Below are 118865 nucleotides of genomic sequence, written 5' to 3'. Positions count from 1 at the left end.
CTCTCCCCTCACCTCCCACCTCACAACAGGAATCCAGGGGGGTTGTTTCTTGGGGCTGCCCTTTCAAGGTACCACAGCCACAGCAATTGAGTGTCTCAGTTCGGAGTCCAAAGTCAAGGTAGGGGCAGAGCCGTGCTCCCTCGTAGGGAAGGGTCCTTCTCCGCCCCTTCTGGCTTCTGGTGGCCCCAGATGCTCCTTGACTGGTGGCATTGTCACCCCAGTCTCCACAGGCCATTCTTCCCATTTCTCCACGTCACCTTTCCTCTGCATCTGTGCTCAACCCCCCGCCTTCTATGAGGTGCTTGTTGTTTAGTCCCTATGTCATGTCCAGCTCGTGACCCCATGGACTGTAGCCCTCCAGGCTCCTCTGTCCGTGGGAATTCCCAGGCAAGAATACTGGGGTGAGTTGCCACGCGCTCCTGCTAGGGATCTTCCCAACTCGGGGATGGAACCGGTGTCTCCTGCTTGGCAGGCAGGCTCTTTACCACTGAGCCAGTTGGGAACCCTTCTTTATGAAGACAGCAGCCACATTGGATTGGGGATCACCGACTCCAGCATGATCTCAATCATCTGCAAAGATCCTATTTCCTACTAAGGTCATATTCACAGCTTCTGGAGGTGAGGACACAATTCAGCTCATCACAGAGCCAAACCTGAGAGGGTCCGTCTCCACTGCAAACCCATTGGAGACACTGCCTCTGGAGAAAGCCAGCAGGGGAGGGAAGGAGGGGCATGAAGCGTGCTCAAACTGCAGCTGGGGCCTGCTGGGCATTAGGGGGCTGCACTTCTGCCTGGTTAACTCAGAGGCACGAGGCAGAGTCCAAGCCAGGGGAGTAGACAGGGGCTATGCTGTAGCTTCCCAGGTGGCACTAGTGGTAAAGAATCCTCCTGCCAGTGCAGGAGATGCAAGAGACGTGGGTTGGATCCCTGGTTGAGGAAGATCCCCTGGAGGAGGGCATGGCAACCCACTCCAGTATTCTTGTCTGGAGAAGCCCATGGACAGAGGAGCCTGGCCGGCTAGAGTGCATGGGGTCATGAAGAGTCAGACACGATTGAAGTGATTTAGCAGGCTGTAGCTCAGGAGGGCAGGGGCCGCACACAGAGTCCTCAAAGAGACAAGAGCCAGCCAGTGGGAGCAAACGACAGAGGTTGGCCAGGCCAGCGGGCAGATGCTGGTGGGGCTGGAGGAGGCCAAGGTGCCAGCGTTTCAACCTCCAGAGGGTCCCCCAGGGCAGCTTTTGCATGCTGTGAAGACGAGCAGAGGCCAGTGGAAGCAGGATGAGGCACTGCTCCGGGCAGACATTGCTGCTCACACACGGGGCTCGGCCCCAGCAGCGGCTCGGGTCTCAGCCGCCTTTCTCCCCTGCGCCCACCCTGGTCCGCGAACAGGGCAGGCCTGGTGCATGCACAGGACAGCTGGGCCCCGTGGCATCCAACAACTGCAAGTGAGGTGTGAGGAGGGCTGGAAGCCCCCAGGACCCCACCCAGGCCCAGTGTGCTCCCAGAGGGCCTGGACTGGGTCCATGTTCCTGGTCCTCCGCCTCCTCCCTGCCTGTTTCTGAGCCACAGAATCTTATCTCTCCCCCACCTGGAGCTCTTAGAGCAAATTCTTCCCTTATCACCCCTGGCAGCTGCCTCTGCTGCAACATGTCTGGGGTCCCCGGCCCTATTTGTCTGGCCTGTCTGCTGGGTTCTCTCCTCTCGAGCGATGCCTGGTTCCCTCGCTCCCCGTTTCAGGCTCTCTTTTTCTCTCATCCTCTTTCGGGCGATCCTGGTTGCTATGGCAACCCTGCAGCGGGTACCAGGTGGTGGTTGGGGGCAGGGAGCCGAGAGTGCCGCAGCCTCCGCCATTTCCGCCATTTCTGATGCCAGGCACCCTCGAGGTGCAGTGGCAGGGCCTCATGGTGGGGGGTCACTCGGGGCCTCCCCAGGCCTCACAAGTTCCTCCTTGGCCATGGGAGGTGGCGAGAGAGGGGCGGGCATGGGAGTGAGGATATAAGCTGGCATCGTGGCTGGGGGCAGGGAGGATAAAAGGTGAGAAGTCAAGGTGACCAGAAGGATGAGCAGACTGGCGGGAGGCAGGCTTGGAGAGCGGCTGCGGGAATGGACCCCTTCCATGGGAGCTGGGGGGCGTTGGGGTCGCTGAGGCTAAGATGAATGCAACTCCTGCCCCTGCTGCCTTGTGGGGAGACGGGCATGAACAGGCCAGGCCTCCCTCGGACTCTGCGGGAGATGAGGGCCTGGCCTAGCTGGGGACAGAATGGTAGCCAGCCCAGAGGAGGCAGGAGTGGGAGCCGGAGGGATGGAGAGCCAGGAAAAGGTGGACAGACAGTGATGGGAGAGAGAGAGACACGAGATGGAGACACAGAACCAAGGGAGGAAAATGCTGAGGAGGAACATTGACAAGAAACCTGGGTGCCAAGGCACTGGTGGTGGCTGGGGTGGGGCAAGGATGGGGACTGGAAATGCAGAAGCAAGGAGACAAACAGAGCCCAGAGTCCATCCAGCGTCACCATCTCCTCTCCCCTGCTCCCAACCCTCTCTACCCCCAACCCAAGCAGGATGCAGTTTCCATGACAACCTGGCCGGCGGGGGACTGCAGAGGAAATTTTCCACATCAGCAGGAAGACAGGAGGATGTGATGCAGAGAAAGAAGAGGCTAGATGGCAGGAGGGGGGGGGGGTGGGGGCCACACAACGCAGGGTCCTAGAACCCCAAACCATCTTGCACACCATCCCCAGGATCCTCCTTCTGCCCCCATGCAGCACCCCCTTACCCCCGCCTCTGGGCCACCGCAGGGAAGGGGGAAGGTTCAGGAGAGGACTGAGGGTCAGAGTCCAAAGATCAGCCGCTGCCCAAACCTCGTGTGTGGCGTGAGACGGGCAGCAGGCAGCAGAGCTCAGATGCAGACCACTGAATTCAAGGGCATGGCCCTCGACAGGGTCCCGAGGAAGGTGGGGATAGTGGGCTACGGCCGCCTCGGTGAGTCCTTGACTGTCCGGGGCCTCTCCCTCAGGGCCCTTTCTGGAGCCTCAAAAGCCTGTGTCCTCCACCAACATTCCTTTCATCTCCGTCTTGATCTGTGGCCTGGCTGATTCTGCCTAAGCATGTTCCACTCCCCACTGGGGGGCTCCGGCCCCTCAGGGTCTCTGTCCTCCGACTCCTGATTCTCTGCCCCCCACCTGTTCTGGTGTCCCCTCCGGGGTCCTTGTCCTCCTCTCTGGGTCCTTGCCCCCTCTCTCTGTGTCTCTGTCCCCTCTCCCTGAGTCCCTGTTCCCCTCTCTCTGGGTACATGTGCCCCCTCTCTCAGTCTCTTTGCTTCTCCCCAGGACAGTCCTTGGTCTCCCACTTGCTGACTCAGGGACCGGAACTGGGCCTAGAACTTGTTTTTGTCTGGAACCGTGACGCAGGACGCATGGCGGGGAGTGTACCCCCTTCCCTCCAGCTCCAGAACCTTGCTGCTCTCGGGGAGAGGTCAGTGACCTCGCCATGAGAGAGCAGGACTCTCTGAAACTCTTATTCTGGCCTCCTTTAGGTGCTGTGCGCTCTCAGGCAAGGCCCTTACCCTCTCTGGTCCTCGCTCACCCAAACGTGAAACAGGACAAGTCTCCATCCTCTTTCCCCTCCCAGGCCAGAGTGAAACATGACAGGCCTCCACAGAGTCAGGGAACCTTGGGAGCAGGGGGAGATCCAATACCACTTCGAGGCCTTCCCCGCCTCTCTCCCGTCTCCCAGGCACCCTGACGTTGTGGTGGAAGTGGCCCATCCCAAAATAATCCAGGAATCTGGGGCAGAAATCCTGCGCTACGCCAATCTCCTGGTGAGCCCCGCCTCTTCCGCCTTGACGCCACCCCACCCTAAAGTGGGATCCGTCTCCTGACTTCAGCTCCCCGCTTCATCTGCCCCAGGTGGGGTCCCCCTCAGCCCTGGGTGACCAGGCCACAGAGCGGCAGCTCCTGGAAGCCTCACATCGCTGGGGCCACGCTGTATTCGTGGCCCGGGGGGCCCTGTGGGGCGCGGAGGACATCACCAGGTTGGACGAAGCCGGGGGCCTCCAGGTGCGGGCCCGCTGCACTCCCCGGGAATGAGAGGCGGCCAACAGGCACGCTCAGGCTCCCTGACCCCAGCTCTCACTTTCAGAGCCTCCGTGTCACCATGACCACACACCCCGATGGCTTCCGGCTCGAGGGACCCCTGGCTACGATGCGCAGCACGGGGCCTCGCGCTGTGCTCTATGAAGGCCCTGTTCGCGGGCTCTGCCCCCACGCCCCCCGAAACTCCAACACCATGGCGGCCGCTGCCCTGGCCGCCCCCAGCCTGGGCTTCGACCGTGTGATTGGGGTGCTTGTGGCTGATTTCAGGTGAGCGGAGCTGAGTAGGGGTCTGCGCTGGGGCCAGGCCAGCTAGACTGACCACCCTGCTTGCCCTAGCCTCAAGAACGTGCACGTGGTGGATGTGGAGCTGAGCGGACCCCCGGGCCCCACAGGGCAAACCTTCGCTGTGCACACGCACAGAGAGAACCCCGCAGAGCCAGGCGCTGTCACCGGCTCTGCCACCGTCACCACCTTCTGGCGCAGCCTCGTGGGTACGGCCAGGCTCCTCCTGGGCACTAGCAGCCCCTCTCTGCAAGCCCCAGGCGGAGCTTGAGTCTCAGGCTTTCTGAGTCTGCAGTTCTGATTCCGTCTCTGTCGACTGATCTTTATTTCTGAGTCTCCTTAACCTTCTTCTCCACGACGTTGTCTTTATAGATCCCTCTCTCTCTCTCTCTCTCCAAGTCTCCTCTCCCAGCCTCTGTGTCCCTGTCTCTTGGGGACTCTAGCACATACGTGAGTCTCTCCACCCGCCAGGTGTCTATCCCTCTTCCTCTAGGTTTTGGCCCCCCTCTCTGGGTCTCTGTTCCCTTCTGAGTCTCAGTCCCTCCCTCTAAGTCTTTCTCCGTCCCCACGGTGGCCTGTTCCTTCTTCCAGGTGTCTGTCTCTCCTCATCTCTCTGGCTTAGCCTTTCATTCCCCGTATCTCCCCCGCAGGGTGCTGCCAGCTCCCCTCCAAGCCGGGGATCCATCTCTGCTGAGAAGCCTCCCCCTTCCCAAGAGGACTTCCTCATCTCATTATTTACCTCCCACCACCACCGACCCACTGCTGCCCTGGCCTCAGTGTCCCCATACATCCCTCTGGTCTCAGTAAACATTGGACGCTCTTCTCCCTGCGTGGTCTGGTTGTCTGATCACTTTCCCTTCCGTGACGTCACGCTGCGTCGTCACGCTAGGCATGACGCCAGCCCAGGGAACGGACGTACAGGGAAGTAACACCCCTCGAAGCTATCGCGAGAGCCTCCTCACTACGTTTCCCAGAAGCTTCCGAGCAGCAGGAGGCGTGGAACTGTGAGGAGAGGACCGATTTAGGGCACATTTCCGGGACTCGTCGAAGGGCCGACGGAAGTTGTAGTCCCGGGTTCTCGGGGCAACAGCGGACTTCCGGGCCACACTGCCCGGACGTTCCGTGAGGAGCTCTCGTTCTCGCCGGAGTCGCCGGGAATCGTAGTCCGGCTCGCGGGGGCCGCCGGGAGCTGTAGTCCGTCCCACCTGCCCAGTCAGCGCGGTGCCGCCCGTCCAGCGCTCTCGGAGCCCGGAGCCGCCGCCCGGGGGGATGCGGGAGCCCCCGGTTTGGGGGAACAGAGAGGCAGGCGGGGTGAGGGGCATTTCCAGGCCGCGGAGCGGGCGAGCGCCATGGTTGGGGTACAGGTCGGGGAGACAGCTCTGTTACTCGGTGTCCGGGGAGAGGGCCCTGTTGCCAGGTGACAAGAGGAGAGAACTCTGTTGGTTGGTGACAGGGGGGAGCCTTCTGTTGCTAGGCGACCAGAAGAGACCCTGTTACCTAGAGACGGGGAGGAGGCTTCTTCTATTGCTAAGTAACCAGAGGAGAGCCTGGTTACCTAGTAGGGGGCGAGGAGGGGTACGAGGAGGCTCCTCTGTTGCTAAGTAACCAGAGAGGAGGCCTGTTAACCTAGGGACAGGGGAGGGGAGTTCTCTGTTGCTAGGTGACCACCACAGGGACCCATTCACTTAGGGATGTGGCGGGGGCCGGGGCGGGGGGAGTGGTCCTCTGTTGCTAAGCGAGAGAAGAGAGAGCTTTTTTCCTAGAAATAGGGAATGGAGGTACTCTGTTGCCAGGAGATCGCCAGAGTCAGGGGCTCCTCAGGCTGCCCGAGCCCCCACTCAATGACGGTGCCCCCGAGGGCCTGCTGGCAGGTTCGGCTTCCAGATCCCAGACTCCTAAGCACCTTCTCCCCCTACCCCTCCAAGCAGGAGCCGAGGACGGCATGTCCCAGGCCCCAGGAGCTCAGCCAAGCCCGCCCTCCGTGTACCACGAACGGCAACGCCTGGAGCTCTGTGCCGTGCATGCCCTCAACAACGTCCTGCAGCAGCAGCTCTTCAGCCAGGAGGCTGCCGATGAGATCTGCAAGAGGTGACCATCACCCACCCCAACCCCTGGAGAAGCAGGGCTCACGGAGGCGGGGACACCCACCTGGGTCTCAGAGCAAAGCAAGGCCCGGGGCAGAGCCCTGCGGCTTTCTGCTGCCCCATCCCCTGCCCTGCTGGACTCCGGGACTCAGAAACCGAGATGTTACCCAGGCATCTGCTCACCCCGCTGACCTCAGCCTTTTACCTAGGCCCTCAGCCTCACTCTCTTCCCGCCTCCCAGCTTCTGGTTTATCTCCTTCAGTCCCGGCTACACAGGGCTCCCGCACTGCACCTGCCCTCCCCCACTCCCAGGGCTCCCCCAGCACCCCTGGCAGAAGCCCCAAGGCTCCGCGCCCAGCCTGATAACCAAAACCCTGTGTGCCGTGGCCCCACCCGTCTCTGCAGCTTCGTATCTCACTGCTTGCTTCCAGACAAATTCCCTCTAGTCTCTGAATGAGCCCCACATGGTGCCTCTGGGCCTTTGCACAGGCTGTTCTTTCTGCCTGGCACGGCTCTCTCTTCTTGGCAGCCTGGAGTGTGCCGCCTCACTATTCAGGATTTCAAACATCACTTTTTTGTTATCTCTCTGCCTGAGCTGCTCCTCTCTGGCCCCACTGCCTTCTGGACCCTCCCCTCAGCCTCCAGTCTCTCCCCTCCAGTCAGTCCCCCATGTGATCCTATGCCCCCAGATGACCCTTTCTCCCCATCTCTTGCTCACAGCCCTCCCATGCCTCCACCCCTGCCATCCTCAGGCCAGTCCCAGGCCCTCAGACTGATTATTTTAAAATGTATTCACCCCCTCCCATCATTCAGAACAGGAATCAATCAACTCTTTCATGGCTCGGCCTTGCTGGAGACTCCGAGATGAGTCCACTGTGAGCCCCTGCCCTAAGGGAAGCCAGGGAAACAGATACACAGAGGAAGAATACACAACTTTCCCCCTCTCCCGCCCCTCCCCTTGCCTTGCCCCCCAAAGGCCCGGAGACAGAACAAAGTTGCCTTTGTCTCAAGGAGGCGGGGCCCAGAGACAAGTGGGCTGGGGGACAGCTGGAGAGAAGGCGGGGGGCAGGAGCACAGGAGATGCGCTGGGTCAGGTGGCTGCGAGGAATGGGGTGGGCATGGATCCAGGAAGCCAGCAGGGCCCAGATCCTGCCAGGGACAGCTGGGGGCTGGGGTTCTCTCCTGGGGTGACGGGGGTGCCAGGGACGGCTGGGGCAGGGGCAGTGCTGGGTGTAGAAGGAGCCCCCAGGAGGGGTGAGATTGGAAGCTGGTGAGGGTCCAGGAGGAGGAGGGCAAGGCCTGAGCAGAGCTGTGGGTGGGGGACAGGAGGAACATGGCTGGGGGTGATGAGTCGGCAAAGGGTTGAAGAGAGGGAAGAATCCATGGCTGGATGACTCATGGATCCTGGGACGCTTTGGCTCTGTGAGGGAGGGGGATGCCTTCTCAGGAACCCCCAACTCAGGAGGCCCTGATCACCTCCCACTCAGGTTGGCCCCAGACTCCCGGCTGAACCCCCATCGCAGCCTCCTGGGCACCGGCAACTATGACGTCAACGTGATCATGGCTGCCCTGCAGGGGCAGGGCCTGGCTGCCGTGTGGTGGGACCGAAGGAGGTGCGGGCCGTAATGCTGCGTCAGGCATGCTGAGCTGGGCGCGGTGGGTGTGGTGGGACGGTGGCCGGTGGGGGACGAAGCAGAGGGAGGGGACGGGTGGATGGGAAGGAGGAAGGAAGGGGCAGATGGGTGGAGGGTTTGCAGCGATGGATGACGGGTGGCTGGCCCACTGAGGGCTCGGGAGGTGGTAAAGGGACGGTCAGGGTGTGAGCTGATGGATGGATGATTGGCAGATTGATGGGTAAGTGGATGGTGAATGGGTAGGATGGGTGATGGGCTATATGAATGGATGGGTGGTTGAGTGAGTGATAGATAAAGGATGGATCATTGGTATGTGTGACGTGCTCAGTCACTCAGCCGTGTCCAACTCTGACCCCATGGACTGTAGCCCGCCAGGCTCCTCTGTTCATGGAATGTTCCAGGCAAGAGTAATGGAGTGGGTCGCCATTTCCTGCTCCAGGCCAACCCAGGGATTGAACCCGTATCTCTTGTGTCCCCTGCATTGGCAGGCAGATTCTTTACCCCTGAGCCACCTGGGAAGCCCTCAGTTGATAGGCAGTGGATACCAAACATCCAAGATGGACAAATGGAAAGAGCGGATGAAGAGTTGGGTGGGTGGTGGAGATGTTGGGCTGCTGGCTGGCTGGCTGCGGGTTGATTGCATCAGTGGGTGGATGAATGGGTCAAGGAAGAACATGGATGGTGGGTGACTGTTCTATGGCTGGGAGGCTTGGATGGGTGGGTGGTGCGTAATGGATGGATGATGGATAGTATCAGCAGTAGATGTGTCAGGAGTGGATGGGGAGAGAGTGGATGGAAGAGTTGTTGGGCAGGTGGTGCTTGGGGCTTGGCTGGGTGGGTGCATGATGCGTGGGTAACAAATGGTCAGGCAGATGAGGGTGAAGGGTGACTTGTTGGGTGGGTGGCTGACTAGGAGGTCTGGGTGGGTGGGCAGCAGGTAAGTGGAAGGAAGCAAAGGGTGGGCTAATGGAGGTGAGTCCTTTGGTGGGCTGGGGCTCCCACCACCACTACCAGCCTGGGCCCCACATACAGAGGGCACCAGCCCAGGGTCGGGGCTCTGACAGCAGCGTCCCCGCCTCGCCCGCAGGCCCCTGTCCCAGCTGGCGCTGCCCAAGGTGCTGGGACTGATCCTGAACCTGCCCTCGCCGGTCTCGCTGGGGCTGCTGTCCCTGCCCCTGCGCCGGCGGCACTGGGTGGCCCTGCGCCAGGTGGACGGCGTCTACTACAACCTGGACTCCAAGCTGCGGGCGCCTGAGGTGCTGGGCGACGAGGATGGCGTCAGGTGAGGGGTGGGGGGAGCGGCTCCAGGGCCGGGGGCCACGGGGAGGCGGCCTGTTCCCCGCTCCCCACCCAACCTCCGCCAGGCCGTCAGACTCCCCATGTCTGCGCGCAGGGCCTTCCTGGCGGCCGCACTGGCTCAGGGCTTGTGCGAGGTGTTGCTGGTGGTAACTAAGGAGGTGGAGGAGCAGGGCTCCTGGCTGCAGGCAGACTGACCCCAAGAGGAGGGGCCCACGGCTGCCCGTCTGGAGTGGCTCCCACGACCACATTAGCCTTCCGAGCAAGTACTGGGGCCGGGGCAGGAACCTCGTGGACCCAACGGAGGCCCCGCCCCCTGCCCCGTACGCCCCGCCCCCTGCCCGGCCTCCTGCCGCTGCTGCCTCAATAAACCCGGTAATTTGCTCCCAGTCTGGCCCGTGTCTCACCGGGGACCCCTCTCCTTCAGTTTATCAGAGAGACCTAAGCGGGTTAGGCTCCTGCGACGCACTCACCTCTCAGGGCCTCAGGTTCCTCATGGGGGTGGGGCGGGGACGCACAGGGGAAAAGCAATGCAAATCCTTGCCCTCTGAAGGCGCAAGGGGGAGACTAGGAACAAACAAATCGGTGCAGGCCAGAGTGTACTGGGAGATGAGCCCCACGGAGAAGGCGAGGGTTGACTTCTCGACGCCCAGCTTGTCCGCCAACTGTCAGTCGTGGCCCCAAAAGACCTTATCCAGGAACCTGTGAGTCTGGCTAATCCGCTGACCTCAAAGGCGGGAAATTGTCCTGCGTGGTCTGGGTCAGCCCAGTATAATCCCGAGCGTCCTTAAAAGTGAAGGAGGCAGTGGGGCTTCCCTCGTGGTGGTGAAGTATGGTTAAGACTCTGCGCTTCCACTGCAGGGTTGGAGGAGGTTCAGTACCTAGTTGGGCAACTAAGATTCCACACACGGTACAGTGCAGCCAAAAAATAAAAAAATAAAAAAAATGGAAGAGAGACACGAGAGGAGAATCAGAGAGAGACGGGTGATGAAGATGCTATATGGGAGGCTCGGGGTGGGGGGCTGGGGGTGTCTGAAGACAAGAGGGGGTTACGAGCCAGGAAACAGGCAGCCTCTAGGAGCTGGAAGTGTGAAAAAAAGTGTTAGTCATGTCCCATGGACTGCAGCCCGCCGGGCTCCTCTGTCCCTAGAATTCTCCAGGCAAGAATACTAGAGTGGGTTGCCGGATCCTCCGCCAGGGGATGTCCCCAGCCCAGGGATTGAACCTGGGTCTCCCTCATTGCGGGCAGATTCTTAACTGATTGCGCTGAGGGGTCTTGGGCAAGGCTGGCTCTAGGAGGCTGGGGGGTGGGGGGGGCCCTCTCCAGGGAGCCAGTGGGAAAGGGCCATTCCAGAATTAGAAACAGCCCCCAAGGAGACCTGGAATGTTAAGGGAGGAGATTTCTCCTGTATCTATCTGAGGAGGTGATTAGAGATAAAGGTAGATCCTGGCAGGCCCACTGCCCACAGAGCCTCCAAGAGCAGTTGGACCTGACCCAGGGCGAGGCTGTGAGCAGGGGTTGGGCAGATCAGTCCTGGATACAGAAAGACCTCTCTGGGGCCACATGGGGGCAGGCTGGAGGCCCAGGAGGGGGCTGAGCCAGGACCCTGAGGGCAGAACAGAACTGACAAGAGGGTCAGGGCACGCTGTGGGGGTGAGGGAGCGGGCAGGGAAGGAGGGACCCCGGGGTCAAGCAGCTGCAGGGGGCACACTGCCCTCGATGGGATGCAAGGGGTATGACAGGCTGGCTGATGTCAGAAGAGGACCAGGGTCAGGGGCTCAGGAGATGGCTCTAGGGGTCATGGGCCTGACCCAGGAGGCGTGAGCATAAGCACAAGAAGGAGGCAAACGTGCGGCACCTCACTAGGTGCCAAGCAGAAATGAGGGACCCAGAGGCACAGGGAGGCTGTGGGCAGGGAGAGGCAGGCAGGGCCCCAGCTCAGGGTGTCTCCCCGCCCCTGCCTCAGGCTGTGCTCCACCCACACAGTAGATTCATCCAAGGGGGTGGGGGGACACAAGGAGGAATGCGGGGAGCAAATGCTGGCAGGATGCAATGGCCCATGGTGATGGGGAGACTCGGGCTTGGTGGATTCTGGCTCCCAAAGCTTCAGAGGTCAAAGGGCAACTGGTAAACGTGAAAAGTCAAGCTGCACAAGGAACCTCCCTGGTGGTCCAGTGGCTGACTCCAGGCTCCCAATGCCAGTGGGGGTATGTAGTGGGGTGAAGGAGTGGGGGCTGGTCAAGGTTCAATCCCTGGTCTCCCCAGTTGGGAACTGTATCCCACATGTAGCAACTAAGAGTTCATATACCACAGGTGAGACCTGGAGCAGCCAAACGTATAAATATGAAACACGGCCAAGCAGCACGTGCAGGAAAACTGCCCGGCTCCCAGGACACCCCAACTCTAGGGGTCCCCCCGGGTGCCCACACTACCCCCCCCCCAGTCTCTGATCTGGCCCCTGCTTGGTGCCCCTGTCTTGGGCTCTCTTTCCGGGTGTGTCTCTCTCAGCCTCTGTCTGTCTGTCTCCCTGGGCCCTCTATGACCCAATCCCCACCCCCACACTGTGCCTGTCGCCTGTCCCATCAGGTCCCAGACAGCCTGGCGGGGCTCCCTGAGTGTTTCTATTCCTGGCCTGAGTGATCTTCCCAGGTGCCTTCTCCGCTGTGGCCTAATATGGTCTGAGGAGCGGGAGCCTTCAGGGCAGGGGGGTGGGACCCTGGGGGATGGGGATGAGTAGGGGCATGGGGGTCCAGGTAGCCACCCTCCTCCTACTCCCAGCCCCACCTCAAGTACTAACCCCTCCTGCTCTGCACAGGCTAGAGCACCAGCAGGCTGGGCCGGTGCACATATTGAGGGCCTACTGTTTGCCCCTTAGGGTGGATGCAGGACCACTCCACACAGCCTCTCTGGCCCCCACCTGCTGACCCTGCAAGCCCCCCTCACCGCCCTCCCGCGCTTCTCACAAGCCTGTTCCTTGTCCCAGGATGCCCAGCCACGCTGGTCCCAGAGCTTCAAGTGGTGGTGGGGTGCTGCTAGGGATCCCTGATGGCCCGTTAGGGGCGGCCCAGGCAGATCCACCGGGAGTCTCAGTGCCCGAGGGGCTGCAGGAGGGGGAGGGGGCGGCAGGTGCAGGGGGAGGTGACAGCTGTCCCGCGCCCCCCTGAGAGCCGGGTGCCGACAGCTGAGGCCCGATTTAGCTATCTCAACCCGGGTCTGGCCAGATAAGGCCGTGGGGGTGCGGCCCCGCCCCCCGGGGCGCCCCTTAAATCGCGGTCGGGCCGGGGTGGGGCGGCCGCCGGCGATGCCAGGTGAGAGGGGCCGCGCTCCTTCCTGCCTCCCCGCGTCCCATCCTCTCGGCGCTGCCCCTCTCTCCAGCTCTCTCCTCTCTCCCTGCGGCGCCCGTCTCTCTCCCTCTGCCTTTCTCCGTCTCTTCGCATCTCGGACCCGCGCCCCCACTATTTCTCCTCATCCCGTCCCCGACTCCACCTTTGTCCTTCTCTCTTTCTCTCTTCCCCCGTCATCTCTCTGAGCTTTGTCTTCCCACGGCTCTCTCCTCTCTCTTCATCTCTCTCTCTCCCTCTCTCTTCCTTTGTACCGCATAGCCGGCGGGTTCTCAGTTCCCTGACCGGGAATCCAGCAGGCACGCCCTGCAGTGGGATCCCGGAGTCTTAGCCCCTGGACCACCAGGGAAGTGCCCGCCCTCTTTCTTTCCATTTCTCTGTCTCCGTGGCTTTCCCCGCTCTCTCGCTTTCTCTCTCTCTGTCCCCCGCCCAGCCCTTCTCTCTGCCTCTCTGACCCTTCTGCCCACCCCTCTCCCGTCTCCCCTGTCTGTCTGACTCCCTTCGTCTCTCTCCATCTCTCCTGCCTCTCCCGTCTCTCTCTCCTCTCTCTGACCTCCCTTCTCCAGCGCCCCGGATGGAGCCGCCCTGGGGCCTCTGCTGCGGTTTCTGCTGAATAAAGCTGTGTCTATCCTCACCTTTCCAACTCCTCTCGCCTTCTTTCCTTTCTCACCCCTCCACCTCTGAGCTCAGCAACACCGCCCCGGGCCCTGATCCCGGGTACCCGGGGCTGGGGTCAGGGTTCCTGCCTCCCAGAGAAACCACCAGAAACAGGGGCTGAGAGCCAGATGGAGGAGATGGGGAGAAAGGCAGAGAGATGTGTGCAGAGGGACACCCAGAGGCAGCAGGGGACAGGGACTGAGACAGAGGCAGACCGGCTGGGCGCCATGGACTCAGAGATGGGGAGGGCCAGTGAGGGTGCAAGACCCGGAGCGGCAGACACAGAGACTCAGAGGCTGACAGACAGACAGCAGGCAGTGCCTGAGTCCCCCAGACACAGCAGACGGGGCTGGTAGTCACCCCCAACCTCCGCCAGGCGGTGCCAGGCCCCAAACAATGGGCCCTTGTCCGACTCCATGGTCCTGGGGCAGCTGGGGCGGGGGCCACCAAAAGCCTGACTTCAGCCTCCATCTTCAGACCCCCCTACACCCGCCTTCTGGCCTCTTCCTGCTGGGGTCCCCACCCCCTTGAGGCTGCTTTCTGCTCTGCAGGGGAAGGAGCCAGGCATTTATGGAGCACCTGCTGGATGCATGCGGAATGCCTCTGTGTCCTGACACCCTCTTGTCTCCCTGAGCCCCTTCCTCGGTGCCCTCTGTTTGTTCTTCCTGAACTTCCAGCTCTCTTCCTTGGAAGAGATGGGCATTTATTAAGTTCCTAGTGTTTGCCAGGCAGTTTCCACACACTCTCTCTGCACTTTCTACTCTCTTTGTTCTCCCATCCCTTCCACCCAGTTTCCTTTCCCTTCCTCCTGAACTGCCTGGTCTCTCCTGCAAGGAAATGGGCATGTATTGAGCACCTACTGTATGCTGGGGAAAATTTACAAACCCTGTCTCTTCTTACACTCTTTTCTTCCCCAATTCCTTTCTTCTCTCTCTATCCATTTCCTCTCCTTTCTGACTCTGCTTCCTCCTCGGGGAGGGAATGAACATATACTGAGCACCTACTGTGTGCCAGGCAGTTTACACACTTTCCCTCCCTTCCTCACACTCTCTTCCTCCCCTGTTTTTCCTCTGTCCTCTCCTTGTCTTTCTGGGCTCTCTGCTCTCTTCCAAGGCAAGGGACACACATTTATTGAGCATCTATGGTATACCAAGCAATTGCTTGTTCTTTCTCCACTCTCCTCTCGCCCTCTCTCCTCCACTGACCTGTGGTCTTTGCTGTCCTGTGCTTCTTTCTGCTCTCTGCCAGGAGAGGAAATGGGCATTTATGGAGTACCGACTGTGTGCCTGGCAGTTTCCCTCCACTCCCCCTGCCCCTTGACTCTCTCTGTTCCTTCATCTCTGACTTCCCCCTTTTTCTGCTCTGTCTGCCCTTTCTTGGGGATGAAAAAGCAATTATGAAGCACCTACTGTATACCAGGGCTTCCCCTGTGGCTCAGCTGGTAAAGAATCTGCTTGCAATGTAGGAGACCTGGGTTCGATCCCTGGGTTGGGAAGATCCCCTGGAGAAGGGAAAGGCTACCCACTCTAGTATTCTGGCCTGGAGAATTCCATGGACTGCATATCCATGGGGTCGTGTATACCAGGCAATTAACAGCCCCCCAGCTCATCTTCTCTCGCTTCTTTCTTCCTGCTCCCCTCTTTTTGCCACCTTCCCCCTCCTGTGCTCTCTAGGCCCTTTGGGGAAGGGAACAGCATTCACTGAGCGCCTCCTCTTTGCCCCATGATTCGCCCGCGCCGCCTCCTCTGCCGTTGCCCCCACCCTTTGCCCCGTCCTGTCACCTCCTTGGCCAGGCTTGCTTCACATGTGCCTTCTTTTTCCTCTTGCTGTCTCTCTCCTCCAAGAAAGAAAACATGCATTTATTGAGGACCTCCTGTGTACTTCACCTGCACGATAGCATGTCCTCTTCCTCATTTTCTCCCTTCTTCCCAGCTCCTTGCTCCAGCTTCTCCCCTTCCTCTCTGCCCCGTTGGCTCTCTCCTGGGGCAGGACTGGGCATGTATGAGTGCCTGCTGTGTGCCACTGCTCCTATCAGCTGTCTGTCTGTCCTGGCTTGCCTCGCAAGCCCTGCTCGCTCTTCTCTCACCCTCTTGGCTTGCTTTCCTCCTCCTCTGTCCCTGCAGCCAGGGAGGGGAGTGGGTATTTATTAAGTGCCTACTGTATTCCCACTGCTTTACCTACACTGTCTCCTTCCATCACAGCTTCCATTTTCTCTGCTGGGGCTTCCTCTCTCCTCTCCTTTTCCTCCTGTCTTCATTCTCTTGGGAAGAGAACAAACAGTTAAGAGCACCCACTGTATGCCTGGCTCTTGCCACCCCGGCCCTCTCTCCTCAGGCTGTTTCTTGCTCTGTTTTTCCTCCTTGGTGGTGGTTTCTTCATTTCTCTTCTGACCTGGCTTCTCTCTCCTGAAGAAGGGAATGAGTGGGCATTGATTGAGCACCAGCTGTGTGCCAGGCTTTTCAAAAAGCACAGTGTCCCACCCCCCCCACACACACACACACACTTGGCTGCCTCTTCTCTCCCCTCCTGCTCTTACTCTCCCCCAGAAAAGGGAAGGGAAGGGGCACTAATTATGCACCAACTGCGTGCTGGGCTGCTGGGCGACTCACACTGCCACCTCTCCTTAGATCCTGTGTTCCCCCTGCCCCCTCCCCTCCTGTTCCTCTTCCTTCTCAGCAGGGGAAGCTCTCAATTTTCCAGACACAAGGGGTCTGGGCGCTGTAGAAAGGGCCCATCGTATTTGCCTCGTGGTGCTGGGTGAAGCCAACTGATGAACGATGAGGCTCCAACTGGATTTCCTCACTGGGGGAGAATATATGGGTCATAACAGCCACTGTCTGGGCGGGGAGGGACGAAGGAGACCAGGAGAGAAAGGCAGGGTAGAAAGTGCTCATTCTTCCTCTGGTGGTGAAGCCGGGTGGTTAGGCCCCCCCCTCCAGGTGCCGCCTTCTTGGCGCTCCCCCACCCCCTCCCCCACCTCAGGAAGCAACTGAGGAAACCGAGGCTCTGAAGAGGGTGATTCTCTGAGTCCTGACTCACTGGGGGCCTGTGTCTCCCTCCCTCCGTGAGCCTGGCTGAGGGCCCTTCTTTCCTGGGGTCTGTCTCTCTTCCCTGCCTCTCCCTCTGACTCCCATCTCTCTCTCCTTCCTGCCATTCTCTGTGCCTCATGCTCTCTGCCCCCCTATCTTTTTTCTCTTTCTCACCTGCTCCTCTGTCTCAGTTTCTCTGCCTCAGTTTCTCTGACACACACACCTTCCTGCATGAATCTCCCCCACGCTGGTTTCCTTTGCTCACACCCTCTTGATGAGGCCTTTCTCTTCAGCCTCTCTTCCTCCGCCGTCTCCTCCCGCTCCCCATCCTGACCCGTCTCTACCTCCTGTCCATTTGTCCGTCTCTCCACAAAGGCCTGCCCCCAGGTCCCTCTCACCTCTCCTTTCCCCTCCATCCTCAGTTTCGTCCTCTTGAATTCACACACACACGCTGCTTCCCTCGCCCGCCCCATCTCTCTTCTCGAAACCATGTTCCTCTCCCTCCTTGGGTTCCCCTGGTGTCTCCGATGGTACAGAGTCGGCCTGCAGTGCAGGAGACCAGGGTTCAACCCCTGGGTAGGAAAGATCCCCCGGAGGGGGGCACAGCAACCCACTCCAGTGTTCCTGCCTGGAGAATCCCAGGGACAGAGAGGAGCCTGGCGGGCTAAGTCCGTGGGGTGGAGAAGAGTCAGAGCCTGCTCAGTCATGACTGAGCGGCCAGCACCCTCACTCGCTCTCGCCTCTCACTGCAGCCTCTCCTGCTCTCCCCACCATCTCCCCGCACGAGGCTCCCGCTGCCTTCCCGCCCTGTCCTCTCTCGCTCCCACTCGGCTTTCCCTGCATCTTCTTGTGTGCCGAGTCTCAGCCGCGGCATGCGTGGGAACTCAGCTGCAGCAGGTGGGACTGCTTCCCTGACCAGGGACTGAACCTGCGCCGCCCGCACTGAGAGCTGGGGTCTCAGCCACTGGACGCCTGGGGAGGTCCCTCCCCGGGTCCTCTTTCCACTGGTCTCATCCTCGCTTCCCTCCCCTGCCTTCTCCCCATCCCCGCCCCCTCCTGGCACTGCCCTGCTTTCCCTGGGGACAGCTGCCCACAGCCCCCTCCCCTCAGCTGCCTCTCCGCTCTCCCCCTCCCACACCTGCTCCCGCACAGCGGGTTGGCAGCCCCGCAGCCTCCCACAGCAGGGAGGCCCCTCTGCTGACCCATGGGGCGGGACTGCGTGTCCCCACGTGCTGGTGATATTTTTATCCTGTCTCAGAACACACGGTCCTGTGATGAATGTTTCACAGTTTACGGAATTCATTTCATGTCCTGCCAGGTCCCAGGACCATCAGCTGCACGTGTTCATCTGTTTGCAGCTCATCGTTACCCAGGCCAAGCCTTACCGCTCGGGAGGTGGCAAAGCTTCCCTTCCTCCCTGTCCCTCTCTCTCTCTTTCTCTCCCTGTTTCTCTGTCTCTCTCTCTCCCCCTGTATCTCTGTCCCTCTCTCTCCCCCTGTCTCTCTCTCTCCCCCTGTCTCTCTCTCCCTCTCTCTCTCCCCCGTCTCTCTCTCTCCCCCTGTCTCTCTGTCTCTCTCTCTCCCTGCCTCTCCCCACCCCGTCTCTCTCTCTCCCCCCTCTTCTGTCTCTCTCCCTGTCTCTCTCTCTCCCCCTCTCTCCCCCTGTCTCTCTCTCTCCCCATCTCTCTCTGTCTCCCTGTTTCTGTCTCCCCCTCTCTCCCCCTGTCTCTCTCTCTGTCTCTCTCTCTGTCTCTCTCTCTCCCCCTGTCTCTCTCTCTCCTTGTCTCTCTCTCCCTGTCTCTCCCCCTCTCTGTCTCCCTGTTTCTGTCTCTCTCTGTCTCTCCCCCCCCTCGCCTGCCGCCTCTCTCCCCGCTTCTCTCTACCTGTCTCCGCCCACCCCCACCCCCCCCCGCGTCTCTCTCTCCCTGCCTCTCCCCACCCCGTCTCTCTCTCTCCCCCTTCTTCTGTCTCTCTCCCTGTCTCTCCCCTCGCCCCGTCTCTCTCTCCCCCCTCTTCTGTCCCTTTCCCTGTCTCTCCCCCGCCCCGTCTCTCTCTCTCCCCCCTCTTCTGTCTCTCTCGCCCTGTCTTCCCCGCCACCCCGCCCGCCGTCTCTCTCTCCCTCTCTCTCCCCCCTCCCCCCCATTGTCTCTCTCTCTCTCTCCCCCCTCCCTGTCTCTCTCTGTCTCCGCGTCTCTCTCCCCGCCCTGTCTCTCTCCCCTTCTCTCGCGTCCTCCTCCTAGGGTCCCCGATCCATCCCCTCGTGCCCCGCTGGCCTCTCCTCTGCTCACAGCCTCCTCCCTCCCCGCTCCGTCTCTCCCTCTCACCGCTCTGCTCTCCGCTCTGCTCTCTCCCTGCCGCCCGGGCTGTCCCTGCCCCGTCACCTTCACCGCTCTCTTCTCCTCCCGCCTGCCCCTCCTGTCCCTCTCCCCCTCCCCTCCCCTCTCCTCCTTTCCCCTCCCCACCCCTCCCCTCTCTCCTCCCTGCCCCCCACAGCTCCCTCCCCACCTGGCTTCTCCTCTCTCTTCCACGCCCCCCCCCCCCCCCCGCCCAGCTTCCCTCGGGGCCTCCCTCGGTCTCCGTTCCGCGTTTCCACCCCGCTGTCCCCTCTGAGCGGCCCCTCTCCTGCATCTTCTCGCCTCCCCTCCCCTCCCGCCTCCGTCTCCCCTCTCTTCGCTCAGTCGCCGTCCTCACCTTCCTCTTTCCCTCTCTCCCCAGCGGCTCTTTCCTATCTCTCCCACCTTCCTGCCTCCTTCCTCTCTCCCCTCTCTGGATCTCTGCGTCTTGGGAGGCCCCTGCCCAGCGCCGCGTCCTCACCCCGCGGGCTCCTAGGGCTCCTCTCCCGCCCTTGGCACTCTCAGGTTGCCAAGCTCTGCGCTGATGGCAGAGTCGCCACCCCAGGGATCCCGGGGCAGGGCTGTCAAGACGGCGTCCCCCCGAGCTGGAAGCACCTATGTGACACCCATTTTCTCTCTCTTTCCTGTCTGCCCGGGACTCTGCACGCTGCCTGGAGGGATCAAGCCGGCCCCCCGTGCAGGGGAGCGAGGAACGGGCTCAGAGGCAGGAAGCAAGTTGCCTAAAGACGCACAGCACGTAGGTGGCGGGGCAGTTGACGAGGAAATCGGCCCCTTGACTCTGCTGAGCCCTCGACTCAGGTCTGAGCCTGGTGAGGAGGGGGCTGCCGCCCTCCCGCGCCGTTCTCCTCCCCGACCCTCCGCTGTCTTCGCTTCCTCAGGCGGCGTGGAGCACACGGGCAGCTGGGAGGACTCCACCCACCGCCGACTCCACCGACGAGGAAACGGGCGCCAGGTGTGCCTGAAGACCGCCATCCGCCAGGACGGAGACCACAAGGGAGCCTCGACAGCGTTGCCAGAGGACCGACGGGGCCCCCGGTAGGGCCCTCCTCTCCGCCAAGACGGTCCACGCGGGTCAGCGAGAGGCCCCCAGGATCGATCACCGGAGAGGCTCTCTCGGACTGCGGTCGTCCATCGCCACCTACCGACGGAAGACAGAACTGCAACCCAGCTCTAAAAGACACTAGGACCGGCGGCCCCAAAGGAGGACAGTGCCTGGGGGCGAGGGGGAGGCTGGAGTGGGCGAAGAGGAGAGGACTTGCAAAATTCTGTAGAAATTAAAAACTTTTCCACGCCTAGCCAATATATAAACATCATACTCGGCAAGCTTCTTGGTATGCCAGCTTAGAGCTCCAACTGCAGGGGTGTTTTCCAGTCATGGGTGGGTGGGTTCTCTCCTGCGTGGTCATGGAACCCGTGTCAGTGCTTTGGGAAACGCAGGAGAGTGGGATTCAGTTTACACAATGTGCTGGGAAGCCTATTTCTAGGAATTGGGCCAACTGAGTTTGATTCCTCTACCATGACCTCGTGGCTGCAAAGGTGAATGGCTGACAGCCAAACATTGGTCCCTGGTCCTCACCTGGGGTCTCTCTGCCTGGCTAAATAAATAAACCTCTAGAGTTGTTTCCAGAAGCTACCTGATTCAATGTACAACTTGGGGTGGCAAACATTCTTTAAAAATACTAAAATCAACCTTATACTAATCTATTTTAAAAGGATACTTGCCCAAAAACTATCGTGGGTATGCTCAGTCACGTCCAATTCTTTGCAACTCCATGGAGCCCAGTGGGCTCCTCTGTCCATGGGATTTCCCAGGCAAGAATACTGGAGTGGGTTGCCATTTCCTTCTCCAGGGGATCTTCCCAACCCAAGGATCAAACCCACGTCTCTCTCATCTCCTGCACTGGCGGGCAGGCTCTTTATGGCTGAGCCAGCTGTTCTCAATAACCCAGAAGACAGAATGAAGGCCTAGGTGGGGGGAGGGGTTTCCCCAGTGCCAGGGAACAGGCGGCATTCTGTGGGGCAGGAAATTGGGGAGGGGCCTTCCCTCCACTGAGTATTCGCCTCATGGGTGCTCGTGCCTGCCTTACCAGCCGACGTCAGGAGGCTGGGGTGAGGAAGCAGGAGGGAGAGAGGGAGGGCTGAGCTCTACGGGGACAAAGAGGAAGGTGTGAGACAGGACGAGGAGTGGTGGGGGTGTGGGGGTGGGAGAGGAGGGAAGGTGTCTGCAGTCTGGCTTGGGGACATCTAAGTGAATCAGGAACCAAGGCTGGGGTCGTGATTCACGAAGCGGAAGAGGAAGAGACCAGAGGGCCTCACAGGCCAGGCTGAGGGCTGGGACTCTGTCCTGAGGATGCTGGGGAGCCGAGGAGCAGGGGCGGCTCTGGGTCGGAAAGCCCTCCACGAGGGGGAAGGCCTGGACGGGGCACACTGGTCCGGCTGCAGGAGAAGGGAGGAGGCAGGGAAGAATAGGCAGGCGGCCCAGCCCTCTGGTCTGAGGCTGGGGTGGGGGGCTGGCACCACTCACTGTGCATGTCCAACTGTGTGTGTGTGTGCTAAGTCGCTTCAGTCGTGTCCAACTCTGTGTGACCCATGGACTGAAGACCCCCAGGCTCCCCTGTCCATGGGATTCTCCAGGCAAGAAGACTGGAATGGGTTGTCGTGCCCTCCTCCGAGGGATCTTCCCGATCCAGGAATCAAACTCGTGTCTCTTATGTCTCCTGCACCTGCAGGTGGATTCTTTACTTCTAGCGCCACCCAGATTCCTGGGTGACAGACTCCCTCACCGGTCCCTGAGGCACAAGGGGAAGGAGCCTGGGGTCTGGAGAACCTGGAGGGGAGTTGGGGCTGGAGATGGGCTTGGGAGCCATCAGGAAGGGTTGCTCCCAACCTCCAATGTGAACGGGCGGCTGGTCTACGGAGGTGGGGGTGGGGGGGTCCCATACAAACGAGTGGGGAATCTAGCGGGCACACGGGGATCCCTGCAGCACCCAAACGTCCATCGACAGACCAGCAGGATCCACCCAGAGCCAGGCACGAGGTGCAAGGAGAACCACTCGGTATCAGACACGGAAACCTCCCTGACTTCTGTTGGGTGGTGGGGTGGGGGTGGGGAGCTGGGGTAACATATTTTTGCAAAAACTGTGTACATAGACTTGCTTATTTCTGGAAGGAGTTTCTACAGAGTCAAGCACAGGAGACTGAAAGCTCGGCTGCCCCCCAGTGCAGGGAAGAGGTGCCGGGCTGGGCTGAGCAGAAGGTTCTGGGCATTGGATGCTACAGAATCCTTTAGGTTTCGTTTGATATCCCCAGATACCCTGATCAATCCAAAGAAAACAGTGACTGCGCTCTCCAGAGACAGCCAAGATTGAGAAGAGAGGTTTAACCGGGACAGATACCCAGGGAGCCGGCACCAGCTTGGATACTGACTAGAAAATGCCACAGAGTAACTCTGCCGGCTTGAGTGGCTGAAAAAGCCTAAGAAGAAAGCAATCAGATAAAGACCTCAGATCTCAGGTTACTAAAAAAAAATAACAACAAAATGGTCCAGCAAATGACTGGCAGGAGATCACAGCTACGAATTAATTTGTGAACACTTCCCATGAAAGCATCAGTGACAGAATTCACATGGAGCAGGAGAGAGAGCGGGGCAGTGTCTCCCACTGGTGGAGAAAGAAATGCCAGTTAGAGCAACTCGGGGACCCTTTCAGCTTAAAGCTACCCAAAAAGTGGGTAAACCAACAACCCCCAATGCTGGCACGCGTGCGACACAACAGTCCCACTTGAAAACACAGAGGCAGTGCTTTCCAGGCCTCTTGTCACTAGGCAGAGGGGTGGCTGGGCCCCCAGAGGGTTGGGCTCTGAGCTCCTGGAGCCAGGGGGAGCTGCAGCAGGATCAGATCCAAGCGCATCAGAAGACAGAAGGCACACGGAGGTCTCAGCATCATCAGACGAGTCACAAGAGGAACTCAGAAACATAAATATCGCTGTGGAGCAAAGGACGAGAGCAGCTCTCAAAAACACCAACTGCGCCACCACGGTCTGCAGTTGTGTATTTCGGTCAAATGTGAATTTTGTGAAAAAAGTAGGTGGAGGGCGGGCTGAATGAGCTCAGTGTCCCTTTTCTGGTGGCACATGGAGCACAAGGCCACTCTCTGGACATGGCCGAGGACAAAGCCCCAGAAGATTCTGACCTGGAGCACAACGGCAAGGGCAGGTCAGTGTACAATGCCCAACCTACTACTCTGGTTACAGAGAGCGGTGAACAGCCTTCCCGCTGGCTGGTGCTGCCAGTCACTCCAGGAGGGGAAATTACCTGATCGAGTCATCAGGGAGACTCCACCAAGCACCTTCCTTGGCCGTTTGGTCTGCTCGTAAAAATGTCTCTAACCTGCCGTAGTAATTCCACTTTGAGTCACGCGTCTGCGGGAAGTCAAACTCACACCAGGGACAGGCAGGTGACAGCCTTCGATGTCGCGCTATTTATAACCACACGAAGCAGGAGGCAAACTGAACGCTGAATATTTAGGGGACGCTTTAATAAACTGCTACACACACACCATGGAGCTTGATGGTGCTGCCATTACCATGACAACGGTGGCCTTTTTTTTTTTTTTGGAGTTTCCGAATCACATTCCCAGCCACCCACCGCCACCGGCAGAATTCAGTAGCGCCTGTACATCCTGACAGTCTCTTAGCCTAGTTAACAGCTGCATTTGCCTGTTAAGTTGCAAGCTGCAACTTCCCCAAACGTTTACCTATTTCATTTATGTTGTCAATGTTTTTAAACAGACAGGAGGAGGAAGGGAGATAAATGGCAAGGACCCAGCAAAGTCCCAGGGCAACGACCAGCCGGGAAAGGGATTCTATACATTAACTGGCCCCTGACTCCACTGCTGGGTAGTTTGCTCTGGTCTGACTTCCAGCATCACTGGTTCAAGCCCCTGAGCCTCTGGAGGGCCTGGCGTCCTAACAGCAGGAATTCCCAACTTCCACTAGAGCCGTGGGCAGATACAGGCCAGAGCAGGGGGAGCAGGGCTGTGCAGATGTGAAAAGGGGGCACCCCAGGCCGGCCCACCCCTGCTCTGTGCCAGCTCTGGGCTTTGGGGAGCCCCAGGGTACCCTCAAGACCAGACAGGAGGCTGGTGTCCCAATCCAGTGTCAGATAAGTAAGGGGCCTCCCCTGGCCTGGCGGGGTGACCAGACCAGACAAAGGCATGGAGGCTGGAGAGAAAGAGGCGTGTTCCCCCCCCCACACAGGGCTTGGGGGGTGGGATGAGGGGACAGGGAGCGCGGGCTCTAACCTGCGGCAGAGGGATACGGCAGGGGCTGCAGCAGGGCCATGGGGGAAGGTGGGGTGCAGCAGGGCCCAGAACCCCGCCACCCCCACACCCACAGTAACTCCAAGCACAAGAGGGGAGGGACTCCTGGGGAGGGGGTGCCCTCTGATCCCCACGGGACACAGAGATGGACTGTCTGGAGAGTCCCTCCTAAGATGATCAAGGGTGTGGGCACGCTGGGCAGAAAGGGCGTGCTCCGAGTGAAAGAGGGCGGGCAGCACCCGGGCCCCCGCACTCCTCATCGGCCGCTGCCTCCACCGCCCCCGCCGCCGCCGCCCCCGCCCTGGCCCCCGGCGTCCGGTGCTCCCGACATCATGAGGAAGAGGACGACTGGGACGATGTACATCCACTGGGAGCCGGCGGCACGGGGCCGGATGGACAGATGCAGAGAGACAGAGAAGAGAGGTGAGGTAAGCGGTGGCCCAGCCAGCATGGGGGAGGTGGGCGCGGCGTGAGGGGAGGCGTGGGGGGAGTGGGCCCGGGTCCGCTACTGCACTACGGGCTGGGGGAGGGCCGGGGGGCTGCGGGGAGCGGGGAGACGGGAGGGGGCAGGTCCTCACTCAGGCCTCGTGCAGCGGTGGTGCGGGCCCGGGGGCGGCAGGACGCAGGGCTGTGAGCAACACGGCCCCCCCCAGGATGAGATGCCACTGAGGGGGGCGGGGGCGCAGGTCAGGGCCAGCGGCGGCTGTGGCGTCCGGCGGCCGTCAGGGAGAGCGGGCCGGGCCGGGCGCGCCCTCGGCCTCTCCGGGCCCTGTTTCTAGCGACCAGCACGCTAACCGAGGCCTCACTGGCTTCCACGACCCCCTGCCCTGGCCCGGGTGGGACGGCTTCCTCAAGCCCCAGGGTCACCAGCACCAAGGACCCTCGGCTCCCAGGCTCCTCCCCAGACCCTGCCACCCACCTCCCCGGCCTGGTGGGTGGAACCCCCCCCAATTCCCTCCTTTCCAAACCGGTCCCCCTAGATCTCTGCCTTCTACCCCACAACCCCCACCCCCAGAGCAGCTCAGGCCCCTCTCCTGTCCTCAGTCTGCATGGACCCGGCCCCTCCCTGACCATGCCTCCCCTGCACTCCCTCCAAACTGGACAGACTGACACTGCCTGTGCTTGGTCTGATCCCGGCCCAGGCACCCAGGGGGCTGGCCCCGGCTCCCCTCACTGCCCAGCTCTAGGGCGGGCTGTTTTCTGAGACCAGATGCCCTGTGACCACAAGTGGACACGGGCGGGGGAGAGCCAGGGCGCGGGGCTCCAGCACTCAGCCCAGGGGCCAGGGAGATGAGCACAGAAGCACAGAGACCGAGCCGGCCCTGCATACTGCAAGGGAGCCGAGCAGGACGGAGCGGGGCTCAGGATGGGAGGGAGAGGGCCGGTGGGGAAGGGCCCCAGGGGCGCGCAGAACCCCACTCACATATTTAGCGAAGAAGGACTTCTGCTCCTGGGGGTTCTTGGCCTTCTGGGCCTGCTCCATCTCCAGGCGCTCGATGAAAGCCGCTGTCTCAGGCCTGGGAAGGTAGGGGTAGGAGGTGATGGGATGAGGTGGCCCTCCCCACCCAGAGCCCCAGGCAGCCCAGAAGGGTGGCGGGAGGGGCGGGGTGGGAGGCTGGCCCGGCCCCAAGGGGCCTGGCTCTGTCCCCTCCCCGCAGCCCCTGCTCACCCGGGTGCTGTGACCGGCGGCTGCAGCTGCACAGAGGTGTTGAACAGCTCCAGGTCCACATCCTCCACCTCGTGGCCCCGGCAGCCCCCGGGGTATGTCACCACCGACACACCCACCACATTGCCGGCCACGTCCACGTGCAGGGTTAGCTGGTCCGAGAGGTGAGACTCTACCAGGGAGCACTGGGGGAGGAGGGGAGGGGGAGGAGGGGAGGAGGCTGAGAGGAGGAGGGCCAGCAGGGGCCCTGCCCAGGCTTCGCCCACACCAGCAACCCCCCCGCAACCCACGGGGCCTCTGAAGCATCTTTCAAAGCCCTCCACGAGACGCCCCCTCTCACCCCACCAACCTCAGGTGGAATCAGCAGCCTTTCCAGCGCCCATAAGGCCCTGAGCTGCCCCATTGGAGCCCCCGCCAACCGGACTGTCCCTCTCCAGCCCAGGAGAACCTCAAAGGCAGGACCAGGTCCGAGCCTTCCCCATCCTTAAATGCTGGGCCACGGGCAACGGAGGCTGAACGGAAGAACCCGGGCTGGAGCAGTTCGGCAAAGCAAGGATGGGGCCTGGTCCTCGTCGCTGACTCACCGCAGAGACAAAGGAGGAGACGTAGCCGCTGGCTTCTGGGCCATCAGGGGCCCCAGGCCGCCGCGGGACCCGGACACGGTACAGGCCGTTCAGCGCTGCCACGTCCTGCAAGGACGGAGAGGAGGGGGTGGCCGGTGAGTGAGGCAGAGCCCAGCTCCCATCAAGTCTGCACCCCCATGGGGCCCCCAGCCAGGAAAGCACCCCCCCCAACTCCCTGGCCCAGCCAAGCCCAAGACTCTTCCCACTGGCCTGCCCCACTGGGCAAGGGGGGAGGGGGAGGGAAGACCACCAGGAGGAGAGCAGAGCCCAGCCCAGCAACGGAACAAGTCCTCGAGAACGCTGCCCCCAGATCTGGGTCCAGATCCACCCCCAGACTGTTATTCCTTTATTTTTTTCTTTCTTCGTTGGGGTTGTCCCAAGTGGCTTCTGGGACAAGTGGGATCTTAGTTCCTGACCACAAATGGAACCTGGACCCACTGCAGTGAAAGCGGGTAGTCTTAACCACCGAGCCACCAGGGAAGGCCAGGGACTCCCCAGTTCTATGAGCAGCACATTCTCTCTGGGGGTGACAGGAATCACGTGGGCACCATGCTGGTCCAGGCAGACCTCACCCTGCTGTCTCCCACAGGGAGGACACCCAGGGGCCCGCAGCTGCCCAGAACGAAGCCTGTATCCCCAGTCTTCCCTACAGCTCCATCTGGCCAAAGGGACAGAGCAGCAGTGGACTGTGGCAGCTTTTGTGAGCTGCCCCCAAAGTCAGCTAGCTGCTTCCTCTGCCTCTCCTTCCTCCCTTCCTCCACCCTGCTGTTCAGGGCCCCACCTGAGCCCGGCACCTCCCTGCACCCTCCCTAAGGAGGACCCGGAACCACGCCCGCTGTGCTCTGAGGCACGTGCCTCCCACTCCAGCAAAGCTGGGGTCCCCTCCTCACCCGGAGCCGTCCCCGCTCCTCCTCGTTGAGCTGCCGCTGCGATAAAGACAAGGTGCCGTCTTGCTGGTTCCAGAGCAGCGAGCCCCGCTTCCGGAAGTGGGCACTGTCATCTGGGGGGGAGGGGAACACCTGGACTCAGCAGGCCAACACACCTGTCAGCCCTCAAAGTGACCAGGCCACCTCCCCACCTGAGCCCTCACTGTTCCACCTTAAAAACTGGGGACACCACCACCTTGTCTTGCCCACGATAGGTGCCTGGACCCCAGAGCTCCTAAACCTGGCCTCCAACTTGCCAGGTGACCCAGGGTCACTCACATAACCTATCTGGCCCTCAGCTTCCCCAGATGCAGATCACGGTGTACAGAGCTCGGGCACTCCCAAGGCCAGGCTTTCTTGGGCAGATGGCAGGCTCTGACTGGAGAGGTCTGCAGAGGGTCCCAGCTTCAGTGGTTATCACGAATGCCTCCCACCCCCGGAGTCTGGGCCTCAAGACGGCATTATGAATCCCTGGGCTGCACTGACATCTCTGGGAGTCTGGACGCCTGCATTAGTGCAGTTTAAGCTGGGCTTTAGTGCAGGTACTGGCTGCTATTCACTTGTAAAAAGACCGTGTCTGATGTCCCTCTGCACCTCGGTTTGCTCTTCTGGAAAATGGAGCTATCCCTAACACCTCCTACTTTGCATGACTATTCTGAAGATGTCCGAGTTAATAGAGGAGGACCGTCTACCCACAAGGGCAGAGAACGGGACAACTGGTCAGGAATGGCTGCTCTGAGCTTATTACCACCACAGTGACCTTTCTGACACTGGCATTCTTCTTACCAGTATAGGGGTATTCAAAGACAGAGCTTCTATTCTTCCCCCATCCAACTCCCCCAGGTTAATGCAAACACACTCCCAAGTGCAAAGCTGTGAGTGAATGACGTGTCTCACACAGAGAGGCACCTGAATTCACAGGGCAGTGGATAAGTGTCCAGGTCAAGACGTTGTCGGACTCACCGATCTCAAATGAGTGCTCCAGTAGCAGCCCCACAGTGCCGCAGCCCTCACCTTCTCGACCTTCCACCCCCACCTGCAAGTGATAAAAAGGGACCCACTTAAGGACCATCAGAGTCCTCAGTCCGGCAGGATCCAGGAACCCCAGGACAGACAAGACCCTAGGCTGCTTGCTGGAAGAGCCTTATTTTCACACCCATATCCAAACATTGATGCATGCTCACGATTCCACCGGAATCTGACAATTTCATGAAAATTCATGATCTGGACGGACCCCAGAAAACCAGAGCCTGCAAACCAGTTGCCTCATTTTCAAGGCAACTACCTCCAGGTCACTTTCACGCCTAGCATCATAAATATTCATGAGTTAAAGGGTATCCTTCCCAAGCTAATATCCAAGTGACGTCGGTGTCACCTTAAGCCTCAACGGTCACGACGCCGCCATCAAGCAAATTCAAGATTTCAGGCCTTCCTTTTCTCCAACTCTCCAAATTTCTCCTACCTCTGCATACTCAACTCTCCACCCTCAAGCCTGCGCTACCTCGTTCCAGATTTTAATCCTTGAGCTCAGCATTCCGCCCACCACACGCGTATGCGGGAGACTGAACTCCTCCATTCTCTCGAGAGCCCCCTCGCCATTTTCATTTTAGCCGCCCCGACGTCTGTCTGATTTGCCAAGATTCCACCCGGGCCACACCTCCTCAAGCATATTCATGACTGCGGATCCCAAGGGAAAAGTTCTTGCCGCGATCTCTTCTTCGGGTGCAGCCGAGTTTTCACCGCACCGAGAGCCCAGGTGCCAAAATCCCAACCGAGCCCCGCTCCCTTATGCATATTCACGAGCTAGAATCTTCCTAACCTCTCGCTTTCTCCCAGGCCTCATGCATGCTCAGGACTGCAGCCTCGCTTGTAACGGTTTTCATCTCGCCTTCCCTCCCGGCCCTGCACAGCCTCGTTCCCACCTTAACGGACCTAAAGACCCAAGACCACGATCTCCGACGTCCCTGCCCTCTATGCAAAGCGAATAAGTACTCACTCCCCGCACAGCGGCTCCGGACCGGCAGCCACTACCCCGCGCCCGGCTGGGGGCTGCTGCCGCCACCAGCAAGAGGAGGAGCAGTCGAGTCGCCCCAGCGCCGGGGACGGACATCTCGGCCCCTTCCCTCCAGCCCAGAAGCTGGAATCAGGCGGGAGCCGCGGAGCACGCCGGGAGAAACTGGCCGCATCCCGTCGCCCGTGCGCCTGCGCCAGCCCTTGCGCCTGCGCACTAGCGCCCACCGGCTACCGGGGCCTGACGTCACTGGGCGACCGCTGCTCCCTCCGGACGTCCGGGTAACGCCCCCTCGTGTGACGTCACAACCGCGGGCTTTTGACGTATTGACGCCGTCCGCCGCGCTATGACGTCACAGAGCCCGCGGCCCCGCCCCCTGTTTTCTCCCTGGGCGCCGCCCTCCGCTCCTCCCAAGGGGCGGGGCGTTGCGATGAAACGGGGCCACGAGTCTAAGCCGGCCTTCGGTGGAGCAGGTGAGGCGGGACCAGGCGTGATGGCAGGTGAGAAGCGGAACCGGGCCTGGAGGGGTTGGATTAGGTGCGGGAACCAGGTGAGGGATGGGGCCTGCGATGCGGAGACCGGTAGCCGGGAACCCCGTACCCTCCGCGCGGGGCTGTCCGCCCTGGGTAGGGGACCCCTACCCAGCCTCTTGGAATAGATCTGCGAACTTCGCCGCTTCTGTAGAACGCCCCCTGGTTCCAGCCTGTCCCACGGGCCGGCCCGGACGGCTCCAGCGCCATCTCCTGAGCGGCGAATTCGACCAGCTGCGAGACTTCCCCATCTTTGAGAGCAACTTCGTGCAGGTGCGGAGCCCCAGGACCCTCTGAGCCCAAGCCTGGGCCCCGACCTCCTGACGTAGGGAACCTCTACTCACCTTACCGCCCATCTCCTGACCTCCACACCCCACGCCCGCCAATACCTCCAAACCTTAGTTTCTCTATGACTGCTCACCTTTGATTCTCTCACTCCATGTCCCTGACTTCATACCCAGGTGACTCGACCTTTGACCCCAAGATATCTGATCCTCTTCTTGATGGTTAATTTTCTTGGTTCATGCCCCTTAATCCTACCAAAATTCCTGACCTCTGATCCCTCCCCAACCCTGCTCTCCATTTATCCAGCTTCTAACCTCTGACGCCACCCCTCCCCCGGCCCAGGTGACCCGGTTGGGAGAAGTTGCCAACAAGGTCACCATGGGAGTGGCAGCCTCCAGTCCAGCCCTGGAACTCCCAGACCTGCTGCTTCTGGCGGGCCCTGCCAAGGAGAATGGACACCTGCAGCTCTTCGGGTGACTGCCCCCGCTCCCAGCCTACACTGCGTTCCTCCCCAGCTCTGGGCACCCTAGGTCCCCTGAAGCACCTCCTTTCACCCAGAAGACCCCCAGGGCCAGGAGCCGTGGATGGCTGCCAGCCCTCTCTGGGCTACTGGTCCACCCAGGAGAACAAGCACAGGGCCATCCACAGGGATCAGCAGTCAGGGATAGATGGACATGAGGGGATGGCCACATCCTGGTAGGGGTCAGGAGAGCAACCGTTTATGCAGCACCTACTGCATGGGCTTCCTTGGGGCTCAGACGGTAAAGTGTCTGCCTGCAATGCGGGAGACCCGGGTCCGATCCCTGGGTTGGGAAGATTCTCTGGAGAAGGAAATGGCACCCCACTCCAGTACTCTTGCCTGGGAAATCCCATGGATGGAGGAGCCTGGCAGGCTACAGTCCATGGGGTTGCAGAGTCAGACACAACTGAGCGACTTCACTTTCACTGCATGGCAGTTTTCCCATGGACCATGCACATTGTCTCCTCTCTGACCCCATCCTCTCATATGCCGGGGCCCCTTAACCCCATCCTTAAGAAGAAAAACTGAGGCCCAGAGAGGCGAGCCACTTGGCCAGGGTCCTAGAGTGAGTCAGAGGTGGCCTGGATTGGAACCGCCTGCTCCTCACGACTGGCCCCCTGGATTCTGGAGCTCTCAGCCCACTCTCTCCACACTGCCCCTGCAGGTCTTTGTGTTTTGTTTTGTTTTTTTCATTGAAAAAGTAATGCAAATACACTCTAAGTTACAAAACACACACAGCACAAAATACACCCTTCTCCCATCCTAGGCTCCTGCCTCCACCTCCAGCTGCAAATACCAAAGCATTTACATGAGTAGAGTATATTTACAGAAACATTCTGCAAGTGGCTTTTTTTTTTTTTTGACTGCCTGTGTGCTAAGTCGTTTCAGTAATGTCCGACTCTGCAACACTGTGGACTGTAGCCCACCAGGTTCCTCTCTCCATGGGATTCTCCAGGCAAGAATACTGGAGTGGATTGCCATGCCCTCCTTCAGGGTATCTTCCCAAAACCGAAATCGAACATGTGACTCTTAGGTCTCCTGCATTGGCAAGGGGGTTCTTTTACCACTAGCGCCACCTGCAGTTCATAGTGAATGAAAGAAAGGGGGAAGGGACGGGAGGAAGGAAGGAAGAATGGAGTCACGTTGTCCCATACACACAAACACACACACAGACACACAATCCTTCGTTTCCAATTCGGAAATCCAAAGAGTTTTGTTTTGTTTTTTTGCAACTCATTCAGTGGTATAATCTGATTCTGACCCAAACGAACTTGAAGCTACTTACAGCCTTTATTTATCCACCCTGGATAAGTTGAAAACATTTCACAAAGCAGTATTCTGATGCCAGAACCCTGTACTGAGACATTCTCTTCCACCTCCCTTTACTTTTCAATATTAATTGTATCCCACCACTTGAGTCACGACTTGCAGTTGGAAGAATATCAGGGATGGTGCTGAGAAGGGGTCTTTGATCTCCTTGTAATTTCCTTCAGCACTCTCCCTTCTCCCGCCATAAAACATACCACAGAAGTAAAGTCATTGAGCTGCTCTGCCAACTCAGTCTCCAGACTCACCCCCCAGCCCATCACTTCTAACCAGCTCCCAGCCCTGGGCGATTCTGTGCCGGGATGGACAGGTCCTCTTTTGGACACACCATTCAACAAACTCCACCACCCTCTTGGACACCAAGCTTGCATCCGCCTGTTGCTGTGATTACCTAATAGGGAATGTCCTTGAATGAATGGCTGCTTTCAGACAGCTTGGGTTTGTATCCTGGCTTCACCTCTTGCCTTTGGCCAAGTTTCCTACCCGTCCGGGTCTCAGTTGGAGAACCCACTTTCCAGGGCTGTCAGGGGATAAACTGAGTAAATGTTTGTGAAACACTTGGAACAGCGCCTGGCACAGAGTATGAGCTGTGAAAATGTCAGCTGTTTTTCTTCCATTTGGGGAACGTAATAACAGATCGAGTCACCTACCAAGGGACACTGATGTGTCCTGTGCCTGGGGGTGACCACCAGTGCAGCAGGCAGGGCGTATCCACACACAGCCTGGAGGGTGTAAAGCCAGTTTCTGGAGATACATTGCTGGGCCTGAGAGGGCTGGTGTGTAGCTACCCAGTGTTGTTCAGAACCTTGGTACGACTTGGGTTCAAATTCCTGCTACGTGATCTCTGCCAAATTACCCATCCTGTCTGGATTGTTTCCTCTGCTGCCTTTTTTGGGCCTTGAGTTAGGCTGGAGGCCTGAGCGATTCATGTATTCAAATACTCAGTGAGCATTCATTGAGCACGGACCATGGGTCAGGTCCGGATACTAAGGAAACAGCAGTGAAAAAAATTACACCAAACCCTCTGCCCTCAAGCTCACCTTCTACAAGGAAGGCAGACAGAATAGATGTCAGTTTGTCCAGTGGCTGAGGTCTGTGGAGACAGATCAGAAGGGGGTGAGGGGTGGGCATGGGGAGGTCAGCGAGGACAGATGTGGTTGTAAATAAGCAGGAGGTTGTAAACAGATCTTCTCTGAGAAGGTGCCTCTTGAGAAAAACATGAGATGAAGGGGCCCAGCCATGGGGATGGTTGGAGGAGGAAGATTCCGGGCAGAGGAAACAGCCTGTGCAAAAGTCCTGGGGTAGGACCAAGCCCCGCAGGTTTATGGAACAGTAAGACCAGTATGGCTGGAGACAGTAAACCAGGAGAAAGGGCGGGAGGGGAGGACAGAAAAGGCACAAAGCAGCGCAGATCCTGCAGAGGCTAGCAGTCAAGACAGGACTCTGTTTCCTCTGAGCCCTGGGAGCGATTTGAGCTAACTCTCCTGTTGATTTGGCTCTGAGGTAAAGAATCCACCTGTAATGCAGGAGACACGGGAAACACGGGTTCAGTCCCTGGGTCGGGAAGATCCCCTAGAGGAGGAAATGGCAATCCATTCCAGTGTTCTTGCCTGAACAACCCCATGGACCGAGGTGCCTGCCGGGCTACAGTCCATGGGTCCCAAAGAGTCGCACAGGACTGAGCGCAGGCACCCATTTCACCCGGGTGTTGATTGGCGCCCTCTGGCGGCAGTGTGGGAATAGACTGGGGTGAAAGCGGGAAATTGCGGAGAGACTTAGAAATGGTTGGATTTTGAGTATTAATATTAGTACATTTTAACGGTGGAGCCATCAGGACTTGGTAAGATGGGTTAAGGATGTCAAAAAGACGGATCAGGAGCGACTCGCACAATTTCTGGCTAATCAAGTGGGAGGATATAGCGACGAAGACGAAGAGGAGCAGGTTTGGGGTTGGGCTTAGGTCAGGAATTGGGCTGTTGGATGTTACATGTGTCTGATGTCGATCCAACGTCCAAATGTTAATTTCAAGCAAGCAGCTACTATTCGAGTCTCGCGTTCAGGAGGGGGAGGACCAGCGGGAGACAAAGATGGGCTCCGAGTCTGGACGAAAGTTTGGGATAGATAAAATGCAAGAGGCAGAGAAAGTGACAAAGGACTCCTTCCAGGGGCGGAGAGGGGCGCTGGGGTGGGCGCTGCTGGTGCCTGGGAGGGTCAGAAGCTGAGGCCGCCCCTTCCGCCCACCCAGGCTGTTCCCCTTGCAGTTTGTCCAGCTCTTCGTCCACGACGAAAGCCGCTGGCAGCTCAAGGTCAAGTTCCGCACCGGCCGTGCCTTCTACCTGCAGCTGCGGGCCCCGCCCGAGAGCCGCGACCGCGAGTTCGGCCAGTGGGTGCGGCTACTCTACCGCCTGCGCTTCCACTCGGCCCAGGGAGCCGTGCCTTTCACACAGGACTACTCGGCGCTGGAGGACGACGAGGACGATGACGAAGACGAGGACGGCGATCTGCCGGCGGGAGAGGCGAGGAGGGGGAGGGGTGTGGGCGGGGCTCCTGGGTGGGAGGGAGGAGGGAGTTGAGGGGCTGGATCCCCTGATCTGAGAGTGGAGGTGACCCGGAGCCCAGACTCCTGAGTCCTGAAAGGGTGTGCTGTCTCTGCTCAGAGTTCAGGAGGCTCTCAAAGCAGAGCAAGGTCCGCAGGGCCTTGATGCGCCAGCAGAGGCGGCGATGGCTTCCTAATGGGGCATCGCCTACCCAGCCTCCCTCCCCTTGACCTAGCATGCTGGAATCTGGAGAGGGAATGCCTAGGCCTTGACGAGTCGGCCAGGCCAGTTCCCCGGAAGGCCTGGGGAGGAGAAAGACAGCAGTCTTCGAAGGTGGGGACACTGGAACCTAAGGGGCCTCTTCCTTGAGAACCCCCCTGCTCCCCACGCCTTCCCAGGAAGTACAAAGCGCCCACTCACCCACCCCCAAACAGCAGATACATCCACAAAGCGTTTGAGACCAACTCTCTCTTGTACCCAGCTTCAAGTCATGGAAGCCAGACTTGACCCACAGATGTCTGAACTCTGGGGACTCTGACTCCTCCAGCATTCTTTGAGGTCACCAAAAGACCAGAGATCAAAGTGTCCCCTACCTTGGGGCCGGACAGATGAATTAATATTAAAGTTACTAAAGATCGGCCACTTAAGAACTAAGAAAACCGGGTCACGAGCACTTTCCCCATCGTCACCAATTCAATGTGGCGGAAGCAGCTCTTTCAATAATGGCTGCCTCCGCATGGTCTTGGGTTCATGGTGTCTGGCTCCTTGGGACCCGCACCCACCATTCCAGCATGTCTACCCCGTAAGGGTAGCCCCCCAAGTCAGTCCTTGTGTTCCTCTTTGACCTACTATGGCTGCCACTGAGGCCAGCCCACCTCCTCCCTGCTCACAGTGGCTCCTCCCAAGAGGGCTGCCTCCAGAGGGTCTTGGGTCCCCCCCGTAACTGCAGTTGCCATGGCAACACGGTGAAAGTGAAAGTCGCTAAGTCGTGTTGGACCCTTTGCAACCCCATGGACTTAATCCATGGAATTCTCCAGGCCAGAATACTGGAGTGGGTAGCCTTTCCCTTCTCCAGGGGATCTTCCCAACCCAGGGTTCGAACCCAGGTCTCCCACATCGCAGGCCGGTTCTTTACCAGCTGAGCCACAGCGGAAGCAACATGGTAGCCTCCCTAAAGTAGCTGTTCCCAGATGGCGGCCTCGACATTGTCTCCTTCACCAGAGCTGCCTTGCAGTGGTGGTTGCCATTCCAACCCGGCTGCCCCACCGCCCACCCCTGGGTGACTAACTCTATGGGAGAAGGAAGGCGGGGCCACAGACTCAAGAAGGACAGACACACGGGTGTCAAGACAAGACTACCATCTTCTCACTTATAATTTGGGAAAGGGAAACGTGTCCGGGGAGGTCTGGGTTAGGGCTCAGCAGCCAGTTAGTCATCTTGTTAGGTGGAGGACAGCGCTTCACTGTGGCACTGTGGGGGGAAAAGAGAAGAGGGTGGTAAAAATTCCTGTGCCCTCCACCCCTGCCCCAGCCTCTGCCCTTTAGATTCACTTGGCCAGCAGAGGGAGTCAGGTTTTCCCTTCCCCACCCAGCTGGACACCAGGTTAACCCAACTTCATCGAGCCCTTGATTCCTATAGTTTTGAACCCCAAGCTGGCATGTTCTGACTTCCGAGCAGCTGCTAGAGGCCAGCCCTCACTGGAATCCTGAAGAAGGCATATTTCTGAGCGGATTCAATAGTTGATAAGGGGACAGCGGAACACTAGGAACTGGGTCGGCCGGGCAGGGCGGTGTTTTAAAATGACAGGCAGGAGGTGTGTGGAGAGCGGTCCCTTGTCTGCGGGGCTGTCATCACAGCCGGGGGGCGTCCCGGCCAGGGAGGGACCCTGGAGGCCTATGTGAACGTCAGGCGCCTCTGAGGGACTTGGTGAGCGGCCTCCCCATCAAGTATTGACTGGGGGATATGTGTTGGCCGGAAGCCCGAGGCAGGAGAGGCAATGGCCTGTGCAAAGTCCCAGGGGCAGGAGAAAGCACAGCTGGTTTGTCCAACCCCCAGCTGTTCGGTGTGGCTGGAAAACGGAGGGCACCAGGAGGGGGAACCTGAGGCTAGAGAGGGGCTGGGGATGGCAGATTCAGGACCCTGACACCAGGCTGAAGGGTCCCAGGGCTGCTGGGGGAGCCCTAGGAGGGCTGTGCGCAGGTCAGCCGTGGGTACAGAGCGCCCTCTAGGGCCGGGGGGTGGAACTGGAGAGAGACTGGAGGCGGGGTGTAGGGGGCTGGGGTCAAATTCAGGAGGAAGAGGACAAAGGAGGCTGAGGCTGTGGGGCAGAGAGGCAGGGACGGGAGGCACAGAGCTTGGGGACAGGCCGTGGAAAGGGGCTGTCGTCCGGGCTCTCCCGGCCACCCCCCGCCCCGGTCCTCTGCCTCTGTCCATGACGGTTTCGATGCTGTGTCCCCACACCTCCCCGGCTGCACCGGAGCCTTAGTGATCATTTGCTAAGCTCTTCGCATCCTCATTCACCTCTTATTTGTCCTTCAGCTCCTCTGGAGAACCTTAGACTCCTGCCCAGGAGGGGTCAGGTGCTACCCCACCCCACGCCACCCCCAACACCCTGTGCTGCCTCTGTGCCCCGACATGGCAGTGTCCCTGCTGGGGCCTGAAATCGGCTTCCCAATCGTACTCCTAGAGGGCGCAGGTCTGCCCCGCACCGTCAGCTTTGTAACGGCCGTGGATGAGGGTCAGGCGGGTGCAGCATAAGGCTCCACCCCGCCCCCCTGGCTCCCAGGCTCACCTCGGACTTCCAGCTTGCACTCGGCCAGGGCCTCCCCCAGCTCGTTGACGGCCCGACACGAGTAAGTCCCCGAGTCGAAGGGGGACGGGCGGCGGATGTTCAGCGTCAGGACCCCCTGGTGGTTGGTCATCAGGAACTTGGGATCTTCGCGGATCTCCATCTTGTTCTTCATCCAGACCACCTTGGGCTGTTGAGCGGAGCAGACAAGGAAGCCGCGTGACGGAGGCACAATGGGGCCTTGGGAGGCAGTGTGGAGTCTCCTTTTGGCTCTCCCACCCCCTTATTTTGACTGGCTGATCGTGGCTGGGTCACTTCTCTCTGACCCACCCCCCCCCTCTCCTCTTCTGTAAGAAGAGCAAGAGCTCCCCCTTGTGGTGGCCCACAGGCGCTATGTGATTTGGCCCCATCGGTCCTCTGCCCTCTCCCTCCCTCTGTCCAACCCATGGGCGGCCTTCCTGTTCCTCAGACCGGTCGCCGAACAGCACCTGCCTGCCTTTGAGGTCTCGGCTCCCATGTCACTTCCGGGCCCTAGACTGGAACAGGAATGCCTACTTCACACTCTCACAATGCCTGCGTTTCCCTAGCAGACCCTCCACCCTTTCTAATTTTCTTAAGTAATTGATTGATTTGGCTGCCTCAGGTCTTAGTTGCGTCATGCGGGATCTTTTGCTGTGATGCACAGACTCTTATTTCGGAGCTCAGGCTCAGTTCCTCCTTGGCACGCGGGACCTTAGTCCCCCAACCAGGGATCGAATCCTCGTACCCTGAATTGTACGGTGGATTCTTAGCCCATTGGACCACCAGGGAAGTCCCCACCCTTTGTCATTTCATTGTCAACCAGGTGGCACTAGTGGTAAAGGACCCGCCTGCCAACTCAGATGTAAGAGACCTGGGTTCGGAGCCTGGGTTGGGAAAATCCCCTGGAAGAGGGCATGGCAACCCACTCCAGTATTCTTTACCATCCAAGCCCCCAGGGAAGCCCCCATGCCCGTATTCTTGCTTGGAGAATCCCATGGACAGAGGAACCTAGCAGGCTACAGTCCATAAGGTTGCAAAGAGTCAGAAATGACTCAAGCGACTTAGCACGCACGCACGTGTGACTTCAGAGGAATGGCCGTCTTCCCCAATGAAAAGGAACTCCTTGTTCAGTTCACCAGCACATACAAAATCTCTGAAATATGTGTGTTGAAAGGATGAAAGAATGAATGATGTAAATAAGGAAATGAAGTGAATGGATGAGCTGAATAAATGAATTGCTAGGGGAATAAATGAATGGGATGAATGAATAAATGGAGTTAGTGAAACAGTAAACAGTGATGGAATCCATGGTAGGCCTACTGGGGCTGATGCTAAAAATTGGAGTTAGACCAGGAGATGGCAAAATGTGTCAAAAGGGTCAGGCAGTCAATGATTTAGGCTTCCTGAGCTCTATGGTCTCTGAGCCAGAGACAACACACAAACTAGTGTGAACAGCCGTGTTCCAACAGAATCTTATTTAGTAATGTGAAAGCAAAGTAACAAAAGAAAAAGAAAAAAAAAAGGATTAAAAAATCTTATTTCGAGAAACCAGTGGCAGACAGATTTGGCCTGAGGGCCATAGTTTGCAGCCCCTGGTCTAGGTGGGCCCTTGGGAGTTCAAGACTGCAAGTATCCGCATTCCCAGACAGCAGCCTGGAAACTGGACAGGGCCTTGAAGTGTTAGAACCCCTCCACCCCAAAATTCCTGTTTTCTAGGGAAGTCGGAGTGTAATGAACTGAGATTTGCGCTCTAGCTAGAGGAGAGAGACAGGAAGTGAGTGAAAAGCAAGCAAATCCCGGGGCTTCCCTGGTGGTCCAGTGGTTAAGACTCCACACTACCGCTGCAAGGGGCACAGGTTCAATTCCTGCTTTGGGAAGCTAGGATCCCCCCCAAGCCAGGTGGCACAGACAAAACTAATAAATACAAACAAAGGAAACACTTTTCACTAAAAGTAAATCCCATGAGCAGACGAGAGAGAACTCAGGGAGGAGAAGCCCATGCGGTGAGAAGGCAAGGAGGCTTCACCCTGGAAGGTGAACATGTTCCCCCAGGGTCACACACACGCACACGCACACGCACACGCACACGCACACGCACACGCACGGCACCTTCGGGTGGCCTCTCACGGCACAGTTGAGAGCTGCAGCGTAACCAGCCACCACCACCCGGTCAAACAGAGGCGTCAGGAACTGGGGGGGCGTTCGGAAGTCGTGTTCCTTGTACTCGGGCAACTTGAGGGTCATACCTGGGGGAGGGGAGATGCACCTGTGAGGGGACCGACCCTGACTGTCTCCGACCACCTCTCCTCCAGCACCAGGTGCCATCAGCTCTGAGTCCAGGAGGGGGATGATCAGAGGAGTCAAGTGCAAACCCCAAAGAGGCTGTATATATGACAGATAACCAACCAGGACCTACTGTATAGCATAGAGAATGCCACTCAATATTCTGTAATAACCTGTGTAGGAAAAGACTCTGAAGAATGGTGAATATATGTATATGTAGAACTGAATCACGTGGCTGTACACCTGAACTAACACAACATCATAAATCAACTATACTCCAAAAAAAAAACAAACCCAGAGAGAGACGGGGGACCAGGACTGGCCCTGAGCAGGTGGGGGTGGCCAGACCTGTCTTGACGATCCGGGCTGTGTTCTTGGAGACGCCAGGCAAGTCGCTGAGCCCACAGATGTTTTCGCTGTAAACTCGGAAATAGTACTCGTTGCCCATGATGAGATCGGACACGGTGCAGGAGGTGTGCCGGTTGCGCTCATAAACTGTGAACCACTCCTGCAGCGCAGGGGACAGGGAGGGGCCGGGAGGGTCAGGGACACGGACCCAGGAAGGGCGTCAGGAAAGCAGACGCCTCGCTCACAGAACCTGCCCTTCCCAGCAGCCCTGTGCACAACGAGCGGGAGGCGGGAGCAACCCAAGTGCCCCTCAGCGGCTGAACGGACAAGCGAAACGAGGTCCAGCAAGGTCCGCTCCAGCCAGGGACTGGTAGGGGAATTCCCTGGCAGTCCAGTGGTTAGGACTCTGCTTCCACTGCAGCGGGCAACAGGTTCCATCCCTGGTTGGGGAACCAAGATCCCACAAACCAAGCGGTATGGCCAAAACTAACAAACAAACGTGGCGCTCAGCCACGAAAAGCAGTGAGGCGCGGACGCCAGCTGCAACGTGGATGAACCTGGAAAACATGATGCTGAGTTGAAAGGAGCCAGACAAAGGCTCACAGCGCGAGACCGTGTCCAGACGCAATGCCCGGGACAGGCAAATCCGCAGAGACAGGATGCAGATGGGGGGCTGCCAGGGGCTGGGTGGGGGGAAGGGGAGGGACTGCTTGATGGACACGGGGTTTCCGTGCCAGGTGACGGAAATGTCTTGGAATGAAATAGAGGGGGTGGTTGCACAACAGTGGGAAGATGGGAAATCCCTCTTAAAAATGTATGCGTGCTAAGTTGCTTCAGGCATGTCCGATTCTCTGTGACCCCATCCATGGACTGTAGCCCGCCAGGCTCCTCTGTCCATGGGGATTCTCCAGGCAAGAACACTGGAGTGGGTTGTCATGCGCTCCTCCAGGGGATCTTCCCAACCCAGGGATTGAACTCGAGTCTCTTACATCTCCTGCAGGTGGGTTCTTTACTACTAGCACCACCTGGGAATTTTTGTTAGGTGACTTTTACCTCAATAAAAAGAAAAAGAAAACCTATTAGAGTTCCCCTGGTGGCCTAGTGGTTAAGACTCAACGATTTCACTGCTGTGGCCCAAGTTCAGTCTCTGGCCAGGAAAATAAGATCCCACAAGCCACACGGTGCAGCAAAAAAAAGAAACCTATTATGCACCAAATCTCAGCCAAAAAGTCTTTCCTCGCGGCCCCGACCCATTCCCCAGGATCTCTCAGCGCCTCAGTTTTCCGCAGCTGGGAAATGGGAACAGCGCGCCTGCTATAACAATCTCCCTAGCTTTTCTCCCCTTACCCTCACGCCGCCCCGGCCCCTCGCTCACCATGGTTTTCTTGTCAGCTTTCTGGACGAGATACCCGGTGATCTCACTGTTGCCGTCATCCCTGGGGGGCTGCCACTCCACCAGCGCGTTGGTACCCCACACCTCCTTCACCATCACATTCTCCGGGGGCCCTGCCTTTTCTGGAGGGTGGGTGGGCTGTTAGAAGTCAAGCATCTCTAAATGTCCAGCGCCTCACTCCTCTGGGCCGCCCGCCCATCCCCACCCCTGGAGAGTCTCAGGTTCCCTGCCTTGGCATCCCTCTCGCATTTCCTCCCCTTCTGCCCCAGCCTCCTACGTTCCAACCTCCCCACTTTCCCGCGTCTGGCTCATTCTCCTCCCCTCCCCTCCCCTCCCCGCCCGCGGGCCGCGCACCCACAACCCGGATGCGGATGGTGGCCGTGTCCTTCATGTTCTCGATCTGCACCGTGAGCTCGTACTCGCCGGAGTCGGAGCGGGCCGCCTGGCGCACGAAGAACACCGTGTCGAAGTCGCTGGTGCGCACGTGCACGTGGTTGGTGTCTATGGGCGCCCCGCCCTTGGTCCACACCACCTGCGGCCTCGGCTTTCCCTGCCCGGGGAGGGGCGGGGTGGGACGCGTTGGTCAGCCTGGGTCTGACCCGCAGGAACTGACCCCTCCTCACCCCTGCACCCCGCTCCGCGCCCCACCCCCGCAACCCGCAGCTCGACGCACCTGGAAGGGGATGACCAGGTTGAGGTGCTCCCCGACTTTGCGGACGTAAGTCTGGCGGAGGTGGCGGGGTAGCCGGATTTTGGGTTGCTCTGAGGGTACAAACCCAGGGAAGGGCTCAGCGCCAGGCGGGGGTGCGAGGGGACGTCCTACGGAGGTACAGAGACTAGGGGCGACGAGGGGGCGGCTCTAGTGACCACACCAGCTTGGTCTTTTGGAGAGCAGGGTCAGGGGGTCAGGAGGTGCTCACCCACAATCTCCCGGATGGTGACCGGCTGGGCCAGGGTCGCCGGCTGGCTGCGGCCCGCGATGTTGACCCCGACCACGCGGAACGTGATTTTGGCTCCTGTGGGGAGATTCTTCACGGTGAAGCCGCAGCGCTCCACAGGCTCCGTGTTAGCAGGGATCCACTCGTCAGCTGTGAGAGAGGAGCCAGGCTGGGGAGCGTCCTTCAGGACCTTCCTAGGGGCCCCCTCTAGTCCGTGTCCCTTCAGCGCCTCCGGGCCCCACAGCAAGGCCTAGCTGCAGCTGACATTTCTTGAGCTTGTCTCAGGACCAAGTCGGAGCTGATTAATGTTAGTTCATTAATTCCTGCCTCCGCAGTTATCCCCATTTTAGAAGTGAGGAAACTGAAGGTCAGAGAGGGTAAAGACTTGGGAGTGGAGTTCAAGAGGGCCCCCTGGGATTTCCTGCCTCTGTAATAGGTGACTTTCCATCTTGGTTTCTTTGCAGGGGGTTGGTGAGCTACTATGGATCAGAGCAAGAGTTGACAGGGTGAACTCTAACAAAAGTAGATTCTGAAACACAGACTGGGGAGGAGAGGGGATGGGGAGGGGAAGGGGAGGAGTGGAGCAAAGAGTGCTGGGAAGAGAAAGGGAAGAAACTGACCAGAGTCCAAGCATCCATCATTTACGTGCATCCCCGGATGCGGTCATCACTGCATCCCATCAAGGTGGGAACTGTCTTCACCATTTTTAGATGAGGAAGCAGAGGCTGAGACTTGCCCAAGGTCACACAGTTAAAAAGTGTAGGGTAGGGCCAGGACTGGAACCCACATCTGTCTGACTTAAGGCCTGGGATATGGCATCACTGTCTTTTCTGTGAGAGGACCATGTTGGAGACATCCCAGAGCCCAGGCACTGAGCCTGTTATGGAGTCACGGAGCTGTTGACACCAAGAACGGCTCAATTTGTTCAGTGAAGGATGGAGGGTGAGATGTGTGGAAATATGGATGGATGCATGGATGGATCAATGGATGGACAGATAGACAACAGGTTGTTATACGGTTAAATGGTCTCGTAGGCAAACAGAGGGATGGAAAGCAGGGCGGGAGAGAAGAAAGTGGTGAAGAGATAGATATAAGGATGAAAGATATGTTACTGGTTGGGCAGATGGGTCGTGAAGAGGAAGGAAAGAGGGAAGGAGGGAAGGAAGGGAGAGGGAGAGAGAGAAGGAAAGGAAGGAGGGAGAGATGAGGGAGGACAAGAAGAAAGGAAGAATGAAAGGCTGGTGGGATGGGTAGATGAATGGATAAATGGATAGAACAGAGGAGAAGGGAGTGTAGGGAGTAATAAGTACTTGGATGGATGGATGGATGGAAGGTTGGGGGGGGTGGGTACATAGAATTGAGGAAGGGCAATAAATACTTGGAGGATGCATAAATGGTATCGCTGTACAGAGAATGTGTGTAGGAGAGGAAGGAAGGAAGTGGGTAAGGAGAGAGGGAGGGACAGAGGACAAGCTGGTCACTGGGGGCCTGGCTTGACCCATCCCGTCCCAGATTCGAGCAAGCACAAACAGAAGGGTGGCTCACTACGCCAGAGATCTGCCCCAGGAGCAGTCCCTGGACTGGACGGCCACTGGGGCTCTGCCTGCGTCACTGCCCCCCACCAGGCCAGACGGGGTGACTCACAGCCCTCCACGCAGTACTCGATCAGGTACCCATCGATGCCGCCCGCCCCGATCTTCTCTGGGGGCCGCCACTTGAGGGTGGTGGTGGTGTCAGTCACGTCCTCCACAGTCAGGTGCTGCGGTTCACTAGTGGGCGCTGTAAGATTCCAGGGAAAGGGGCTGGAGTTAACGAGGGCTCAGGGGTCAGAGCTGGAGTCTCTGGTCAGGAAAGGGATCAATATGGTGACTCAGAGGTCAGCAAGCAAGGATGTGGCATTGCCGGTCTTGGGCAATGGGATCCAGGGATCGTGAGGTCTCCAAGGGCAGGGATGGGTGTCAGCATGGTAGGTCAGAGGTCAAGGACACATTCAGGAGACAGCACGGAGTCCAGGATCATAAAGGTGAGTGGCGGATGTACTGGGTGGGGAAGAGATCAGAAGAGTGCATGGGGCTGGGGGGTCAAAGCCTTGAGTTGTTGGATGAGAGGGGACAGAAGTCAGCAGAGTCGCGAGACTGCAAGGCCTGGATGTAGGGTCCGAGATCAGTGACAGGCGGGGCATGGGTCAGGGGTGGGCAGGGACTCGGGAAGGGTGCAGAGAGGCATCACCAATAGGCATGAAGGGCTTGGTGTTCATGCTGGGCTGGGAGACCCCAATGGCGTTGACGGCAAAGACTCGCATCTCGTAGAGGATGCCCTCGATCATGTTGGTGGACTCGTAGGTGGTCTCCGTGAAGACCTCGAAGTTCAGCTTCATCCAGCGCTGGGAGCCCTTCTTCTTCCGCTCCAGGAGGTATCCTGGAAGCCCCCCACGGCAGAGAGAAGTGTGGGCAGTCATGGGGAGGCTTGGGGTCACAGGTCAGTCGGGGGGCAGTCAAGGGCGCAGCAGAAAGTCACATGACCCAGAGAGGTCTGAGGCCATGAATGTTAGGGTCACAGAGCAGGTAGAGGTCACCCACGTGGGGCCAGGGATCAAGAAGGGTTACAGGTCATGAATCAGGGGGTCAGGGGTCATGGAAAATCCTCGGCTGTTAGCGAAAGCCAGGATTCCCAGGTCACTGGGGAGGAAAGGACGACGGGAAGGCAAAGGGGATGGTGAGATGCTGAAGACAGAAAACCATGTCTCCAAGGGTGGTCACTGAGGCTGCTGAGGACTCTTGGAGGTCAAGGAGAAGTCGGGGAGCGGGGGAGGTCAGCGGTCATGGCCCTTTGGAAGACAAGCACTCACCGGTGACTGGCCGTCCCCCGTCGTACTTGGGGGGCTCCCAGACCAGGACGGCCCAGTCCTCTCCAACCGAAGTGACTCGCACCGCCTCCGGGGGGTCTGGGACATCTGCAGGGGGCAGGGGGTCCAGGCAGGATGGTCAGAGGACCCCTCGGGGCTTTGGGGGACCACCCCCTGGCTCAGCCCTCAGGACCCCCGTGCTTACCCACAACCTTCAGGAGGATGGAGGCCACGTCCTCGCCTGCGGGATTGGTGACCTTGATGGTATAGCGACCCTCATCGCCCCGCTCTGTGCTCTCGATCACGAAGCTGCTGATGTCACCTCGCTGCTCGATGCGGACCCTGCCCTCGGTGCCCGTGAACACCTGAACACAACCACCAGGTGGCCTCCATCTGCTTCTCTCCAGACCCAAACTGGCCTCTGCCCCTGCGCTGCTCAGCAGTCTCCAGGGGCTCCCCGTGGACCCAGCCGCAGAGGACCTGGTGAGCCTGCCCCCAGCCTCATCACCACCCCCGCTGCCCTCCTCACCCTCCAGCAAACACCACCCTTCATTAAACACACCAGACTGTCTCATCCCCAAGATGTTACAGAGCTGATCCCTGGGGTGTACGATGCCCTGACCCACTTCTCGACCTGCTGTATCATTACCCATCCTCTAGAACCCACCCAGAAGTCACCTCTTCTGGGAAGCCCTCTTGGATACCCTCAGGAAGGTGTATGTGGCCCCAGCCTCTGAATCCTCGTAGTTTCCGGTACCTCCCTTTAGCTCAGCCCCGATCACCCTGGACTGTGACTCTTTGGGCACCGGTCTGCCTCTCTCCACAAGTGAAGGCTCCAGGAAGGCAGGGGTTACATGTGATTCCTGGTTGTATCCTCAGTGCCTGAGCACAGAACCTGAACCTCGGGGTGGGGGAAGGGGGGGCGCTTTGCTGAGTGAAGGCATGAATGAAGACTGAGTTAAGTCTCTCCATTTTACAGAAGAGGAAACTGAAGCCCAGAGGAAAGAAGAAAAACTGAACTGTCTCAGGGCCTGGAACATACAAGATGAAAATATTCGTTGCATGGATGCATAGATGGATGGGTGGATGGATGGATAAGTTCATGGATAAATGGACAAATGGGTTGATTGTTGAATGAACTAATCAATTAATAAACTGATGAATGGAAAGATGGTTAGATGGATGAGTTGATGAATGGCTGGACTGACTGATGGATTACCAGGTTAACGGATGGATGGATAGATGGAATACCCATCATGTGCTGGGCCAGTACCATGTGATGAACAAATATCATCTCCAGTCTTCATCTCTCTGAAGAAGGAATCATACTCATCATTTTACAGACAATGAGAGTGAAGCTCAGAGAAGGGAACCATCCTGCCTAAAGCCACCCAGCAGGGCTGAGAGGGAGAGGTCAAGGCACCGGGGAGGCCGCACCATACCTCATCCTCCTTCATCCAGGTGGCAACAGGCCGGGGCTCCCCGGTGATGGACACATCCAGCCTCAGCTTGTTTCCGGCCACAACCACGACAGAATTTTCCGAGGTCTGCCCAGAGCAGTCCAGGTGGATTTTGGGTGGCTCTGGTGGCAGAGGAGAGAGTCTGGGCAACTTGGGAGTAGACAGCTGGGCCTCCTAACCCCTCCAGAGGATCTCCTGGGAAGCTGGGTTCCAACAGCCTTAGAGAACAAGCGGTCTAGGTCCCCAGCTCCCTCTTCCCTCAGATCCAGGATCCAGACCCCCAGCCCCTCCCCCCTCACACCCAGGGGTCCAGGCCCCCAGCCCCTCCCAACTCAGACCCAGAGTCCAGCCCCCAGCCCCTCCCGACTCAGACCCAGGGGTCAAGACCCCCAGCCCTTCCTGACTCAGACCCAGGGATCCAGCCCCCCAGCCCCTCCTCCCGCAGACCCAGGGGTCCAGCCCCCCAGCCCCTCCTCCCACAGACCCGGGGGTCCAGCCTCCTGCTTAAAGACCATAGCAGCCCCTGGTCCTTACCTTGCTTGGGGACGTACTCCACCTTGATTTCTGGAGGATGAAGAAGACCAGATGGTTAGGTCTATGGGGCCCCTCATGCCCCCCTCACACCCTGGAGGCAGAGGGGAGGGCCTGGTGTCACCCTGGGACCGGGGGGGTGGGGGTGGATTCAGGCCCACGACATCCCACCTACCCTCTGTTACCCCCCAATGTACAGTTAGGGCAACTCAATCCTGAAGGGGAGCATCTGAGCCCCCCGGGGGAGGTGGGAAACCCAGAGGCACCCGCACCCAGGAAGTTGAGCTTGGCCGAGAGGGACAGGGCATAGCCATCGGGCACAAACGTGTAGTCTCCCTCATCCTCAGGCCGGACGTCATCAATCACCAGCTTGTGGATCCTAGGGGAGGGCAGGGCAGAGGTCAGCCTAGGTCGTCCTGGGGACCACCGCGGAGAAACACACTCCGCGGTACAATCCACGTGCCCAACGCAATGCTAGTAACTGGAACCCAATCCCACTCTTCTCCTTACTAGCTGTGTGACCCTGGGCAAGTCACTTAGCCTCTCCCTGCCCCTGATTCTTCACCTATGAAGCAGGGGTAATGTTGACAGTCTACGAGGGGGTTCTTGTAAAGCATTCAGAAGGCTCCCCAGCACACGGTAACGCGTTAGCGTTGACTCTGGCCCTTGCTGACACCACCAGCAGGCAGCGGTCCTTACACAGAACCCAGAAAAAGGCTACGTTCTGTCAAAAGCTGCTGTCGGGAGACCCACCGGGACACAGTGTTCCTACAGATTACCAGGTGTTGATGTCAGGCGTCCACCTGCTATGCTTTGAATTTCTGTCCTGTTTCCCTAGCTAGACACCGTCCCTTCCAAACTAGTTCCCTTTTTTTTTCTTTCTTTTAATGTTTTCTGCACCACACGGCATGTGGGATCTTAGAGCCCCAACCAGGGATCGAACCTGTCTCCTGAGTTGGAAGCATAGAGTCTTAATCACTGGACCACCAGGGAAGTCCCCTCCCTGCCAAAGCCGACTGCAAACATGGCCACAGATTTCCCTCCCTGGAGTGGTGACCCCTGCAAGGAACCCTACAGGTTGTGACCTCTTTTGTCCCTTAGGACACGGTAGAAGTGATGCAGGGACAGCACACGGCACTCAGAGGCCCTGTTGGCTTCTGCTCTCTCGTGGGACACCTGTGCCGGCCACAGGAACATGCCAGGACCAGCCTCCTGGGGGATGAGAAGTCCCATGGACCAGACGGGAGCAGCCCAGCTATCCTAGCCGAGACCCTGAGTGAGTCGAGGATGATGGCCATCCGAGATCAGCCAGCCTTCAACCACACCTGAGGCTCACAATGAAATAAACTCCTGTTCTTTTTTTTTTTTTTTTGGCCGCACCACACAGCCTGTGGGATATCAGTACCCCAACCAGGAACTGAATCCAAGCCACCGCAGGGAAAGCACCAGGTCCTAACCACTGAACCACCAGGGAATTCCCTAAACCCTTGTCATTTGAAACCACGAGGTCTACGGGCCACGTGCAGAGCGCACTCCGTACCTCCCCGTGTGGGAGATGGTGATCCGTTTGCTGGGCCGCACCTCCACCCCGTTCTTGTACCACTTGCCCGTGACCTTCTCATCGGACACCTCACACTTGAACACGGCCTGTTCCGAGGCCTTCACCGTCAGGTCCGCAATGTCCTGCAGGACTTCCAGCTGTTTCTCTGGACGGGGAGGGAAGGAGACGGGGTCATCGAGGTGCAGTCTGTCCGTGCGAGGATTCGCCAACACCCACTATGGGCCAAGCACAGTCTCTGGCTCCGGGGATCCAGCCGTGAAACAACCCAGAAAAAAAATCTGTAGGTTTTACGAGCCCACATTCTAGTGGGGAGACAGATACTGAACGGAAAACACATAAACCAAACACTGGAGGGAGTGCTGGTTGCTTGGATGGCATCACTGACTCGACCTAAATTTGAGCAAACTCCAGGACATACTGGAGGACAGGGAAGCCTGGCATGCTGCAGGTCGGACGTGACTTAGCGACTGAACAACAACAAGAGGGAGTGAGGAGGCCTGGGGAAGGCAGGGAGGCTGCAGAAGTCCCCCAGGTAAAGGGCGTGGCTTGTGCAAGGACCCAGCACGGGAAAGCAGGCTTATCAACTCGGAAAACAGCCAGCAGGCTGGCGCGGAGGGAGGGAGGCAGACGAGGGAGATGATGCAGGCAGGGTCAGACCCCGAGGGCCACAGACAAGGCTCTGCATTGACTCTGAGGGAGGTGGAAAGTGTTGCCAAGATGGCTGGGGTCTGACTTTTTTTTTTTAATTTTAATTTTTTAAATAAAACAATGCACTTGTATGGCTTAAAAATAAAATGATAGGGGCTTCCCTGGTGGCTCAGTGGTGGGGAGGCCAGCTGCCAACACGGGGGACATGGGTTCGATCGCTGGTCTGGGAGGATCCCGCATGCCGTGGAGCAACCAAGCCCGTGCCCCACGACTACTGAGCCTGTGCTCTAGAGCCCGGGAGCCACAACCACTGAGCTCGTGAGCCACAGCTACGAATGCCCTTACATCCCCGAGCCTGCGCTCTGCAACAGAAGCCAGCACGGTGAGAAGCCCGCGCACGGCAAGGAGAGAAGAGCCCACACAGCAAGGCAGACCCGCACAGCCAGAAAAATATAAATAAATACAATTATGAAAAAAATAAAATGATAAGAGGATGTAAGTATAGAGGGGGAGATCGCTCACCTCCCCACCGCCAACTGTACAGGGCCCTATCCAATCTCCAAATAGCCAGCTCACAGCCGTAAAAGCAAAGATGTGCATACAGTTTCTTTCCTCCTTCCTTCCCTTCCCTCTTATCTTTCTTCCTTCCTCTCCTTCTTTCTTTTCTTTCCTCCCTCCTTCCCTCTCTCCCTTCCTTCCTCTTTCCCTTCCATACAAATAGTGGCATATTTGCTTCTTCGCCTAACAATATATGTTGGAAACCCTTCCAAATCAACAGAGTTCTTTTTATGGCTACAGATGGATATATCATCATTTATCTGGCCCATCAATGATTCAAGCTTTTTTTTTTTTTTTTTTAAGAATTACAGGGGACTCCCCTGGTGACTCAGTGGCTAAGACTCCATGCTTCCAATTCAGAGGCCCCATGTTTGATCCCTGGTCAGGAAGCTAGATCCCACATGCTGCAACCAGAGTTCACATGCCTCAACTAAAGATCCCGCAGTGACCACGAAGACCCAGTGCAGCAGGATAAATAAAATAAAAATATTAAAAAAAAAAAAAAAAGAACTACAGGCTCACAGGAGTGTGTGTGCGGGGGTGGTGACATCTCTTGTAAATGTAGTCACCAGCACCAGAAATTGACATGGGTCCTATCCCGTGAGCTAGACCACAGAATGCATCCCGTTTCCGTCGTCCGACATTTTACAAGGATTGTTCTGGCTGGCATGGAGGTGGGGGCACAAGTGTAGAAACAGAACCAGCAGCGTAGAGACTACTACTGCACCAGTCCAGGCATAAAGGGAGGGAGACCTGGGCCGGGCGTGGGCAACGGAAGTGGAAGGAAATTGTCAGATTCAGAATATCCTTTGAAGGTGGAGCCCCCAGGATCTGCTGGTGAATGGCATGTAGGGTAGGAGGGAAAGAAGGAGTCAGGGAGAGCGCCAAGACTTGGGGCTTGGGCACCTCGGAGCTGTGTGCTGAAGCTCGCGCAGCGCGGCCCCTGCCCCGGCCCCCGGGAGGCCCCGTACCTTCCACGATGAGCTCCGCCTCACACTGGTCGCCGTTGGTCATGACCTTGTAGTGCCCCTTATCCTCCAAGGCCACTTCCGTGTAGATGAGGATGTGACGCTTCCCATCCTTCTTGAGGCGGTACCTGGACTTGAAGGAATCCTCCCGAGTCAGTTCCACGCCGTCTTTCAGCCTGGGGGGAGGGGGAAGTGAGGAATCCGTTTGGCCCGGCGTCTGGATGTCAGAGGTGAGTCAGGGGTCAGACAGTCTTGAGCAAGAATCAGGGGTCAGAAGGGGAATCAAGAAAAGGAGGAGAGAGAAACGTTGACAGAGGTCTAGAGTAGATGGGTCACAGGTCAGAGGAGAAAATCAGGAAGAAGTGGTCACAGGCCACAGGACTTCGTTGGAGATCAGGAGACAGAAAATGAGGTCACAGTAGAGGTCAGAGTATAGAGGAAGTTCAGGGTCACCGAGATATGGCAGATATCATGGCCTCAGAAAATGGTGCTTCCCTGCCTGCGCCACTCCTCCCACTTCACTTCTACTTTCTCATCATTTGAATATCAGCTCAATTGTCACCTCCTCCAGGAAGCTTTCCCTGACCTCCCGAGTCCCTCTCTCCGATTAAAAACTGGTTACAGCATCAGTTATTGCTCCTTTGATATACTTGTCAAAATAGAACGTTGATAATTATTTGTGTGATGACTTGATTAATGCCTCTATCTGTCTCCAATACACACACACACACACACACACACACACACACACACACACCCCATGCCCCAGCAATTTGCCAGATCATAAACAGCATAAGGGCAGAAGCCATGTTGATATATTTTCTCCCCATTTTATCTCCAGTATTTTGAAGTGTGCCATCACACAGTAGGTGCTCTATAAATACTTGTTGGGTGGGGGAATAGATGTAAGAATGGATAAATAGATGGATAGATGGGTGAGTGGGTGGATGGATGAGATGGATGGCTGAATCAGTGAGATGAATGGGGGGGGTGGATGGATACGGGATAGATAAATGGACAGAAAGATGGATGGATACAAGAGTGAATGGACCAAACGATGGATAATTGGTTGAATGGGTGAATACATAATTTGGTGAATAGGAAATAGCAAGGATCCAGAAAAAGACCTGGAAGAGCAGAGGTCAGAAGTTTCAGGAAGAGGTCATGAGTGACGATCAGGATTTATAGGGAAAGGCTGAGGTCTCCCAGAAACCTGGGTAAAGGTCTGAAGCCTTCAAGAGAGATCCTAAGGACTGAGGCTGAGGCGAAGACACTGTGGGCATCCGTATGGAGATCAGAGGTCAAGAATCACTTACCACATGACTTGGGCACCTTCTTCTGACACCTCCACTGCCATTTCTACCCGATCGCCCACAAACACCTGCTGGTCCTCCAGGGGTGTGACAATCAAGACTGGGGGTTCTAGAAAGAGACTCACAGATTTAGAGAACAAACGTATGATTCCCAGGGGGAAGGATGGGGAGAAGGAATAGTCAGGGAGTTTAGGATGGAAATGCCCACACTGCTATATTTAAAATGGATAACCGAGAAGGACCTACTGAATAGTACGTGGAACTCTGCTCAATGTTATGTGGCAGCCTGGATGGCAGGGGAGTTTGGGGGAGAATGGATACATGTACATGTATGGCTGAGTCCCTTCACTGTTCACCTGAAGCTATGACAACATTGTTTGTTAATCTGCTATACCTCAATACAAAATAAAATCTTTTTTTAAAGACTGGGGATTCTGTGGGCATTGGGAGAGAGGAGGTCAGTAGTCTCCTGGTAGCCCCACAGGAGGCCAGTAGCCCCACTCCCCAAGCTCACGCCCAAATCTCGGCCTCACCTTTGACGAAGAGCTCGGTGAAACACTTCTCGTCTTTGACGACGACCTCATAAGCAGCATCGTCCGCCAGTGTGCACTTGTTGATGGTAAGGATTCGCTTCTTACCAACGTTCTCAAACACGTATCTGGGGCAAAAGTCTCAGCTCAACCCAGGGCACAGAGGGGATCCTCCATCCACCCATCTATTCTCAGGACAAGCCACTCCTCTCAGAGCCAAGTTGTGTGGGAAAGGGGTCAATGGTCCAAGTATTTATAGTTCTAGTATTTAAAAAACCACGGTGGAGATGCTAACTGTCCACCCATCTACCTTCTTCTCAACCCACCTAAAGAACTACAATTCCCAGACTCCTTTGCAGCTAGGATGGCCACACTGCTGAGCTTGGATCAACAGAATGTGAGTGGAGGAGATGGGCATAACTGCTAGGTCATCTCTAATTTTGTGATGCTTGTTCTAGACTCCTCTCCTTCCCTCTTCCTATCTGATAGATACAGTTGTGCCCATGACCCAGTTTCAATCATTCAATGAGGACAATGCCATAAGAAATTTTGTATCCAAATATGCGGAACCTGGATCTAGGTCAATCAGCTAGAAACATCTTTCTCTCTGAAATGCCCTGTGCTGGGGACGCTTTGTTATAGCAAGTTAACCTGTATCTTAATTAACATAACTTGTCATCACATCCCCAATGCTCACGATGAGAAATGTAGAAAACACAGCCAAGGGAAAATTAATAAAAGTAGAACCCATCCATAATTGTTCTGCCACGAGATAATTGCTACAAACATTTTGACCTCTGTCTTTTCAATCTTTTTATATAAAATCTATATGCAGATTTACGTTTTGTGTAGCAGAAATGAGAACTCTTCTTCTGCACATAACACTAACCTTCAACAGCTTCCCATGTTAGTGTCAACTTTAGTATCTTTTTTAGCAACAACACAGCACCTTAGTATGGAATTGTATGCTTTGGTTGTTTTCCATTTTTTGCTACAGCAGCAATCGATCCAGTGAACATCCTTGCAGCTAAATATGCATAACCATGATTAGGCCCTTATGGAAAATACCTAGCATTGCACAGTCTAAACGTGAACACACTACCCTTTTGGAGATTTGCCAATACACATTCCCAACACCAACATCTGTGGACCAGTTTTCCTACGTCTTCTCCAGCACTAGGCTTTATCATTTTCTAAAGTCTTTGTCCAATTGGAGAGCAGAAAGAGCATTGTTTTTTGTTTTGTTTTCCGGTTTCCTAGCCCTGAGGCATGCGGGAACTTAGCTCCCCTACCAGGGATCCGGACACCCTTTGCAGCAGAAGGTGAAGTCTTAACCCCTAAACCACCAGGGAAGTCCCAAGACCGCTGTTTTTATTTGTGTTATTATTATTGGTGATGGTGTTTGTGTTTGCGAAGTCGAACATGTACTTAGTGTATCAGCCATTTGGGTTTCTTCTAACTGAATTCCTGTTCTTCATTGCCTTTGTCTATTTTTCTACCCAGGTATCAATATCTGTATTTTTCATATGGATGAGGGAGTGCCCTTTCTGGGTTAAGAGTAGCCAGTCTTATTTCTGGACTCTTCCTCTCTCTGGGACTTGGATTTCCCCCCAACCCGGGCTCTACCCCCCACCACATACTTGCTACTTGGTTTGATTTCCTGGCCGTTCTTGAACCACTTGAGGGGAAGGTCTGGGTCGCTGATCTCTACCACCAGCTTGATCTTGTTGCCTTTGTCCACTTGGTAGGCTGGATCCAGCTTCTTTGTGAAGGCTAGAGATGGAGGGATGTGAGTGGGATGGAGCTGAGATGTTCTCAGTGCTCTGAGCCATCAAGGCTCCCCCCCTAGGCCACCAAGGTCAGAAACCCTCTTATGAACTTGGAGGCCCCTGAGAACAGGGCTCTCTGTTACTCTTCAGAGTGGGACCTCCCAAGGATAAGTCCAGGGCCTGACCATTGGCTGCCCACGATGCTGGAGTCCCCATGGGCAGGGCCCTTCTGCCCTCAGACCAGCACTGACCTGCGCTCTTCTTGACCTCGACCTTGGCCTTCTTGAGCCGCTTCAGCATGCCCCGGAGGTCGGTGATGCCATACTGGAAGGCAATCCTCTCATACTCGCTCTTCTTCGCCCCTTTCAGGAGCTCCCAAATCTCTGGCGGGATGCCGAGGTCATCGTCATCTTTCTTCTTTTTCTTCTCCTCCTCAACCACCTGCCTGAAGGTGGGGAGAACAGGTCGGGGGCACTAGGGAGGTGAGGAAGTGAGGGTCTCCCTCTGCCTCCTCCTCCCACTTTCTGTGTCACTTGCCCTCTCTGGGCCTGTTATTCCTTATCCAGTCCCACTTGGTCCATCGCCCAGCCTCCCTCCTCCCTGGCCTCCTGACCTCATCCCATCTCTTCCCCTCCAGTCTGGTCCCTCCTTGGCCCCCAAGGGCTATTTCTGAACCCTTACATCAGATGCCATCACTTCCCTGTTCAAAACTCCTCCGTGGCTCCCCACTGCTCTAAGGAAGAAGCCCCAGCTGCTAAGCCTCCCAATCACAACCTCACCCTCTGACCCATCCCCACTCCCGCCACTACCCAAACCACCCTGCTTGCCTTCTCCTGAATGCGCTGGGCTTGCTCCTGCTTCCCTGAGCCTTTGCACAAAAGGTTTTCCTGCCTCGATGACCTCTCCATCTGCCCTTCATCCTACAAGACCGAGCACCAGAGCTCCCTCCTCCAGAGGCACTCCCTATACTCCGAGCATAGCAGTTGCCCTCACTCTGGGCTCTCACAAGGCCCTCGTGGGACCGTCTCTCCGACCACACTAAACAGTCCTGGTCTGTGTCCATGTCTGCTGGACCAGACCCATCCTCCCAAGGCAACGAGCACCCCAACATCAAGGAACCAGTCAAACTTCTCTCTCTCCCCTGATCTCAGCTCAGGGCCTGGTAGACAGGAGGCCTCAGAAGATGTTTGATGAGTGAGAGAGTGAGTGAGTGGATTTCTGGAAAGAAGGAAGGAAGGGAAGGGAACAAAGGAAGAATAGATGAATGAGCAAATTTGGGGACATGTGACTATCTGGATTGATGTGCGGAGCATTAAGTGGGGGACTGATATGTGGGTGGAGAGTCCATGGATGGTTAGGCTGATGGATGAACAGGTCAATGGATGGATGGATTGGTAGAGAATGGACGGCATTAAGATAGGTGGATGGGTTGATGGAGAACAGCTGAGTGAGTTGGGAGGAGCTGGCTGGGTGAATATGTTGATGGAAGATGGCTGGGAAGATGAATGTCTGGGCAAAGACAAACAGATAAATCAATTGGTAGATAGAATTGTTGGCGATTTCATTACGGGGATTGATGAGTGAATGGAAAGACGGATATATGGGCCAGCAGATAATGAATAACTCAGTGACTGGACAAGCATCATGTTGAATCATACAAAGTGGCCAATATTCAATCTTTTTTTTTTTACCTACACAATAACAATTGCATATAGATGAGTCTTGGAGAAGGAAATGTCAACCCACTCCAGTATTCTTGCCTGGGAAAATCCCATGGACAGAGGAGCCTGGTGGGCTACAGTCCACGGGGTCGCAAAGAGGCCAACACGACCGAGCCATTAAGCACGCAGCACACAGATGAGTCTAACAGAGTGAGCTAGTGGATGGGTGCGCCACTGAAGAGCTGAACAGTTGATAGAGGGAGGCCTGGCTAGATGAGGAGGTAGATGAGTTAGGATGGGTGGCTGAGATGTTGGACTCAGTTGAAAGAGAGATGCAGGTGCAGACAGAGTCACAAATGGGAAGGTAGATGCAGGGTAGACGACGGATGGTGGAAGGTGGATAGACAGATGCCTCAATAGGTAGGGAAGTGGAGGATGGAGTCAGTGGGTGAAGGACGAATAAACAGGTCAGTGAACGAGGGGCTGAGTGTATTGGCCAAGGCATGGGTGGACAGACGGGAAGACGGTGAGTAGATGAATGGATATGTGGGCAGAGGGATGGGCAATGGGTATGTAGGCGGATAAGGATCTGTTGGTGGATAAACAGGTAGCTGGTTGGATGAACAGAGCAGTGGGCAGACTGATGAGTGGGAGGGTTGATTAGTAGATGGGTAGATAAGTAGCCGGTTGGATGGTTGGATGAGTGGATGGACTGGTGGGGAGGTGAGTGGACAGGTGGATGAATAGGTGAATCAGAGCCTGAGTGGACAGGAAGGTAGATGTGAGGGGTGATGGCTTAGAGGGTGGGGAGGCAAGCAAACTGATGGGCAGCTGATTGGTTGGGTAGGGTTGAAGATAAAGGTGTGAGCGGATGGGTGGATGGACAGGTGGCAGGGTGGGTGGGGGGGGGTAGATGGAGGGGGGCTGGAGTCCCAGGATAGCAGTGGGGAAGCAAGGGGGGCAGGGGAACCTCACCCACCATCTTTCTCCTTGAGCCCCCATCTCTCCTTTCCATGCCAGGCAGAATGGACTCACCTCTTCTTCAACAGCCCGCTGAAATCCAGCTCACCCGCGGTGTCTGACTTTGCTTCACTCCTGTGGCCATCGAAAGGGAGTGTGGACCTCATTAAGGCCCCAACTCTCAGGCTTACCCTGAATCCCCACTCCTAGGCTTCCCTGATCCTCCCCTTCTCCCGCAGCTGCCCCCCAAGGGAGACCCTCCCATGGTACTTGGCACCAGGTCACACCCCTGCTGCTCCCCAGGGTCCAGGGTCACTTACGATCGCTTGAAGCTCTCTAGACTCTGCCCAGCGGAGTCCTGACGGGGTGCTGGGGAGGTGTGATGGGGGAAGAGAAGATGAGCTTGGAGGCAAAGGCTGATCTAAGACCAAATTGCCCCTCCCTCCAGGCCTGCACAGCCTCCTCCAGGCCTGCACAACCTCACCCAGGCCCCCTTCCCTCCATCTCCTTCTCTCTCAGGCCTGGACACCCTCTGCTTGTAGAGTCGTTTCCCTGCCGTGCACCACCCTCTCTCAGCAGCCTGTATCCCCCAGCTGAGAGCCTTCTCCCCAGGCGGGGGCAACCTCAGCACCTGTGTCCTCCATATTTAAGCTCCCCCACCACCTGGGCTGAAGACTCCTCAAAATCTGTACACCCTCAGAGCTCTACACATGCCCCCAAAGCCTCCCATCAATCCTGTACACCCCCACCCTCAACCCGTTCACCCTTAGACTCACATGAAATAAACAATAGACAATAAAACGGAAAATACATTTGAAAAACAAAACTTGGGACACCCTCACTTCTCAAACCCTTACTGCCACTCTCTCAAGCCTGTATGTTGTGACCCTGGAATCTACACAACTCACCTCCTAAGCCTCACATGCACACCTCCAAAACCTGAACCTTTTCACCCCCAAATCTCCACCTCAACAGGCTCTAAGATGGTAGACTCTCTCCCCAATTTTGAATGGCTTCCTTGGTGGCTCAGGTGGTAAAGAGACTGCCTGCAATGCAGGAGACCCAGGTATGATCCCTGAATCAGGAAGATCCCCTGGAGAAAGAAATAGCAACCCACTCCAGTATTCCTGCCTGGAGAAGCCCATGGATGGAGGAGGCTGGCAGGCTACCATCCATGGGGTCACAGAGAGTCAGACACAACTGAGCAACTAATACTTTCACTTCCCTTCCAGGCTGGAATACCCTGATCCCTGCCTCTGTGCTCCATCCGCCAAAAACCAGGGCCCACCTCAGCCCCACCTCTACACTCTATCCCTACACATGGCTTAGATCCGCGCCCTTACCCAGACCCAAGACCCTTGGCCCCCAACCCCACCAGCATACACTCCACGTCGATGTTGAAGGTACAGCTGTCACAGAAGTCCTTGGCTTTGACCTCTATGCGGTAATCCCCGCGGTCCCCCAGTACCACCTTCGTGATGTGCAGCTCCACCGTGTACACCTGGGGGCCAGGCCAGGGGTGCCAGTGCATGTGACGACTCCCGGTGCCACCCCATGCCCCTACAGCCCACCTCACCACTCTCCAAGTCCCCCCAGGAAGGGCCAGTTGTCTCCTCCCATGCCTGGACAATCTTGACCTGTGGGGGCCCACATCCCTGACCCTGAGAGCTCACCCCGTGCCCAAACGCAGCCTGCTCCTACCGGACCAGTCTCCCCTCTTGCCCCACACAACCTCTACCGAGCAGCCCCGCACAACCTCCAGCCCTGCGCCCCACGCCCTCGCCTCCCCATGGGGTCCTCACATTGCTGGCGGCGTCGTGGGACTCCTTGAAGGAGAATCGGGCACCGCTCTTGCTGCCCAGCTCCAACCACTTCCCCTTGAACCACTTGACGGCCGGTTTGGCCGGCAGCTCTTTCCCATTCAACTTGGCCACGATCACAGTATCCTTTCCTGGGAGGAGAGGGGGAATGGGTGGCAAAGGAGGCTCGGGCAGGAACCGTAAGACCCTACAAAGCGGACTGGGACGCTGGGAGCCTCCGGCCCCACCTCCCTCAGACTCAGGAGCCCCCAAACCCCCACCCCCTCCTCGCGCAGGCCCCCCTCACCATTCTCCACCGACACGGAGTCTGGCTTCTTCAGGAAAACGCCGGTGGGCTCCTCCGCGGTGGGAGACTGGTCTTCGGGTGGGGCTTCTGCTCAGGAGATAAGACCCGGGGTTGAGGGTGGGGGTCTGAGGCGGGCCGGGGAGGGGGGCGGCAGGACATTTTGGGGGCGGTGTTTAGAGCGAAAGATAGGACCTTCTTCTGCACGGCATCAAAAAGACCTTGGAGGCAAAATGGCTTTTCCTGACCTGGGAGAGACCAACGTGTCATCCAGGTGTGTGGGTGTCCAGGCTCCCCCACCCGTTTGGGCCTCAATTTCCCCATCTGAGATCCGGATGGTCTTAAACTGGGGCTTTAAAAGGGTAGGAGAGGTGTCAGGATGGGCTGGGGCGTTCAGAGCTGGGCGGGACTTGCGGACGGATCGGCCAGTTGCTGGAGGCTTGACGGCCAGGCTGAGGGGCTAGGCTCCGCCTTAGAAGCACTGGGGAGCCCTGCAGGGCTGTGAGTAGGGGAGGGCGGTCAGCCCTGGAGCTGTGGGGAGGACGGACCGAAGGAGAGGGCGGGGAGGTACCACCCGCGAGGCTGCGGATGAGCCGCCAGGTTCCGCTCGGCCCGCGGGAGCGCCGTCTATCTCACCTGTAGAGGGCGCTGCAGGGGCCTCTTGAGGGGGCGCTTCCTTGGGAGCCGGCTTGGCAGCAGCATCTTTGCCCGCTGGGGCCTTTTTGGCCACTGTGAGGCAGAAGACATTCCCGGTTGAGCACGCGCTCCGTCTTCTCTTCCAGAGCCCTTGAGCACAGGCCCCCGGGCCCCGCCTCCTTCAGATCCTGGAGTCCAGCCGTCCAGGTGTAAATTTATCTCTAATCCGAGAGTCTGTGGATCCGGTTTCTCCTTCCCCTCCCCGGGGAAGGCCTTGCCTCATCCACCCGGGCCACCCGGCTCTGACCTTTTAGGTCTTGACGGTATAATTAGCTCTTCCTCTGGGTTGGAAATCGGATACTGGTGCTGATCATAGCATCTTTCATACGCCCTGCCTGCTGGAGCCCAGCCCGACAGGACCCCAGCTGCAGCAAGGGGCTGGACACCCACCCTTCAGCCTGGTTGGCCTGGTACCAGCCGACTGGACATCCCAGGAGGAAGGGTCCTCTCTGGGGGCTTGTATCTCCTCCGTTCACTGCTTCATAGAGAGGAAGCCCCATCCCATTCGCATATAAAAAAATGCCCCCCAGTCCCATTCAAAGAAGGGCCCCGAAAACTGTACACAGAGAAAGGCTCTCCAGCCTCTATATGGAGAAAGTCCCCTAATTCCTACACTGGGAAGCCCCACACCCCATCCAAAGGAGGGGCCCTCATCTTTGTACAGAGAACTCGCTTTACCACGCAGACCGGGACCCCTAATAACTAGACACACAAGGACCGGCCCTCATCTCCCTGCAGAAAAAGGTCCCAATTCTCACTCACAGAAGTGACCCAGGTCCTTTTCCCAGAAGACCGCATCCTTAAATGTAAAGGACCCGATCACCCAGCCAAAACCCTGCAGTCTCCAGCCGCAGGACTTCCATCCCCGTGGAGGAGGAGAGAGACTGATTCACAGAGAATCTCCACGTGCACCCAGAGATAAGCCCCCAGCTCCCTACAGAGAAAGGAACCCCCGCCACCACAAAGGGAAAGGGAATCACCCCCTACACACACACACACACCTAACACAGGTATGGGACCCTCCCCTCCCCAATGGGAGAAGACACCCCATTCTCTCAGCCCCACGGAAGGAAGAGACCCCAGTGAAAACAGGACTGCGTCTCCACAGAGGGAAGGAGTTCCCCCAAGCCACCTGGTTTTGCCTCAGGCATGACGTCGGACCTCCTCCCGCTCCTCCGACCGCAGCGGTGTCCCGACCGGCCCTAGGGAGGACAGGTGGGCCCCCAGGGGAGGCCCTTTAAGGAGTCGGGAGACTCCCAGGAGGCTCCGGGAGGCATAGACGCGCCTCTCCACCCCACCCTCCCCTGCCGCCCCGCATTCCGCCTGTGTGTTCTAAAAGGCGAGAAATAACAGCTGGACAAGGAGAGGTGGCCTAATGCCAGGTCCCCAGGGAGGAGGGGGGCTGGTCTTCCGACACCTGGGTCTAAGGGAGGATGTGCGGTAGGCGGGGACTCCTGGGTCCGAGGGAGGTGGGGGCCTGGACTCCTGAGTCCGGGTGCAGAACCGACCCGGAGTCCAGATTCTTGGATCCCAGAAAAAGGAGGATGAGGGCTTGGACTCTTAGGTCCTAGTCGGAGGGACAGAAAGGGACTGGGGTTTGAAGTGGACCGGGGCCCTGAGCCAGGACTCTGGTATGGGGGTGGGGGTGGGGGGGCGGGTAGGGATGGTGGGGAAGACAGGGTCTAGAAAACCATTCTTAGTATCTGCAAGGCAGGCGTTTTCGGGAAACCAGAGCCGGGAGAGTCCGGTTTCCCAGCGTAGGCAGGATGGGCGCAGAGGCGGCGTGAGGAGGAGGGGGGCACTGAGGCTCGGGGACTCCGGAGTCCCGCCCTCCCCAACCGGCGCGGACCTACATGCAGGTTTGGGGCCCCGGCCGCTTGGGACCCCTCCTGGGGCCGCGCCCTGCCGGCTCCCCGCCGTGGTTCCCGGAGCGGGCGCGCCGGGCACCGGACGCCGGGGAGGGGGCGGGTGCCCCAGCGGGGGCGGGTGGGGAGACCGGGAAGGCCCTGGAGGGCTGCCCGGACGTTGGCGCCCTTCCCGGCAGGGGGGCCTGCGGCTTTCTGCACGGGGGCGGTGGTTGCTGGACGCCGTGCAGGGGGAGGCGAAGGATACGAGGAGGGGACCGCAGGAGGGGAGCGTCTTGGGACGCCAGGTGTCTGCCGCGGAGGAAGGCGAGGTGGGCGCGAGAGAAGAGGGGAAGGGTATGGGAGCTTCAGCTTAAAGCGGAGGACGGGCGGGCAAGTAACGCCGGCGGAAAGACCCTGGAGTGAGGGAAGACGAGTCGGTCCCGGCTATTTTCCCGCCCACCTTCACCTCCCGCCCCCCATCCTTTTCCAAAACCCCCTAAGAGCCGGAAACGTCCCCGCCTTCTCAGAGCTCCTAGCCAACCCAGAGGCAGCTTCCGGGTGACGCCACAGGTTGCCAGGCAAACTGCTACGCGGCTCCCGCGGGCCCCGCGGGTGGGTGGAGCGCACGGAGCCTGGAGGGCAGCTCCGCCAGCCCGAGGGCTGTATCCAGCGAGACGAGGACAGAGATCCAGAGGAAGAGGGCAGAAGTTCAGAAGGCGGGGAGGACAGAAACCCAGACGGAAGGGGAACCAGGGAGAGGGTGGAGAAAAATTCCGATCATCAAAAAGAGTCGGAGACAAAAATTGAATCGAACCACCAGTGCCTGCATTTCAAGCCCTTGCCGCGGCCTTCAAGGGTCAGTCTGGTCTAGCTCTAATTGCTTCTTGCATCTCCTCTCCTCTCCCCCGACGCTGCCCCGGTGTCTCTGAGGGTCAGCAGGCCTTGGTGGATGGGCAGCATCGCAGTCCCTGACAAAAGGTCCCAAGAGGTCTGTCTACCTTGATGTATTTTATTTTATACCACACTTGGGGTAATGATAGTTTTTTGCAAAAGGTACCTCGTTTGCAAGAGGAGGCCCCCAAAAGACACTTTGTCCCTGGCAAAGCCCCTCCCACCCAGCCGCACCCCTCCCCAGAGTGGGGGCTCCCAGCCCGGGCTCTGCCATCAGCCGCTATGTGCTCCCTTCAAGGACCTCTCCCTTCTCTGGGTCCTTGACACTCCTTCCTGTCTTCCTTCTGGCCATCAGTGGGTGGATGGGTAGATTTCAGGTGATGCGTCAAAGGCTTGACAAGGCTGCAAAGGACTTTCGAGATCTTCCTCCTTCTCTCCCTTTCCACAGAAGGGCCAAACTGGCCCAGAAGCAGCAAGTCTTTCTGGTCACCCTAGATCCCCCAGTCGCTCAGGCTCAAGGACTAGGGACTCTAGCTTCTTAGCCCACAGCCTGTGACACCCCCGTGGGATCCAATCAGAGCTCATCCGGGCTTCACCCAATGCTGGATTCACACAAAAATGGTTGGGGTCAATGGACGACTGAAACAAGCCACCAAGGTATGGGGCGATGGGGACTTGAGATTGGAAAACATACTCCCCATTAGACATGGCCACCACCCTGTTCCAGCCTCTCCACACAGAAAAGCTGGTCCACCTGTTGATGGACTGCACAAAGTCTCTGGTTAGAACCGACACAGGGGGTTTGCCAAAGTCACACAGAAATCAAGGAGTGGCCAGAATGATCCCCAGCATGGCCCTAAGGAGGGTATCCCCAGAAAGGGAAGGTCCCCATGAGAACTCAGGGGCTGTTGGTGGGGTCCCCAAAGGGCCGTATCAGATGAGGATCCCAGAAGGGCCTCAGAGGTGATCGGAGGATTCCAGAAAAACAAGGGCATTCCAGATGACATGGCCCAGACACAAGGTTCACTGAGGTCCACCCCCCCCAAACCTGACAATGGTGTTTTCAGACATGACAAAAGGATCCCAGAGGCACCCATCATGTGATTGGAGATTTTCGGACATTAAAAAGTGACAGCAGGGTGGTTCCAGAGAATTAGGGGATCTCAAAGATGACAAAGGAATTTGGAGGCACAGATACAACGAGAGAGTCACAGATGGGCATAGAGACGCATGCAAACGGTCCCCCCACCCCCACCCCCAGGGACCCAGACATAACTAGGAGATCTCAGATTTGACAGGAGGGACTCAGACATGAGAGGGGATCCCAGAGAGACCCTGGACAGGGCTTGGGGTTGCAGGCAGAGCCCTCCTTCTGGTGCGATGATCTCTAGGTTCACCCTCCCCTAGATGAGATTTGAGGGATTGCAGGCATCACAAGGGGATCCCAGAGAAGTTCCTGCGATTCTGGAAGCACTTTGCCCTGCCCCGCCCCTCTACACAGACACGTTGTATAGTCGTCTCTGGGTCTTCTGACCCAGGACATGAAGATCTTGGGGCCCCTGGACATGACAAGGGGATCCCAAAGGGGCCCCAGACACGATAGGGGGGATCCCAGAGGGGCCCCGGGCTGGGCTTAGGGATTGCGGCAGCAGCCCGCCCCCCGCACCAGTGTGGGGGTTCCATGGGTCCTATGACCCAGGGTGCGGGGACGCCCATGTGATACAGGTGTGGAGCCCCTGAGGGCCCCCGAGAGGCCGCCCCGGGCTCAGGCCCGGCGGGCGGCGGGCAGCAGCGCACTGTCAAACTGGTAGGTGAGCTTGCGCTTGACCTTGCGGATCTCGCCGGTCTTGGCGTAGTTGCGCAGGGCGCGCGCCAGCTTCTGGTAGGTCATGCGCTTGCGGTTGCCCTTCTGCTGGCCCCAGCGGCGCGCCAGGAGCTCCTTGTGCTTCGAGGAGAACTGGAAGACCCCGGCGCCCGGCTCCACCCACCACACGCACTCGCGCATGTCTCCGCGCGTCAGCAGCCCCAGCAGGAACTGGTACAGGCGCAGCTTCTTGCGGGCTCCTGCAGCGGGTGCGGGGCGGTTAACGGAAGCATCCTTCGGGGCCCCACCCCTCGCCCTCCCCGGTCCGGAACCGCCAGGCCCCTGCGTCCCCATCAAGAGAAGTGGGGTGAGGGAGGTGGCTGCTGGGTCACCGTGCCTGGCTCCCTCTATGCCACCCCTCCCATCCGGGGTAAGTTGCTCCCCCTTCCTGAAGGTGTCACCCCGGAACCCCTGTCTCCCACCCCTGCTTTGTTTTTCAGGCTGTGTGCCTATCCTGTGCCTGCTTGGTGGCCAGAATGGATCTGTGGAGCGCACGGATGAATCTGCCAAATGGGTTGGCAGTTCTCGTCAAAGGCTTCTAACTAGTGAAGAGATCTGGGGTTGGTTTGAATCTGCCTGGCCATTTCTTCAGCCTCAGGCCTCCCAGCATGTCAGCTCGAGAGACTGGGATCCTGAGAGGGGCCAAGAGGTTTAACTCCTGGGCTTCTAGAAGCAGCAAGGGGCCCACAGAACTGGCTGTGGCGGGGTGGGGGGTGCTGTGGCGGTTCATAGCAGGCATTAGATACAAGAACCCCACCTCTGCCACTTTCTAGCTGTGTGGTGTTGGGGTGGTGACTTAACCTCTCTAAGCTGGTGTTTCCTCAGTTATATAAATGAGGCTTGTGTGTGTGTGTGTGTGTTACTTTTACCAGTCTTTGTGAAGCACTTGGTACCCACGGGCTGTGCTATGCACAGTACAATTACAAGCTCATTTAATCTTCATCAAAACCCCACAAGACAGGGATGATGATAACAAAGCCCATTTTACAGATGGGAAACTGAGGCCCAGATAGGGAAAGTAACTAATAATTCCAACTTGCAGGGGTTGCAAGTAATGGAGGTCAGGCACAGGGGCAGAAGCAGAGGTTGACTAGGTGGGAGCTGATATTGTGATGGTTTCTGTTGCTCTCGTGTCCATAATGATGGTGAAGATTCATTGAGTACTGACTCTGTGCCAAGCATTGCTACCTCGTTGACACTTACGATCCCCCGAACCCTCCCAGCCACCAGGAATAGACACTATTGGTGTTTTCGTCCCATTGCATAGATAGACCAAGGCACAGAGAGGTAGAGGCAGTTGCCAAGCAGCACAGCCAGCAGCTGGCAGCTCTGGAAACTGCCCTCAGCACTGGAGTATGTACGGTAGGTGCTTGGGCAGACATGGTTCCCTCAACCCATCCGCTCCCCCCACCATCAGGTGGAGTCCCTCGCACCCCACCGGCTCCCACACACCTGCCTCGGATCCCCTGCCTTCCGGGCCAGCCACGAGGACCTCATCCGACTCGCTGTCCGAGACCTCCAGGGCGGGACTGTCCAACAGGAGGTCCTCCTCCTCTGAGAGCACGGGGCTGGCATAGGGGGCGTACGCCGGGGGGCCCAGGGTCTGCGGAAGGTCAGGGTTACCCATGGCCCGGGGGGCTCCCTTCTCTGCCTCCCTCTGCTTCTTCCCCCTCACTTCTTCCCGGGCCCTGGCTGTGGGCTCCCTGCTCCGCTCACAGCCTGTACTCGGGCTCACTTCCGATCTCCATGGCGTGGCCAGGGACACATGGGCCACCTCTGTGAGAGCCTCCCACCCCTTGACGCACATCTGCGCCTCTGGGGGCTGGCTCCTGTGATGGAGTAATAATGCCGTTTAACCCCAGAGTCATCAGAGGGGTTAAGGGTTCCCTATGTGCTCGGGTTCTGACGTGGTGCCGGGCACCTCAATCAAAGGATGGGGAACTTCCGTGGTCTCCCCAGCCCTCACCTGGCTCGGGAAGTCTTCCGTGGGGTACGCCGGGAAGCCGGGTCCTGGGGCCTCCAGGCTGGGGGCCGGGTCCAGGCTCCCCACGGGGCTGTAGGTTGAAGGGCCATAGCAGAGCTGGACACTCTGGGGTTGGCTGAAGTTGGCCACAGCTGGGTCAAAGGTTTCATAGGAGGCGGCTGGGACGGTGGGACTGAGGCCATAGCTCCACAGGTCTAGGGGGAAGGGCGCAGGATTAGAAGCTGAGAGGTCTGGCCTCGGGCCCCTCCCCCTCGAAGCCCCCACCAGCACAGAGGGGCTATTGTGGGCTGTGCAAATCTGTGACCCCAGGATTTGCATGGGCAAGCGGGTGCGTGGGAGAGGAAAGGGGAGGAGGTCTGGAGGCCCAGGGCTAACCTTGTCCTGCTGGGCCAGCTGACAGCTCCCCTGGGCCTCAGCTCCCCCATCTGTGAAACGGGCCCAAGGGGCAGGGGGGGCAGGGGGGCTGGGCCAGGGTCACTCACCAGGCGCCCCCTCTGAGTCGGGGTAGCTGGAGTGCTTGCAGCTGTCCAGATCGTAGAAGACCCCATCCGGGTACTGATAGAGGTGGGGGAGGAAGAGGGGTCACCCAGGCTGCAGGGAGACCCCACCTACCCCGGACCAGGCAGAAGACTCTGACAGGCTGGGAGAGGGCGAGAAAGACAGGCCAGGCACCAGAGACAGGGGCACCGAGATGGGAGGTAGACACAGCTCAGCAGAATACACAAAGACCCAGACACACACAGAACAAGAGATGCAGGCAGAGACACAGGAACACAGAGACCAGGCTCTCTGACAGACAGCAGCCGGCTACCACTAAGAGTGTGGGCTTCCGGGAACCCCAGCACCTCGCCAGTACACAGTCATAGCAGCTGAGGAGGGTGGAGAATTCCCCTAGCCTTGCCTGCCTCAGGGCTGGGGGCACAGGCGATGAAGGGTAAGAGGCATGGAAGCGTTTTTAACAGAGGGAAAGAAGCTCTCTCGACCCTTCCTTTATCCACCTCCACATCGCTTCAATTCACCCCAAGAGCTGAGTGTTGCTTTAGCAGTGAAACTCTAAAACTAGAGATATGTCATCCTGGTCTTAGGGCTAAATCTGGAAATGTTAAGTCCACAAAAGAGCCTTGTTCAAGAACAATCAGGGCAGCTTTAGTAACAGCCCCAAAGGGGAAACAGCCTGAGTGCCCAGGGACAGGAGAACACACGAGAACTGTGGTGTCGTCCTGAGACGGAGTACTATACAACAAAGAAAAAGGATCAGTGTCTGACATACACTTCAGGTCACACGAAGGGAGCCAGACCCAAAGGGGGCCACTGTGCAAAAAGCTCAGAGCCAAACAAAACTCATCTGTGGTGAAAGTATCAGAGGGGGCTATTGACTGGGCGGGGACATGACAGAATCTTCTAGAGTAATGACAGTGTTCTATATCTTCATACAGTTCGTGGCTACACAGGTGTGCACGTAAGTGAAAACCTCACTGAGCTGTCCGCAAGACTTGTCACTTTCCTGACTTGTAAGGCAAACCTCAATTAAAAACAAAACAAAACAAAAAACCGAACTCTTCAAGCTGGAAGAGGGTGGGATGTGTTGGGGAAGGGGCACCCGCAGGGGTTTCTTTCAAGCATATGTGTGAGGTTTTATTTCTTGGACTAGGTTGTGGGTTTATGGGGGTGGGGTGTAGTATTCTGCGTGTCTGAAATAGTTTCGACTCGCTTTTTGAAAATATATAAAGTCAAGCAGAGAAGGGAAGAAGGAAGAAGTAGATTTACTGAACGTGGGATGCATGGAGGAAGAGACGCAAAGTCAAAGACACAGAGACCTACTCCTCCCCATTGGAGGAAGTGGACCAGGATCTGAGAGAAGGAAAGAGATGTTAGAAAAATCGTCTGTGATGGGAGGGGGTGGGGAAAAGGGAGCTTGGGGATAGCAATGTAAAGTCAGACAAAGGGACAGGAAGAAGCAGAGGGGGAAACTGAGGAAGGAAGATCGCGATGGGCCTCGCGGGTCTCCCCCCGCCCCAGCCCTAGCTGACCCCCAGGACCCCAACTCACCAGACAGCTGAAGTGTGGCCCGTCAAGCCTGGAGGGGGAGAGACACAAGGGCATGTCAGGGACGTCTTCAGCCTCTTGGCTCTCAAAGTGGTTGGGGGATGGATGTGGGGCAGGCGGCTGCAGCTGTGACCACCGCAGCCGATCCGCGGCTGCGTGTCTCAGTGTGGGACCAGCCCCACCACACTCACCCCCACTCTCCCACCGGGACAGGAAGTGGGGGGCGGAGGCCAGGCAAATGTTTCCCCCTCCCCTGGGATTTGCATAGACAGAGGCCGGGCGGGGGCAGGGAAAGTGAAGGAGAGAAAGTCCCCGGAGAGAAGATGTGGGTGCCCGAGGGCGGGTGGGGGTGGGGAGGGGGCCTCGGTGAGCGAGTCCGTTCAATGGGTCCATCTTGGACCAGAGGCAACAGACGGGAGAGACGTGTGGATGGAGATGGGAAAACACAGAAGAGGCTCCGCCGAGGCGAAGGGAGGAGAGGAGGGAAGGGAGAAAGGTGTGGAGAGGCGTTCACGCTTGGGCTGCAGGAGGTATTTATTAAGCCCCAGAAATGGGTGGGGAATAGACGGGCAGACAGATGGAGAGATGAGACAGACAGAAAGACACAGCGAGGGAGCAAGAAGCAGCAAACAAGAGACCCACAAACAGAAAAGATGTGGCCCACAGCGCAGGCTGCAGACACAGGAGTCGGGGATGCAGTGAGGCCTGGAGGAAGACAGGGACGGAGGCCAAGGGCCACTTGGGAGGACACCGGGGTGGAAAGCAGCAAGCGCCCCAAGGGAAAGAGATCCTTTCTCTTTTCTCTCCCCAGGGGTCCAGGAGAGACACGGTGGGATGCAGGAGGCGATCGAGGTGGCAGAGGCAAAGAGATCCAAGAGGGGGAGTGGACCCCAGCCCCTCCCACCCACCTGCCTCCTGGGTGGGGCAGAGACCACTGCCCCCGCGGGGAGGCCTGGTGGTAGAGGGGTCAAAGGTGAGGGGCAGGGCAGGGGTCCTGAGTGCCGGTTTCAGAGGGCCCCCACTTACTGTGCAGCCTCTAGGGTGAGCATGGCGGTGCTTGCTGCCGCCTGCAGCCACCACCCCTATTTATACCTTGGCCCAGCCCCCGGGGTGGGGGGGGCAGGGGTGCCGGCTGGCTGTGAGCTCAGCCCTCCTCGAAAATCCCCTCAGGGAGGGGGTCGGGGAGGGGGCTGGATTGCACAACCCCTTGGTCACGTGGCAAGGAGGGCGGGCCCAGGGGCTGCCTGGATTTGGGGATCCCCAGGGTTGGGGTGGGGGGCTGGCCCTGAAGAGTGGAGATGGGAGAAGCATTGGCTTTGGCAGGACCCTGAGAAAGTAAAAAAGTCAAGGGGTCTTGTGTTCAGGGGGCATGTGTGTGGGGTGTCTCTGGACGGAGGAGCCAGGGGGAGTGGGTTTCTGGGGGGCACGCACAGAACGATAGCAGGTGAGAACACTCGGGTGTCAGAGGCAGGGGAGTGGGGGCTCCCAGAGTGAACGTGAATTCAGCAGGGGTCCCTGAGGAAGAAACTCAGTCCTGAAGCCGGTGGGGACCCTGAGGTGGAAACACTGTGGGTGTGTGACCTGAGAGGGGGGTCCCCTGGTTGTTCCGGGGAGTGGGAGCCTCCTGCTGGGGGCTGCCCCAGGCGTGGAGGAAGCAGGTCAGCACCTGGAAGGCGGGGCCCAGAGGCTCTGCTGGCTGGGGCCTGGGGGGCCGCTCAGGAGGGGTGGGGAGACCTGATCCAGCCCAGGGGTCTCGCAAGGAAGGGTGAAGAGGCCCATGGGAGCTCCTGGGGGTCGGGGCATCCCACCAAGTGAAGCGAGGCCACCTGGGCCAGGGCTCGTGACGGTGGACCACGACCCCCCAGAGACCACAAGATACCATGGAACAAAAGGCCTGAGCTTTATTAATTCCCCGCCTGTCCCCCCGCCCCCCCAAGGTGGGAAGTCCGCTGAAGTCAGAGGTCACCAGGCCTCGGGGCCGGGGGGCCCGAAGCGCCGCAGCAGCCGCTCCTGGTCCTCCAGGTCCTTCCGCACCTTCTTGCGCATGTAGAAGATGGGACAGTCCCGGCTGCGGGCCAGGCGGCGGTCAGCGCCCGCAGTGGGGCAGGGGCTGTTCCCAGGACTTTGGCCCCTGTGTGCTGCCCACCCGGCGCCCGCCCACCAGGAGCTGTTTGCTCAGCGGGCCCCGGGTTGGGGGGGGGAAGCCGGTAACAGCGGGTGCTCGAGCGGGCGCTGGGCCACCGGCTGTATATCACCTGGCACCTGGCACCTGGCGTGGGAACCCGCCCCGCCCACCCATTCCCTGGGGAAAGCCCAGCCCGCCCTGGGGGAGGGGGCCGAGACCCTGTGTGTGCTTCTGTGTGATGGCGTGTGCGTGTGCATGGCCATTTCTCGGGCAGATACTGGGTGCCCGGCCCTCCCCGCTCAGCAGCCCCCCAGCCCCACCCCAGGGAGGCCAGGACCGGTGTACCGGCCTGTTGTGCAGGCTGGGACACTATGGGTCGGGGAGACCCTCACAGCCGGAAGGGGATGTGTGGGGGGGACCCTGGGGGCTGCCCTGGCCCAGCCGGCCGCCCACCTGGTGCAGATGACGTCCTCGTGCAGGCTGCCCTGGCAGCGCTGGCACTGCGTCCACAGGCGTGAGAAGCGCTCCTCCAGGGCGCTCAGGTGGGACACCTGAGGGCAGCAGGGGCTGAGCGGGCGGCCTAGCCCTGCCCGACCCCCAGCTGCCCGGCCCGCCTCCCCTATCCCCTCACCTCCTTCTGGTACAGCTCCGACTCCCGGGGCTGGCAGAACTTGCACACGGCTCCTGGGATGAGGGGAGGGGGGGCCGGTCAGCACAGGGGAGCTGGGGCTGAGCCAGGGCCTGGGCCGCCCCATCCCCGCCCGCTGCCCATCCCGGCTTCTGAAAGTCCCCAAGATGAGAGAACAAGGGAGCGAGTGTGTGGAGAAAACTCCCTGGGGAACTCCCGGGGTAGGGGGCCTGGGACCCTCCTGGGGGCGCCTGCAGACGGGAGCCCCACCCAGGGGCCACACCGGCCCTCGGGGCTGGCGCCCGGGCCCCCGGGCGATGGCGGAGGCGGGAGGGCCAGGAGCCGGGGTCCCGCGCTCACCCTGGTGGCTGAGGACAGTGCGGCAGCCAACGCAGCAGCTCCGGCGTTTGGCGAAGGCCAGCAGGCCGCCCACCTTGCCCGTGAGCACCGTCTTGCAGCGAGTGTGGTCCCCACCTGCAGGTGAGGGCAGGCGGTGGGCCGGGTGCCCGACCCTGACCCCCGTCCCCCAACCCGCCCGGGATCCCCCACCCCACCCCCGTACGCAGCAGCACAGCCTCCGCACGGCCCTCGCCCAGGATGGGCTCGAAGATGCGCAGGAGCGGCTTGGCGAGCTGCTGCTCCAGGTAGTACTGCGTGTCAATGGGCAGGCTGTGCTCCAGTACGAACAGGGGGTCCTGTGGGCAGAGCAGGGCACCGTCACACCAGGGGACGGAGTGGAGGGGCCTGGGAGGGGCTGAGGCACCGGGGTCCCTGGAGTCGCAGAGGTTGCGGGGGGGGGGGGTCCTTCAGTCATGAGTGTGGGTAATGCTGAGTGGCAGTCGCTAGCCCAGGCTAGGATGGGGTCAGAGGTCATGGGGGGGGGGTCCCTGGTCACAGTCTCTGTGACCCACAGGTTGAAGCCCTCAGGTCGCCACTAAAGGGTCAGAGAGCACAGTGGGGGCAGGAAGCAGGAAGATGGAGCTGGAGGCTGGAAGCCCAGATCTAAGGTGATGGGGCAGGAACTGGGGACTAGAGGGGGTTGTGGGGTCAGGGGTCACTAGACATCCAGGTAGAATGCAGGGGGGTGTGAATCCCAGGGAAGGACAAGCTGGAGAGCAGGGACCAAGAAGCCAGAGCCTCAGAAACTGACGGTGTGACAGGCACTCTCGCTGTGTGCAGGGGGGCTGCGCCTCCTCCAGGAGGGGTCCAAATAGCGGGGGGGAGGGGCCTTCCAGAGGGTGCGGGGAAGCCTGAGAGCAAAGCATCACGGAGCCAACTCCCAGTGGTGTGTTGGGGGCGGTTCTCAAGGTCCCTGCGGGCCCGCGGAGAGGAACACCCTCCCACCCTGCCTGGAAAGCAGAAGTGAGAGCACGGAGAGCTGGGCGGAGCGCGAAGCCCAGGTGGGCCTGACCTCGGACTTCATGTAGGCGGCCACGCCCTTGGCAGCGCTGATGATCACGTAGGGGACGCGGTCGCCCAGGCTGGGCGCGCTCCCGGGGTCCCGCTTCCTCATCCTGCGGGGAGACCAAGGCGTTGGGCCCGGGTGAGGGCAGGTGGCCCCGGCGGGGGCGGGCCGGCGGGCTAGGAAGTGGCGGGCCCAGCTGGCGGGTGAGGGGCTATTTCTGGCCACTCCCGCCCCCTCCCCGGCTGGGCGCACCTCTCGGCCAGCTCCACGTGGGCCTGCTTGCCCGCGTAGTCGGCGGCGGCGCGGGTCAGCTCCTTGGTAATGACCAGCTGCGAGATGTCAATGCGATTACACAGCAGGTCGGAGATGACGTCCTGTGCATGCGCCACGGCGCCCGCGGGGTCTCTGCAGAGGGGCGGCCGTCAGGGGAGTCGGGGTGCGCGCCAGGGGTGGGGAGGGGCCCTGCCAGGGGGCAGAAACGGGGCCGGAACCCGCAGCTGCCCGACCCCACTCTTTCCACAGCGCCGCCACTGAAGGGCTGGGCCTGACACCTGTGTCCCCAGGGGAGGAGGGGCTCGGGGCCGGGTGGAGGTCCCCACGCACCGGTCGATGAGCAGGCGGCGCAGCGAGGCGGTGACGAGGTTGGCCACCAGGGGGCAGTTGTCCCTGCGCACAGCCTCCAGGCCCTTGCAGTCCATGCGGTCGTGGGCGTCGGGCCGGGAGGAGAAGAGCAGGCCCGCGTACCGCTTCTTGCTGATGAGCAGGTAGGGGAAGTAGACCTGGGGGAAAGCCGCCGCAGGCTGAGCCCCTGGGGCTGTGGGCGCCGTCGCCCCATCCTGAGACTCCCCCAGAAACGAGACAGTCAGGGATGGTCCCAGGGATGTGTGATTGGGTCACTGGGGAAGATGGACCCTAAGACCCCAGCATCTCAGCTCGAGAGGCTGTGTGGAGGGGGTAGCTGGGGGGAACCTCAGCATTCCAGGGACCTTCCCCAAATCTGAAATGGACTGGAATAAACCTAGACCCTAAAACCCAAGATCCAGACACTGTGATGAAGCCTGCTGCTGCTGCTGGTCTGGAGGGCCCCAAATGGAGGCCTGAAACAGACCGGAGGCAGATAGGGGAGACAGGCAGAACCCCCTCAAAAAGAGGAGACTAGCAGGGAGTGAGCCCTGAGGCAGGGACCTCCCCAGATGGACAGGCTCCAAATCTGAGAGCAAGTGTACCCCAAGGCCTGACCCCAGCTTTGAATGTATGACGTGAGGGCTCCCAGACCCAAGCCTGTCGCACTCTGGGAGAACTGGAAAGCAGCGCCCCAAACCAGGAATCTCCTGGTCAGGGGGCCCCCAATGGACAGGGCTGCCCCTCCAAGACCTAAAAACCAGAGATGCTCCAAGACTCATAGCATCTTTAGGAAACAAACAGTCTTTCACAGCAAAGCCCAAGGCTGTGGAGGTTTCTAAAATCAAAGTTCTGAATTCAGGAGGACCCAGGCAGCAAACAAAATACCTCAAAAGTGGGGCTTATGAACTCAAAGAATGGGACACCCAGTTCAGGGTGCCCGGAAATGGAGACCTGAGGACCATAGGGTGCCCAGACGCTGACACAGCAGGAGAACCCCACACAAACACAGACATCCCGAGACTCAGAGACCCTCCCCCAAAAGTGGCAAGATTCACATCTGTCCACTCCAAGCACTGGGGGCCTCCCGCTTACTTTCTCAAACTCTAGCCGGATGGGCGAGGGGAAGTGGCCGGACACCCAGTCTGCAGCCTCCCGTCCCAAAGCCATCGCCTCAGCCACGGAGGAGACGCCGAAGCGGCACATGACCGAGTCTGTGTCACCATACACCACCTGGGGAGGGGCGCGTGTGACCCGGAGGGGCGGGGAGATGCTGGGCGGCCCCCGCACTTCCCTCGCCAGCCCCAGGCCCGTCTCAGGCAGCAGCAGGCAGGCAGGAGGCCCCTGACCTTGGCGCTGGTGCTGTAGCCGTTCTCCACCGTGTACTTGGTCTCCACGAGCTGCTTTGTCTTCTCAATCATCTGGCGCCCGAACCCGGTGACGCTCTGTTGGGGAGAGAATCACGCAGAGTGAGGGCCGTTTGCAGGGGCCAGGTATGAGCATGGGTAAGCCGCTGTCTCTCTGGGTCTCAGCTTCCAAATATGCAAAATGGGCTACTGAGCTATTCCTGCATGGAGGTCCGTAGATGAGGGCCTGACAGCAGCAAACAGTGGCGGAAAGGCCAGTGCCAGAAGAGGCCATCAGCTCAGTGTCTCTCCACAGAGGTGCTGAGACATCTGGTGATATTCCTGGTCCCATTCCCCCATCCTTGGGCAATCAGAAATGTCCACCCCTCAAAGACAGGGGGCTGTACCAGGGCCAGGGGGAGACCACTCCTTTCCAAATAAGGAAACTGAATTTGGGGGAGGAGGAGGGACACACTAAGGAGAAACACACGTGACTTCTGTTTTTGCCTGGACCCAGCCAGAAAACCTTTGTGTTTAACTGGAGCATTTAGGCCATTTATGTTTAGTGTAATTACTGATTATATCTGCGCTTAAATCTACCATCCAACTGTCTTCTATTTGTTCCACCATTCGATGTTCCTTTTTCTACCTGTTTTCTGAAATGACTCGGTACTCTTTTTTCTTCCACCCTCTGGCCTTCATAAGCTTAAGAGACAGACTAGGAAAAGATGCTAAGAAACAGACATAACTGAGACAGAGAGAAGGGGCTGAGAGGAAAGTGACGAGAGGCAGGGCCAGGAAACGGCAGCAGCGATGAGGAAGTGCCAAGGGAAAGGCCCAGCCACACCCTCCTGCCTGGCCTCCCCTTGGGAGCTGCAACCCGATGCCCAAGCATCCACTGCTTTCCACAGAGGAGGTTGGGAGAGGCCCCGGGGACTAGGAAGGGCCAGAAAGAGCGGTAAGAGTGATCCACCACAGAGATTAACCTCGCCCAAATGGCTGGCTCCTGGGAGGGAACCTCAAAGCCCTTGGCATGTCCTGCCTGACAAATGTCTTTGTTCATCTGGGACCTTGGGTCACACCAAGTGATCTAATGTGATTTATGGTGGGGGCCTTAGGCCACACCGTATCACCTTGACCTCTGGAGAGACTGGAGACTGAGTAACTGAGGTCAGTCACATGGTGTACTCCGTGCACCTGACCCTCAATAAAAACCCAGGCCACCAAGGCTCGGGTGAACTTCCTTGATGGGCAGTACCACATGTGCGTCAATGCGGGGAGGAAGGAGAGCTGTCTGCAGGACTCCCCTGGGAAAGGCAAGTGGAAGCTTCCACCTGGTCTCCCCTGGACTCTGCCCCATGTGCCTTTCCCTTGGCTGCTTTTAACCCCTATCCTTTCACTGTAATAAATCATAACCATGAGTATAACAGCTTTTCTGAGTTCTGAATCCTTCTAGTGCATCACTGGATCTGAGGGTGGGCTTGGGGGCCCCTGAACTACACCTGATCCCAGCTCGGCAGAACCTCAGAGAGTCAGGCCCGCTGTGGTCTTGCCACGGGTCTGTTTTTCTGTCTGAGCAGTAAACAGCCCCACAGGATGCTGCTGTGGGCACATCTGCCCACGTTTCCTCTCGGAGCAGAGCAGTGTCCGTGCCAGCCGAGCGTCCTCACCGGGGTCCTCACTGGGGTCCTCACTCAGGCCCAGGACGGGGGACCTGCGTCTGTCCAGACGGTGACTGAGGACGTAAAGTCAAATGCCCGCGCCTGACCGCGCTGCTGGGTGAACCCCAGCCTCGGTGGTCTGGGTTTTTATTGGAGTCAGGTGCCTGGCGCACCATGTGACTGACCTTAGTTACTCAGCCTCCAGTCCCTCCAGAGGGCAAGGGGATACAGTGTGGCTCAAGGCCCCTGACAGAGACACGGCCCTGTTCTCCCATCAGGAGGGGGAAGGGAAGGTGCTCTCTACTCTGCCACCCCGATGGAGACCAGCGCAGGAGGTGGCAACTGCCAGGAACACGAGGCTGCCAAGTGACTGACGGACAGGTGGAAAGAGCAAGCTAGACTGGGCCCCTCCCTCCATTCCTCGGCCTCTGCCGGCCCTGCCCTGCCCCACCCCGCCCCTCCCTCCCCAACTGCCCTCCTGTACACATTTACTCCTGTCGCCATCGGTGTCCCCGCAAGGCTGGACACTAGGACAGGCGCTCTCACCCGGTGTCACCGGCTGGACCCACGAAGCGCAGGGCCCAGCCCACAGTGAACGGTCAGCAAGTGTTCTGCTAAACCAATCACGTGGGCATCCACTCTCCAAAAGGCCGGTGGGTTGGGGCTATCCCGGCCCTGACCTCCACCACACTGAGCCCTGATTCTCCCCAAGAGGGGGTGTCTGCCCTCCACCTGCCACTGTGCACTCACCTGTGAGATTTCCAGGCATGGCAGCCTACCCACCTGGGCGCCAGTGAAGCCGTACACAGAGTTAGCACTCACTTTCAGTGCCAGCTGGCGCCCGTCCAACACTTGCCGCCGTAGGGGGTCTGTCTCCTTGGCCAGCTCGGCCTTGGCCCTGGGAAGAGAAAGGAGGACGTGGGGACCAAAGGCCACTTGAGGGGCATCCCAGGCCTCAGGGGGAGATGAGAGGGCTGGGCCAGGGTGCCCTTCTGAAAAGGGGTGCCACGTGCAGTCGTGCAGGCCGCACACTGTATGGGGTTGCCTGGCAGAGGGGCTGGCGGGAGCTGCCCGCAGTGGGTGACTGGTTCCAGCTGAGGCGCAGCTGCAGCGACACGCACTGCTGAGGGACAGGGACTCCAGGCGACTTCAACAAGCTCAGAGCAGGGTGGGCGGGGGGAGCTCAAGGGCCCACCTCTTCCGGGCGCTGAGCAGGTTTTCCAGGATCTGGGGGAGCAGCCCCTTCCGCACCGATGTCTTCACAAACTCGTCCCCCGTGGGTGTCTTGATGAACTGATCCTCGGTCAGGCTGGATGAGAGATGGTGAGGGTGAGGCCTGGCCATCCCCCACCATGGCTCCTCCTCTTCATCCCTCAGGACGCCCCTACCTCTTGCCAGTCCCCTCCCCTCCCCGCTAGCTCTGGGTCTCTGGCCCCTCTGGCCGGTCCCGGGGCAGTCTCAGGGTACACGTGGTGAGTGAGGCGCTGTACCCTAGTTTCTGGGCGGCCCCGGGCCGCAGGAGCGTGGTGTAGCACAGGTTGTGGGCCATCATGATGGACGGGTACAGCGAGGAGAAGTCCAGGGTGGCGATGGGGACGTCATAGTACCTGGGGGCACGGGAGGAGAGTCAGGGCCGGGCACCCCCTCGCACCCATTACCCGTGGCCTGCTGCTCCCTCGGCGGTTCTCACCCTTTCAGTGGCTCGATGACCGTGGCCCCGGTATAGTCCTCACCGCCCTCCGTCTTCACCACGGGCATCAGCAGACCCTGGCGCATGGCCTGGGAAGGGAGAAGGCGGGACCCAAGTGTGGGGGGTGAGGAGGGCCCCTCGGTGGGGAGTGCGGTGGCCCGACCGCCCCAGGCTCTGCCTGCTGACCTGTCGCAGCAGCTGGGACACGACCTTGACCTGCTGGCCGCGGCTGAGCAGGTAGCCGAGGGGCACGCCGGTGACACGCGCCATCTCCATGGCGTTCACCAGCACCATGAGCCGCTCCAGCAGCCGCAGGGGCAGGAAGGCGTCCTTGAGGCAGTACACGGCCAGGCGGCGGCGCGTCTGGTCGTTTCCGTTCTGGGGACAGGGACAGGGGTCAGGGGGGCGACAGGGTGGAAGGGAGCAGGGTGCGGTCTGAGAGACTAGTGTGGACTAGGAAGGGCAGGGCAGTGGAACAGAGGTCACCATGCCAGAGGTCACAGGAATGGCTAAGGATACAGTTCCCATCTGCGGCGGGAGGTCAGAGGTCAAGGGCAGGAGGTGAAGGGAAAGGTCAGGAGAACAGGCACAGGATGTCCAAGAGCGGGAAGGTAAGCGGGAGTTGAAGGGCGGAGTCTGAGGGGGCGGGAGGCGGGGTCTGAGGGGACGGGAGGCGGAGTCTGAGGGCTCAGGAGGCGCGGTCTGAGGGGACGGGAGGCGGGGCCTGAGGGCTTGGGAGGCAGGTTCTGAGGGGACAGGAGGCGGGGTCTGAGGGAAGGGAGGCGGGGTCTGAGGGCTTGGGAGGTGGGGTCTGAGGGGACGGGAGGCGGGGTCTGAGGGGACGGGAGGCGGAGTCTGAGGGCTCAGGAGGCGCGGTCTGAGGATGGGAGGCGGGGTCTGAGGGCTCAGGAGGCGTGGTCTGAGGGGATGGGAAGCGGGGTCTGAGGGCTCAGGAGGCGTGGTCTGAGGGGACGGGAGGCGGGGCCTGAGGGCTTGGAAGGCGGGGTCTGAGGGCTTCGGAGGCGGGGTCAGGGGCACCCGCACCTGCAGGTCTGTGATGATGCTGTGCTGCACGTCCTCCTTCTGCTCGCCCAGGAAGTGGAAGCTCACGGCATTGAGTGTGTAGGACCGGAGCTTGTACTCCCGCAGAAGCACCTGCGGCGGGCGGGGCAGGTTGGGCGGCGGCCCTGGGGAAGTGGCCCCGCGAGGGCAGCCCCTCCCGGCCCAGCCGTACCTGCAGCATGTCCATCTGCACGCGGCCCACCATGCTGACCACCTTGCTGTCCCGCCGGCCGGTCTGCCTGGACTGGAAGGACGAGTCCCGGATGTTGGAGCGGAGGCCGATCACACGGCCCAGCAAGGGGAAGCTTGGCACCTGGGGGCACAGCACACAGGACGGGCGGAGGCTGGGGGGATCTGCAGGGCTGAGCCACAGGAGCAGTGACCACAACACCCACAATACCCGCTGCGGTGCTGCCCTCTGTCTGCTGAGAGCCCTGTGGACTAGGGCAGCTCTGGGACAGAAGGACCCTCAGGGACAGGCAGGCACGAACTGGAGGCTGGACAGAAAGAGTCAGGGGCCTGGGACCATGGGGGTGAAGGGGCAAGGATGGCGCCCAGGGGCTGGGGGGCTGCACCCAGATGGGGAGGCGCAGGAGGAACAGACTTGGGGACAGTGCTGAGCTTGCCGGGGCAGCAGCGGGTGCACAGTGGGGGGGGCCTGGGGGTTGACCAGCTGCAGGCACAAGCAGGGGCCGGCGTGGAGAGCTAGGTCTGTACCAGAGACAGCAAACAGGGGGGACCAGGCATGGAGGACAGGCCTGAGCTGGGGAACTGGGGAGCGGTGGAACTGGGGGCGGAGGGCAAGGCAAGGGAGCGGAGGCTGGAGTATAAACACCACGCTGACGGGGGTGGGCTTCTCCCTGGAGCTGCTGGGGAGCCCTGAGTGTGGTTGTTTGCTCTTTCCATTATGAAACTGGCCAAATGTATAGAAAAGGAAGAAAACAAGAAATCAACCCTGAATATCCCTTGGAAGGACTGATGCTTAAGATGAAATTCCAATAATTTGGCCACCTGATGTGAAGAGCCGACTTACTGGAAAACACCCTGATGCTGAGAAAGATTGAGGGCAGGAGGAGAAGGGGGGTGACAGAGGATGAGATGGTTGGATGGCATCACTGACTCAGCAGACACTGAGTTTTGCGCACACTCCGGGAGATGGGGAAGGACAGGGAAGCCTGGAGTGCTACAGTCCATGGGGTCGCAAAGAGTCAGACACGACTGAGCAACTGAACAGCACAATGCACCTGTTAAGAGCTGAAGCGTGTTTGCCTAAAAGATGTTGAAGTTGTAACTCCTGGACCTCCAAATGTGACCTCATTTGGAAACTGAGTCTTTGTTGGTGAGCAAGTTAAGATGAGGTCATTAGGGTGGCCCTGATCCAATGTGACTGTGGTCTTTAAAAAAAGGGGACACTGGCGCACAGAGGGGAGAGCGCCAGGTACACCCCGCAATGTCTGAGGCGACAGGAAGCTAGGAGAGAGGCCTCACAAGAAACCAACCCTCTGACACCCTGACTGGCCTTCCAGCCTCCAGACTGAGAGACCACACGTGACTGTGAGCTTCGGACCCCGCAGAGCCACACGGCCCCATGCCCACACCAGGTTCAAGCATCAAGGTTTTGCCACCAACTTCCTTTTTTCCTTAGTTTTTGTTGACATATTTTAAAGCCTAGAGAACAAGGCACTGCACTCGTGCTTCGGTCTGCCCTTCCAAATACCCAAGCCTTTGCTCTTCTTTTTTTGGCCGCACCACCCAGCACGAGGGATCCTCGTCCCCTGACCACGTATTGAACCCACACCCACTGCCGGGGAAGCGCAGACGCTTAACCACTGGACCTCCAGGCAGTCCCACATGAGCCTTTGCTTACTTAACCACGAATGCTTCCTCACCTCTGCGAAAGCCACAGGAACCTCCTGGGCTTTCAGCAGGCCAGGGACGGGGCCAGAGCCAGGGTTTCCAGGAGGCCTCTGGAGCCGCTGGGCAGTGGCCCACAGCCTGAGCCCCCAGTGGGGTGTCAGGGCAGCTTCCCCCTGACCTGCCGTACCTTGAGGGTCTGGGCCCGGGAGATGAGGTAGGGAAGGTCAAAGTTCTGGATGTTGTAGCCAGTAATCACGTCAGGATCCATGATGCGGATGAAGGTCGACCAGGCCTGAAGTGGGAGCACGCGGGGTCATCCAGGGTGACACTCTGGTCAACCCCCCGCCGTGGGTCCTCCCCAGTCCTGGGACATTCTGGAAGCCCCCAGGAGCAGCCCGAGAGCCCTCCCACCAGTGGAAGGAAGACTGGGCAGCTGCCTCTGAAAATAGGGAATCCAGAGCGGGAAATGGCTCAAGAAACAGCCTGGGGGGGGCGTGTGTGTGTGTGGTGGGGAGGGGTGGGGGCAGGGGGAGCTGAGGAAAATGAGACGGGGCATGAGACGGGGCATGGAACGAGAGCCACCTGGAGCAGGTCCTCCTCCCGCTCGTAGCTCTGCACCTTGGCGCCCAGGATGGGGGCGCAGGGCCGCAGGGTGAGCGCCAGGCGCAGGAAGGGCTCCGGCTCGCCCCAGCGCAGGCCCAGTGAGCAGATCTGGATCACGGGGTCCCGCTCGGGCTCCGGGAAGATGCCTGCATGGGCGGGAGGAGGGAGGCAGGGCACTGACTCCTGACGCTCCCTCATGACTCACTGGGTGGGCGCACCTCTGCATCCCACCAGGCCTGACCGACAGCGTCCCCACCGCCCGCAGACCCTGCAGGATCCACCCAGGCTCCCACTCTGCCCGCTTCTCCCAGCCCTCACAGACTGAGCCGGTCCTGCCCCAGGGCCTCTGCACTGGCTGCTCTCCCCACCCCCATACCCCACCCATCCCTCTTCACAAGGCCTGTCCCCTCACCCTGGAAGCCTCCCCTGCCCCGCGGCCCCGCCCCTCTCTGCCACCGCCCTCCTTTGCGTTGCATCTGCTTGTGTGTTTACTCCCTTCTCCCTGAGCGAGCTCAAGAAGCGCAGGGACTCCTGGGGTGAGACGGGCCCATCACGGACGTAGGGAAGGAGGGAGGGAGGACCCCAGGCCCCAGGGACAGACCTTTGCGGCCAGCACACTCGATGTCGAAGCTGAGCACGCGCAGAGGGGCGATTCGCTGCCACTCTCCTTCCGGCGGGTGGCTGATCACGTCTGACCAGAGCACGTCGGCCTCCAGCTGACACAGCGTGGCCTACGGGGAAGAAGTGGGTCAGCGGTTACAGGGTCCCGGCCCTGTGTCCCCTCGGCCCAAACTCAGCTCCGGAGACCCCCATACCTTCCCCTCTGGCCTCAGGATGTATTTCCCAGCTGGGAGCTCCAGCCAGTTGCAGCCCACGATGTCCGTGTCCACCATGAACCTTCAAGGGGATGAGGGTCAGTGGGCAGAGGCAGGTAGAGGGGGCAAGGTGGGAGAAGTGAGACGGAGGACATACCGGATCTCAAAGTCAACGTTGGCCTCGTAGGGCGCAAAGCTGGGGGTGCCCAGGCCAGCCAGGCGGATCCCCTGCTCCAGGAGGCGGCGGGCGGGTGCCATGAGGCGGGGCAGTGCCAGGGTGATACGAAGAAACGGGGAGGGGCCGTGCCCATGGTACCCGAACATGCCTGCGGGCAGAGGGGACTGGCATCGGCCCAAGGGAACCCCTGCCGGCCCAGGACCTCCACCCCCAACCTCTGGGACCCCTAGGGTGGTGCTCACTCTCCCGGGAGCACAGCTCCACTGCCAGCACGGCCGGCCCAGTGAGCTCCTTGCCCCCGCGCTGGTCCCGGCTAATGGCTGCACTCAGTTCCCGCTGCAGCTCACTCAGGTGCTCAGGTCCGAAACCTGGGGTATGAAAGGGCCGGTCAGATGTGCAGGGGATCCCCGGGTGGCTGGGGCGAGGAGGGGTCTTCTGGGTTGGGGTCACTCACCGGGGGGTGCTGGGGTGTAGAAGTAGGGTGCAAAGCCATGGATGTGGCAGCAGACAGAGACCCCCTCGTCGGTGACCCCGAAGGCGCGGAGGATGGGAACCGAGCCCTGGGATGGCGGGGGCGCCCCAGGCAGGGGCCGCGCTGGGCCTGGGGGAGGGGGGAACACAGGTAAGCAGGGGCTGCCACCTCAGACCCCCCAAAAGTGTTTCCCTTTCAAAAGTGGAATCAACTTTGCGTGGGCAGCGTCATGAGCTTTAACGCGGGGGTAGATTCGTGTAACCACCGCCAAAACCGGGGTACAAGACAGTCCCGTCACTCAAACAGCTCCCTCGAGCTGCCCCTTGGTGAGCACACTCGCCTCCAGCCCGCCCCCCAGCACCATCGGTCTGTTCCTCATCGTCCTGATTTTGCCTTTTTGAGACCGTCCACAGAAGGGAGTCATTCAGTTCGTAGCCCTCCCGGCCCGGCTTCTTGCACCCGGGCTGGCGTCTTGGGCACCCGTCCACGTCAAGCTTGTCAGCAATTTGTTCCCTTTATCACAGAGAAGCACTGCATGGTGTGTCATCCATCCACCTGCCACAGGGCGTGAGGCGCTCCCAGTTTTGGGTGGTCCAGAAAAGAGCTATCAACATCCATGGTTGTTGTCTGAATGGAGGTGTTTGCTTCTCTCGGGTAAATATCTTTCAGGCAGAACTGCCAGGCGCTATGGTAAGAATAGGTTTAAGTCTGATCTCTCAATAAAGCTCAGGGCAAAAACCAAAAACTTAATTACCACCGGAAAAACTGTAAAAGGCTAGGTTGAACCCTGTAAGATTCTTCCAGGCTGCTTCCCAGAGCGGTTGCATCAGCCATGGCCTCACTGAGCACGGGTTCCCGACACTCCACATCCTCGCCCGCACTTGGTGGTGTCTGTGTATTTTACTTTAGCCTCTCTCACAGGTGTGTGTCTCACGGTGGCTGTCATTTACATTCACCCGACAGCCGACGACACAGAGGATCACCTCACGTGCACGTTTGCCACTGTGGATCCTCTAGTGAATTGTCCAAGATTTCTGTCCACTTTTGAACTCTTTCTGAATCTTCTTTTGCAGCACCAGTCCTCTGTCAGACATACAGACGGCAAACGCTTCCTCCCCACCTGTAGCCTGTCTTTACTTTCTCGCTCAGGGGAGCCTTCGAAATTCAAGGAGGAGCCTGGACGTGCATGTGTGCTGCGTGTTCAGTTGCCCAGTCATGTCTGACTCTTTGCGACCCCGTGGACTGTAGCCCGCCAGGCTCCTCTGTCCATGGGATTTCCCAGGCACGAATACTGGAGTGGGTTGCCATCCCTTCTCCAGGGGTTCTTCCGGACCTAGGGATCAAACCTGCATCTCATGCATTGGCAGGTGGGTTCTTTACCACTAGTGAGTGCCCCTGGAGCTTGGACGGGGTCTCCCCATTGCCAAGGACAGGCCGGCTCACTCAGAGCGGAGCGCTAAGGTCCTCACTGGCTCCTCACTGCCTCACTGGCCTCCTGGCTGCTCCTTAAACGTATCAGCCCTGCTCCCTCCTTGGGGTCCTCTGCCCAGAGTCCCGCTTTCCCAGACAACCCCACGACTCCTCATCACCTCAGAGGGGGCCTTCCCAAAGCTCCAAGAGGCGAGGTCCAGCTCCCCCTCCCTACTTGACGCTCCTCTGTGACCCTCGCCACCGCCAGTGTTCCACTTCCTTTCTTGTTCTGCCTCTCCTTCTAGAACGTGAGCCTCGGGGAGCAGGGACCTGGTCTGCCTGGTACAGGGCCTGCCTCAGTGCAGATGCTTGGTTGTTTCCGACTGACGGGATGAATGAATGGCAACTACACCACACGCCTCTCCCTTCTGCGAGGAGCCAGCCCCTTCAGGCCTCAGTCAGAAGACACCTCCTCCTCCAGGAAGGCCCCCCTCCCCGCCCCCACTTGTCCCTCCCTCTCAGAGCCCTGGGCAGGGACCCTCTGTGTCCCTCTCTTCCCACAGAGCAGCTGACCCGGCCCCTCCTCCCATGCACCAGGCCTCTGATCCCCAAGCTTACCCACATAATGGTCGATCTCCAACTGCTGGAAGATGAGGGGCTCCGTCTGAGGGTCTAAGGGGGGCGGGGCGGGCCGAAGCCAGCGGGCATCTGAGGCCGTCAGGGAGAATTGCCCTGGATGGGGGGAGGGAAGCGGGGCTCCATGGAGTCGTGGTCCTGCTTCGGAAACAAGTAACTGCCTTCCCGCCTCTGCTCCTGTCCCCTCAAGCAGCATCCCATTTGGGAAAGAAAGTCAGGTGGAGGCGGTGGTCTGGATCAGGCAGGACACTCCAGGGGGATCGAGGGGTCAAGGGTCAAGGTTAGAAGCAACAGGAAACAGGTGGCCTGCTGACAGCCAAAGTTCAGCCCTTTGCAGAGCTCGAAGCAGCCAGGGGCTGAGAGTTAAAGGCTACAGGTCAGCTCCAGGGTTCTGAGACGCAACAGGTGTGGGGACCCACGGGGCTGGGGCGCAGAGGGGCCCCTGCCCCGAGTCTCACCGTCCGCCCCCTCCAGGGCCGACTGCAGCGCCTCCTCCTCCTGCTCCTGCAGCCTGCGCTCTGCTTCCATCTCCTCCATCAGCGCCAGCTCCTCCTCGAACTGCGAGGGCCGGTACGCCTCATCCTCATCCCAGAGGCCCCCGCGGGCCCGCTTTGGGGGCACCCCAGGCCCCGGGCCTGGTCGCCGCTTACCATCCATCCTGTGGGGCGAGCCGGGGTGAGGGGAGGGTTGCTGTCTTCTCCATGGCCTCCCATGAACCCACCATGACTGTGAGCCTTTGAAAAAATCTCCAGAGTAGGGAATTCCCTAGCGGTCCAGTGGTTAGGACGCCACACTTGCACGGCTAAGGGTGGGGGTTCAATCCCTGGTCGGAGAACTAAGATCCCACAAGCTGTCCAGTACAGCCAAAAAATTAAAAAAAAAAAAAAGACTATGCTCATCCATGATGCTAAAAGTCTAGCTAGTGGCTGCTGCTGGGGTGGGGGAGACTGACTGGGAAGGGGCATGAGGTTGTTCTGCAGGGTGGTGGAAGTGTACGGTGGCCAGCTGTACACTTGAGACCTGCGCGTTTCACCACGTGTAAATTGCACCTCAAGTGAAAGCATAAAAAGTGGGGAGGCTGTAATTCCACATCCAGGGGCTTATGCTACAGATATACTATCACCTAATGAAAAACTGCATTTACAAGGTTATTTCCGGCAGCATTGTTTGCAGTCCCAAAAGACTGGAAACCACCTAAATGTCCTCCCCTGGGGAACTGTTTAAATAAGTTACATGAATTCTGTCCCCTGGAATATTATGCAGCTATATAAAGGAATGAGGAAGCTCTCTATGAACTGACAGAGGACTCTCAAAGACCCATTGTTAGGTAGAGAAAGCAAAGTACAGAATGGTGTACTTAAGAGAGCTTTTGTATTAAGAAAAAAAAAAAAAATTCTAAGAAAACGAAAATGTTTACCCTGACTCTAATCAGTAGGAAATAATCAAACCAAAGTAAAGACTGGCCTGCGAGATGGAATCTTCAAAAAATGTCCAAGTCATGAAGGGGGAGGAAAAAAGATCAGGAAACTGTTTTAGATTAAAGGAGAGACTATGTCATCATGACAACTAGACGACTCACTAGTGGGATCACTAGTGTGATCCCAGGTCAGATCTTGGATTTAAAAAGTGGAAATAGCTCTGAAGGCTATCGCTGGAACTGCACAAACTGAATAACTGTCTGAGATAACAGTATCATTTCATAGAGAATGGCCTGATTCTCATTATCCTGTAGTATCATGATGGCTACAACCCGTACACAGTTCAGTGAAAAAAAAAAAAAGGGTATGTGCATCAAGATAAAGCAAAGTGAGGCAGCACTTTCACAACTGACAAATCCAGGAAAGGGTTCGTGGGTGTTCGTTGTACTTTGTCTTGGGATGTCTCTGCAGGCTTGGAATTTTTTAATTAAAAGTTGGAGGAAGGGATTGCAGGGGGCATGGGTTCAATCTCTGGTCAGAAACTATGATCCATAGTTGGGGCCATGAGTTGGGGCCGAAAAAAGAAAAAGCTGGAGAGAAACACGTAAAAGAAAAATAACATTTATCCAAGCTGATGGGAAAATATATCTAAAGATGTTGCTTTTTCACGCATAATTGTGGCAGGATAGGTAATAAACTGGCAACATTGGCTTTCTGGGGGGCTGGGGTGGGGAGATAGTTTGACCAAGATCTCATTCACATACCATACGATTCATGTACATTTTAAGTGTACAGTTCAGTGGTTTTCAGTATATTCAGAACTTGGGCAACCTTGACCACAGTCCATCTTAGAACACTGTCATCACACAAAAAAGACCCTCTCCACTCAGTGCCTCTCCCGCCCTCCCCCAGAGCACCACTGATCTGCTTTGTCTAGATGGATCGGCCTATTCTGCGCATTTCCTAGAAATGGAATCCTGTGTATGGCTTCTTTCCCTGAGAATGTTTTCAAGGTCCACCCCCGTTCTAGCACGGATCTGGGCTTCATTCCTTTTTACGCCTGAGTACTTCCTGTGCCCTCCGCGTGTAACTGTGCAGATACGTGGTCTGATCTCAGAATAAGGAATGAGCCTAGAGGCCTTTGCTCTGGCCATGCGAGTAGCCAGAGGGATGCAGAGAGTTAGGACCTGGGGGAAATGCCCGGGTGAGGCAGAGGAAGCTCAGGGGTTGCCAGGAGCCCCACGGAGTGGCAGACCTGGCTTGTCAGGGGGAGGAAGGAGAGGGCCAACCGGCTGCCCTGGGTCACTGGGCTGTGGCCAGGGGGTACGATGGGTGGGCAGCTGTCACTGGAGCAAAACCTAGGGTCCTGGACTAGTCGCCTATCCCAGGTGCTGTCAGGCAAGCCAGCATGAGAAGGAAGGGTCCCTGGGTGTCCCCCTCGCAGGAGTGCAGGGCAGAGCATGGCACCTTTCTGGGTGCTTCAGCAGCAAATACTGAACAGCAAGTGAATCCAGCATTAACCACAACGAGTGCCTGCTCTAGTCACACACCCGTTTCTCTCTGACACACTCCCTGGAGGTTGTCATCCCATCCCACCCAACCTCACCGCTTTTTTTTTTGCTACACCACTAAGCATATGGATCTTAGTCCCCTGACCTGGGATCGAACCCACGACTAAGAGTGGAATCTTAACCACCAGGGGATGGCTTTAAACGCCATCTCTTAGCTTTTGTGTCTCCCACACAGACCTCAGCCGGGACTCCAGGCTGACAGATCTGAGTGTCCACTGTGGCGACGTCCCTTCAGGCACCCCAGACTCCAAAGCCAGGCTCCTGATCTCCCCCCAAACCTGCTCCTCGCACCCCACAGTCTCCCCTGATTCGGTACAACTCCTGGCAGGTCGACAACCTTGGAGTCACCCCAACTTCTCTCTTCCCTTCAGACCACACGCTCACTGCATCAGCAAATTTATTTATCAGCTCTGCCTTTCAATGGACAGGCCCCGCCCCAGCTCTGTAAGATCGTTGGCCTCTATTTTTGCATTGCTGTTTGTCTGGCTCCCCCTGCTGGAAAATAAGCTCAGCTCGGCCTGGGATGCAGTCTCCTTCACTGAAGAATCACGGGTGTCAGTAACAGTGTCTGGCCCATAGAGGACACCCGAGGAGTATCTGCTGAATGAATAGCCTTGCCCGCCTGTCATCTCCCTCCTTCCACCTGGCCCCTCCACCTGGCCCCGCCCTCCTTCCACCTGGCCCCCCTCAGTGTTTTCTCCACTCAGCAACCAAAGAGACTGTTTATGTCAGATCGTCCCACCCCTGCTCTGCTCAGAGCCTGTCCCTGGCTCTTGCCTCATGCATAGTTAAAACAAAAGTCCTCATCGTGGCCCACAAGGCCCTGCACAACTGCCCCCACCTACTCTTTCAGGGATACCACCTCCGCCCTCTCTCCCTTGCTCACTCCAGCCACTTGCCTCCTCTCTGTTCCTCAAACACTCCAGGCTTGCTCCTACCCCAGACCTTTTCACAAGCTGTTCTTGCTGCCCAACCAAATGCTCTTTTCCAAACATCCCCATGGCTCTCTCCTCCCCGCCTTCAGGTTTTTGTTCCAATTTCACCTTCTCAGTGAGGCCGGCTTCAAAATACAGCCCCTGGGGCCTCCCCAGCAGTCCAGTGGTTAGACTCTGCACTTCTACGGCAGGGGGGATGGGTTCGATTCTTTGGCCAGGGAACTCCCACAGGCCAAGGTGCGACCAGAAAACAGATACAGAAAAACTTGAAAAGACAGCCCCGCTGCCCCTCCTGACACTCTCCAACTCCTTCCCTAGCTTTATTTTTCTTGCTGGCCTCTTGCTGTCTGCTGTGCTGTATCAGATCGTTAAGAGTTCTCCAAGTGTGGTGCCCTGCACCTGCAGCTTCTGGTGGGAACTGGTGGGAATGGAAGCCTTCAGGCCCCACTCCAGACCTACTGAGTCAGGGCCTCTGGAGGTGGGCCCAGCCCCCCGCGTAGGATCGAGCCCTCCAGGGCCTCCGAAGCTGCTCAAGCCTGAGCACCACTGCCTATTCGTTTTGTTTATTGTCTGCAAGGAGAATGGAAATACTGCCAAAGCCGGGATTTCACCTTCTGTTTCCCACTACATCTCATGTCCCCAGGAGAGAGGCTGAAGCCGAGTACACACCCAATAAATAAGTGCTGCTGCTGCTGCTAAGTCGCTTCAGTTGTGTCCGAATCTGTGCGACCCCATAGAAGGCAGCCTATCAGGATCCTCCGTCCCTGGGATTCTCCAAGCAAGAACGCTGGAGTGGGTTGCCTTTGCCTTCTCCGAATACGTTCTGAATGCAGCACCAAGGAAGGAACTCAAAATTTTCACCAAAGCTTCTGAGGCAGGTGCTGCTATTAACTCTCCAACACAGTGACTGGCACGGAGGCCCAGAGACGTGAAGCCACCTTCAAGCCTGAGGTGACACAACGAGCTCAGAGGGGCAGAGCCCGGGTTCCAACCCAAGCAGACTGGCTCCAGGGCCCCACGGGTGATCAGTGCGCCAGACTGTCGGCCTCTGGGGGTGCCAGGAGCGATATGGGGGTGAACTGCCCTCTGCCCAGCAGGGGAGACAGGACAGACTCATCTGCTTGCTCACCCTGTATCCTGGCTCACACACATCTGTCAAAGGATCGATTAAATAACGACAAATGGATCTATTCACTCCCGCCCCCCCTGAAAACTCCACACCTTTCAGGCTTTGGCCAGGTCCCCCCTCTGGGCCTCGTGACTCCTGCTGCCCTCGTCCTGGGCTGTGGATCACCTGGGCTTGTGTCTGGCTCCCTCACCAGACAGGGAACTCTTGATGGCGGGGCAGGGCTGAGGCTGCTCTGGGTCCCCGGGATCATCCAGCATGGGGCCTGGTCTTGGGAGAAGTTTTCGGGATGAAATCTTCCTTTTTCTTGGCCACCTAACTCCTCTACACCCTCTGAAACTCAGTTCTGGTTCAGTTCCTCCTCACTGATCAGCGGCCCCCTAGGGGCTCCCACAGCATCTTGGGGGCATTTCCATTACTGCACAAGCTGTGACAAGTTCCAACTGAGAGGTCCTCAAAACACAGGGGTCAGGGGCTGGCTCCAGTCTGGGTCCCCAGCATCACCTAGCAGAGAGCCTGCGATGCAGGCCACTTCAAGTTGTGTCGGTTTAAACCCTTCTCTGGTGTCACCAACGCCATGAGTCCACCTTGAACCCTCATTTTCTTCTGTTAGCTCCCAAAGACTAGTGCCGCCTCTTTTTAGTTCAGAGAGCTCTGGCTTGAGATTCCTGTTCTTCTTCCAACCAAACTGAATTATCACTAGCTCCCCAGTGCCCAGCAAAGGCCCTGAGTAGGGCAGGAACGGCCTGGGTGGGGAAGTGCAGGAAGGAGGGGGAGAAAAGGCAACAAGAGGTTCCTGGAGTGGGTGTGGCCGTGAACCTGACACACTGACATCACCCTGCCCACTTGCACCACCTAAGCTCTGCCCTCAGGGTGGCACCCCCAAACCTGCCCCCCCTCAGCTCCCCGTCTCCAGCCTACTGCTCGAACCACAAGCCCTGTGATCCTGGGCTCCCCCCTTCCCTACACGCACCTTGTGCGCGTTCACACTCCAGAAACCACCTCCGCCTGATGGATTCTCCCCACTTGCACTGCAGGCTGAGCCGCCTAGCATTCCCCCTTGCCTCCAACTGGCCTCTCCTCCTTCCACTCTCACTCCTGCTACAACCCCATCTTCAATCTGCAGTCAGAGATTTTTTAAAGCTCAGGGGAGGATCAAGATGCTGTGATGCTCAAAACCTCCCCAGCTCCCTACTGAACTTACAGTAAACGTTAAAGGGAACACTGAGACGTACAAAGCCCTATAGGATCTGGCTCCCTACCATGTCTCCAGCCTCACTCTTCCCTACAAGTTACAAGGAAGCCAAGCCCCTTCCTGCTTCAAGGTCTTTTTACTGGATGGCCAGCCCATCCACCCCATGTCCAGAACATTCTTTCCGGGGCTCGCTTCTCTCTCAAATGTCACTTCCCCAGAGGGACTACTCCTGTTCACTCCAGAAATAAAAAAGCAGGCTACTCTTGTTTCACTTTCCTTGGGGTAACGAATCACAAGCTGACAACATTGGTTTGTCGTCATTACTTACTACTTGTCTACTCTCGGTCTGCCCCTGGGAAAGAGGCTTTCTCTGACTTATTCGGGTTGTAGCCTCGAACCCTAGGGCAGTGCTGGGCACAGTGTACTCAGTACCTAGAGAATAAAAGATGACACCATGCCCTCACGTGCACCATCGAGAACCCAATGCCTCCGGGACCCGTTGCTCCCAAGACTCCCCAGTGTGCGTCCCCCTCGTCCTCGGCGCCCAGCGCCAGCGCCCCCCGCAGGCCGAGGGGACGCCCCCACCCTGTCATCTGCCCCCGCGTACGCGCCCACGGCCACTGGCCTCTGCCCCTCCTGCGCGCGCCCCCTAACCAAGGGGATCCCTCCAGCCGCCATGCCCCACGCGAGTTCTCACAACTCTCTCTCAGGCCCACGGACTCGGCTCCCCAAGCCTCCTTCCCGGCCAGGCAAAGTCCCCTGCAAATCCCCTTCTCCCGTAACTCACCCGCTTCAAACAGTGTTTCCCGCCACAGCCCACGCCGCCGTGACCCCTGACTCCGGCGCGCGCAGGCCCAGAAGTGCGGCGCGCAGAGCCGGGCCACGCCCCTCCCACCCAAATATGGGAGGCCACGCCCTCTTCCCCCTAGCTGGGGCACAGGCCACGCCCCCTCCTTCCAACTTGGACGGTGGTCTAGTCCCCTTGCTGATGTATCCTCGCCAAGCCACGCCCCCTCTGACGTTTGTGGCTCGAAGCTACGCCCCCTTCCTCACCGGCGGGTTGAGACCCAGTGTTCTCTGCGCACGCGCAGCGGCTCTGGGCGCCGGCCCTCCGTTCGACCCTGCCCGCTCTAAGGTGCTGGGCGCGCACCCTCCACCCCAGCCGCTTCCTGGCCAAGGCCTTGTCGGGAGGACAGCCTGGGCAGTGTTCCTCCTCCAGTCCGCAGCCTGACCTTTTCCCTCCCGATAGAGGCTGGCCCATGCGCGCTCAGATCCTGGCCAGGTTGGTTCTCCTGTCTCGCGCGGCCTCAGCTTCCCCATCTGTAAACTGGACTCTTGCGCAGGGCAGGCACATCTCTAGAGCGAGAGGCACTCTGGGATACGACGATCGCATGTAACTACTCTCAGTTCCCCCGTTCCCTCTCCCCTCTCTACAAAAATATATTTTTCAGTACTCCACCCACCCCTCCAGACAACACCCTCTTCACCCTGGACTGGGACTGTCCATTCAGCTCACCTCGGTGTCCCCTCACGGCTTGGCGCAGCAGAAGAAGAAATTAGGAGAACTCCACTGCCTTTCCTTTGAACTCATCTAGGCCTCTTTCGGGAGAAGGCAATGGCACCCCACTCCAGTACCCTTGCCTGGAAAATCCCATGGACAGAGGAGCCTGGTAGGCTGCAGTCCATGCTAAGGGTTGGACACGACTGAGCGACTTCCCTTTCACTTTTCACTTTCATGCATTGGAGAAGGAGATGGCAACCCACTCGAGTATTCTTGCCTGGAGAATCCCAGGGACGGAGGAGCCTGGTGGGCTGCTGTCTGTGGGGTCACCCAGAGTCCTATACGACTGAAGTGACTTAGCAGCAGCAGCAGCAATGCCCTTCAAGTCCAACCATGTTGCTGCAGATAGCAAAAATTTCACTTTCATGACTGAATAGTATCCCATTCTGTATGTACGTATGACGCCTTCTTCATCTGTAGATGAACACTTAGGTCACTTCCATTATCTTGGCAATTGTAAATAATATTGCTACGAATATTGAGGTGTGTGTATCCTTTCAAATTTAGTGTTTGGGGTTTTTTCAGTATATATCCAGGAGTGGGATTGCTGAGTCCTGTGACAGAGTTCTAGTTTTAGCTTTTTTTTTGACCCCAACGAATGGCATGTGTAATCTTAGTTCTGCAGCCAGGCACTGAACCTAGGCCCCGAGAGTCCTAACCACTGGACTGCCAAGGAATTCCTCTAGTTTTCGTGTTTTGAGAAACCGCCATACTGTTTTCCACGGTGGCTGCAAAGAGACTTTATCGTGTTCACAGATGTTTCCAGTGCCTAAGAATGTATTTGGCACATAGTAAATGCTCCATGGGGCTTCCCTGGTGGCTCAGATGGTAAAGAATCCGCCTGCAATGCGGGAGACCTGGGTTCGATCCCTGGGTTAGGAAGATCCCCTGGAGGAGGGCATGGCAACCCACTCCAGTATTGCTGCCTGGAGAATCCCCATGGACAGAGGAGCCTGGTGGGCTACAGTCCATGAGGTCAGAGTCGGACACGAGTTAGCGACTAACCACAGCACAGCACAAATGCTCCATACGAATCTGTCAAATGAAAAACACCTGTGTCCTGAGACTGGCCCACAAAGCAGCCTCAGCCAATACTTGCTGATTGAACAAAAGCTCCATGCCCTCCTCCACTTAAATCCTCCCTGACCTTCAGGAGCAGGCTCCAACCACCAGATGACCCTGAGGCCCCCAAAGCGCCTAGTCTTATCACCCTGAACCCTCCCTAGTCCAGCACCAGGTCTGGGGGTTTGGTGTCCATGAAGACCCTGGCAGCCCATTCCCACCTCAGACTCATCCTGAATCAGAGCAAGTTTCTTTCTAGTCATACTTTATTTTCCTGTTTTTGTTTTTTTTTTTTAGTTTTTATTAAATAAAAGGAGCAGAGCAGGGAGCCTGTCTGTGGTCTCTCAGGCTGTGGGAGAGCCACAGGCCCTCCTGCCTCTGTTCAAGGTGCACTGCATGGTAGGCTTGAGGTGTAAGCTGGGCGGGGAGGGCAGCTGGGAGTGCTGGGAGAGGTCAGAGCTCAGGACCCGTGACCCCCTCCAGCCCTCCCAGGAAGACTCAGTGGGCAGGCAGGGAGGCTCCTGGACGCCGACTGGGGCTCATCCTGAGGGCTGGCGGGGGGCCAAGGCTTTAGCTCCGAGCCGCAGGGCGGGAGCCCAGACCCAGCCCGGTCCCTTCCCACCCCAGTGTCCAGTCATTGGGGATGTGCAGGGCAGTGGGGTGGGCCCTTCATTCGTGGACGTCCCAGATCTCAGACAGCAAAGGTGGCAGCTTCTTGTCCTGAAGCCGCAGGGCGAAGACCTGCTCTGAGTGCACGGAGCTGAGCGTGCGCAGGCTCACAAGCTTCATCAGCATGCGGGGGAAGCGCAGCTGGTCCTGCAAGGAGACAGGAGTGGGTGGGTGCCGGGCGGCCCACCCGGAGGACCCCCACCCTGGAGAGGCAGTGTGGGGGCCCCTGGGCAAGGACTTGCCTGACTCCTTAATGATGGGACAGGGGCCTTGAGGACAGGCTGCTGAGAGGACACTGATCAGAACTCAGCTGCTGGGGTGAGCCAGGGACGTAGGAAGCTGACCCTACACAGGTCTAGGTTTCCTTGGGAGGGTCCGGGCTCCGGTACCTGTGGCCTCTTGATGCGTGTGTAAGACAACAGCGCGTCCACGTAGGGCTGCTGCAGGGCCTCGACCCGGCTGGGCTCCTGCACATTGGGCCGGTCGGCTGAGAAGATGTTGATGGCGATGAGCAGGGCGTACTCCGCGTCATCCAGGCCCAGACGCCTCATGGCCCGTGAGAACTCGAAGATGGGGTTGATGAATTCCACCTGCAGGCCTGTGGAGACAGGAGACTGGCTCTGATAAACACTCTGACCTAAAACTGGCCCCCATGCCTGGCCACTGGCATTGCCCGGCCACTGGCATTGCCCGGCCACTGGCATTGCCCACTGTCAGCAGAGCGAGGGAAACAGCAAGTAGAGAGTGCTGGTCACCCTGTAACCCCACTGCCCATCAAGGGCTTGGCACGTTGTGGGTATGCCATATGTCTTGCCTGAATGAAGCAATGAGTAATAAGTGTGAACATTTATTCAGAAGTTTCTACCACCCCGTCACCCTCTTCGCTTCCTTCCTGGTACCTCTCCTCTGGAAAAGGAAAGGTGTTTAATCCCAGGTCACCTTACATCACCCCCTGAGGTGGCATCCCCTGCTCTCACAGTGAAGCGGAACTCATTTCCAGGTGTGACTCATTCATTCATCAAACTTGATTGAGCACCCACTGCGCATCAGGTCCCAGGCAGAGACATTCTAAGACAAAGCCCCCTGCTCTCGTGGCACTTGCATCTGGGGCTTGAAGAGACAGATAATAGACAGGTCTGCAAGTACGCCATCCACCCTGTGAGATGGTTCTAGTTCTATGGATTGAGGTAACGCAGGGGAGGGTAACGGAGAGAATCACGTCCATATTTTAGACATGAGGGTCACCACAAGGTGAGTGTCGGAAGGCCTCCCTAGCTGCAGGGTGTCTGACTAAAGAGGGGAGGGAGGGAGTTACCAGGCTGTGCGAGTGTTCCAGGGAGGGTGCTACCAGTCTGTTTTGCCTGGGACTAGGCTTCCTAGGCCCTGGACTTTGAGTATTAAAGCTCAGGAGACTTGCTTCTTGCAGAGTGGCTAAGAATCCACATGCCAGTGCAGGGGACACAGGTTTCATCCCTGGCCAGGAAGATACCACATGCTGCAGGGCAACTAAACCCACGTACTGCAACTGAGCCCAACTGCCTAGGGCCCGCACTGGCAACGAGAAGCCACAGCAACTAGAGAAAGCTCGCACAAAGCAACGAAGACCCAGCGCAGCTAAAAACAAAAAAATCTTTAAAAAGTAAGAAAAGCTTGGAAGGCCCCAAGCAAACTAGGACGAGATGGTCAACCTAGTTCTGGAAAGAGGGACCAGCAAACAGAAGCTGTGAGGCGACAGCACATTGGTGGGTTCAAATAACAGGGAGGCCAGCGCGGCTGGCGGAGGGGGAGGGGACGGAGGGAGGTGCAGGCGGGAGGAACGAGGCCACACCCTGCAGGGCCTGTGGGCCAGGTGAGGACTCTGGCTTTTCTCCCACCCAGTGTGATGGGAGCCACAGATGGTGCTGAGCACAGGAGGGACGTGAGCTAACGTGGTTGTTAACTGGATCCTTCTGATGACTGTGAACAAACACACCAGGCTGGGGTGGAGGTAGAAGCCCAGCAAGGGGCCCTGCAATGTTCCCAGAAGGGCCGACTGAGGCCTGGACTCTGGCAGTGGCAGAGGATGGGGCGGTAGGAGGAACCAACCTCCGCTCCAGCCCCATCTCACTGTGCTGCAGCTGCCGGAACCTCCCTGTCGTTCCTTAAAACCACCCGCTCTTCCCCACCCAAGGACCTCTGTACATGCTGAGGCCCCTGCCAGAAACACTCTCCCAACCCCTAGTGCTCCCCTGCCAAGCTTATACTCAAAGGGTTGCTGGGACTGCCCTGGGTATTGGGAGAGCCAGGAAATAAGAGGAAGGAAAGATGGGGTGAGGAGAAGATGTCCAGGAGGACAGAGAAGTGCCCCATGGAGAAATGACAGGAGAAAGCAGGACTCTCTGAGAACGCCCAGAGGCAGAGAGAGAGGCCCTGCACTTGTGTTCCCTGGTAACTAACACCGCTCCCCACCTCCCTTTCCCTCTGGTCCCACTGAGCCATACTCTCTCCAGAAGCCCATCGCCTCGGTTCCCATCCCTAGGGAAGTGCTCTTGGAGGGCAGGGACGGGGTTTGCCCTGTACAGTTGGGGAGGTTATGTATTTCCCAATGGACTGAGATCCAGCCTCCCTCACATGAGACCAGGGCTGGGGAGCAAAGAGTGTCTTTCCTTAATTCCTACGAAGATGTCCTATATGACAGCACATACCCCTCTGTCGCATCCTGCACCATGTCCCACCTGTGCAGGGTCAGGGCTCAATAATCTCACTGTGGTCTTAGCTCTCACTGTGAGGTGGGAGGGCTCAGCCCTCACCCTAGTCTGGAGATGAAGAGATGGAAGTTCAGACAGGGATGTGAGGGCCCGGGTCTCCTGGCCAGCAGGGACCCCACTGCCCAGCCTGCGCTTGGCCGTACCCGCGCGGTGGAAGTCATCCTTGCTGTAGGTGAAGTCCTTTAGGAAAGTGATGCACTCAGTCTCGTGGTTGTAGCGTCTGGCCGTCTCCAGCAGCATGATCTGAGGATGGCGGAGGGGACAGGTGGGCAGGGGCTAGAGGAGCCCTGTGGCCCCTCGGCCACTGTCCTTCCTCTGCTGGCCTGAATGGGGGGGCCCGATCTTGCTGGGATCATCCCCTGCCCGTCTCCACCCCACCCCATCATCTCTCAGCCACAGGGCCTGCAGCCAGCACGCTGGACACTCCAAGCTCTCTCCCTTCCCCAGGTTCGGCACCCCCAGCCTTCTCCACTCAGGACACTCCCCCCAAGTGCTTACGAGGCACAGGGCAGAGCTTTCTTTCAGTCTGCTCCATTCACCACCACGCCCTCAGCACTGGGAATAGGACCTGGCATACACTAGACACTCAGCACTTACTCATTACCACAGTTTTGGTTCAAACATCAACTCCCTGAACAAGCCTTGTCAGCATGCTCCCTAAAGTGTGGCCCTCCAGCCCAACCCTCAATTATTCTCCATCTCAGGCCCTATTTCCCTTCTCTCCTAACCTCACAAGAGGCTCTGATGACTTATTTAGCATTTGAGGTTCTCCTGGAGAATACCACCCCCACCAGGGAAAGGCCTAGAGTCTGCTTTGTCCCTATCCTCCCGACATCTCTCCTGGGGTTTATCTCGGGACTTCCTCGAGGGCAGGATGGAACGGCCTCCCCGAGGCTGGGCAGGCTGGCTGTTACCTCAATGGTAGAGGCCTTCAGGAGGGCGATCTGGTCTTCGCGACCCAGCTGCAGGAAGCCAGGCACCTGCTTGGCGAAGTCCACGATCTCCTGCACGGAGATGATGGCCAGCTCCGTGAAGTGGGCGAAACGCTGCTGGCGGGCATCACGGGACTGCGGGTCTGCACCCAAGGGCCAGGGCTGGGGACACGGGGGGGGGGGGGGGGTGAGCAGGTTACTCTCAGGACGTCTCCCGCGAGCCCAAGGCTACCCCGTCTCAAAGTGCCTGTTCTCTGGAGCCTCATTCTCTCCCTGTGCCCTGGACTGTGGCCCTGTCGACTTGAGCACACTGGGTGAATTGTCCCTCGAAGCTGTGGAAGGGGCCGTACCGTGACTTTGGGCTGGTCGGAGAAGGAGCGTTTATTGCACTGTAGCTGGGCCGCCACCAACTGCTGGATCATTAGTTCCTGAGCGGCTGTTAACTGGACACCTTCACCTTCTCCTGAGCCCTGGCCACCCCCGTCAGACCCTCCAGGGGAGGCCCCAGGCCCAGAGGCTGGGCTGCTGCTGCTGACTCCCAGCCCCATGGGTGACGACTGCTGCTGCTGCTGCTGCTGCTGCTTCCGAATCTTCTTCTTCCGGATCTGTTCTTTGGAGAGGACGCCTGGTGGGGAGAGACAGGCCTCAGCAGAGGCCCCAGGGCTGGGCAGGGGCTGGCCTGGCCCCACTCCCTCCCCAGGACTCACACTGCTCCCGCATCCCTGCCTCCTTGCATTTCCGCAGCCGGCATTGCTGGCACTTGCGCCGCATGAAGGCGTCCATCTGACAGGTGCCACCGCCCCGGCAGGCGTAGCGCCCGGCCCCGCCTCGGATCACACTTCGGCGGAAGAAGCCCTTGCAGCCTTCACAGCTGAGCACGTTGTAGTGGAAGCCAGAGGCCGTGTCCCCGCACACTTGGCACAGCTCATCGCCCAGCATCTTTGGAGCTGGGCCCTTCTTTCGCTTGCGCTCTGGCTCCTCTGCTGTGTCTAGGATGACTGGCATGGGTGGACAGAAGCCATGAGACAGAACCACAGGGATAAACAGCAGCCAGAGGGACAGGTCCATGAGAGATCAGAAGCAACACATCAAGAGTGTGGAGGGGGACCCACAGAGCCGGTGATTCGGAGGGAAAGATGTGTGTGTCAGTGAATCCCAAAGAATGGGTCAAAATAAGAAGTAACAAGAACTAACAGAAGAAAAAAAGTCAGCAAGACGCTGGGGCTGGCCATCCCCATTTCTGATCTTCCTCTCCTTCTAGATTCCTCTCTGAGCCTCTATACCAACTCCCAACCCATGTCCCTGGACCCTGTCTCACCCACAACGGAGGCCGAGTCGGCCCCATCAGTGCTTGGGACATCAGGATCCGCCCCTCCAGGGCATGGTTCAGGACCATCCTCCTTTCCCCCAGGTGAAGAAGAGGGGGTGCTGGGGCCATTTCCTGGGAGAGGGAGACACAGTGAGTTTCGGCTGACAATAACCTAATGGGAGAATAGCTGTGTTGGGGAAGGGGGGTCACTCACCAGGCAAGGGGGTGTCCACGGAACTCGTGTTGGGGGTGGACATGGTGGGCTCACGGAGCAGCCTGCAGGGTACAGGGGGGCGGAGAGCCTTGTGGGGCCAGGGAGGGTCAGAGTAGGCCAGCCACAGGTCTTAATGAGGGGACCTCTCTTTCCTCCATCTCTCACACTCTTCCCCTACTTCGTGCAGACCCCACCCCCAGTAGGGCCCGCCCCCTTTCTGCTCTAGGACAGCTTTCAGCTGGGTCTCAAGCCCCGCCCCTCCCTAGTGTCAGCCCCCTTCTTCTAGGCTCCATTCACTCCAGACCTCCCCCACCGGATTTTTCCAGACACTATCCCTTCGGCTTCGAGAGCTCCGCCCTCACTTCCTCTTTCCCCTCCAGCTTCACCCCACCTCCGCCGAGGAAGCACCCCCATCTCTCCTTCGGACCCCAGCTCCGTCCATAATGCCCCGCTAGCTTCCTTCTAGACCCCGCCCCATCTACGCCCATCACGGCCCCTCGACCTCCTCCCATCATGCTCCGCCCACATCTTTTCCTTCTAGGCCCCGCCCCATCTGCGCCCATCAAGGCACCCCCGACCTCCTCCCATCATGCTCCGCCCTCACACCTCTCTCCAGGTCCCGCCCCTCTCCGAACAGCAGTAGGGGGCGGGGCTCATGGCTGCGCGCGAGGGTCTCGTGGGCGGCCTCTCGGGGGGGGGGGTCCCCTACTCCCGTTGCCTTGGAAACAGCCGGGGGGCGGCGCGAACTAGGAGGGGAGAGGGTGGAAGTAGAGAAGGGGGCTGAGCCAAGCAGCCCGGAGAACGCCGGGAAGCCCCAGGCCCAGGGCTCCTCCCGCGTCGCCCCACACTTGAGTGCACCTGCTTCCGTCCCCTTGCTCTACCTTCTCTTCCTTCTTCTCCGTGGCCCGTGGCACGCCGCCGCGACTGAGTTCCCCTCAAAAGTAACTTCGCCACTTCTTCCGGCAACCCCACCGTGCGTCACTTCCTGGAGTGGGCCGGTAGTCGGGGTGATGAAATTCCGGTGGGCTGCCTCGGGGCGAAGTCGTGGACCCACCGGAAGTTTGCGTTTCCGGGTAACTAGGATGAGGGCGGGCTGAAGAGTTCCTGACCCATTCGGTCAAATGTTGGGCAGTAGGGCGGCGTGAAAGTCAAAGTCGCTCAGTCGTGCGTGTCCCCACTCTTTGCGACCCCATGGACTGCAGCTCACCAGGCTCTGTCCATGCAATTCTCCAGGCCAGAATACTAGAGTAGATACCCGTTTTCTTCTCCAGGGGGTCTTCCTAACCCAGGGATTGAACCCAGGTCTCCCGCGTTGCAGGCGGATTCTTTATCGTCTGAGCCACCAGGGCGGCGTGGTGAGTCCCAAATCTTCCCGCCCCGCTCTGCGTGGCCTTAAACTCTGCCTGTATAGTCTCTTGCTCGAGGGCCAAAGGTTTACTCGGCATCACCTCCCCAGCTGCGGCTCCTTTTGGCACACGGCTGATTAAAAGCATATTTGTCGTTTTTAAGTTGTGTTAAGTTTTCTGATTTTGGAGGAGAGCTGCTTACTGGTTTCAAATAAGTGAAATAACCAACCTAGACCTAGTAAAAGCATATTTTAAAAATAATTTGGTGGGACTTCTCCGGTGTCCAGTGGCTAGGATTCCAGGCTCCTAGTTCAGGGGGCCTGGGTTCAATCCCTTCTAGGGGAACCTGCTCCCACACGCCACTAAGGCACAATGCCGCCAAATAAATATATTAAAAATAAATCCAACTTGCAATGCAGGGAATGAGGGTCCCATCCCTGGGTCAGGGAACTAGGATCCCAGTGCGGGGGGGGGGGGGGGGCGGGGGGAGGGAGCAACTAAGCCCACGTGTTCCAGAGCCTTCCTGCCACCACAGAGCCAATGCCTGACCAAAAGATCCAGCATGATGTAGTGAAGATCTCAACTGAGACACAACGCAGTCAAATAAATACTTTTTTTTTTCTTTTTAATAAAGAGACCTGGTACAAGATGATTCAGCTTTGGATTTCCCTGGTGGCACAGTGGATAAGAATCTGCGTGCCAGTACAAGACACACCAGTTCTATCCCTGGTCTGGGAAGATTCTATGCAGAGGACCAACTAAGCTCATGGGCTACAACTACTGAAGCCAGCACACCGCATCAAGTATAGCCCCTGCTGGTGGAAACTATAGAAAGCCTATCCTAAGCAACAATGACCCAGGACAGCCAAAAATAAATAAAATGATTTGGCCTTTATTAAGACTAAAAGTCACTCAGTCATGTCCGACTCTTTGCAATCCCATGGACTATACAGTCTGTGAAATTCTCCAGGTCAGAATGCTGGAGTGAGTAGCCTTTCCCTTCTCCCGGGAATCTTCTCAGCCCAGGGATCGAACGCAGGTCTCCCGCATTGCAGGCGGATTCTTTACCAGCTGAGCCACAGGGAAGCCTTTATTAACTAGCATGATGCATCTTACAAGCGAAGAAACAAAAGACAGATGAGATACCAGAGCCAGGGTGTTCCACAAGCAATCACAAAAGAATAGGGGTGGACAGGGCTAAGGAAGCCATTTGAGCAGCTGGGGGCAGCACCCTCCGAGAGTGAGCCCGGACACCTGGGTGCTTCAAGCCCTGGGCCAAGAGCAGCTACTCCGAGGGATGGTATCTGAGAAGCCTGGAGATCAGGTCCCAAGCCCCCAAAGGTATTGATGCAGGAAATCTTACATCTACCTGATGAGGCCAGAGAAGAAAGAGAAGTATAGTTACTTTCCTTGGTCCATTCAAGGTACTGGCTGGGATCATAGTGGACCACCTTTGTGTGTGCCCCAGGCTCCCAGCCACCCCTTACCCCCAGCTCCCACATGAATGCCCAGAGTGTGGCCATCTCACCTTGAGGATGCGTCTGTAGGTCTCACTATGGGAGGCACTCTCAAAGGGCGGATTTCCCACTAGCAGCTCGTAGCAGAGCACCCCCAGGCACCATAGATCTACCTTCTCGTTGTATGTTTTCCCCTCAATCATTTCTAGGGGCAAGTAGTCCAGCGTCCCACACATTGTCTTTCTCCTAGAGAAAGGAACATTAAGCGGAGGCTCAGTAGAAGGGACACTGTCCCCCAGCATCCAGTCCTGGGCAATCCCCTCTCAAGCACAGGAACTTGGAAACACCAAGTTTTCATATGAATTAAGGTTAAGAAGGCAAGTCCTGGTACCAACAATCCCATATTCTGAGATTCTTCCTACAATTATTTAGCTCATGATCCAGGAAGTTTTGGAACAAACTGACGGTCCACCAAGAGGGACAAGGTAAATTAATTATAGTTTACTGATAGAGTAAAATTCCTGGAATTATGGCACAATCATTCTTAATGTACTTACACGGAAACTTATTGGCAAAATTTTATGTAAACATTAAAAAATAGAAGATACAGTCAAACCACGTTCTTTCAGTCTACAAGTACTTGTTAAAATAGGCATTTCAAAAGGCAGCATTGAAATGCAAACCCAGGTTTGTAGCTGGGTCTTACATGTGAAGTGAATTAAATTGGATCATTCTTAACTGGCACCCAGGGTGCCACCACCTGTGCTACCTTAGAGAGGGTATGTGCACAGACCAGCCAAAGTCTGCCATCTTCACCTCACCCATGAGCCCCAGCACCAGGTTCTCTGGCTTAATATCCCTGTGAATCACCTTCTTGTCATGGCAGTAGGTCAGAGCATCTGCCAACTCCTCCATTACCTGTGTGAGCAAAGAAAAAGCAGTCTGGAAATGAAGCCGGCCATAGGGTGATGACGGCTGTCATTTCCACCCGGAGCCCTCCAAAAATCCCTGGCTTTCTAAGTCAGTTTCATTCATTTATTCAGGGAACTCCCTCACAGCCTTTCATGTTTCTTTCCATAAGGTAATGCAGTTAGATTCTGTTGCTTACAACCAAAGAATGCAAACTTATACACACTACTTATTAATATTCCAGGGGTAATTATTCAGTTCAGTTGCTCAGTGGTGTCCGACTCTTTGCAACCCCATGGGCTGCAGCATGCCAGGCCTCCCTGTCCGTCGCCAACTCCTGAAGTGAAGTGAAGTGAAGTGAGCTCGCTCAGTCGTGTCCGACTCTTTGCGACACCATGGACTGTAGCCCACCAGGCTCTTCCATCCATGGGATTCTCCAGGCAAGGATACTGGAGTGGGTTGCCATTTCCTTCTCCAGGGGAACTTCCTGACCCAGGGATCGAACCCAGGTCTCCCGCATTGCGGGCAGGCAGTCTACCCTCTGAGCCACCAGGGAAGCCCCTCCTGGGGTTTACTCAAATTGAGTCAGTGATGCCATAGGGTATCCAAAGGTAAAATTGTAGGGTATAAGAGTCACTATGTAAAATTGACCAAAAAAGGCAATTCGGGACTTCCCTGGTGGTCCAGTGGTAAAGAATCCACCTGCCAATGCAGGGGACACAGGTTCGAGTCCTCATCCAGGAAGATTCCACATGCCACAGGGCAACTAAGCCAGTGTGCCGCAACTGCTGAGCCTACACTCCCTAGAGCCCATGCTTCACAACAAGAGAAGCCACTGCAATGAGAAGCCGGTGCAAGTAAAGTCCCACATGGCAACAAAGACCCTGCACAGCCATAAATCAATTCATTAATTCATAAAAGTTTTTTTTTTTAAAAGAAGCAATCTGAACTCTCATGAAAGCCATAGGCAGTGACCCCCATCAGCCCATAGGAAACTCATGAACCCTAGCCCTCAGCCTCCTCTGCCTCACCGTGGCTGTACACAGTTTATCAAACATGTGGCTTTTTTGTAGCTCCTTGTAGAGCTTACCCCTTGGAGCATATTCTAGAATCAGGTACACCCGGCGTGCATCATGGAAGCAGTTGTACAGGTGAAGGATATTGTGGTGTCTGGGGGACAAAAGGAGGAAGGGTCAAGACTCCTCCCTGAGGCCCAATTCAGGATGCTATTACAAGTGACTGGGCACACAAAGGGGCAAATTGTGCTGGGGCCAGGAGGGTAGTAGCTCCCTCTGGAAGTCTGTGAGGGGAAAAACGCATGGGACTCTCATTCATACAGAGACTGTCCTTACTGTAGATGCGCCTGGATTTCAGTTTCCCCACGCAGCTGATGTCCCAGCCCTTCCTTCTCTATCCGGGACTGGAAGAGGACTTTCAGGGCCACAATGAAATGGCGAGCCCGGTACACATTCCCAAATTTTCCCTTGCCGAGTGGACACCCGATTTCAGAGTCATCAATTGTGAAACGCCGCCTGAGAGGAGAGAAAGAAAAGAGCCTCAGTTTAGGAGGTGGGTGAGAGTCGCGGATCCTTCATGCTCGCCTGTGCTCTTCCGCTTTTGCCTCCTCGGACCTCTTTTCCTTCTCCAGGGCCCAGCCAGGGTGTCTGGTCAACAACTGTCAGTCCCATGAGGCAACACTTGACACGTGCAGCTCGCTTTTCATCTCTGGGTCCCACTTCCCTTCCTCTTCCAGATTCAAACCGAAGGCCCTCACATGATAGGGGTGCTGGGCCCCGTTTGACCTGTTGCAGCTACTAAAAAAAAAAAAAAAAGGAAAAAAGAGGTCAATACTGTCTTCTGTGCACGCCCATCCCCAACAGCTGACAACAAACATTTCCTCTAAACCCTCTTTGTCTGGTCCTTTCACCTGCGGGCTGACCCCTGCTCGGCTTCCTAGCAGCTTTTTGGTGGCTCTTGACAAGAGATGGTGGTGAGAAGGGCGTCTTCCTGAGCCTTGTGGACCTGGGTATCCAGGCAGGAGAACACTCAGGATGAGCTTCTTCCATTCCGGACCTGCTCCCACACAGAGAGGTGCCAGTGGCTGAGCGGACACCACCTGGAGATTCCATTGGGGAGCATCAACACACTGTTTATATTAAGTGCTCCAGCCGCATTGGCTGAGTAGGTTGGCTTCCATTGGTTGAAATATCTGGATTTCCTTATCCTACTGCTCTCCACCCGGGTGCCCTTTCCCAATAAAATCTCTTGCTTTGTCAGCACATGTGTCTCCTCGGACAATTCACTTCGGAGTGTTAGACAAGAGCCCAGTTTCAGGCCCTGGAAGGGGTCCGCCTTCCTGTAACAAATGGCGACTCTGGCAGGGACTCTTCTTCGCTGAGACTGACATGCTGACCACTCGGGGTACTCAGGGGCCAGCTTGCCTGCCGATGGACCAGACCCAGCGGCCGCAACTGGGACCCTTTTGTCCCTGGTCTCCTCCTGATGCAGACAACTGGCCAGAGTGCCCCGACCGGTAAGAAACAAGAGACTTTATTGACCTCTCTCCCCTTCCCTCTCTCTTTCCTCTCCTTAACCCTTCCTATCCTTCCCTGTTTTTCTAGTCACCTGGTCCTGGACGCAGGAATCTGTTCGAAGGGCCCTCAGCCTGAGCTGAGGATTGGAGACTGATCACCTCCTCTTGGCAGAGAAATCGAATTCTGGTTCTGGTCTGGTCTGATTTCTGGTAGGGCCGAGTTCCAGTCTTCCCTTCTCTGGAGAACCAGGGGAAAGTCCTATAACGCCTGGGCATCTGTAGGTGGCAGGAGACGTCTGTAAGGCCACCCCTTTCGCCCGCCCCCCTCTCGCTTCCTCCCTCTTCTTCTTCCCTCCTGGCTTCCTTTCCTCCCTTGAAATCTTTGATGTTAGTACTTGGATTCTTGTATTTAAGGGCTTCCCTGGTGGTGCAGAGGTTAAAGCATCTGGCTGCAATCTGGGAGACCTGGGTTTGATCCCTGGGTCGGGAAGATCCCCTGGAGGAGGAAATGGCAACCCACTCCAGTATTCTTGCCTGGAGAATCCCATGGACCGAGGAGCTTGGTGGGCTACAGTCCACGGGTCGCAAAGAGTCGGACACGACTGAGCCACTTCACTTTCACTTTCAGGCAGTGTACCCAATGGAAGGGGTAGGAATAAAACCTTCCGCCCGCCCCATGATTTGGGGCGCGGAGACTGGAAGGCGGGCCTGAGGCACAAAGACAGGAGTGGAGAGAGTAGGAGAAAGTGAGGACTGGCTTGGAGAGGCTGTGATGTGAACAAGTTAGTCGCTCAGTCGTGTCCAACTCTTTGCGACCCCATGGACTGTAGCCCACCAGGCTTCTCTGTCCCTGGGGATTCTCCAGGCAAGACTACTGGAGTGGATTTCCGTTTCCTTCTCCAGAGGATCTTCCTGACCCAGGGATCGAACCCTCATCTCCTTCATTACGGGCAGATTCTTAACCGTTTGAGCTGCGGGGAAGTCCTTGGGATGTGACTAGACTGAATGAATGAACAAATATATAAATAAATCCCTGAATGCCTAAGGGAACTCAGTGACGTAATGCAGGTGTGACTGGATATAAATCAACTGCAGGAAGCTGCTAGGGTAGATTGTGCTGTCAACAAACTGCACAGCCACGTGCAGCCCATCCTGACCCAGCCTGAGTGTCCTGTCCTACTCAGGCCTCTCTCCAGGGAAGGTCCTTCTCCAACACTCACATAAGTGAGGGTCACCACGGTGGAGCTCCCCAACATTTGTGCTTCTGTCCCCTAATATCCAGTGGCTTGTGTATTCTTCCCTCAATACACCTGCCTCCCCCAGCCCAGGAATGCCCAGGCCATCTGGCCTGGGAGCAAGGACCCACAGCTGCACTCACTCTCTCCTCTCTCGTGTACTTACTACAGTACTGCTGACCCTTGAACAAGAAGGGGTGGGCGCTTTAGGGGCGCCCTTCAGCACTATCAGAAATCCACACCCGGTGTTACATGCTGCATGCTAAGTCGCTTCAGTTGTGTCCGACTCTGTGCAACCCTATGGTCAGCAGCCCTTCAGGCTCCACTGTCTGCAGGATTCTCCAGGCAAGAATAAATATTCTCCCTTGGGAGAAGGAAATGGCAACCTACTCCAGAGTTACAGGGTAGAACCAATTCTGACGCCCTGTTGGATATATTTCTTTGACTTTAAGCTTTTCTTTGCCTTGCTTTTATTATTATCAGTTCAGTTCAGTTCAGTCGCTCAGTTGTGTCCGACTCTTTGTGACCCCATGAATCGCAGCATGCCAGGCCTCCCTGTCCATCACCATCTCCCGGAGTTCACTCAGATTCACGTCCATCGAGTCAGTGATGCCATCCAGCCATCTCATCCTCTGTCGTCCCCTTCTCCTCCTGCCCCCAATCCCTCCCAGCATCAGAGTCTTTTCCAATGAGTCAACTCTTCGCATGAGGTGGCCAAAGTACTGGAGCTTCAGCTTTAGCATCATTCCTTCCAAAGAAATCCCAGGGCTGATCTCCTTCAGAATGGACTGGTTGGATCTCCTTGCAGTCTTCTCCAACACCACAGTTCAAAAACATCAATTCTTCGGCGCTCAGCCTTCTTCACATTCCAGCTCTCACATCCATACATGACTACAGGAAAAACCATTGCCTTGACTAGACAGACCTTAGTCGGCAAAGTAACGTCTCTGCTTTTGAATATGCTATCTAGGTTGGTCATAACTTTTCTTCCAAGGAGTAAGCGTCTTTTAATTTCATGGCTGCAGTCACCATCTGCAGTGATTTTGGAGCCCCAAAAAATAAAGTCTGACACTGTTTCCACTGTTTCCCTGCCGCGGCCAGCACAAGCAAGAGTCGCACCTGCACAGGGAGAGAACGGAGCGTCCCCGCTAAGAAAAATAAGAGAGAGACAAAAGATGGGGTTGAGAGGATCAGCCCAAAATGGCTGATACCTTGCTTTATTGTGCTGCAGTATATATAGGGTAAAGTACGTGACTTATGACATTCACAAGGTTGTTTTTTAATCTCAGGATACAATCACCAGTTGTGTACAGAGAATCACCAGACCCTTACCATTGTATACATAATAAGATAATCTATCTTCTAGGACATGTTGCAGGAACTGGACATCCTGGAGTCTTAAGGGCTATAAAAATTCTTGAGGGTGGCAGGACAGGGAGCTTAGGAACATGTCCTAGGGCTCTGCATACCTGCTGAGCAGCTCCCAAGACTTGACCCTTCACGGGCAGTCCCCCGCATTTCCCCATCTATTTCCCATGAAGTGATGGGACCAGATGCCATGATCTTCGTTTTTTGAATGTTGAGTTTTAAGCCAACTTTTTCACTCTCCTCTTTCACTTTCATCAAGAGGTTTTTGAGTTCGTCTTCACTTTCTGCCATAAGGGTGGTGTTATCTGCATATCTGAGGTTATTGATATTTCTCCCAGCAATCTTGATTCCAACTTGTGTTTCTTCCAGTCCAGCGTTTCTCATGATGTACTCTGCATAGACGTTAAATAAGCAGGGTGACAATATATAGCCTGGACGTACTCCTTTTCCTATTTGGAACCAGTCTATTGTTCCATGTCCAGTTAATCATACATAATGGCCTTCCTCAGGGAAAGCTGCCCTCTCCCGGACTACTAAAGTGCCTTTGTTCAACTCACAGAGATACAATCTGACATAGCCTACCTTTGTTTTGAATGACTGCAGAAAAGGAGAAATTTAACACATCCCCTCCTGTTTTGCAAGATAAATAGCTTTTCTACTTGACTTCCTCACCTTCTCTACTTCTCTGTTCTATAGAAGAACCTGGCATCCAGACCCCAGGTGAAATGGTTATTAGACATTAGTATGTCATGTTCTCGGTCAGCCAGCTTTCCCAATAAAGCCATATTCCTTGTCTCCACACCTGGGATTTATTGGCCTGTTGTGTGGCCCGCTCAGCGTGGAAGAATTGATGTTTTTAAGCTGTGGTGCTGGAGAAGACTCTTGAGAGTCCCTTGGACATCAAGGAAATCAAACGAGTCAATTCTAAAGGAAATCAACCCTGAATATTCATCAGAAGGACTAATCCTGAAGCTGAAGCTCCAATACTTTGGCCACCTGATGTGAAGAGTCGACTCGTTTGAAAAGACCCTGACACTGGGAAAGACTGAGGGCAGGAGGAAAAGGGGGCAACAGATGACGAAATGGTTGGACGGCATCATCGACTCAATGGACATGAGTTTTAGCAAACTCCAGGAGATCGTTCAGGACAGAGAAGCTTAGTGTGCTGGGGTCGCGAAGAGTTGGACACGACTGGGCGACTGAACAACAACACTTTTCAGCGCTGTCAAAAATCCACACATAGGACTTCCCTCGTGGCCCAGTAGTTAAGATTCTGCGCTTCTGATGCCAAACAGGGCCTTTGGGGCTCCCAGGAACAGAGATCGTTTTGTCTCCCATTATTTCTTTTTTTCAGCTGCACTAGGTCTTTGTTGCTGCGTGCAAGCTTTCTCTAGTTGTGGCAAGTGGGAGCTACTCTTCCTTGCAGCTCACGGACTTCTCATTATGGTGCCCTCTACAGGCCGTAGAGTGTAGGTGCAGTAGCTGTGGCACACAGGTTTAGTTAATCTGCAGTTAATCTATGGAATTGATTAACTACCGCACAATCGCACTCATCTCACATGCTAGTAAAGTAATGCTCAAAATTCTCCAAGCCAGGCTTCAGCAATACGTGAGCCGTGAACTCCCAGATGTTCAAGCTGGTTTTAGAAAAGGCAGAGGAACAAGATATCAAATTGCCAACATCCACTGGATCATGGAAAAAGCAAGAGAGTTCCAGAAAAACATCTATTTCTGCTGTATTGATTATGCCAAAGCCTTTGATTGTGTGGATCGCAATAAAATGTGGAAAATTCTGAGAGATGGGAATACCAGACCACCTGACCTGCCTCTTGAGAAACCTATATGCAAGTCAGGAAGCAACAGTTAGAACTGGACATGGAACAACAGACTGGTTCCAAATAGGAAAAGGAGTACATCAAGGCTGTGTATTGTCACCCTGCTTATTTACCTTATATGCAGAGTACATCATGAGAAACGCTGGGCTGGAAGAAGCACCAGATGAAATCAAGATTGCCGGGAGAAATATCAATAACCTCAGATATGCAGATGACACCACCCTTATGGCAGAAAGTGAAGAGGAACTAAAAAGCCTCTTGATGAAAGTGAAAGAGGAGAGTGAAAAAGTTGGCCTAAAGCTCAACATTCAGAAAACGAAGATCATGGCATCTGGTCTCATCACTTCATGGGAAATAGATGGGGAAACAGTGGAAACAGTGTCAGACTTTATTTTTGGGGGCTCCAAAATCACTGCAGATGGTGACTGCAGCCATGAAATTAAAAGACACTTGCTCCTTGGAAGAAAAGTTATGAGCAACCTAGATAGCATATTCAAATGCAGAGACATTACTTTGCCAACAAAGATCCGTCTAGTCAAGGCTATGGTTTTTCCAGTGGTCATGTATGGATGTGAGAGTTGGACTGTGAAGAAGGCTGAGCGCTGAAGAATCGATGCTTTTGAACTGTGGTGTTGGAGAACACTCTTGAGAGTCCCTTGGACTGCAAGGAGATCCAACCAGTCCATTCTGAAGGAGATCAGCCCTGGGATTTCTTTGGAAGGAATGATGCTAAAGCTGAAGCTCCAGTACTTTGGCCACCTCATGCGAAGAGTTGACTCATCGGAAAAGACTCTGATGCTGGGAGGGATTGGGGGCAGGAGGAGAAGGGGACGACAGAGGATGAGATGGCTAGATGGCATCACTGACTCGATGGACTTGAGTCTGAGTGAACTCCGGGAGATGGTGATGGACAGGGAGGCCTGGCATGCTGCGATTCATGGGGTCGCAAAGAGTCGGATACGACTGAGCGACTGAACTGAATTGAATCTGTGGAATCTTCAGACCAGGAATCAAACCCATGTCCCCTGAATTGGCAGACAGATTCTTATCCACTGAGCCACCAGGAAAGTCTGTCTCCTATTTCTTAACAGGCAAGACTCCAGCCTCTGTGACCTCTGAGTTCCAAAGGGCAGAACAGTTGCTATTTAAGGGAGGAGCAGCCCTGAAACCACCTGAGGCAAGATTAAAGGGACCAGTGGGGCTCATCAAGATTAGGAGACTGGACAACCTAAGACCCTGGACACACCCTAGTCTTGTCAGTAGCCCCACCCTGTTGAAACTGCAAAAGAAAGAACTGAAGATTGTTCAGTCACTCAGTGGTGTCCTATTCTTTAAGTCTCAAGTCTATGTGAGTCTCAAGACTGTTACTGCCTTTTACAAAATATATATATTTATTAATGGCTGTGCTGGGTCTTCATTGCTATGTGCAGGCTTTCTCTGGCTATGGAGATTGGGAGTATTCTCTTGGTGCAGAGCACAGGCTTAGTTGCCGCATAGCTGTGGGATCTTCCCAAACCAGGGATCGAACCTGTACCGCCTGCATTGGCAGGCAGATTCTTAACCACGGGACCACAGGGAAGGCTGTTACTGCCTTGATCCTTATCATATCCCCTGGCCTGATTAACCTCTCTATTCACCAGGGCACAGTTCTTGAGGCTCTAGCTTACTGTATTCCCCTGTTGCCTGGCAAAAAAAGATAGCAACTCTTTCTCCTCCATAACTCTGTCTCTATTTCTGTTTGGCTTCGGTGCACAGAGAGCCAAGGTTTTGGCATCAAGTCCCAGTGTATGTGTTCGAGTCCCAACCTGAGTTAAAAAACTTCACTTTCACTGTTGTGGCCCAGGTTCGACCCCTGGTGGGGAAACTAAGATCCTGCAAGCTGGGCAGTGGGACAAAAAACAAATGAAAAATTCAGAATGCTTGAACAGGTAGAAGGTGGAAATTATTCCAAAGTCTTTCCCGCACGATAATCAGATCTATATTGTGTGTATATGATCTATATCGAGTGTATATGTATGTTTTTTAATGAGAATACATGCTCCAGGCTCTTTTGCAGATTGTTTTCTCCATTTCGGTTTGGGCTTCAAGTTGTGGAATTTCCCATTCCGGGAGGTTTGCCAGTAAAAGGAGGGCTAACAGGAATATGGGGGAGGGGAGTGGCTGAATGGGTATTTCTGCCACTTCCTCAGGGTGGCAGAGCCAAGTTATTCACTATTGCTGCGCCTCAGTTTCCACATCTGTGATTGAGACCAACGACAGTTGGGATTAAGAAAATGGGTGGCCTCATGCCATGCGGGGCCACCCCAGATGGACGGGTCATGGTGGAGAGTTCTGACAAAATGTGCTCCGCTGGAGAAGGGAATGGCAAACCACTTCAGTATTCTTACCTTGAGAACCCCATGAACAGTCAGTCAGTTCAGTCACTCAGTCCAGTCCAGCTCTTTGTGACCCCATGGACTGCAGCACACCAGGCATGCCGGTCCATCACCAACTCTCAGGGCTTGCTCAAACTCATGTCCATTGAATCGATGCCATCCAACCATCTCATCCTCTGTCATCCCCTTGTCCTCCTGCCTTCAATCTTTCCTAACATCAGGGTCTTTTCCAAGGAGTCAGTTCTTTGTATCAGGTGGCCAAAGTATTGGAGCTTCAGCTTCAGCATCAGTCCTTCCAATGAAAATTCGGGACTGATTTCCTTTAGGAATGACTGGTTTGATCTCCTGGCAGTCCAAGGGACTCTCAAGAGTCTTTTCCAGCACCGCAGTTCAAAAGCTCAATTCTTCAGCACTCAATTTTCTTTATAGTCCAACTCTCACATCCATATGTGACTACTGGAAAAACCATAGCTTTGACTAGATGGAACTTTGTCGGCAAACTAATGTCTCTGCTTTTCAATATGCTCTCTAGGTTGGTCATAGCTTTTCTTCCAAGGAGCAAGCATCTTTTAATTTCATGGCTGCAGTCATCATCTGCAGTGATTTTGGAGCCGAAGAAAATAAAGTCTGTCACTGTTTGCATTGTTAACCCCTCTATTTGCCATGAAGTGATGGGACTGGATGCCATGATCTTCCTTTTCTGAATGTTGAGTTTCAAGCCAGCTTTTTCACTCATGTCTTTCACTTTCATCAAGAGGCTCTTTAGTTCCTCACTTTCTGCCATAAGGGTGGTGTCATCTGCATATCTGAGGTTATTGATATTTCTCCCGGCAATCTTGATTCCAGCTTGTGCATCATCCAACCCGGTGTTTCTCATGATGTACTCTGCATATAAGTTAAATAAGCAGGGTGACAATATACAGCCTTGATGTACTCCTTTTTCTACTTGGAACCAGTCTGTTGTTCCATGTCCAGTTCTAACTGTTGCTTCCTGACCTGCATACAGATTTCTCAGGAGGCAGGTCAGGTGGTCTGGTGTTTCCATCTCTTTCAGAATTTTCCACAGTTTGCTGTGATCCACACAGTCAAAGGCTTTGGCATAATCAACAAAGCAGAAGTAGATGTTTTTCTGGAATTCTCTTGCTTTTTCAATGATCCAGCAGATGTTGGCAATTTGATCTCTGGTTCCCCTGCCTTTTCTAAATCCAGCTTCAACATCTGGAAGTTCTTGAACATTTGGAAGACAGTTTTCATTCTGTCTGCCTCTGACAAATAAGGATAAGAGGCTTACAGAAGCTTCTTGTTGGGAGAGGCTGACTGTGGAGGAAACTGGGTCTTGTTCTGATGGGTGGGGCCATGCTCTGTACATCTTTAATCCAATTTTCTGTTGATGGGTGCGGCTGTGTTCCCTCCCATTTGTTTGACCTGAGACCAAACTCTGGTGGAGGTGATGAAGATAATGGTGACCTCCTTCAGAAGGTCCTGCACTGCCTCATCAGTGCCCCTGACCCTCGCCTCTGCTGGAGACTCCTGGACACTCCCAGGCAAGTCTGGGTCAGTCTCTTGTGGGGTCACTGCTCCTTCCTCCTGGGTCCCGGTGCACAAGGCTTTGTGTGTGCCCTCCAGGAGTCTCCTTTCCCAGTCTTGTGTAAGTTTTCTAATCAAATCCCACTGCCCTCCAAAGTCAAATTCCCCTGGGGGTTCTCAGTCCCTTTGCCAGATCCCCAGGTGGGGAGATCTCTTGTGAATCCTAGAACTTTCTTAACAGTGCGATAATTTCTTTGGTATAATTGTTCTGCAGTTTGTGGGTGATCAGCTCGGTGGCTTGATGGTGGAGTTAATGGAGACCTCCTCCAAGAGGGCTTATGCCACAGGCTGAGTGGCCAGTCTCCTGCACCCAGAGCCTCTGCCCCTGCGGCAGGCCATTGCTGACCCATACCTCCACAGGAGACACTCACACACACTTCTGACTCAGTCTCTGTGGGGTCTCTGGGCCCTGGTGGACACAAGGTTTTGTTTGAACCCTCTGAGCATCTCTGGTGGGCATGCGGTTTGATTTTAAATGAGACTTCGCCCCTTCTACCACCTTCCTGGACAGTATGAACAGTATGAAAAGGCAAAGAGACGTGGCACTGGCAGAGGAAGGCTTCAGGTCGGTAGGTGCCCAGTATACTACTGGACAAGAGTGGAGAATCAACTCCCGAGAGCACGAAGGGATGGCGCCAAAGCAAAAACAGCGCCCAGCTGTGGATGTGACTGGTGATGGAAGTAAAGTCCGATGCTATAAAGAGCAAGATTGCCTACGAACCTGGAATCTAAGGTCCATGAATCAAGGTAAATTGGAAGTGGTCAAACAGGAGATGGCAAGAGTGAACCTCAACATTTTTGGAATCAGTGAACTAAAATGGACTGGAATGGATGAATTTAACTCAGATGACCACTATATCTACTACTGTGGGTAAGAATCCCTTAGCAGAAATGGAGTAGCGCTCATAGTCAACAAAAGAATCTGAAATGCAGTACTTGGGTACAATCTCAAAAATGACAGAATGATCTCTGTTCATTTCCAAGGCAAGCCATTCAATATCATGGTAATCCAAGTCTATGCCCCAAGCAGTAATGCTGAAGAAGCTGAAATTGAACGGCTCTGTGAAGACCTACAAGACCTTCTAGAAGAAATGTTGCAGAAACCAGTACTCAAGAAACCAAGCACCACACTCAGAGAGTTGGAGAACTCAGGTTTATTATGCCGGCAGGCCCAGAGGAGTTAACACTCCAAGCTCTGAGCCCTGAACAAAGGGGTTGCAGTGTTTTTATACACCGACAGGCATGATTAAGCAGGTTTGTGGGTTTGCAGGGGCTAGGGCGATTGCAAAGAGCAGGACAAGGGTGAGTGAGATAAGCTCCAGTTCCTAGTATTGTGAGTCCCCACTTTCTGAGACCTACGTGATCTAGACTTTGCAAGGAGCAAGCTGAGTTACAGAGGCAGAAGGAGCAGGAGGTTATGTAAAAATTTTAAATTTTCCTCTTCACTAACACCCAAAATAGATGTCCTTTTCATCACAGGGGACTGGAATGCAAAAGTAGGAAGTCAAGACATACCTGGAGTAACAGGCAAATTTGGCCTTGGAGGACAGAATGAAGCAAGGCAAAGGCTAATAGAGTTTTGCCAAGAGAACGCATTGGTCATAGCAAACACCCTCTTCCAACAACACAAGAGAAGACTCTACACATGGACTTCACCAGATGGTCAATACCAAAATCGGACTGATTATATTCTTTGCAGCCAAAGGTGGAGAAGCTCTATACAGTCAGCAAAAACAAGACCATGAGCTGACTGTGGCTCAGATCATAAACTCCTTATTTCAGGCTTAAATTGAAGACAGTAGCGAAAACCACTAGACCATTCAGGTATGCTGCTGCCGCTAAGTCGCTTCAGTCGTGTCCGACTCTGTGTGACCCCATAGACGGCGGCCCACCAGGCTCCCCCGTCCCTGGGATTCTCCAGGCAAGAACACTGGAGTGGGTTGCCATTTCCTTCTCCAATGCATGAAAGTGAAAAGAGAAAGTGAAGTCGCTCAGTCGTGTCCGACCCTCAGCGACCCCATGGACTGCAGCCTACCAGGCTCCTCTGTCCATGGGATTTTCCAGGCGAGAGTACTGGAGTGACCTAAATAAAATTCCTTACAATTACACAGTGGAAGTGACAAAAGATTCAAAGGATTAGATCTGATAGAGTGCCTGAAGTACTATGGATGGAGGTCTGTGACATTGCACAGGAGACAGTGATCAAGACCATCTCCAAGAAAAAGACCTGCAAAGAGGCAAAACAGTTGTCTGAGGAGGCCTGACAAATAGCTGAGAAAAGAAGAGAAGGGAAAGGCAAAGGAGAAAAGGAAAGATATATCCATTTGAATGCAGAGTTCCTAAGAATAGCATGGAGAGATAAGAAGGCCTTCCTCAATTATCAATGCAAAGAAATAGAGGAAAACAATAGAATGGGAAAGACTAGAGATCTTTTCAAGAAAATTAGAGATACCAAGGGAACATTTCATGCAAAGATGGGCTCAATAAAGGACAGAAATGGTATGGACCTAACAGGAGCAGAAGATATTAAGAAGAGGTGGCAAGAATACACAGAAGTAGACAAAAAGCATCTTCATGACACAGATAACCGTGACGGTGTGATCACTCACCTAGAGCCAGACACCCTGGAGTCTAAAGTCAAGTGGGCCTTAGTGTTCATCACTATGAACAAGCAAGTGGAGGTGATGCAATGCCAGTTGAGCTATTTCAAATCCTAAAAGATAATGCTATTAAAATGCTGCACTCAATATGCCAGCAAATTTGGAAAACTCAGCAGTGGCCACAGGACTGGGAAAGGTCAGTTTTCATTCCAATGCCAAAGAAGGGCAATGCCAAAGAATGTTCAAACTGCCGCACGATTGCAGTCATCTCACATACTAGCAAAGTAACGCTCAAAATTCTCCAAGCCAGGCTTCAACAGTGTGTGAACCGTGAACTTCCAGATGTTGAAGCTGGGTTTAGAAAAGGCAGAGGAACCAGAGATCAAATTGTCAACATCCATTGGATCATTGAAAAAGCAAGAGATTCCTAAAAAAATTTTAAAAAAAAGAAAAAGCAAGAGAATTCCAGAAAAACATCTAATTCTGCTTTATTGATTACACCAACACCTTAGACTGTGTGGATCACAACAAACTGGAAAATTCTTCAAGAGATGGGCATACCAGACCACCTTATCAGCCTCCTGAGAAATCTGTATGCAGGTCAAGAAGCAACAGTTAGAACTGGATATGGAACAACAGACTGGTTCCAAATAGGGAAAGGAGTATGTCAAGGCTGTATATTGTCAACCTGCTTATTTAAATGATGTGCAGAGTAGTATATCATGCGAAATGCCGGGCTGGATGAAGCACAAGCTGGAATCAAGATTGCTGGGAGAAATATCAATAACCTCAGATATGTAGATGACACCACCCTTATAGTAGAACGTGAAGAGGAACTGAAGAGCCTCTTGATGAAAATGAAAGAGGAGAGTGAAAAAGCTGGCTTAAAACTCAACATTGAAAAAAATGAAGATCATGCATCTGGTCCCATCACTTCATGGCAAACAGGTGGGGAAACAGTGCAAACAGTGGCAGACTTTATTTTTTGGGCTCCAAAATCACTACAGATGGTGACTGCAGCCACGAAATTAAAAGACCCTTGCTCCTTGAAAGAAAAGTTATGACCAACCTAGATAGCATATTAAAAAGCAGAGACAGTTTGCTGACAAAGGTCCGTCTAGTCAAGGCTAGGGGTTTTTCCAGCAGTCATGTATGGATGTGAGAGGTGGACCATAAAGAAAGCTGAGCGCTGAAGAATCGATGCTTTTGAATTGTGGTGTTGGAGAAGACTCTTGAGAGTTCCTTGGACTACAAGGAGATTGAACCAGTCAGTCCTAAAGGAAATCAGTCCTGAATATTCATTGGAAAGACTGATGCTGAAGCTGAAACTCCAATACTTTGGCCACCTGATGTGAAAAACTGACTCCCTGGAAAAGACTCTGATGCTGGGAAAGATTGAAGGCAGGAGGAGAAGGGGACGACAGAGGATATGGTTGGATGGCATCACCAACTCGATGGACATGAGTTTGAGCAAGCTCCAGGAATTGGTGATGGACAGGGAAGCGTGGCATGCTGCAGTCCATGGGGTCACAAAGTGTTGGACACGACTGAGCGACTGAACTGAGCTGAACTTGTCATTATGATTAAATGAAATAAAAAGTGGTGAACATTGCCAGGCTCAAATAAGGAGCTCAGTATGTGTGCGCGCTAAGTCAGTTCAGTCGTGTATGACTCTGTGCGACCCTATGGACTGCAGCCTAAGGCTCCTCTCTCCATGGGATTTCCAGAGCTGTTTATTCTGGCGAAACTGTTTTTTAACTTTTCACTCTTAGAAAAGTGTCAAAGGCTGAAATGGTCGGAAGATGGACAACAATTTTGGGGCAAGTCACTCAGTCTCAGTTTGTAACTATTCA

At 56.7% G+C, this 118865-nt stretch overlaps 8 protein-coding genes and 1 pseudogene across 25 annotated transcripts; 3 read left to right on the top strand and 6 right to left on the bottom strand.

The window, feature by feature from the left end:
* Positions 1-2821: 2821 nt before the first annotated feature.
* On the top strand, positions 2822-5205 carry ASPDH (aspartate dehydrogenase domain containing). 6 transcript variants are annotated; one of them, XM_069551364.1, is made up of 7 exons: positions 2833-2982; positions 3330-3474; positions 3736-3820; positions 3909-4058; positions 4141-4361; positions 4431-4585; positions 5027-5205. In XM_069551364.1, the coding sequence occupies exons 1-7, from the start codon at positions 2904-2906 to the stop codon at positions 5068-5070; spliced, it is 879 nt and encodes a 292-aa protein (XP_069407465.1). In that variant the 5' UTR covers positions 2833-2903; the 3' UTR covers positions 5071-5205. The 6 variants fall into 6 exon arrangements, with proteins under 6 accessions (XP_069407466.1, XP_069407465.1, XP_069407468.1 ...); XM_069551365.1 differs by lacking the exon at positions 3909-4058 and having other exon boundaries at positions 2822-2982; XM_069551367.1 differs by lacking the exon at positions 3330-3474 and having other exon boundaries at positions 3631-3820.
* A 6-nt stretch (positions 5206-5211) lies between these two features.
* JOSD2 (Josephin domain containing 2) lies at positions 5212-9779 on the top strand. 2 transcript variants are annotated; one of them, XM_069551415.1, is made up of 5 exons: positions 5212-5687; positions 6305-6464; positions 7948-8073; positions 9182-9376; positions 9488-9779. In XM_069551415.1, the coding sequence occupies exons 2-5, from the start codon at positions 6319-6321 to the stop codon at positions 9585-9587; spliced, it is 567 nt and encodes a 188-aa protein (XP_069407516.1). In that variant the 5' UTR covers positions 5212-5687; positions 6305-6318; the 3' UTR covers positions 9588-9779. The 2 variants fall into 2 exon arrangements, with proteins under 2 accessions (XP_069407516.1, XP_069407517.1); XM_069551416.1 differs by having other exon boundaries at positions 6302-6464.
* Positions 9780-23278: 13499 nt separating this feature from the next.
* Positions 23279-29613, bottom strand: EMC10 (ER membrane protein complex subunit 10). Of its 3 annotated transcripts, none has more exons than XM_069551387.1 (8): positions 29301-29613; positions 28268-28340; positions 27269-27378; positions 26340-26444; positions 25759-25940; positions 25513-25606; positions 24668-24754; positions 23279-24456 (listed from the first exon to the last, which is right to left on the bottom strand). In XM_069551387.1, the coding sequence occupies exons 1-7, from the start codon at positions 29412-29414 to the stop codon at positions 24668-24670; spliced, it is 765 nt and encodes a 254-aa protein (XP_069407488.1). In that variant the 5' UTR covers positions 29415-29613; the 3' UTR covers positions 23279-24456. The 3 variants fall into 3 exon arrangements, with proteins under 3 accessions (XP_069407488.1, XP_069407489.1, XP_069407487.1); XM_069551388.1 differs by having other exon boundaries at positions 24668-24717; positions 29301-29517; XM_069551386.1 differs by lacking the exon at positions 24668-24754.
* On the top strand, positions 28672-35865 carry GARIN5A (golgi associated RAB2 interactor 5A). 2 transcript variants are annotated; one of them, XM_069551410.1, is made up of 6 exons: positions 28672-29060; positions 29141-29815; positions 30000-30118; positions 30473-30603; positions 34222-34492; positions 34995-35550. In XM_069551410.1, exons 2-6 carry the CDS (start codon positions 29662-29664, stop codon positions 35049-35051), a joined length of 732 nt encoding a protein of 243 aa, XP_069407511.1. In that variant the 5' UTR covers positions 28672-29060; positions 29141-29661; the 3' UTR covers positions 35052-35550. The 2 variants fall into 2 exon arrangements, with proteins under 2 accessions (XP_069407511.1, XP_069407510.1); XM_069551409.1 differs by lacking the exon at positions 28672-29060 and having other exon boundaries at positions 29544-29815; positions 30437-30603; positions 34995-35865.
* MYBPC2 (myosin binding protein C2) lies at positions 35857-61216 on the bottom strand. The gene is made up of 28 exons (XM_069551322.1): positions 61020-61216; positions 59828-59920; positions 59195-59281; positions 58891-59039; positions 58472-58589; positions 57409-57457; positions 57164-57223; positions 54719-54912; positions 54339-54471; positions 52702-52826; positions 52172-52277; positions 50859-51031; positions 48661-48826; positions 47393-47499; positions 47124-47153; positions 46572-46711; positions 45335-45494; positions 45133-45237; positions 44514-44702; positions 43929-44063; positions 42267-42434; positions 42020-42108; positions 41701-41896; positions 41329-41468; positions 39954-40113; positions 39432-39568; positions 37305-37491; positions 35857-35983 (listed from the first exon to the last, which is right to left on the bottom strand). Exons 1-28 carry the CDS (start codon positions 61036-61038, stop codon positions 35973-35975), a joined length of 3426 nt encoding a protein of 1141 aa, XP_069407423.1. The 5' UTR covers positions 61039-61216; the 3' UTR covers positions 35857-35972.
* Positions 61217-62729: 1513 nt separating this feature from the next.
* On the bottom strand, positions 62730-69609 carry SPIB (Spi-B transcription factor). Its single transcript, XM_069551391.1, has 6 exons — positions 69546-69609; positions 68523-68550; positions 66956-67028; positions 66456-66667; positions 65942-66092; positions 62730-64689 (listed from the first exon to the last, which is right to left on the bottom strand). The coding sequence occupies exons 1-6, from the start codon at positions 69566-69568 to the stop codon at positions 64391-64393; spliced, it is 786 nt and encodes a 261-aa protein (XP_069407492.1). The 5' UTR covers positions 69569-69609; the 3' UTR covers positions 62730-64390.
* A 791-nt stretch (positions 69610-70400) lies between these two features.
* On the bottom strand, positions 70401-92916 carry POLD1 (DNA polymerase delta 1, catalytic subunit). Of its 5 annotated transcripts, XM_069551320.1 has the most exons (28): positions 92061-92107; positions 91052-91198; positions 85487-85686; positions 85011-85124; positions 82965-83111; positions 82753-82878; positions 82490-82658; positions 82333-82414; positions 82119-82248; positions 81497-81663; positions 81102-81206; positions 79230-79370; positions 79040-79150; positions 78182-78373; positions 77996-78084; positions 77796-77912; positions 77501-77614; positions 77056-77203; positions 74648-74743; positions 74394-74531; positions 73281-73456; positions 72930-73082; positions 72684-72786; positions 71835-71967; positions 71633-71746; positions 71276-71328; positions 71098-71195; positions 70401-70587 (listed from the first exon to the last, which is right to left on the bottom strand). In XM_069551320.1, exons 3-28 carry the CDS (start codon positions 85683-85685, stop codon positions 70482-70484), a joined length of 3321 nt encoding a protein of 1106 aa, XP_069407421.1. In that variant the 5' UTR covers position 85686; positions 91052-91198; positions 92061-92107; the 3' UTR covers positions 70401-70481. The 5 variants fall into 5 exon arrangements, 4 of the variants coding, with proteins under 4 accessions (XP_069407421.1, XP_069407422.1, XP_069407420.1 ...); XR_011248857.1 differs by lacking the exon at positions 91052-91198 and having other exon boundaries at positions 71827-71967; positions 92061-92136; XM_069551321.1 differs by lacking the exons at positions 91052-91198; positions 92061-92107 and adding an exon at positions 92790-92916.
* A 1228-nt stretch (positions 92917-94144) lies between these two features.
* On the bottom strand, positions 94145-101155 carry NR1H2 (nuclear receptor subfamily 1 group H member 2). Of its 5 annotated transcripts, none has more exons than XM_069551348.1 (10): positions 100649-101155; positions 100374-100513; positions 99768-99829; positions 99563-99685; positions 98952-99242; positions 98595-98869; positions 98227-98406; positions 97456-97555; positions 94955-95163; positions 94145-94712 (listed from the first exon to the last, which is right to left on the bottom strand). In XM_069551348.1, the coding sequence occupies exons 3-10, from the start codon at positions 99808-99810 to the stop codon at positions 94566-94568; spliced, it is 1368 nt and encodes a 455-aa protein (XP_069407449.1). In that variant the 5' UTR covers positions 99811-99829; positions 100374-100513; positions 100649-101155; the 3' UTR covers positions 94145-94565. The 5 variants fall into 5 exon arrangements, with proteins under 5 accessions (XP_069407449.1, XP_069407450.1, XP_069407446.1 ...); XM_069551349.1 differs by having other exon boundaries at positions 100626-100850; XM_069551345.1 differs by having other exon boundaries at positions 99768-99855; positions 100649-100813.
* A 1129-nt stretch (positions 101156-102284) lies between these two features.
* Positions 102285-107268, bottom strand: LOC138419562 (aurora kinase C-like; annotated as a pseudogene).
* Positions 107269-118865: the final 11597 nt, after the last annotated feature.

Source organism: Ovis canadensis, chromosome 14 (genome assembly GCF_042477335.2).
Source record: "Ovis canadensis isolate MfBH-ARS-UI-01 breed Bighorn chromosome 14, ARS-UI_OviCan_v2, whole genome shotgun sequence".
NCBI classification, from domain to species: Eukaryota; Metazoa; Chordata; class Mammalia; order Artiodactyla; family Bovidae; genus Ovis; species Ovis canadensis.
Note: the sequence above shows the minus strand (reverse complement) of the source record. Positions and strands in the feature narration are given on the sequence as shown.

What these genes read in the sequence shown, in the direction of transcription:
- POLD1 (XM_069551318.1), bottom strand. Translation starts at nt 90,331, where the DNA reads ATGATCCCGGGGACCCAGAGCAGCCTCAGCCCTGCCCCGCCATCAAGA. An exon ending in CCGCCTACATGAAGTCCGAG is followed by an intron (nt 71,968 to 72,683) that starts GTCAGGCCCACC and finishes CTCTGCCCACAG; the next exon opens with GACCCCCTGTTCGTACTGGA. An exon ending in CACTGTCCTCAGCCACCAGG is followed by an intron (nt 71,329 to 71,632) that starts GTGAGCGCGGGA and finishes CCCTCATCCCAG; the next exon opens with GAGCCGTGTGCAAGTTCTGC.
- SPIB (XM_069551391.1), bottom strand. Translation starts at nt 69,568, where the DNA reads ATGCTCACCCTAGAGGCTGCACA. An exon ending in CTCACCCTAGAGGCTGCACA is followed by an intron (nt 68,551 to 69,545) that starts GTAAGTGGGGGC and finishes CTCCCCCTCCAG; the next exon opens with GCTTGACGGGCCACACTTCA. An exon ending in AGGCAGGGGATCCGAGGCAG is followed by an intron (nt 64,690 to 65,941) that starts GTGTGTGGGAGC and finishes CACCCGCTGCAG; the next exon opens with GAGCCCGCAAGAAGCTGCGC.
- ASPDH (XM_069551364.1), top strand. Translation starts at nt 2,904, where the DNA reads ATGCAGACCACTGAATTCAAGGGCATGGCCCTCGACAGGGTCCCGAGG. An exon ending in CTTGCTGCTCTCGGGGAGAG is followed by an intron (nt 3,475 to 3,735) that starts GTCAGTGACCTC and finishes CCCGTCTCCCAG; the next exon opens with GCACCCTGACGTTGTGGTGG. An exon ending in TGCGCTACGCCAATCTCCTG is followed by an intron (nt 3,821 to 3,908) that starts GTGAGCCCCGCC and finishes CATCTGCCCCAG; the next exon opens with GTGGGGTCCCCCTCAGCCCT.
- MYBPC2 (XM_069551322.1), bottom strand. An exon ending in CTCCGTGTCGGTGGAGAATG is followed by an intron (nt 59,040 to 59,194) that starts GTGAGGGGGGCC and finishes CTCTCCTCCCAG; the next exon opens with GAAAGGATACTGTGATCGTG. An exon ending in CCCACGACGCCGCCAGCAAT is followed by an intron (nt 58,590 to 58,890) that starts GTGAGGACCCCA and finishes CCTGGCCCCCAG; the next exon opens with GTGTACACGGTGGAGCTGCA.
- EMC10 (XM_069551386.1), bottom strand. Translation starts at nt 29,414, where the DNA reads ATGTCCGTCCCCGGCGCTGGGGCGACTCGACTGCTCCTCCTCTTGCTG. An exon ending in CCGGAGCCGCTGTGCGGGGA is followed by an intron (nt 28,341 to 29,300) that starts GTGAGTACTTAT and finishes TATCACTTGCAG; the next exon opens with GTGGGGGTGGAAGGTCGAGA. An exon ending in GGAGCACTCATTTGAGATCG is followed by an intron (nt 27,379 to 28,267) that starts GTGAGTCCGACA and finishes CCTCCCCCCCAG; the next exon opens with ATGACAGTGCCCACTTCCGG.
- NR1H2 (XM_069551345.1), bottom strand. Translation starts at nt 100,424, where the DNA reads ATGAGCCCCGCCCCCTACTGCTGTTCGGAGAGGGGCGGGACCTGGAGA. An exon ending in CGTGGACACCCCCTTGCCTG is followed by an intron (nt 99,686 to 99,767) that starts GTGAGTGACCCC and finishes TCCCTCTCCCAG; the next exon opens with GAAATGGCCCCAGCACCCCC. An exon ending in CCGACCAGCCCAAAGTCACG is followed by an intron (nt 98,407 to 98,594) that starts GTACGGCCCCTT and finishes CCGTGTCCCCAG; the next exon opens with CCCTGGCCCTTGGGTGCAGA.
- GARIN5A (XM_069551409.1), top strand. Translation starts at nt 29,662, where the DNA reads ATGACGTCACAGAGCCCGCGGCCCCGCCCCCTGTTTTCTCCCTGGGCG. An exon ending in GGGACCAGGCGTGATGGCAG is followed by an intron (nt 29,816 to 29,999) that starts GTGAGAAGCGGA and finishes CCGCTTCTGTAG; the next exon opens with AACGCCCCCTGGTTCCAGCC. An exon ending in GGACACCTGCAGCTCTTCGG is followed by an intron (nt 30,604 to 34,221) that starts GTGACTGCCCCC and finishes CCGCCCACCCAG; the next exon opens with GCTGTTCCCCTTGCAGTTTG.
- JOSD2 (XM_069551415.1), top strand. Translation starts at nt 6,319, where the DNA reads ATGTCCCAGGCCCCAGGAGCTCAGCCAAGCCCGCCCTCCGTGTACCAC. An exon ending in GCCGATGAGATCTGCAAGAG is followed by an intron (nt 6,465 to 7,947) that starts GTGACCATCACC and finishes CCTCCCACTCAG; the next exon opens with GTTGGCCCCAGACTCCCGGC. An exon ending in GTGTGGTGGGACCGAAGGAG is followed by an intron (nt 8,074 to 9,181) that starts GTGCGGGCCGTA and finishes CCTCGCCCGCAG; the next exon opens with GCCCCTGTCCCAGCTGGCGC.